Source organism: Thamnophis elegans, chromosome 2 (genome assembly GCF_009769535.1).
Source record: "Thamnophis elegans isolate rThaEle1 chromosome 2, rThaEle1.pri, whole genome shotgun sequence".
Lineage (NCBI taxonomy): Eukaryota > Metazoa > Chordata > Lepidosauria > Squamata > Colubridae > Thamnophis > Thamnophis elegans.
Window position 1 is genome coordinate 21161539 of NC_045542.1, and position 120973 is coordinate 21282511.

Below are 120973 nucleotides of genomic sequence, written 5' to 3' on the forward strand. Positions count from 1 at the left end.
AGTGAGCTGACTTTCAAGTAAGTGCATTTAGGATTATGAAGGACTGTCCAGCAAATGATACTTACATTATTCGATCCACTGTATAATTTATGCCACCCATTTGGAAGTATGCATACACAATATTAAGGTATCCAAGACTTGATTCATAGCCTCTAGAAACCAGCAAGATCTACCCTGTGTCCCTGAAAATAAGACCTCCCTGGATAATAAGCCCAATCGGGCTTTTGAGTGCATGTGCTAAAATAAGCCCTCCCCTGAAAATAACCCCTCCCCAAAAATATTGCAACAGCCATGAGGTGACCATGCTCGTCACTTCCTGCACCTCAAAAACAATAAGACCTCCTTGAAAATAAGGCCAAGTGCTTACTTTGGGGGGTGTCAAAAGAAAATAAGAACCTGTCTTATTTTCAGGAAAACACAGTATGTAAAAATGCAACATAGAAGACCAGAGGAAATGCTTCAAAGAAGGACTTCACAACACATTTACAGAGCTGGGTTGCGCTCTTTTGCATTAACTTCTTTCAATACACCCCCATTTCAGGTAGATATCCCTCTGTTTGTTGCAATTCCTCTGTTCAGTCATTCCTAGGGATGCTAAAAAATATGAGGTGAATGGATTCAAGGAACACCTGGCTTCAACAGTAAAATTCCAGGATCAACTGCATGGAGGCTCTTATCTGAATGCAAGCAATCACAATTGGTACCTAGAAAACCCTTCACAACACCAGCATTTAAATCATTTATATTATAATTGGAATGATTAATGATGCATCTTTCCACTCAATTATCATTCCCATTGAGATAATCATTCATGGAGAAATATTTGAAATTTTGCTCAGGAGCTTGGCAGCCTCTTTCTTCCGCTGGCGTTTCAGCACCATGGACAGAGTCATAAATAATGTACCCAATTTTTTTTGGCCATAATCCCGTGATGTATGTGACTAAAACAAAAACAAAAATCCACATAACTTCCTGCATTGGGGAAGAACATGGATGCAAGATCTTGCCTGAGTCATAAGACACAGTCTTATTTTTGGGGAAACATGGTAGGTAAAAATGCAAAATAGAGGATTTATAAAGGTGAAATGCTTCAAAGAAAGAAGGACTTCACAACACATTTACAGAGCTGGGTTGCACTCTTTTGCATTTACTTATTTCAATAGATCTCATCTTTCGGGTAGCTATCCCTCTGTTCATGAGATTATGAAGTGGGCAAAATAATAGACAAGTTCAGGGAGCTATACCCAACTCCTGTAAGCATTACCAAAAGGGTGTTCTTACCTGTGCAAAAAAGCCAGTACCATTTCCCACTCTCTCTCAAAAGCAGTGTCCTACGGCCTCTCCTTTCAAAATATTGAAAACCAGTGTAGATCAAACCAGGTACCTGGTATGTAGAGAAGAAAAACGGCAGGTTGGGTCTTTCCTCCCCTGCTACTCTGACTTTCCTCTCCTTCGAACACTGTTTCAGCATTTCCAGGCTGTCAGAATGATTTCTAGCGGGAATATTGACCCTTTGAGCGGAGTGAAAGCTCTGATCTATCTCCACTGCCCATCCCTCTTCTCTCCACCCAATCCTCCTTGGCCCCATCATCTTTCAGTCATGTGCACTAGGTGGGAGCCCTTTTGTCCAAGGACGATCCTTCTAAAGAAAAACATTTGTAGCTCAGAGTTGAAATGAGGGATGTTGGTGCTCTCTGGGCTTGGTTGTTTTCTTGCAGACATTTCACTACCCAAACTAGGTAACATCATCAGTGCTAGTTTGGATAATGAAACGTCTATGAGAAAACAACCAAGCTCAGAGAGCGCCAAGGACCCCTCGATGATACTTCTTCACCGAGTACTTGCTTTTTTAAATTTCTCCAGCCCTTGCGATGTCCTCTATCATGGCATTCGTTGTGCAAGAACAGCGGCATCCAAACTGATCAGCTTCAAAGAAAGTTTTCCAATTATTGTAAATGAGGAGGAAGGGCCACTTTCCTATCTCAGGGACCCTTTAACAGAGACATAATGCCAGCAGCAAGAAGGCCTTGCAGTGAAGTCACAGCTGTAATTTTGTCTCATTAACCAAGCTGAGGGTGGCACGCAGTGGGGGGAATAGTGATTATGGTTTTGAACTAGAACTGAGGAAACTATATTTAATATCCAGTCTGAGGCGGTAGTGTATTAACCATTAAGAGCAGACTAAGCACATCCTTAGGGCACCAGGACCAATGGGGGGGCACCACAAAGTTGAGAAAGAAAAAATAAACCAATGAAGATTTGTACAGTATGTACAAAGGAGGGGGGGGGGGCACCAAGATTTGTCAGTGCTTAGGGCACCAGTGAGCCTTAATCTGCCACTGGTCTGAGAGGATGAGAAAATTGGGAAGAGAAGGTGCTATTTAAGCTGCCTGGAAAAAAAGTGGGGATACTGCTGTTTTTTTATGGCTTTGGACTCTGGAAACTTAATCCAGCAAGTGTTTTACTAGCAGAAAGTGGATGAAGATCAAACTACGACTGGACAATCATAGCCAGCAATGTATACTTTGTTACAATTAATCAAGAATAGGGGACCTTGGATGGTGTAGAAACATGAAGGTGAATTTGAGAAGACCCTTGGGAGTCTTCCACCATCCATCTTCCATGTTGCCGTGATCATATCTGGCGGTCAAGTAGAGGTGGTACCTTCATTCCTGGATGTTGCTGTAACAATAGCAGAGCTGTTTCATCTCAACATTTGGATCGGCACAGATTGGCTAGAGGGGTTTCCAAGACAGGCATTAATAGTCATCCTGCTGGGGCCTGAACCCAAGGGAACACTTTTTAAAATCATTGTGCTATTTAAAATTAGCGCTGCTGTGTATCATAGTGTTGAATGTGAGACTCGCTCTACATTTTTATAAAGCATGCATTCTCCGGAAACCCCCACCTGAGGCTATATAGTAGAGGCATCAAATTCAAGGCCCAAGGGGTGCTTAGACCTGGCCTGCAGGATCGCCCTGGAAACAGCACTGCAGTGCCTCTGCCAAGGAAACGGAGCTCGGCAGAGCCGCATGTGGCCATCCCAAGCTCCATTTTCGCTGGCAGAGTACTCAGACCCCCAACACGAGTGACATTGAGCTGGCCATGCCCACCTGGTCCCCTGAGGTCAAACACAACCCTGATGTATCCCTCAATGAAATAGAGCTTGACGCCTCTGCTGTATAGACTCAGCTCTTGGATGAACAGCCATTTGCTTTTGTTGCCGCACAGTGGAATACAGTTCCAGATCATCTTGCTGATTTTGTGAAAAGGTTGATCAATAAGCATTGGATAGCCAAGCATTAAGATGAATGCTTACCCATGCTGCAACCCATAGTCATCTTTGGACAAGTTGGGCGGCACATAAATTTAATAGATAATAAATAAATTTGGCCTATGTTGGCCTAACAGGAACCTTATCCAATTTAGACAATATATTACAATCTTAGGAGGGGAAAAATGCTAGTGATAATAATAACCCCTCATTTCCACTTTGCAGAGATTTGTATCGGTGGCAATGTTATTGTGACTGTGATTTCTTAATTTCTGGCTCACCATTCATTTTGCTCATTTCCTCTGCTGTGGATTTTATCACTGTAAAACTTCTTCTAATTGACACTGCTATGCAGATATTTATAAGGGATTGTATTAATTACTTGAGCTGGTATATAATTAAGTGAAACTGAAAATTAAACATTCAAAATAGCTGTTAATTTTGCCTGGCATACATTTGCCAGGCATAGCTATTTAAATGATCATTGAAAAGTCTGCTAAGAATTAAATTGAGTATGTATGTATGTATGTATGTATGTATGTATGTATGTATATATATATGTGTGTGTATGTATGTATATATATGTATGTATGTATGTATGTATGCATGCATGTATGTATGTATCATCTGCACTAAACACTAACATAGTTTAGTGGCTAACATGCTGGACTAGTAGCAGGTAGACCCAGATTCTAGTCCTTCCATAGGCTGATTCAGGGCCAGTAATTCCTCCTTAGCCTGGACTAGAAAGCTGAAATATATCTATTTATCAGTCTAAACCGAGCCAGGTAATACCTTGCTTCCCTGAAAATAAGACCTCCCTGGATAATAAGCCCAATCAGGCTTTTGAGCACATGCGCTAAAATAAGCCCTCCCTGAAAATATTGCAGCAGACATGAGGTGACCACCCTCACCATCTCCGGCATCTCAAAAATAAGACCTCCCCCAAAATAAGGCCAAGCGCTTATTTTGGGGGTCAAAAGAAGGAAACACGGTAGATTATGATCATGCTTCATAACCTTCAATAAAGAGGCCTTCAGCCGTGCAGTGGATTGATTTGGGTTGATTAGGTATAAATCTATATATCCTGCCTATATATCAACAAATAGCTTGTGCTTTCTATAAACCTTACTGTAGTTTTTCCTGTAATTTTTCACATGATGCACCTTCTTTTGTATTTCTCTTGCCTAAAATTCAACTATATAATTTGGTCTCATTTCCCTTCCAACATTTCTTACATCATATCTCCAATTTTAGGATGAAAAGTATAAGTACTGTATTATGAATTTGATAATACTGTTTTAAATGACAATGTGTTTGGGGAATGTCTCTTGGCAATCCAGATCATAACTTTTAGTCAACCAGGGCAATTACAGATCCTTGCTTTGAATATCCATGTTAAGGTAACAAATATTATCTCTATAACCAGAAGACTAGGAAAGTCATATTTAAAAATCAAACTAAAGATGTCCAGATGGTCAAGTTCAGGAGTGAATCCTACATTCACACAATAAACCATAAAACAGAAACATCCTTTTGGGCAGTGGTGAAATTCAGCAGGTTTTGGAGAACAGGTAGCAGAAATTTTGAGTTGTTCGGAGAACTGGCAAATACCACCTCTGCTGGCCCCAGAGTGGGGAGGGAATGAGGATTGTGCAGTATCCTTCTCCTGCCATGCCCACCAAGCCACGCCTACAGAACCAGTAGTAAAAAAAATGAATTTCACCACTGCTTTTGGGGAAGAATTTGGTTGGAACAAACCACAACTATGGAAATATGCCTGAAAGTCTCAAAATGTCATATTGTTTCCTTTTAAATTTAGAAAAAACATAATTGTAATATGTTCAGCTAAGACAAGGAGGAGATACCAGTGACAATGTCCCCATCCTCTGCTTATTCACCAGAGTAAATTGCCACTGAACTTAAAGTAACACTTATCCAAATCAACAAGCATAGGATCGGACTACAATTGAGGTCAAATTCTTAAATGCAAGAAACGATTGCCATAATTGTCACATAAATGGGATATATAGAGCATTCTATAAATGTCCACTCAGAAACAAACCCCATTCAGTTCAAAGTAGCTTAGTCCTAAACAAGACTTAAGCTCTTTCTTCTCAAAACAGACCCAAAAGGCCGAACACAGTGAGGTTTTCACCCACCTTCCTGCCTGATTCCCCCAAGTGTATATTTCCCCTTCTCCTCCAGGATCTATCATATACATGTCCACCTCTCTGGAGCAGAACTTAAAAAAGGAAAGTGCACAATGCAAATGGAAGACACCTATTTGTATATAAACAATCCTTTATCCTTCCATAATTGGAGAGAAAGGGAAGGGAGGGAAGGGAGAACAGGAGAAACAGACTTTCATGCAGTAAATTAAATATGAAACGTGCAGCAACCTTATTGCAAGATGCCATTTTGCTTTAAGAAACATGTTTATTGCACCATTTTTCAAATTTTTTTTTTTTTTCGGAAGGGGATGGTCAAAGTTCAGAGCCTCTCTGGTTGGCATCTCCTGGTCAGAGAGAAAGAGAGCAACAGGATGAGGGTGGCAAGGCGTGGTTCTTCTGGCAGGTTTTCCTTTGAAAGATGAGGTAAAAATGTTTCCAAATTTCTGGATGGGTTGGCGCCAAGACTTGTCCAGAAAGGGACCCAGCAAGGGGTCATTTTTTTAAAAAATAAATAAAATAAAATAAATTAAATGCCCACCCAACTTCCAAAGAGTTTAATCATAACAAGAGAAGTCAGGGAGGTGGCGTCAAGGCTGGGCCAGGGTGGGAAGGGCTGGGTTATCTCTCCTTTCATCACAGGCCTGGATGGAAAGGAAAAGAATTCACATTGATGGGAGATCAGGAAGAGGAAACCACATTGAGGCGCTCCTCCCTTGCAAGGAAGGCTTGGGTGGGGTCTGCGGCAACGCCACAGAGCCGGGTGCCTTCTTCATCAGACAGTATTCAATGTGTGGCCAACCCCGCAGGGGCTGAGAACGGAGCCTGTGTGTGGAAGCAAGGGCATGGTGTCTTCCTTCCATCGGGTCTGCAGAGCCTCTCCCTCTTGACAAAAGCTCCCTAAGCGATTATTATACGGTCGTCACCCTCATGACCACTTCGCGGCCGGAACCGGAGCCCCCGCGATGTTCATTAGGCCGCAGGTGGCTGAGAATGTGCAGAATTGTATAACCACAGTGATGGTTCAAAATAGTCCTAACCCGCTGGCCCCGCTGGGAGGTCCTCTCACTCCCTGAGGAGGGATTCGTCCGTGAATTCCGCCCCCCTGGCTTTGTGCTCCCACCAAGGGGTTCCCCCAGGTCCTTGGCTTTGTCGTAATTCAGCACCTTCCATTGCTGGTTCACTGCCTGCCAGCGCTTGAATATTCGATACACCGAGGAGCCTTCATGAGTGATCAGGCCTGTGGAAAGAGACGAGGAACAACTGTGATCCTTCTGCAGACAAAGAGGGTGAAAGAAAAACTGACTTGAACCAATACGCTTAGATTAGAGAGCATTGCCTTGTTCGCCAAAGACTCAAAATAATCACAGGCTATTTCATCTAACAGCTTAAAAGGTTGGGCCATGACCAGGAAGTGGGTGGCTTGGACTACATCGTTACTTCTCAAGCCAGTCCATCCCACAGAATTATTGTAAGAATTAAATTCTTACAAGGATGTGCATTGCCTTCAATCATTGAGAAAAGGTTGGGTAGAAATGCAACAATCAATCAGTCAATCACCCATTTTGCACATTCAGTCAGTTGCCATGCAGGATACATCATTTCCCTAAATACTTCAGCCCATCTTCTTAGTTCCTGCAGGCCAACTCTCACCCTGTCTGGATTCACACAATGTATGAAGCCATGATTGGCTTAACCAATAAGCCAAAACTGGCAGGGTTCACAGTATTTGCTAAGCTATCCTTTCCCCTTATTCCTTTGCTTTATTTCCAACTGAATCTGCACCAAAGCGTGAACACATCCCCCCTCCCCCGTTGCCATATCTCCATTTTCCTGAGCTTCACACTAAGCTCTTCAGAGCAGGAAATCGCCCTGTTTCCCTCTCACCCCTTTCCTATATAGTGCTGGGCACATTCTGACACTGCCTAATTAGATGAATGAATAAATGAAATAAAGCTCAAGGATAACAGGCTGATGCGCTGAGTACACTTGGGCAGTCCTTTTTATTTCCACCTCCAAATTTAGTGAAATTCATCACTCTGCCACAAAACACCCATATCTCTCTGATCATTTATCTTCTGCTATGTACTTGTGTACATTCAATTTTCACAGAACAAAGCTCTGTTTCAGGATATGAGAGATCTAAAGATTCTCATACCTTCGGAAGCCAAGAAAAATGATACAGAAATTTGTTTTGGGGGGGGGGGAATAGAAGTATTTTTCTTCAGTATTCTCTGTAGATTTAAAATCCCCTTGTTACTTTTTGAATATAAATTACATTATGCATGTTTTTGTATGCTCTAAAATCCTAATCTTTGGCTCCTCTAGTTTAAGAATACAAGGGATCCATTAATTTAAAAATGTGTATAGTGTTTAGCTTTTACCACAAAACTTATAATCAATAAGAATTCTAGTACTATTAAGATCGGCTAGAAAAAATAATAACAAAAAGGGTTGAGGGATCTTAAACATCAGATGCTGGATTGGAAGGTCGAAAAAAAATGCAGAAGGCAATTGCAAATGACTTCGGTAGTTTGCATGAACGATGTCTGTTTAAGTCACCTGATGTATTCAATTTTATTTTTTTTAAAGACGAACATATTTATAATCACATATCTGTTTTATGGATTACAATCCATCTAATGAACTACAGGGAGTCCTTGCTTAGTGACTGCCTCACGCATTGACCTGTCGAAGTTACAACCCCAACGAAGAACTAACTTTGCAACTAATCCTTGCATTTACAGGTCTGTAAAGCAAAGGGAGGTGGTGGCTAAGATGCTGAGCTTGTTGATAGAAAGGTCAGCAGTTCAGCAGTTCGAATCCCTAGTGCTGTGTAACGGAGTGAGCTCCCGCTACTTGTCCCAGCTTCTGCCAACCTAGCAGTTCGAAAGCACGTAAAAAATGCAAGTAGAAAAATAGGAACCACCTTTGATGGGAAGGTAACAGTGTTCTGTGCGCCTTTGGCATTTAGTCATGCTGGCCACATGACCACAGAGACATTTTCGGACAGCGCTGGTTCTTTGGCTCTTTGGCTTTGAAACAGAGATGAGCACCGCCCCCTAGAGTCAGGATATGAGAGGGGAACTTTTACCTTTTAAAGCAAAGGAGAGCTGAAGGAGAACCGTAAAGTCGTGACGATTCACTTAGTGATCATTTTGATTAACGATCAAGTTGCTGGTTCCCAGCTGTGGGCACTAAACAAGGACTACCTAAATATGGACAAGGCACCAGCATCGAAGTGCTATAAGTGCTTCATTGTTGTTTTTGCAGAAGACTAACTTGGCTGCTCTTCTAAACTATATATTATCGCAGCTACAATGAGGTTGGATGAATTCAGTATTCCAAACGTTCAGTAAAGAAGTATCTGTTTTCATTTCTTTTAGCACCTTGACTTTCTCTGCTATGATGAGGCAGGGCTGCTGCTGGCTCCGCTCTGTCCCACTGACCTCTAACAACGAACGCGCAGGCACTCAGAGAAAAATGGCAGGGAATTCTTGCTTTTCTCTGGTGAAAACTGCAGCACAAGCTGGAGCATCCTGCAACGATTGCATGTCCTTAGCATGAAATTTTAATGGTTCTCGGTAAACAAAGTATTCTGGTTGCCGTTAAAACCTGGCTGTTCCGGCAGGCCTGGGGCTGTTGACCTTAGTGTTAAGGTCCAGCCCCGATTAGAACGTATGTGTGTTGTGAATTTTAAACTATTTTTTTTTACTTATATTATTTTTCTTTTTTCTTTCTTTCGTTGTAAGCCGCCCGTAGTCCTCCGGGATTGGGCGGCCTATAAATTTAATAAATGAAATGAAATGAATGCCTAGTCCTAGATGTAACTTGTGGGCAGGAAAAGAGTGGAATATATGTTTTATTCATCATTCTAAAGGAAAATATTCATAATTGGTAGGAGAACTTTCTTTCCATTCCCCCACCCCGAAACAAATGTAAATTAACCTTCTCCCCACTGGATCGGGTTTTTTTAGAGGTGGGGGGGGGGGAGGAAATCTCCAGAAATGTAAAACAAGATTTAAATCTCTTGCTCAACTACGAAAATTGAGTTGGCCTTCGGCAAGTTACTACAGGTAGTCCTCGACATGCAACAGTTAATTTAGTAACCATTCAAAGTTGCAACGACACTGAAAAATGTGACTCATGACTGCTTTTTAACACTTACAACTTTTGCAGCATCCTCATGGTCACATGATCAAAATCCAAATGCTTGGCAACTGACTCATATTTATGACGCTTGCTGTGTCCTGGGATCACGTGATTTCCCCCTTTTGCAACCTTCTGACAAGTGAAGTCAGTGGGGAAGCCAGATTCACTTAACAACAGGGTTACTAACTTATTAACTGCCATGGTTCACTTAATAACTGTGACAAGAAAAGTGGTAAAATGGTGAAAAACTCACTTAACAAATGTCTCAACTAACAACAGAAATTTTAGGTTCAATTGTGGTCGTAAGTCAAGGACTACCTGTGCTTACACAGCCTTAGGGGACTGAGCCTTCAAAACTGGATATAAAAATAGAATTTTTAAAAACTGCACATACATACCTTTTAATAAAGAACCGGTAGAAACTGAACATAAAAACCTCACCCAAGTATTTTCTTCAGATACACAAATGATTGAGCACCTTTATATGCAAATCAGGCTGCCAAGGATTTCCCTGATTAAACTGAGGTTATATTTTAATGCTGGTGATTTCAAAAATATCAGTGAGCTTTTATCGTATCAGCCATGTCTACGTGGAATGGAAATTTAGTAGGCTGTCATCCTTTGTGGATCTCATTGGAAACTTTCTGATTTATTTCCATTAAGGCCTTGGCAATTACTTGGGTCAATGTATAGTAAAAAGGACCTTTCAATTCTGAGACTGGAAAAAGCCGGAGATGTTTGGGCCCTGTTGGGTTGTAGACTGGATTGCTGACATTGAAGCTCATGAATATTTAACTTTATGGAAGAGATCACTGACTTGTATCATATTTTCTTTTATGTTGGCATCTTTTTGGAACAATATGTTAATATGCATCAGTCAATTTTATGGGGAAATCATTTAATGTTAAAGATGATAATGTTCATATTGGATTATGTTTCAAAAATGTGGAATTTGACTGATTTTCAGCAGCTTTGGCTACATTGGGCACATGGAATTAAGAAAATTATTTTAAGAAATTGGAAAATAATACTAACATTATTGTCAGTGTGTTGCTGTTTTTGTTATTATTATTTCTTTTATTCATTAAACATGAAACTCAGTCAACTGAACATTCAAAATGCATCACAAATACCATTGACTGGTACTGATGGTTGATACGGGTTGCTGCCAGCATCCTAGGTATCAACCAAGTACCTTCTTAAGATGTTCCTAGTAGTGCAGTTTTTTGCAGTTCTGCTGGTGTTATTGCAGAAAGCTGCAATTTCTTTATGTGTTTTGTAAAATTCTTGGTTATGGTACCAAGTTCCTTGTTACTTCGAGCAATCACTAAATGAACCATTACCTGTATTAGTTTCATCCATAGCCGTGTAATTTCGATGGCCAGATCATGATATTTCATGATTTTTTCTAGTTATTTTTCTTCGACTCTTGCATCTTCAGGAACAGCGATATCAATAAACTGTATACTTTGGCCTTCTACAATCATGATTTTTTATTTTTTATATTATTATTATACAATTGTATCACAGCGGCCAGTTGTTTCGCCGGATTTGGCATTGGTTACTAGTCGGGCCCCACCCAGGGGCCTAGGACGTCGTAACATATTTTCGTAATATGCGTGCAGATCCAAGCAGTGCGGCTTTTTGCATTTGACTGATGGTGATTTTGTCAATTTTTAACTGTTTTAAATGTAATTCCAGTGCTTTTGGAATAGCACCCAGTGTGCCAATTACCACTGGAATTACCACTGCTGGTTTGTGCCATAGTCGTTGAATTTCGATTTTTAAGTCCTGGTATCTTGCGATTTTTTCATGTTCCTTCTCGGCGACCCTGCTATCACCTGGTATTGCGATGTCTATGATTGTGACCTTATTTTTCTCAACCAGTGTGATGTCTGGTGTATTATGCGCCAGTATTTTGTCGGTTTGTATACGGAAATCCCACAAGATCTTGACCATCTGATTTTCTGTGACTTTTTCAGGCTGATGTTCCCACCAGTTTGTTGCTGTTTTAATATTATAATTTTTGCACAAATTCCAATGGATCATTTGTGCTACTGAATTGTGCCGCAATTTATAATCAGTCTGCGCGATTTTTTTACAGCAACTGAGAATGTGATCAACAGTTTCGTCAGCTTCTTTGCAAAGTCTGCATTTGGCATCATCAGAGGATTTTTCGATTTTGGCCTTAATGGCATTTGTGCGGATAGCTTGTTCTTGCGCAGCCAGGATTAGTGACTCTGTTTCTTTCTTTAATGTACCTGTTTTTAACCATAACCAAGTTTGTTCCCTGTCCACTTTATCTTTTATTTTTTCCAGAAATTGACCATGCAGTGCTTTGTTCTGCCAACTCTCCATTCTTGATTTTATCACATCTTTTCTGTATTCTTGTTTTGTCTGTTGGGCCTTCAGTAGATTTTTGTTCTTTACTTCGATTAATAGATGTTCTTGACTTTCTTTTAAATAATCAGCCAGTGCATGTTTTTCTTCTTCAACTGTTTGCTTCACTTGTAATAATCCTCTGCCACCTGATTTTCGGGGCAGATATAGTCTATCAGTATCACCACGTGGATGTAAACTGTAGTGCATTGTCATTAGTTTCCTGGTTTTTCGGTCCAAAAGGTCCAAATCAGTTTGTGTCCAGTTAACTATGCCAGCTGTGTATCTTATAACTGGTATTGCCCAGGTATTTATGGCCTTGATTGTATTTCCACCATTCAATTTAGATTTCAAAATTTTCCTAACTCTGTTGGTGTACTCTCGTCTGACAATAGTTTTTACTTCCCCATGCTTGATGTTATCCAACTGCAGAATGCCTAAGTATTTGTAGGCTTCATTTTCTTTGCATTTAATTAGTTGGCCATTGGGCATTTCAATTCCCTCAGATGCAGTGATTTTGCCCCTTTTTATGGATACAGTGGCGCATTTTTCCATGCCAAACTGCATTGAAATATCGGTGCTGAATACTCGGACTGTATTTGTCAATGATTGGATTTCTATTTCTGACTTTCCATAGAGTTTCAAATCATCCATATATAGTAAATGCGAATTTTTTTCAGCTTTTTTGGCTGTTTGGTAGCCTAATTTCATTTTTTTAAGATTACTGATAGTGGGATCATTGCGATGATGAAGAGAAGAGGTGAAAGTGAATCACCCTGGAAAATTCCTCGCTTGATATTAACCATTCCGTAGCTCTCATTCCCTACTGCCAACTCAGTTCTCCATTGTTTCATTGCCTTTTCAGTAAAGGATGTAATATTTTTGCTAATGCCAGTTGTTTCTAAGCATTTTATGATCCAACTATGTGGCAGTGAGTCAAATGCCTTTTTGTAATCAATCCAGACCATATTCAAGTTCGTTTTTCTGTTCTTACAATTTTCTAATATCATTTTATCAATTAGAAGCTGATCTTTTGTGCCCCTGCTCCTTCTTTTGTTGCCTTTTTGCTCTACTGGCAAGATGTTGTTTGTTTCCAAATAATCCATCATGTTATCTGCAATAATGCCTGTGAGTAATTTGAAGGTTGTTGGCAAGCATGTTATTGGTCTATAGTTTTCTGGTGTTGTTCCTTTAGTTGGATCTTTCTGAATCAAGTATGTTTTTCCAGTTGTCAACCATTCATCAATTTGGCCCTTTTGTAAAATTTCATTCAGTTGCCTGGCCAATATTGCATGTAAACTGGTCAGATATTTGAGCCAGAAACCATGTAATTGGTCACTTCCAGGTGATGTCCAATTCTTTACCTTTTTAACTCGATTTTTGACCATCTCAGTTGTTATTTCTAATACTTGCATTTGTTTGTTGCCAATGCTTTTCTCAAAGTCATGTATCCACTTTGCTTCCTTGTTGTAGTCCTTTGCATTTTCCCACAATTCTTTCCAGAATTCAACTGTGGCCTGTTTTTCTGGTTTTTCACTTTTGGTGTCACCATTTACATTAAGACTTTTATAAAAACGCCGTTGATCTGATCGAAATTGCTGATTTTGTTTATATTGGATGATTCGTGCCTCATATCTTTCAATTTTTCTAGCTGTTGCTGTTATCTGCTGTTTTACAATCTCTACAGCTTCATTGATGTTTCTTGTATCCAATCTATATCTCCTGATTAGCCGATCTATGATTTTGTTGTTTTTAAGCCGTTGCTCATGCATGTTCTTTAAGTTACTAGCATCTGCTCTTAATTTTTTTATTTTTTGTTCTAAACGGATTTTCCACTTTGGCTTTGATGCTTTTTCTGTTGTATGACTAGGTACTTTAATTTTAATGCCTAGTTCATTAGTGACTATTACAGCTGCGCTGTACATTAACTGGTTTGTTTCCAAGATGGATCCCGGTTCAATTGTTGAAAACACTGCATTAACCATTTTCATGATAGGGGCCAAAATTTTCTTAGGCACAGTTTTTAGTGATGGTAAACGTTGCCTTTCCTCATTAAGCAGAAAATGCTCCATGATCTTATCCTTCAATTCTTTTTGTTTTTGAGTTAGTTCATCAGTTGGTTCAGTGATAACTGGTTCTAGTGGTGGTGGTGTTATTTCCTCCCCAAGAGCTTCTTCTGGGAGTTCTACTATAATGTCTTTAGTTGTGTCTTGAATATCAGTTATTTCCGCTTGTGATATTGTTTTTTGGGTTTTGCAATTTGCCTGAATTTCCTCATGTTCAACTTCACTAAACACTTTATTCCGTATAATAAATCGCCTTTGATCTGCTAGTCGTTGTTCACTAACATTTGAATCTGGATATTGTTGTTTCCATAATTCATACATTCGCTTTAAATAGCCTCTTTTTTCTGGCTCTGAGTTGTAGTAACAGGCCATTATGGCACGGTTTTCATCTGCACTATATTTTTGTCGTTTTGTTGGCTGGTCCACTTGTAGCCCACTTGTCGACGGATGTCCAGGGACCCCAACATCCGCCGCGGCCCTTGTTAACCCGCGCGACGACCGATGCGGTATGGAATTCTTATTTGTTTTTTTCACCATATTGTATGGGTTGGCGGGGGGGTTTTTACGGGACCAGATGCCAACCTGATCCCAACCTTCCTCCTTTCTCATCCGGGCTTGGGACCGGCAATGGCGGAGTTGTTGTTGTTATTATTATTATTATTATTATTATTATTATTATTATTCCAGACATTAAGGATAATTTTTTCTACTACTTAAAAATGACATAATACCTTTGACACAGATGTCCACAATTTATAATAATAGATTCTTATTCTCTTTTAAATTTGAAAACTAATACAGGTAATGGTTCATTTAGTGATTGCTTGAAGTTACAACAGAACTGAAAACAGTGACTTATGACCATTTTCACACTTACGACTATTGTAGCCTCCCCATGGTCACATGATCAAAATTCAGATACTCGTCAACTAACTTATAACTATTGAAGTGTCCCGGGATGATGTAATCACTTTTGCAACCTTCTGATAAGCAAAGACTATGGGGAAACCAGACAGATTCACTTAACAACCATGTTACTAGCTTAACAATTTAGCAACTGTGGCAAGAAAAGTCGTAAAATGGGGTAAAACTCACTTAGCAACAGAAACTTGGGGCTCAATTGTGGTCATAAGTTGAGGACTATCCGTATATCGTTTAATATTAATGTATAGGTGATATACTTAGATTGTTTATAATTTTTCCTTTTCTCTATTTTGTTTATTTATCAACTGTTTTGTAAGAAGTATTCTTTTTCGTTTTGCCCACTGTCTTTATTATTTTGTGTTTAGGGATGCAATTTTTTACTATTTTGTCTATTGTTTAAAAAATGTATAATAAAATGTTATGACTGGAGCAGCATATTATGGCTATAAAATATGTAAATAAATTGTGTTTTTAAAAAAAATCTTGTAAGCCACATGTAGCCCTTAATACAGAATAAGAAGAAATAGAATATAAAAAATTATCCACTTAGACCAGTGATGGCGAACCTATGACACGCGTGTCAGTGCTGACACGCGTAGCCATTTGGGGTGACACGCACAGGATTTCATGCGATTCATCCTCGGCTCCTGCATGGCCGTCGAGGATGAAAGAATCTGTGCTGGAGGAACGGGGGGGGCGGGACGTGTGATCTCCCCCGCCCACACTCACTTACTGTATCGCTGCCGCCCCTTTCTGAGCGCAGGGGCTGCTGGTAAGGTGTGCGTGCCGTGCGCACACACGTCATCAGCGCGGCGAGGGAGGACCCGCAGGAGAGGAGCGCGGAACAGTGTGCGCCTCTCTCCAGTCAGGCCGGCACAGAGAGTCTACTCCTGGGACTGTTGGTTACGACCGCACCACAGCAGGGAACAGCGGAGTGCCAACGGGAACTGTGAGCGCCATTAGCAGCAACTATAAATTGCGCAAAATTATGTTTTTGTCGAAGTGACACACAACGCGAGTTATGCTCGATTTTTTGCCGATTTTTGACACACCACACCAAAAAGGTTGCCCATCACTGACTTAGACTGACATAATATCATCCTTTTCTTTGTTACTAATCCTAATGATGGTGAAGAGATAACTATTCTGTTACAAAATCTTTGCTTTGGAAAACTGCCACGAAGCCTTAGATCAGGGGTGGAGAAAGATGGCCCTTTTGTGACTTATGGACTTCAACTCCCAGAATTCCCGAGGCTGGCTTGGGAATTCTGGGAGTTGAAGTCCACATGTCACAAAAAGACAATTGTTCCCAACCCCTGCCTTACATAAACTCACCCTGAATATGGTTATTAGCACAAATTATTGAAAAAATAATGAACATTTACAGTTTTGACTTAGTAATCTCTATTTTACATGCATAGGGAATTGACATAAAATTAATTCTTCAAGTTGAAATATTGATGGGAAACGCACATTTTATGAACCATTTGCCATTAAAGACTATATAAAGATTTTGTTTCTCAATACTATGCTTAAGAATAAACAAAACTCTCACTCAACTCTCTTTACATAAATCAAGGGGGTGATCAGAATGATTAATCAGAATTTTTCCAAGAACCATTCACTAGATGAGATGTCAAAATAGGGTTTATATGTATTTCAACAAGTGAAATTGATTTATGTTTGTTTGATCACAGGTACCTGTACTTTTTAATAATTAAAAAAAATTTTTTTTGTGAAAGAAACACAAGTCTTCGCCTCTCGATCTGTTCACAAACTCCTAGTACACCAATCAAATATAAATATGTACCAAAGAGGCAACACCTAGTAGCAATTGCTTGAGCTCCCTGCTGCCATCTCCCAAGGTGGGTCATTACCATGCAATACAGGTAATTCAGTCAAATCAAGGGGGAAACAGAGAAGTCATTCATTCATTTCTCAGTGACAGCAGCTGGCTCCTGCCCACAAGAGTCTGCCTGTTATCCTACCCATCTCAACAGAGCTCATCCATCAGTGCCATAGACCTGGCTCAGTCTCTTTAGTGAATGTCACCAGCTTCCAATTTAAAACAGGTTTCTTTCCAATCGAGGGTGTGTAGTGCTAAAAGAAAAATATCCAGTCATCTGATGAGAAACCCACCAGCAAATACAGCACAGAGTGCACCAGGGACACATTACTAAGGCTGAATATGCTTTAAAAGTGATTCAGACCTCAGGGGAAAAAAGGAAACACCCTTTTTTGTCATTCATTAAAGCCCTCGGGTCAGCTTTTTTCAATTGTTAGGTGTGCCTTGAAAAATATATATCCTTTTAAGGACTCTACCCCTTAAAATTAATACAATTCTTAAAGCATAGCCGATTAATGCAATTAAGTCATATTTGTAATCCACAATAAATACTTTTAGAAGTCACTGTTATTTATGGAAATATCTCGGGAAGGTTTTTTTTTTCCAATAGAAATCAATGATTTTTATCTGAAAGTATGTTTTACAAATGTTATTTAATTGAATAATGGTTTAAAGAATTAAAAGATCAAATTTGACTGGATTATGACAGTCATTTGGTGATGATGAAGAAGATCCTCTATTTCAGGGGTCTCCAACCTTGGCAACTCTAAACCTGGAGGACTGGGGAATTCTGGGAGTTGAAGTCATCCAGGCTTAAGGTTGCGAAGGTTGGAGACCCCTGCTCTATTTAATAGATCTCCGTTTAGAAGATTTTGGATGCAAAACACCAAATTTCTCTCTGGGGAAACCAATGCCATTTTACACATGCACAAATTACAAAAAGTAATCTTGTCTAAATTCTTATTTTGATGCAATGGACACTTTGGTTTAATGGATACTCCTTTTACCTTGTTAGGTTATTAAATTGAGGTGTACTGTAATAGTATAGTAATAATAATGTGGCAAGACTCATCAAGAATTTTTTTTTAAATCCTGATGCACCACATTTATTTCTTTGGGTTTAGAGACCTAAAAAGGAGCAGTTATTCTATTTCATCTAATCATTGTTGTTGTTGTTGTTATACAATTGTATCACAGCGGCCAGTTGTTTCACTGGATTTGGCATTGGTTACTAGTCGGGCCCCACCCAGGGGCCTAGGACATCGTAACGTATTTTCGTAATATGCGTGCAGATCCAAGCAGTGCGGCTTTTTGCATTTGACTGATGGTGATTTTGTCAATTTTTAACTGTTTTAAATGTAATTCCAATGCTTTTGGAATAGCACCCAGTGTGCCAATTACCACTGGAATTACCACTGCTGGTTTGTGCCATAATCATTGAATTTCTATTTTTAAGTCCTGGTATTTCGCGATTTTTTCATATTCCTTCTCGTCGGCCCTGCTATCACCTGGTATTGTGATGTCTATGACTGTAACCTTATTTTTCTCAACCAGTGTGATGTCTGGTGTATTAAGCGCCAGTATTTTGTCTGTTCGTATGCGAAAATCCCACAAGATCTTGACCATCTGATTTTCGGTGACTTTTTCAGGCTTATGTTCCCACCAGTTTGTTGCTGTTTTAATATTATAATTTTTGCACAAATTCCAATGGATCATTAGTGCTACTGAATTGTGCCGCAATTTATAATCAGTCTGAGCGACTTTTTTACAGCAGCTGAGTATGTGATCAACAGTTTCATCAGCTTCTTTGCAAAGTCTGCATTTGGCATCATCAGAGGATTTTTCGATTTTGGTCTTAATGGCATTTGTGCGGATAGCTTGTTCTTGCGCAGCCAGGATTAGTGACTCTGTTTCTTTCTTTAATGTACTTGTAGTTAACCATAACCAAGTTTTTTCACTGTCCACTTTATCTTTTATTTTTTCCAGAAATTGGCCATGCAATGCTTTGTTCTGCCAACTCTCCATTCTTGATTTTATCACATCTTTTCTGTATTCTTGTTTTGTCTATTGGACCTTCAATAGATTTTTGTTCTTTACTTCGATTAATAGATGTTCTTGACTTTCTTTTAAATAATCAGCCAGTGCATGTTTTTCTTCTTCAACTATTTGCTTCACTTGTAATAATCCTCTGCCACCTGATTTTCGAGGCAGGTATAATCTATCAGTATCACCACGTGGATGTAAACTGTAGTGCATTGTCATTAGTTTCCTGGTTTTTCGATCCAAAATGTCCAAATCAGCTTGTGTCCAGTTAACTATACCAGCTGTGTATCTTATAACTGGTATTGCCCAGGTATTTATGGCCTTGATGATGATGATGATGATGATGATGATAATCTTTGGTGAGATTCACAGCCTTTGGGGCTGATTGGTAGCTCAACAGCTCGAACTGGCCATAACATTAGCTACGGGTTCTCCCGAATCCAGGCGAACCCATAGTAGCCCACCCCTAAGGCTACCTCTAACTGACCATTAGATGGTGTCCAAGAGAGTTTTGAGTATTTTTTTTGCTACCATCCAACAGTGGTCTGGATTCCTACAGTCCTGAACTGGTCACCTTGGCCATGTGGTCTTGAAATATTCAAGCCGCTTCCCTCTGCCATAATTCTACTCATTTTGCTTGCTGGAAAGTACCGGACTGGGAATTATAGCCTTTTTCAATCTGCTAGGGATTTCAAAAGAGGGGATTGGCTCACTTATGTTACAATGGAGTATTTGGCACATACGGGTAAAGCAGAAGTGAGGGGGAAGATAGAACCAGAAGGTTGTCCCATGGATGAGAGTGGGTAGCAGAGAAGGGCGGGGTGATTTGTAAACTAAACAATGATGACATGCCAGCCTAGATGACAGACGGTTTCTCCAGGGATGGGCGGGCCCTGTGTTCAGCTCTGAAGGCCTCAACAGAAATATTTTGCAAATTCTAGGGCTATGACTAAGCTGCATGATGTAGCGTCATGCAGTTAATATTAGGAAAATGCATGCGTCACAAGAAGAAACGCTTCTGACCGCTCACAAGCACAGCTTCCCTCTGATACCCTTTAAAAGAGCCGAGTCTTTTGCAGGCTATCGCTTACCCTAAAAATAATATATGCCACTGCTTTAAGAGTCCTCTGGGTCCTTTAAAGTAGCAACATCTTTTCTTCTCCTTTTTTTCGGCCCCCACCGTTTCACCCTGAAGCCTGAACAATGCTGGGCTCCTTTAATTACTGTTGGCTGTATTCCTTAAATATTCCTATGAAAGATAAAGTCTCCCTACTCAAGCTGAGCTTTGTTGAATTCATAGATATATCCTTATATTTTCTTTGGCAACAATATTTGTCTCTTGCCTTTTTCAAGTATTTTTGTTTTTAGGTTTTACAAATTAGCCTATAATTCAGAGATTTCCTGGTAGTCATCCAGCCAAGCACTAGCCAAGTTCAACCCCACTTGTTTTTTTGAGATTTGCTAAGATTATGGGAGTCCTTAGTGCTCTCTGAGCTTGGCGGTTTTCTTGCAGATGTTTCATGACCAAAGAATGATGACGTTACCTACTTTGGTAATGAAACAAAGTAGAAACTCAGAGACCATCAAGGACCCCACATTTAAAGGCTGAGCTACTGATATTATCTTCTTTGAGTATCTGCTAAGATTGTCTAGGTCAGTGTTGGTGAACCTTTTCAGCAGCAAGTGCCAAAAGAGGAGTGTGTGCTTGCACGCATGCGTGCACGTGACGGAAACTAATAAAGCAGCTGCCTGGTGAGCAGGCTGTTCTTCCAGTTTCCAGTGCATGCATGCGCACCGGCCACCAGGTCTTCCAGTTTCTGGCAGACATGCGCCCACAAATACCAACTCAACAGTGTGCATGTACGCTCTAGAAACTGAAAGATGCATCTTCCTGGTGCATGCATGTGCACCGAGTAGCTGCTCTTCCGGTTTCCGGCACTCATGCACAGGTGAAGACCAGCTGACCTGCACACTGCAACCTGGAAGAGCAACAGGCGATGACTCTCATGCCCAGAGAGATGGCTCTGCGTGCCACTTCCGACAAGCATGCCAAAGGTTCACCATCACGAGTCTAGGTGCTGACACACAGCTGGGTAATTTTTTTTATATTTAAAAAAAATGAGTTCCTCCTAAGCACCCAAGTTCTTCAGCTTTCTCTGGAAGTCGGGACTGAATTTGTGAAACCAAAAGGCACTCCTTATTGTAAGCAAAGCAGATCTTGCTCTAGAAAGAGCAAAAGCAACCTCAGAATTAATGTGTAAGTCCTAAAACAAAACTCAGTGATTTTGGACACAGTGCGAACCGATATTTCTGACGAGGATTTCCTGCTTTCTCGCTAATCTAAATCACATGGCACAGCGGATGCAACCCCCCCCGGTTCTACTTACCTTTCAGGTACGCTCGGTAGCAGGTTTGTCCTGCGCATGCGCGGAGGTGGCACATGCGCTCACATTTGCGAACCGGTAGCGAAGGTAAATAGATTTCACCCCTGCTCTATACCCTTAAGACTATTCCTGGAAGACATTAATTCCTGGATTTCATTAATGACCACGATACAAATTGGCTGAAATCTACCCTGATTTTCATAGGAGAACCAGAGAAACATGAGAAATGGCCTCTGTCTGCCTGTGGCATCCTCTGTTTGTAAGAAGAGAACATGGTTATTTTTCAAGCGACAAAGAGAAAGAAAGCTTGGGAAAAGGAAGTTCTCACCTATGCAGACGATATCCATAAAACCGTACATCCCATAGCAGATCTGGAAGAGCAGGTCCTGCCGCTGCCACTTGGCCGAGGGGCTGAGTGACGACCAAATCAGCCAGGAGATGCTGGCAATGAGGAAGAGGGAACCCAGGATGATGGCTGCAATTTGCACTTTTTCAATCACCGTCAGGGAAATTGCCTGCCACTGTAAAGGAGGAAACAAGCCAAAAGGGTGATTACTCTTGTGGAGTTGATGGGCGCGCCTACACAATAGGACCGAGAAATCCAAATCACACAGAGGTGATGCAAGTCACCTTTGGGATTAGCAGAGCAAATGTAATGTTACTCTCTCTCCTATCCTAGCTGCAACTTCTATTCATGTTTCTTCTCTCTGTAGTAAGGTGGGAGCGGCAGTGGCCCACCAGAGATGGCTGAAGCACCATTCCAGCATCCATCACTGGGACTAACAAAGACATTCGCCCACATCTTGAGAGCCACCAATTCTTTATCCTTCCCTGCCATAACTCAACCCCCTGTCAAGTTAAAAAGCATTAATTCTCATATTGGAGGGTGGTTTCTTTGCATGAAAGAGAGAGCATGCATGTGCGTACAGTTGATAAGGAAGTCACACAAGTTTCATTCTTGTCCATCCCAAAGGGTGTATTTGGATCATCTGATCATTTGGAAAGTTAGTCTGTGTCCATGAGATGCCGTGGCTTTTGTCATTGGGGGGTGGGAAGGGGTATGACACAATTAGGTTTAAATGTCATGGATCTGGGCTTGCACATATTGTTTGTTTAGTTCCATTAGTTGTTCAGAATCACTGAGGTGAGTTGGACAGGGACACAAAATACCCAGGAGTGGGCTTCAAAAATTTCAGCAACGGGTTCTCTGCCCAGTTGCTGGGTGGGCATGGCCTAGCTGGCCTCCTGCACCATGGCAGAGTGGGGGGGGGGAGTTTTTGCTTTCCCCAAGGTCTGGAGGCTTTGCTCGAGCCTCTGAGAGAGCAAAAATTGCCTCCCCTGGGCTCCAGAGGCCCTCCAGAGGCTAGAAACGGGCCCGTTTTTTGCCTTCCTGAACTTCAGGGAGGCTCGTTTTCCTCCCTCCCTGAGACGTCGCATGGCCCTGCACTTACCTCACATCCAAAATGGGCCATGTGGAGACTCCTGGGAGGGGAGGGGTGGGCGGGGCCAGCAAGGGGTGGGATTCGGAGGTTCTTTGAACCAGCCATAACACTAGCTACAGGTTCTCCTGAACCAGGGCGAACCTGTAGCAGCCCACCCTTGAAAATACCTAAATAAAGCAATACATCATATTTGCAAGGTAAGTTGTCACTTGGTCTCCTTTAGTCTACTTTCAGCACTAGAACCCACTGCTGAAACTCCTATATTCTATGTATGTATGTATGTATGTATGTATATGTGTGTGTGTGTATGTGTGTGTTGCATTTGTGCTGATAAATAAATAAATTTATTTATTTATCAGCACAAATGCAACACAAATGTAACAAAGGCAACAGTAAAAATAATGGCTTTCTGTCTGGATGGTCTCTTGTGATGAGCCGATAGATAGAGAAAAGAAGCAGTATGCTTCCTCCCATATTTGGGCATACCAGGGGTTGTGACACTACACACACACACACACACACACACACGTTTAAAAAAACTTTTACAGTTCCTTCCATGAGGAAGGAGCAAGTTAGGGAAAGAGAAAGCAGCTTCCCTCTGAACAGCTTGTCCCTGGAATTAAGGACAAGAATTGACGTTGCCAAGCAAACTGTCCGCTTGTGCATGACTCAGGACCAATTCATTTCTTTCGTCACTGGCACAGTCACCACAACGCGACTTTTTTGCCTGTCACTTGGTACAGTTTCTTCACTCTCCATTCACCCCCCCCCCCACACATATGGAGCTGAGTCAATTCACAAGACGAGAGGCTATGGAGAGAGAGAAAGGAGCACCCAAAGTTGAAGCAAACGGTTATGCTCCATCGTGACAAAAAAATAAAGGTTATGCATGAGACTTTCCCAGCCTAAATGTTGTCTGCCAGATTACGTTGCACTTGCAGAAGAGAACAAGGGAATGCAGGCAGATATACAGTATCTTGATCTGTCAAGATCTCTTCCAGCATGACACTCCTGGTGGAGATCTGCCTCTGCTGATGTATTAGGAGTGAATGGCAGCTTCAAAGGGAACCTGCTCCCTCTGGGCAGTTTCTCCAGCAGCATTTGGGGCTGCTAAGGCTGGCATATGGGGTGGAGGAACAAAAAAGACAAGCGGGAAGGGAGATGTGCATCCAAGAACACAGACATTTCTGGGGAACCTTCTCATCTACCCCATATCTCAGAGGGAGGATGAATGGAATAATAACTGAATATGATAGTAACCATTTCTGTGTGTATGTGTGTGTGTTTGTGTGCACGTGTGAGAGGAGGAAAAGGAGGGGTAGGGGGGTGGAGGAGGAGGACAAAGATTATGTATAGCACATGGGCCAGAGGCACCATGTCTACCATCCTCTGCTCTTGACTCCCCTATTTCCCCTTCCAGCCACTATTCCTAAAGCTCAGTCGCCAGGCAAGGCTTACCTGCAACGGATTCTTTGTGCTAATGGCTAAGACCTGGTACTTGAAGTAGCACAGCTCACAGCTCCAGGAGCCCCTCTCACTGATCCAGCGAATCAGGCAAGGCTGGTGGGTGCAGCGAACGGAACCATCACAGCGACAGGGGCTGAGCAGTTCCCCCTGCAAGAAAAGAGAGTTGGAGGAATCACATTAAAGCAGGGAATCCTTTACGGCTTACACTAGAGGAACAGACTCTATATGTGGTCTCTATATGGACTCCTAAGTCCCAGCATCCCCAATAATGATCCAGGCTAGCTGGGGATGATGGGTATTGGCATCTGGCGACATCTGCAAAACTATAGTTCCCTATTCCTAACCTATACTCTATCCTTCTATATCTTGGTTAACAACAACAATAACAACAACAATAAGAGCCAAGGTGGCGCAGTGGTTAGGGTGCAGTACTGCAGGCCACTTCAGCTGACGGTTATCTGCAGTTCAGCGGTTCTAATCTCACTGGCTCAAGGTTGACTCAGCCTTCCATCCTTCCGAGGTGGGTGAAATGAGGACCCAGACTGTGGGGGCGATATGCTGACTCTGTAAACTGCTTAGAGAGGGCTGAAAGCCCTATGAAGCGGTATATAAGTCTAACTGCTATTGCTATTGCTAACAACAACAACAACAACCCATAACAACCATTAGTGCCAGTCAATGATATTTGTGATGCACTTTTAAATCTTCAGTTGACTGAGTTTCATGTTTAATTAATAAGAGATACTGCTAATACTAACAACAACAACAATGCCACGAAGAAGAAGGGGTCAACTTATTTCCCAAAGCACCAAAGGGCAGGGCAACCAACAATGGATGGAAACTAATCAAGGATAGAAGCAACTTGTAATTAAGGAGAAACTTTCTAACAGTGAGAACAATTAACCAGTGGAACAGCTTGCCTTTATAAGTTGTGGGGGCTTTCATCACTGGAGGTTTTTAAGAAGAGATTGGACAACTACCTGTCTAAAATGGTATGGGGTCTCCTGCTTGAACAGAAGGTTTGGACTAGAAGACGTCCAAGGCCCCTTCCAGCTCTATTCTGATTGATTGATTGATCTCCCATTATGCCAAGAACACCCAATCTGAGCAAACAATCCCCTCAAAGCCTACTCAGAGAATTCTGGGTAATAAGGCCCACCTCTCAGCTGGCTGTCCATTAGCCCTGTTTCATTATTTTTAAAAGTGGCTTGTTAGTTCTACCTACTTAATGTGCTGTTAGGCAAACCAGAAGAGCAATTAGCATCAATATTTCAGACCTGCTTGCAGGAAGTATTAATGATGTGTTATGGATATGAGCCTCAGAAAGGAAATTGCGGTGGGTTCCTGTCAAATGGAGGATAGGCGACGCAGGGGTCAGCAAGAGTTCTCTCACACCCACCCATCACACTGAGCATAGCAACAAAGGGGAGACCCAGTACAAAAGACCAGAAGACACTGACTGGGGTGCCCCGTTTGTAAAGCAAAAAATCAGACACATGCACACCCACACACATTTATTTAAGATGCTGTGAATTTTTACTCTGAAAGAAAAACAGAAGTAATGGACCTCTGCCCACAATGCATTCTGTACCGGCATCCTGCTGAAAAATATCTCCCAATGTATGAACACACACAAGAGAGATAGACAGCAGTTTAAAAAACTTCAGAATTTAAGGAGACAGATGCAGGAATGACAGATTTTATTGGGGATGGCTTCACAGATAGGTCTTTGGGTGCTGCACCAATGATCACACATGTACACACCAGAGGTGGGATTCAAAAAAATTTACTGCCGGTTCTATGGGCATGGCTTGGTGGGCATGGCTTAGTGGGTGAGGCAGGGGGCAGATACTGTAAAATCTCCATTCTCTCCCCACTCCAGAGGAAGGTTACTGCAAAATCCCCATTCCTTCCCGATCATCTGGGACTCGGGAGGCAGAGAATACAGGGCGGGGCATAACCTTTTCCTAGGGGGTCACAGCAACACTTGTAATAACAACACAAATAATTCATACACCATTCGAAAGCCCATCAAAAACTGAGTTTATTGACACGATTTAATAGTCAGTATGACCACCATTAGCCCTTCGAACAGCATTCAAACGAGGTGGATAAGAACACAACAAATCTTCAAACAGTTCCGTTCGATTTTCCAGATTTTTCAACACAGTTTCCAAATTCATTCTCAAAGTTTCAACCGAATATCGATTTTGACCTTGCTCCTGAATCATCAGAGCTTCCACTTCATCCTTAATTATGGCCCCAATGTTCTCTGCCGGATTGAGATCTGGCGAATTGAGATCTGGCTCCAGCATCGCGAGCCTCTCGAAAGGCAATGCATTTTATTCTGTCAATGATCCTTTGTTCTTCCGAATTGAATTTTCCAGCCATTCTTAAAGCAAATTTAACATTTAATAGCTCATTCAATTCAGTTTTTTATGGGCTTTAAAATGAGGTGTCGCGGAAGTTGTAAACTGCTGTCGATCTTGCTGTGACCCCCTAGGAAAAGGTTATGCCCCGCCCTGTAGATGGGGGTGGGGCCAGAGGTGGTATTTACAGATTGTCCAAACTAATCAAAATTTCTGCTACCGGTTCTCCAGAAATGGTCAGAACCTGCTGAATACCACCTCTGGTGTACACACAGTTTATGAATGATGTCTACCATAATAACAGATAACAGAAATGAAGCAGAAGAATTACAATTTAAATTAGAATTACGTTTTACAGTACATGCTATAAGGGGAGAAAAAAAACCTCCCCCCTTTCAGAGCCATAAACTATTGGAAAGAAAAGCATCAATGATTAACTGAATTACTAAATCCCACCGTGGGATTGGTGAAAAAGTCCAGGCTTCTGGTCTGCGTTAGATAAATAGGAAGATGAGGGACAGGGAAAGGGTAAAGGGGAACAAGATATGGAAAAAGAAGGGATATATATTTCCATTTGTCAATAGGGTGAGGAGTTAAAAGCTTCAGGTCAGAAGAGCAATTTCTGTTTCAGGCACACAGTACAGTATAGTCATAGCACAGTTGAAGTCTAATTGGTTCCTAGGTAGAATATGAATCCCAAATGCAATCATACACTGTAACAGTAGAAGATGTTAGCTCTGCAACTTGTCTACACTAAGAACTAACTTTGGCTTCTCATGATGCACATAAGGCCATGATGCTAAACCTATGAGAAGCCTCAGAGGTCTTGGCTTTGAATGGACCCTCAATGAAGCACCCCTTTGAATCAGAATCCATCTTTATTATGGTCACATACCAGCACAAAAGTTAAACATTAAAATAAATCCATTTTATAAAAAAATATTGGAAAATAACTAAGCAAACTAGTAATACAAATAAGGATCTTTAATCAGGGGTGGGCTTCAAAAATTTCAGCAATGGATTCTTCGCCTGATTCTTACTTTATTTTACTTTTAAATTGTAGGTAAAAAAAAGTCTACAAAAATACAGCAATGCACGGTACACATGAATACACCTTTTACAAATAAAACGTCATAATCAAGTGGTGACAAAGCCCAGAGATTTCATACTTTCTAAGAAGAAAGAAAATGGTGCTGGGAACCACTCTAAGCGACCTTAGGAAAGTTTCAACTTGACCTGTCTTGGGTGGGAAATCCAAAGCAGACGTACATTTATACATTTAAAAACATTTATATATATAAATTGGGATTCATAGCCCCCTGTGAACATGGCTGCCTTTGTCTAAATCCATTCCATACCAAACCGGTACCTTGGTACCTTCCCAGCTGGATAACAGAGAATTATGGGAGTGAACCAGTGGTGGGTTTCAATTTTTTTTTGAACCTACTCTGTGGGTGTGGCCTCCTTTGTGGGAGTGGCTTGCCGGCCATGTGACCTGGTAGGAGTGGCTTGCCAGCCATATGTTTTCTTTCTTTCTGTCTCTGTCTCTCTCTCTCTTTCCTTCCTTTTGTCTTTCTGTCCCTTTTTCCTTTTTTTCTTTTGTCTCTCTCACTTTTTCTTTCTTTTTTCTTTTTTTCTTTTTTCTTTCTTCCTTTCTTTCTCTTTCTCTCTCTGTGTGAGTCTGTGTGTGTGTGTGTGTGTGTGTGTGTGTGTGTGTGTCAGTGGTGGGTTTCAAAAATTTTTGGAACCTCTTCTGTAGGTGTGGCCTGCTTTCCGGGTCCACTGGTAGAACCTCTTCTAACCGGTTCGGTAGATTTGACGAACCGGTTCTACCGAATAGGTGCGAACTGGCAGGAACCCACCTCTGGAGTGAACACATTTGGAAGGAACCAGCTTGAAAAAGCAATCAACCTCAGTACAGCTATGCAATACGACTACTTCATGAGGTGCACTGCCGCCAGGTTAGCTTCCAGATGACTTTGAATATTGCCTATTGTAGAGGTGGTGCAGTGGTTAGAATGCAGTACTGCAGGCTATTTCTGCTGACTGCCGGCTTCCAGCAGTTCGATTCTCACTGGCTCAAAATTGACTCAGCCTTCCCTCCTTCTGAGCTTGGTAAAATGAGGAGCCAGACTGTTGTTGGGGACAATACACTGACTCTGTGAAACCGTTTTAGAGGGGGCTGTAAAGTACCGTGAAGCGGTAGATAAGCCTAAGTGCTATTGCTATTGTACAGAGATGGTTTTAAAAAAAATACACAGGTGACAAATGTTAAGTAAATATTTGAATTTAGCTTAGAAATATAGGAAGGCATGGGGAAGAAAACCGCCCTCCTATCAACACTGTAGTATAAGAGGGAACGAAGGAAAAAACCCATTAGGCCTTCAAGATTCTGTTATTGTAGCCTAAATCAATAAAGGTCTAGCATTACTTGTGATATTTATTTCCTCAGTTATTTTGCCTTGGATTGCTGACACCTACAAAGCTCTACATGGTACAGGACTGGATTATTTGTGGGACCGCCTTTCTCTGATTAGCCGCCAACTCCCTTCCCCTTGGAATTACATCTCCCCACCCAGCAAAATACAGGTGGTGTTGACCTTGCTCATTTTTTAAAGACATTACAAACTTGTTCTTCTCCCAATCCCCCATGGTGTGGGGTCGGGATGATAGGAGATCCTGCGTCTCTTAACTATTGTTGTACTTTTAATTGTACAGTAATTGAATTTTGTTTTTTGTTTTTGATAGATGTATGCTGACCAAAGTCATGTTTAAGTGAGTTTGGCAGGTGTACAAAATAATTTTTGTTCTTTATTCATGACCAATTGAATCGTTTGGTCACTAGCAGAATATACTAAAGGATCATGCCTTCTTATTTTACAATTGTCCAGAATGAAATCAAAGAAAGCCATCAGTAACTCACTCCTGTAGCCCAGCAACCTTAGCCTGTCCCTGTTGTGGCCCGCCAGCAGACAGCAGAGCTGGCAGCAGATTAGGACAGTGAGGAGGTTGGGGAGGAACAGGGGCCAGTCCTGGAGTCTGGGGTAGGCTCTGATGAGGGCTCTGTGTCAGAGGCAGAGAGGGGGCCAAAGCCGTATGCCAGTTATCAGCTGCCTTCAGAGTCGGACATCAGTCAGGCAGACGAACAGCTGGAGCCTGTTCCCAGGGTGCGCATGCCCAGAGTTGCCAGATGAAGGGAACCGCTAAAGAACAGGGGTCAACTTGGGAGTAAGGCCACAGGTGGATGATGAATGGCCCCTCGCAGAGGAAATAAAAGAGGAGCAAAAGGGGAGTGGAGTTTGCAAGATTAGTTCACTTAATTAGTTTGTGACTCTCTGAGACTCCTTGTCAAGTTTTGCAGATTATCGGCCTGTCAGCTCTCCAAGCCAGATAAGCTCTGTGACTGTAAATCCTCCCTTGAAAGACTTTGTTAGATGTGAATGAGCAGAATTCACAGTAAATTAAAACACTTACTGTGAAATTTACAACAAAAAAAAATTGTCGGGACAAGAAATTTGCTTCATGCACTTGGGAAGCCTGGGTCAGAACAGTTCCTACTATCCATGAAATAAGGAGGGTCGGGATTTGAAGGATGCTGCATAAATCCTGGTACATGTCATGTGTCTGATCTGGAACTTGGAATAAGGAAGGCACTTAACTAGATCATATAGAAGCTTAATCATGCACATTTTTGAATGCACAGTTCAGAGTTGATTGGAACGTTGGAAGGATAAGGTAGCATTGTACTGACCTTACAGAATAGCTGAATCTCAGCATAACGTAGCCTGAAGTTCAGAATAACGTGGCCTATGCACAATCCTCCCTTCCAACAGGTTGTTCCCACTTGTTACCCAGCAACTATGGCTTCCCTATATCCAACAATAGGGCCAGACTTGAGAGGGGCACAAGGCTTTCTTCCCGCAGCACCTGCCACCGCCACTGTACAGCTGAGCACATGAGTACAGCTATTGTCATCCAAATAAGTCTTAACTACTTCTCTTGAGGCTGAGGGCAATCTGCATCTAATAAAACCAAATTTAATTAAATGGGAAAGTCAAATGTTACAGTGCAATTTTCATAATTATTCAGCTCATGTCAGGGTTGGTTGCAGAATCCGACTGACAAAACCCCCCACAACCTCTCGGCATTCCCCTCCTGCCTCTTCTTAACACTCAAACCATTAAAGCCTCTGATACAAATCCTAGAGACACAGAGCCTTTTCACACATTCCTAAAGCAGTAAAGCTCCCGTTTGTTCCTAAAAATATACCTGACAAGCAGCTGCAGATATCTCTGTGGCTTCCTAATGAATGTGTGTTTGCAAACAAGTTTGCCCCTATTTGTTTTTTCACACTTTTGTTTCCCCAAGGAGACATCAAAGGGAGCCTTTCCCACCTGGCACCTTGTAGATGTGTCAGAACTGCAAACTCCCAAATTCATAGCCAGCCAGCCAGCCCAAGGCACAGACTGTTGCTAAGATGATTAACTTGTGTCTCAGCTTCATACATTTCAGTTGCGCTGATGGTGCCGGCAGTGTTCATGTAAAGGAGTGTTACTATTAGAAGTGTGTAGAGGGTTTCCCCCGCCCCACTTTCAAAGGATGAAAATCTGTTCTGAATCCTTTGGTTCCATCTCAGGTGTTGAACTTCTAACCACAGAAAATGCCTCCCTGTAGAAAACAGGAAAGCAGAGAGAATAAACGTCCCAAAAGTGCTGTTGTGGCCCGCCGGCACAAGTGAGGAGGTTGGGGAGGAACAGGGGGCAGATCTGGGGGCTGAGGAAAGCTCAGACCAGGGCTCTGCGTCGGAAGGCAGAGAGGGAGCTAGACAGCAATGAGGCAGAGGAACAGCTGGAGCCTGTTCCCAGTGTGCGCATGCGCAGAGCTGTCAGAAGACAAGAACAACTAAGAAAGCAGGGTCAACTTGGGAGTAAAGCCACACCTTGCAGGTGATTGGCCCCTCCCATAGGAAACAAAAGAGGAGTGGGCTTTTGCAGGAAACGATACATTCCTTCAGTCATCTGAAGAGTGGAAAGTTCTGTTTGTGACTATAAGAGACTCTGTGCCAAGTGTTGCCTTGCCCTGCATTTGGAAACTAGCTATCTGGCAGGTCTCCAAACGAGATAAGTTTCTTGTTGATAAATATTCTTCTGAAAGACTGTTTGCCGAGCCTTGCCTGACTGTGAATGAAAGGAATTCGCAGTCGTGTAAATAAAAGAGGTTTTGCTGGGACCAAGACTCTGCTTCTTGCTTTTTAAGGAACCCCAGGTCAGAACAGGTGCTTTTTCAAGAGGCAACTGGATTTTCTGGTTTTTCTTTGAAGACGTTTTGCTTCTCATCCAAGAAGCTTCTTCAGCTCTGGAGAAGTGAAACATCTTCAAAGGAAAACCAGAAAGTCCAGTTGCCTCTTCAGAAAGCATCTTTGGGACAACCATGGCCTGGATGACCGAGAATCTCCATAGACGTTCAGGAAGACCATACTTCTTCATAATATGGCATCCTTTATAAGCACGTAAACATATGAAGAACAGTTGCGGGAACTGGGTCTGTCTCATTTAATGAAAAGAAGGCCTTGGGAGTGATGTGATAGCAGTGTTCCTATATCCATGAGGCTGCCACAAAGAAGTCCTACATTCTCTAAAGCACCTGAGGGTAGGACAAGAATCAATGGATGGAAACTAATCAAGGGGAGAAGCAACCTAGAAGTAAGGAGACATTTCCTGACAGTGAGAACAATTAATCAGTGGAACGACTTGCCTCTAGAAGTTGTGAATGCTCCAACTCTGTTTTTAAAAAGAGATTGGGCAGCCATTTGTCTGAAATGGTATAGGGTTTCCTACCTATACCAGGGGGTTGGACTAGAAGACCTCCAAGGTCCCTTCCAACTCTGTTACTCTATATTTTTGTAACTAAAACTCCAGATGGTCACTAAAGGGCAGCAAACAGACAAAGAAAATTGGGTTATCTAGAATTTGGCAACCCAAATCAAATGCTTATGACAGTGGTAGACCAGCATAAAGCAACCCCAATCTGGTAATAATATGATTTAAAGTGATAATACAGTTATTCTAAGTCTGAGCTTGAGATAGGCATCTGGGAGCTATTCTCAAAGATTGAAAGTTGGTACATACTGCTGCCAAGGCCATTCCACAGAGGCCACCTTTGAATTCTAACCCTGCCTTTCATATATTTGGTTTTGGTGATTGTTTTCTTTCATTGGGATAACATTAAGGCTCTCTCCTACCAGAGGTGAACATTTTTGCGCAATAGGGCTCAAAACTATGTGAACATGGATTTGTCTTTACCCGGACATAATTATATTTATTTGCCTATAGTTACAAAAGAAATGTAAGCGGGGGGGGGGGGGGGGGAGGCAAGTAATAGAGATAATCCTGAATTTACAACAGATCGTTTAGTGACTATTCAAAGTTACAACTGCACTGAAAAAAGTGACTTGTGACCAGGAATAGGATTCAAAAATTTTAACAATCAGTTCTCTGCCTGGTTGCTGGGTGGGTGTGGCCTACTCAGCCTCCTGCACCATGACAGGGGGGTGGATTTTCACCTTCCCCAGGCTCCGAAGGGTTATGTGATTTACATCCAGATGCTTGACAACCAGTTCATATTTATGATGGTTGCAATGTCCCGGGTTCACGAGATTATCTTTTCTGACCATCTGATAAGTGAAGTCAACAATGGGGAAGCCATTGTTTTGTGATTTAACAACTGCAGTGATTCACTTAACAAGCATAGCAAGGAAAGTCATAAAATGGGGCAAATCTCATTTAACCAATGTCTCACTTAGCAACATAAATGTTTGGCTCCATTGTGGGCGTACGTCGAGGACTGCCTGTAATGTTTTGGGTTCTCACCAGATCTCCTAAGCAATAGAGAGAATTTAAGACAGTTTGTAGCATAGTTTTTTTGCTAAGGAAAGGGAGAACTAGAACTCAATTCATACACACAGACTATATAGGCCAGGGATATCAAACTCAAGGCCCACAATCTGGATCTGGCCACAGAGTGCTTAAATCTGGCCCATGGAGCTGGCCTGGAAAAAGCAACGGACAAGCATGTGGTGCCTTTGGCAGCCAAAATGGGGTGCAGGAGGGCTACACGCAGCTCCCCCAACATCCTGATTTCAGCCTGGAGGGTCTCCTGGAGCACTCTGCCAGCCAAAACAGGGCGCTGCAGGAGGCATCCATCCCATCTCTCCCCTGCCCAGCCAGCCGATGGAGAACTACAATGCTGATCTGGCCTGGGAAGAAATCCAGTTTGACACCCTTCATATAGGCCGAGAAACAGGTATTTTGCAAGAAAAAGCAGGCATTATGCATCACCAGCCCCAAGAAACATCAGGCTCGGCTGCCAAAGTTTTCTCCAACTCTACAAGCCAAACTGGCACTTCCATTTTTCCCCCCAATCTCACTTTCCCACAGACTGCAGTTTAAAATAGGCAAGCCAAATTCAGTCGCCTGCAGTGGACTTATTTTTCAGTTCCACAGAAAAGGCCATGAGCCACTCAAGACCACTGCTGTCCACTCATGACCAAGCCACACACCCAGATGGACAAATGCAGAGCGTCTTGACTCTCAGCAGCCTGTCCAGGATTTTCACCGGGAAAGAAAGTGGCTTTCCCTAAAATGATTTTTGGTAACCCCTTTGTGGAAATAGGCCTTGGTTCTCTCAAACATGATTGTCAGTAGCTGCTGATGAATAGCTGACAAAGGGTGCCTTTTGTGCATTTATATCTGTATGACGATTCACATCAATTGTTCACGGAGCTCATTTTAAGCTGCGGAATCACTGTGTGGTGATAACCACTTTGCTTAGCTATTTATGACATAGTCGTAGGCTCTGGTGGTATAATGGGATCCATTTTACACTACAGGGAAAATTACTCAAATTGCTGTTACTACCAATTTCCACCAGTCTTCCACACTCCCCCTTAGTTTCATCTTCTCAGGGCTCACGGGAAGAGATGGGCCATCAGCCTCCTCCGTCTGCTAAATGCCAACTGGAATTTACCTGCCCCCAACACGAGCTTACAAGAAAGATAGAAGCTCAAAACCACTGCCACCCTCATAGGAAGCATGTATGCCAGTGGATGATACTCCTCACTAGCAACTTGTGCCCAGGATGTATTTGCCAATTCGTGCCAGGAGCGTTCTATCGGCATGGAGGGATATTGTAATCGGCAATTTCACAGCTAGCTAATTCCTTTTGCTGCTGCCTTGTTCACCCTCATTCCGATGTGTGTGCACTGCCTTTCTGTCACAAATGCACACACATACATCTACTGGAAAAAAAATCTCTGAAAAGAGATCTAGAAATATGTCTGAGGCTCAGGATGCGAGTGTCCTTGCTGCCCTGCTTAGTTCAGCTGCTCACCTCAGCTTCTGTCTGTTATCATACCTAGGTGCTAAGGGTATATTAATCTATGACATATCCAGGGACTTCTGTGTTCAACCAAGGACCAGAGGTGGTATTCAGCCATTTCAGACTGGTTCAAGTGAACCGATAGTGGAAATTTTGAGTAGTTCGAAGAACTGGCAAATACCACCTCTGACTGGGGCCTCCCCCGTCGTTCCCTGTCCTATATTCCCTTGTTATTTTTTACCTCAGCTGATTCGCGCAGCAGAGTGGATTGCCGCGCCTCAGCTGAGCTAAAAAACAGCTCAGCTCACCAGCGCTGACACCGCTGATCTTTGAATGCTGTGCAGGCGCACGAAGCGTGCTCTCATAGAACTGGTAGGAAAAGATTTGGAATCCCACCACTGCGGAGGACCTTCAGCTCCTCAAAAGTGGGAAGGCCACATTGGGTAAAAATGAAGCATGGATTATGTGCTGAGGTCAGTTTAATACCAAGATACCATCACAGATGCCATGTTGACTTGAAGGATGCTGATACATGTGGTCAAATTCTCTTCTCAGTTGAAAAATCACTTATTGGGCCAGAATTGCAGGTATCAAAGCGAAAACACTAGAAGAGAATATTTGTAGCTCAGGGTTGAACTGTGGAGTCTTTGATTCTTTCTGGGCTTAGTTGTTTTCTTGCACATGTTTTGTTTCCCAACTAGGTAACATCTTCAGTGTTGAAAGGCAGTGTGGTCTGTTCTCCTGAAACAGCACTCCCATCAACACTGACAGGGCAAGACATTAAACACAGAGAGCAAACGGTCTAGCACTGAAGGTGTTAAACAATTGGGTAATGAAATAACTCCACACACACACACTCCCCCTCCCAAAAAAAACCCCTAAGCTTGGAGGGCACCAAGGATTCTCCAGAAAACACTAAAGGATGGCCGTTATCAAGATCAGGGGTGTCAAACTCAATTTCATTGAGGGCCACATCAGGGTTGTATTTGACCTGGTGGGGGGCAGGGGGCATGGCCGGTGAGTGTGTGGTCAACTCAATGTCACTCGTTTCGGGGGCACCTGTGGTGGCCAAGTGCTAAGGCAGGACTTCCCTCAGACCCTCCCTCCCTTTCATTACAACCTCCCTCCCTTCCTTCTTTCCTTCTTTTTCTTATTTTTCATTCCCTCCTCATTCTCCTTTCTACTTCCTTCCCCTCTTTCCTTCTTTTTCTTTGACTTTCCTCTTTCCCTTTCTCCTTTCCTGTCCCTTCTTGGATGCTCAAATGCAAAAGGGGAAACATTTCTCCTTTTGTTTTGTTTTTAGTTTGTTTTGCTAGCCCTCTGCCAGTGAAAATGGAGGCAGGGGGGGCATAGGCGGCAACCCTGGGCCCCATTTTTGGCCACAATGGCCTCCTGCAGCCCTCTGCCAGTGAAAATGGAGCTCGGGGAGGGGGGGCACTGGCAGAGGTACCGTGGGCCGGTCCTTTGCTGTTTGCAGGGTAGCTATATCTAAGCACTGTACGGGCTGCATGTGGCCCGCAAGCTTTGAGTTTGGCATCCCTGATCTAGATCATGCTCTAAAATCCATGCCAAGGCTCACAACAGGCCCTGGTTTGGCTTAAAGTAAAGCAAGACCTTTGTCAGTTTCAGCAACCCTTCCAAGTAATCTGGTGTTCTTCTCCCCTAAATCTGAAGGTGAGATGAGACTGCAAAGGCTCTTCCATGACTCCAAATTGAGTTCAAGGCTTTGAACTGGTAATAACCGGGCAGTTCTTTTAGCAATCTCCAAAACCAGTGATGATCATAGCTCTCCCTTTGAAACCAATATGGGTAGTTTTCAGTCCAGGAAGTAGAAAGAGACTGTAATCCTGCTGTTCCCAGCAAGTTGGGATGGTGGGAACCAGAGATGGGCTTCAAAACGTTTAGCAAGGGGTTCTCTTCCTGGTTCCTGGGTGGGCGTGGCCTAGTCAGCCTCCTGCACCATGGCAGGGGGGGATGTTTTTGCCATCCCTGGGCTCCAGAGGCGTTCCTCAAGCCTCCGGGAAGGTGAAAACGGCCTCTCAGGCTCCAGAGGCCCTCTGGAGGCCAGAAACAGACCCATTTCCGGCCTTCCAGTAGGCCCGTTTTTTGTCCTCCTTAAGCCTCCACACATGCCCTGCATCCAAAATGGGCCACGTGGAGACTCTGGGAGGGGAGGGGTGGGTGGGGCCAGCCAGGAGTGGGATTTGGGGGTTCTCTGAACTGCACAGAATCTTAGCTAGAGACTCTCCCGAACCCCCAGCAGCTCACCCCTGGTGGGAATTTCAAGCTGGAGGCAAAACCTTGAATCAGAGTCTCAGCCTGTGAGCCAAAAGCTCTGACTTATTCACTGGCAAAAGAAGCAGGGAGATTCTGAGGGTTCATGTCAACTGATATGGAGAATCCCATATTTTTTTTGTCCTTGGCAACATGCCCCAAGTAGCATGCCTTTAGTGGCACCAACACTCTCCTCACCCTCACTGGAGGGAGAAAGTAGACAAGTGAACAGCAAGATTATTTACAAGGATGTTGCCCAAGTCTGCTTGTCAATGCCAGGGATTGGGATTAATTGAAGAAGGAAAAGCAAGCGAGTGACTTTGTTGTCATTTGCTTGTCTAGCTGCCAGTGAGGAGCATCCGCAGGAGAATCCACTGGCCCCACAATCTGCAAGTTGTGTTGCTGTGTACTGCCTGCCCATTTCCAGGCCACTCAAACTGACTACTCCTTTTACACCAAAAGGGAATTCAGCCTGCCAAACTGAATAACCCATTAGGATCCACCAACAAATTGGTATTTCAGCAAGACTTTTGCTACCATGCCCTCCTGTAATTAGTGGCACACTCACACACTCAGTGGGTTGCAATTGAGGATCAGACACTGCTTATTGATCAATAGCAATAGCACTTAGAGAGGGCTGTTAAAGCACTTCATAGTGCTTTAATAGCCCTCTCTAAGCGGTTTACAGAGTCAACCATATTGCCCCCAACAATTTGGCTCCTCATTTTACCCACCTCGAAAGGATGGAAGACAGAGTCAACCTTGAACCTGGTGAGATTCGATCTGCCAAATTGCAGGCAGCTGGCAGTCAGCAGAAGTAGCCTGCAGTACTGCACTCTAACAACTGTGCCACTGTGGCTCCATGGGTCAAGCAGCTGTTTTATATGCAGAAAATGTCAGGTTCCACCGAGGCTACTCCAGAGGACTCTACCAGTTAGTTTTAGTTCCATTTATACCAGTTGACATGGCCAGGAGTCTGACCCAGGGCAAGATAGTTTGCTGATTTGCTCATGGGTGTCAGAAAGAGGTGGGATGGGGGCAGATCAACATCTTTATTTAGGCATTTAGAGGCATGGTGTTTTGTACACCTGTTTTTCCTGCTTCTCTCACAAAGCAACAAAGAACCAAAGTATTAGCAACAATCTACACATCCTAGAGCCTAATCACAGAAAGCCTTTCTCTGTTCCTTCTTTAATTTCTGAATTTTTTTATGGCATGAATATCTATTAAAACAATTCACTCATTTTGCAGGTAAGCAAACAAAAAAAATGCATTCTGCCTAGGGAGTTTAAAAGGGGGAATGTTCCATTTGCGCCATTTTCTCAATTCTCCAGTATGGTACCCAGTACGACCACAATACACTCATGATGATGATAATGAACTTCTGTAGCAAAACAAGTGGTTAACTGAAGCTTTCACACCATGGCTTTTCCAACAGTGGTCCAAATTTCTATCAGCTAAACTGAAGGTGGGCAGATCTGAGGCTTACAAGAACTATTTCATGTTTTAATAGAACCTTGAGATTCCCCATCTACAGTTTCATGAAATATAGTATATTGGCAGACACCTAAGAAGCAGGGATCATGACTCTACATGCAAACTTAGCCCAAAATTATGAATCAAGTTCATCTATCTTTTTAAAAAAAATGCTACTCCTAGCTTTTCCATAAGCATTCTCTTTCCTCCCCAACATTCACTTTTAGGAAGAAAAATGGTTCTAAATTACTACTACTATTTAGATAATAAATTACCAAAACTTTAACCGATCCAATGCAAATCACCTAGAATCTACCAACAAATTCCAATCAATCTCTTCCTTATTGCTGTTCTATGTTACACCGATTTTGTTCTCATGTTATTGTGAGACACAACTGCTAGTAAAAAAAAGTAGCAATGTGGCTGGCCTCAAACCACAGTTATATATTCTGTCAATAAATAGCCACATGAAAAAAAAATATGTTCAATGTTACAGCTCCCAGCAGTGGAAATCTAAGGACTGGTCCGAAGGCCTCCTATTCAGCCTCATCGCAAATCTGAACAATCGTAAATCTGAATAAATGGTTGTAATCAAAGGACTACCAGTATTGACTAAAATATAATGACCACTGCAGTAATGCAAAATTGCATCCCTGCATTTCAGTACTTGCTTGGTAGCTACAGGTGGGAAGGAATTGCATGCAGGATGTAAGAATGAAATTTCATGCAGTCAACATAAAAACCAGCCATCTGATGATGATCTTCTTCTTCTTCTTCTTCTTCTTCTTCTTCTTCTTCTTCTTCTTCTTCTTCTTCTTCTTCTTCTTCTTCTTCTTCTTCTTCTTCTCCTTCTCCTTCTCCTTCTCCTTCTCCTTCTCCTCCTCCTCCTCCTCCTCCTCCTCCTCCTCCTCCTCCTCCTCCTCCTGCCATTTTGCAGCTGTTGTTGTCTTCTTCTTTACATTATAATAATCTTGTGTTATAACATTGCGATACAATGGATGGAAGATTAGCCTGATGCCGAATGCCTTTGATGCTTGAATATTTTTCTTCGTGTATATTTCTCAACAACAATCCCACAGTGACTGCTTTAGATTCAGGGAAATCAACAAAATGCAATGACAATTTCAGAATCAGGTCACTGTTTCAGACCATGCAATAGCAGGTCCTGATAGACCTCACTGAGGATTTGAGAAGTGGTGCACATATAACTTCATGATAGTTAGCCCCTTAAGCAAAAACCTGTCACTTCAAAGCTCAGTACAGTTCCTAGCAAGCTGTTTGGCATTAAATGCATGTTAAATGGCGGTAAAGCAAGCTGTCACTCAGTGCCTGTAGTCATATTGTTTCCCTGCCCCTATAGTGTTGTTCTGTGGAACCAAATTCAAAGCCAGTTGGAATCATAAACCATACAATGGAAACAAAATACATGGACAAGATATGCCAGTTGCCTAAGTAAATGAAAACCTAAATGTCCTAGCTTCACTACAGTTAGTCCTCAAATTACGACTACAGTTTGGATTGGAACTTCTATCACTAAGCAATGCAGTTGTTAAATGAGTCATGCCTGATTTTACTATCTTTTTTTTCTTGTTGAGGCCATTAAGTGAATCACACGGGCATTAAGTGAAGCTGGCTTCTCCCGTTGACTTTGCTTGTCAGAAGTCTGCTGGGAAGGTCCCAGATGATGATGACATGACCCTGGGATGCTGCAATCATAAGACCCACGGTGGCTCAGTGGTTAGAATGCAGTATTGCAGGCTAATTCTGCCAACTGCCAGGAGTTTGATCCTGACCGGCTCAAGGTTGACACAGCCTTCCATCCTTCTGAGGTTGGTAAAATGAGGACCCAGATTGTTGGGGGCAATATGCTGACTCTCTAAACCACTTAGAGAGGGCTGTAAAGCACTGTGAAGCAGTATATCAGTCTAAGTGCTATTGCTATAAAAGCACATTGGTTAACAAGTGCCCAAATTTTGATCATGTGAACATGAGGACACTGCAATGATCATAAGCGTGAGTATCAGTCATGTGGCCCTGTAACTTTGAACAGTCACGATGTGAATAGTTATAAGTTGAGGACCACCTGTAGTCTGTGGAGATAGGCTTCTTGAAAACCCTTTTTTTAAAAATCCTGCACCTTTTTTTAATGAGAAAACAATAAAGAAAGAAATAATAACATATGTTATGATCTCCTTATATGATACATTTGATCCCAAAGTCACCCATAGGTGGCTCATGGAAAGTAATATTGAAGTGCCAAAGCTCAACTCAGCTATCTGAACAGATGTTGTAATTAATTTATAGCTGGGGAAAATGCTGCAAAGTTCACCCTGCATATCGTTCAAAACACAGTTACCTTGGAATGCAGAAAGGTTACACTGTTCACTCATTAATTCCACGGAGTGGCAGCAGCAGCTGCTGCAATTCAATATGTTTTGGAGCTACTAATTGGTGTGGGTTTCAGAAAATTTTCATGTTCGATCTTTTACCGATTTCGGTCTTGTGAGAAAAGGGGGATATAACAATTAGCATAATCAGAAAACTCCACGTTTAGGAGAAATACTGTAGAAAGGTGAGAAATTAATATTGACGTTGACATAATCCTGGCCGATGTGGCCTTGATGGCAATGAGTTCCTATGTGGCCTTAATTTTGTGACCCAACAACCCCAAAATTCTGAACAAATTAAAAGCAGGATCACAAGAGCTGGAAAAGAAGGAATTCTTTCAGAGTGTGTGACACGTAAATAAACTCATTAAAAGTCACAATGAAAACTGCACATGGATGATAGGTGAAAACAAAGATCTTACAATCCACAACATAATTTGCAAAGGCCTAAAACACTCATCACAGAGAAAGCCTGGAGAAAAAGGGGAAAAGACAATGAAGGAGAGGAGAGAATGAGAAAGATTATGATGATGATGATGATGGGGGGAGTGGAGAGAGGTGGGGGGGCCAGAAAGAGAATCAATGAGTTATTTCCAATTCTGGCTTCATCTACTTTAGGCTTCAGATTCGCCCATCACTGATTTCCTGATTTATGTCTCCAGAGATTTCCCTCTCTCTGGAAATTTAGTTCTCGACCTACAAAAGATTTTCCATCTCTCTTTTATTTTTTCCCCCCCTTGTTCCTGCAGTTTTGCTTTAACTGTTCTCCTCTATTGTATTCTGATTCAGATTATGCTTCCTAACATTTCCCCACTTTTATTCTTTTTTTGTTCTGCCTTTTCAGCATGCAGGAATAGTGTCCCCATGGTTTTTCAAGCCAATTTGCCACTCTTTGCTAGATCCATGCTTTTGTCCTACTTCTCCTTTCTGGCTTAGTTTGGCTGACCTGAACCTGCCCTGAGATCGAGGAAACCGACAGCAAACCAACATCCTCCTGGGAGTTAGCCAAGCAACTTACATGCTCAGATTCTTATTTAAGTCCTGTGATGTTAGGCAAGGAACTTACACACTCAAGATGTCAGGTTTAATACCCCTGACATGAAAACGGGTGGCATAGCTGGACCAAGAAAGGTGACGATTTGGAACCATTTTCTAGATAGGAGGAATCCGAGGACTTTTTGCCGTGTATGTGTGTGCATGTGTGTGTGTGTGTGTGTGTGTGTGTACATACACACACATATTTATGAGCAAATCCAAGTTGTGTGCGTGTGTGTGTACACATGTGTGCATGTTGGGTATGACCATGGTTATAAGTGCATATATACATACATATACAGGTAGTCCTTGACTTACAACAGTTCATTTAGTGACCGTTCAAAGTTACAAAAGCACTGAAAAAAGTGACTTATGACAATTTTTCAGTTACAATCTTTCCAGCATCATGTGATCAAAATTCAGATGCTTGGCAATTGGTTCATACTTATGACCATTGCTGTGTCCCAAGGTCGTGTGATCAACTTTTGTGACCTTCTGAGAAGCAAAGTCAATGGGGAAGCCGGATTCACTTAACAATCAGGTTACTAACTTATCAATTGCAGTGATTCACTTAACAACAGTGGCAAGAAAGGTTGTAAAATGGGGCAAAAGTCACTTAACAAATATTCCACTTAGGAACAAAAATTTGGGGCTCAATTGTGGTCAAGGACTACACATACATATAATCATATAAATATAATCATATACATACACATACACACATATACATACATACATACATACATACATACATACATACATACATACATACATACATACATACTGTGGCTTAGTGGCTAACCCAACTGCCTAATATGTAACACAGCACAGGTTCAAATCCCAGTAAGGGTATGGCTAGCTGATGAGAGCTAAATCGCTTGAAATAGATCTAGACTAGTCTCCCTTTATTTATTTATCAGCACAAATGCAACACATATATACATATACATATACATATACATATACATATACATATACATATACATATACATATACATACACATACACATACACATACACATACACATACACATACACATACACACACTGGTAAATATACATATTCTTTTGAGAGAATTTCATTTTTTAATGTGTGCCAGTGTGTTCACAGAAAAAAGTGACAATAAACATTATATTATCTGAAATGTGGAAGGGGAGTTGATTCAGTAAGTTTCAGTAGAGACATCTGGATCTGATCTATCTGAAAGGACTACAATAGGAACCACTCCTCCTGTGAGTTAGTCAAGGAACATCTAATGAGCCATTTATCAGCTAGTTTAGCTTCACTGATCTGCCATCAGGCAACCCATCATGCTAGAAAGGTGGATATGAGGCATTATACACACCTTCAGAGGACTCCCCTTCTTACATAGGTTGAATCCTGGCCCCAAAGTACATAAATCTCAACTGATTTTAAGTCCTTCTTATCAATTGGTTAGCCAAAGCTTCAACACGGACATCTCTGCATCAGCTGGGAAATGTCTCAACCATTGCCAGAAGCCAGTAGGATAAGTCAGCCCTACAATTAAAGTGACATTTCAGTGTGCACCCTGCCTCTCCAAATGACTCATTCCTTCGCTAGGCTCCATTCTCTGGAAGCCTCTGGTGCCAACAGCAAATTCGGTCAAGGAATGATCTCTCACTGGGCACATGGCTATGCCACCTGAAACAGGACAGGCCCAAATCACAGGCTCCAGAGGTGGCAAAGGAGAGTTGAGGAACTAGGCCATCATATGCTAAAATACCAATAATCCTTGACTTGCAACAGTTCATTTAGCGAATGTTTGAAGTTACAATGATACTGAAAAAGTGACTTTATGACTAGAGGTGGATTGCTGCTGATTCGGCCCGGTTTGGCCGAACCAGTAGTGGAAGTCAGGCCTGAATCACAGAACTGGCAGCGACCCAGGCCTGCCATACCCCCGAACCGGTTCCCTTGCCGTCACTGGGTCGTTGCCATGTTGGATTTCAGTGACTGTGTGTGCACAGTTCACTGTAAATTGTTCTGCGCATGCGTGCAGAACAATTTACATTGAAGAGTGCGCACGTGTTGTGAACCAGTAGCAAAAGAGGCAGCAAAGCATCTTTGTTTATGACCATTTCTCACACTTATGATTGTTGTGTTATTCCCATAGACACATGATAGTAATAGCAATAGCAGTTAGATTTATATACCGCTTCATAGGGCTTTCAGCCCTCTCTAAGCGGTTTACAGAGTCAGCATATCACCCCTACAGTCTGGGTCCTCATTTCACCCACCTCGGAAGGATGGAAGGCTGAGTCAACCTTGAGCCGGTGAGATTAGAACCGCTGAACTGCAGATAACAGTCAGCTGAAGTGGCCTGCAGTACTGCACTCTAACCACTGCACCAACTCGGCTATCAAAGTTCATCTGCTAGACACTGATTTATATTTATGATGGTTGCAGTGTCCTGGGGTGATGTGATCACCTTTTGCAATCATCTAACAAGCAAAGTAAATGGGGAAGCCAGATTCACTTAACAACTGAGTTATTAACTGAACAACTGCAGGGATTCACTTAGCAACTGCGGCAAGCCAGGTTGTCAAAACTCACTTAACAAATGTCTCTCACTTAGCAACAGAAATTTGGTGCTAAATTGTGGTCATAAGTCAAGGATTTACCTGCCAAAGCGATGACAACCACCATTCAGAAGCAAGAATGAAGATTCATCCATTAGGCAGAGGGAAAGCATGTTGGACCACATAAAAGTTATTTTTATATCTTAAATGATAATTCAGCCTCACATTTATGTATCCAATAAACCTGAGCTTCACTACCTGGTTGTGAAACACTATTACCTTTACTAGCCTTTTCCATTTCAAATGTTTCAGGGGAAAGCATGAAAATGATTCTTAGAAAAAGCGAACTAGCTAATCAAACAGGGAAGCCCAAGATCAGTTTCTTCTGAAATTCATTAAAAATTTGAACCATATGTTTTGTCCCAGTGGAGACACTCCCACTCACTCCTCCCAAGAACCTTTATGGAGAGGGAAATCAGCTGTGATCCATCTGCTTCATGTACAAAACCCATGGGCTTATTGCTAACAAACAGCCTTTTTAAAAAGACCCCTTTTGGGATCTGCTTTTGGTCAGCCATGGAGACTAGGAGAGTGGCCAGAGCAGATTGGACAAAGGTTTACAACCCCTTGGTTAAAAATTAAAGAATTGCTTTCCTAAATCAGAGCCAGGTCAGTCATGTACTATTCTGCACTTAATGGCAGCCAGCTAGGGGTTTTCCAAAAGTGCAGATGGGTGAAGGCTTTATTCCACTGTTTCTGGTGTACAAAGATATGGTGTTTCTCTCTGAAAACTAAAAGGCGCAACATCAAAGAAGATGAAATAGGATACAAGTTTACATGGAGACCCCCGTACACTAATTTACATCTGCAGATGCCAATTTAGAAGGTATAATCTAAATCAATGTTTTCCAACCTTGGTAATTTTCAGGTGCATGGGCTTCAACTCTCAGAAGTCTCAGCAATGACCTTGCTGATTGGGGAATTTTGGGATCAGAAGCCCACAAATCTGGAAGAAAACCAATGTATCGTGGTGACTAAGGTGTTGGACTAGGAGTGCAGAGATCCAGGTTCAGGACCAACCTGAGCTCCCGAATGAAAAGCAGGAAATACATTTAATAAAGAAAAGAAGAAGTTGCCATGATTGGGAAACTGGTTTAAATCAAAACTGCATACAAGAGTGGACTCTGTGTGGGAGCTGTCCAGGTGCTGACGGTTGAAAGGCAACATTAAGCGGCCCCACAGACCCTTCTATAGGCAGTCCTTGACTTATAAGTGAGAGCACATTTTACATCATGTGACCCCCCCACCAAATTTTACAACCTTTTTTGCCACAGTCATTAAGTGAATAACCACACTCTTCAAAGGAGACATCCCAATTGCAATTTGCAATCTACCCTGCTGACTGTCCCATTGACACTGCTAGTGAGAAGCCACCTGAGAAGGTTGCAGATGGTGGCCATGTGACCACGGGAGACCATTGTAAATGCGAGGTGGATGTCAAGCATTTGGCTCGTGATCATGTAACTGTAAGCATGCTGTGATGCTCATAAGTGAGAAATCGGTCATGAATCACTTTTTTTTCCAGTGCCACTATAATGTTGAATGTCACTAAATGAAGTGGCCTAAAGTTGTAATGGACCTTATTTTTAAATCAGGCTTGAGTCAAACTCTGCAAGAGAGGGCTGCTCTTTGCAAACTGGAATATATGCAAACTTCCCGCATGAGCAAGGTATGTTTAATTATGGGGTCATTAATCACGGTGCAACATATGCATATGAAATGTGCCTCATCCCTACCAAGCCAAACAAAAAGATCATCGAAGTTAATTGACCTCATTGCTGCATCTTAGGGAAGTTGATTGCATTTTCTAATTACCACTAGATGGGCTTTGAGTTTGATTTTAACAATGAAAAAGTAGGGTAGACGTTTTATAAATCAAGCCATCAGGTAGATCAGCCTTTTTCCAGTTCAAAGTGTGAAGGGCTGTAACTCCTACAGTTCACCATCCAGACAATGCATATCTGTTGACTGTCAACCTCAGTCATTTGGTGCCACTTAGAAATGTTGATCCTCTCTGCACCATCACAACCTACCTGCTGTCTTGCTCAGCTAGAGTTGCTGGAGTATGTAGGTCTGATGAGTCAGGAAGCAAAATTAGATAGTCCTCATCCTTGGTTACCACACATTAGGAATGTCAGGGTTCCAAGTAACAACCCTAATGAAAGATGGCTTCCAGGTCTCACAAAGAAGGCAACGGGTTGGACAAAGTTGGTTGATACATGATTTCAGATGGTTTACATCTGCAATCCCTGAATTCCATTCCCCTTCTTCTGAACGGGTTTTCAGAAACCCAGCTCAGTCGTGCCACCCTAGATTACAAATCTACCTCCCTAGGAAAGCTCTGTTGATCATCCTTTGTTGCCTCGATGGTTCTAAATGTGCTTGGATGTTTGATTCAAACAGATGGGCTTCACACATTGCCCTAAGCCATAATGTGGTTTGTTTGATTTTGGCTTCGTATTATTGTACAATTCTAACTATTGTGGCTTGCAAAATCATGACTTATGGATTAACATTCTGTGTTATTGTTTTTATTATTTGAAATTTGGCTGGTTTTATTTCATTCTGTTGGGTATTGTACTCTCCTTCAAGTTGCTGTTGTATAGTCATCTCTGTTAATCATGTACTAATGTTGGGATGAGAGGGCTCATGGCCAAAAAAAGAGATAAAAACATTTTAAACAAGTAATAAATAAATAAGGAGCTCAGCCTGGTGTATACAGACCTGCTCCTACCCATTCCACCTCAGTAACAAACTGTGAAATATATTAAGCTAAGGGTCAAGCACTGTGACCTGCATGTATAACCTACCCACATCTCTTCAGCAGATCCATAGCTCTTCAAAGGGAGTAAAGCCAAAAATGTCTCTCTCTCTTTTTAATTTGGGGTGTACACATTAAAAGGCCATACAGGTGGTCCTCAACTTATGACCACAATTGAGCCCAAAATTTATGTCAAGTGAGAAACCTATTAAGTGATGTTGGGCCCCTTTTTATGATGTTTCTTGGGTACATTTGTTAAATGAATCGCTGCAGCTGTTAAATTAGTAACATGGCTGTTAAGTGAATCTGGTTTCCCCATTGACTTTGCATGACAGAAAGTCACAAAAGGGGATGACGTGGCTCTGGGAAACTTCAACCATCGTAAGCGTGAGTCAGAGATCAAGCACCTTGTGACCATGGGGATGCTACAACGGTCGTAGGAGTGGAAAATGGCCATAAGTCACTTTTGAAAATGCCATTGTAACTTTGAACGGTTACTAAACAAACTGTTCTTAAGTCCAGGACTACCTGGATACCTGTGATGGCAAACCTATGGCACAGGTGCCAGAGGTGGCACACTGAGCTTCTCTGTGAGCACGTGCACCATCACCAGCTGCTCTTCTGGTTTCCAGTGTGCATATGTGCACCGGCCACTGGAGCGCTGGAAAACAGCATGAAAACAGCCAAAAACGCCCAAAATCCAGGCTGTTTTTGGCTGTTTTGTGGGTCTTTTGCGGGCTGTTTTCAGGCTCTTGGGGGCTATTTCTCAGGCCATTTAAGGTGATTTTTGGCTCTCCAACAGAAAAACAAAAAACGGCATGAAAATGGCCCAAAAATGTCCTGAAAACAGCCTGAAAAACAGCCTAAAAATGGCCCAAAACCAGCCAAAAAACAGGTATGCGTGCATCAGCCAGCCGGTCTTCGGATTTCCAGCACTGTGGTGTGCACACATCTGTTCCGGTTTGGGCACTTGGTGCTGAAAAGTTTCACCATCACTGCTATGTAACCTTCATAAGCTTTGCAGAGGCTTAGAGCAACTGTGCTCCCCTGAAAACCGATGTTTTCAGATTGTATCCTAATCTGAAGCTGACTGAAGGTCCACTCACCTGACTAAAAAATAGCCACTGGCTTATGGTCTACTAATGAGCTTGATGGCCAAATCAAGATTTGCACATGAGTTTTCTGACTGGGGAACAATGTTTCCCTGGAGGTATTGGTTGGTGATTATACATTTGGCCAGTTCTTACCTACTAGCATCTCTTCAGCCGTCTCAAAGCTCTCGAAAATGAGTCAAACCAAGAACATTTTTCTTTCATTTAGGGAGGCATTGGGGTGTACACTAAAAAGCAATATGCTCTTTACAAGCTTTACAAAGGCTTAGGACCCCCCTGTTATCCTTAAAACAATGAAAATGGGTATTTTTCAGAGTGTGTCCCACAGTGTGTGTTATGTAAAGTTGATGCAGCTCTTGAATCAACTAGCGGTGCACTCAGCTGACTAATAGCCACTGGCTTAAGGTCATCTAATGATGGCCAAATCAAGATGTGTACTTGGGTTTCTGACCTGGAAACAATGTTTCCTTGGGCATATTGGCTGGTGATTACATATCTGGGTAGAGAATCTTCTCCTTGTGGCCTAAACAGGGCCCAGTTAAAGCACTAGAATAGAAATAATTGGATTTCAGTCCCGTAAATGTATACATTTATGTCCTGTTTCCAAGAGACATCTAATAAGCACATAAAACGGTAAGCAGATTTGGAATCGCGTATGAACTATTTTTTGGAGAAGCACGGAACGGCACAAATAAATAAGGTGGTAAGATTCGGTATTCCTATCATTCATTACCAGGGCCCCAAATTTGTATTTTTAATCTACAGCCCTAATTCAGAACACTCACATATTCATATGCATGGGAGCACTGAGTGACAATACGGAAAGCAGACTAACAATGAAAAGTAGAACCGGGGGGGGGGTGGGGAGGGAATCCATCCATTTTTAATTGTGATGTAGGTTTTCTGAAAATTTTCAAATTGTACATTTTTCCTATGGTGACTAGGTTAGTTTGCACCAGCCAGTTTGCACCAGAAAACATCCAATTTGCATTGGAAAAGTTTCTGATGGATGACATTTATGTTGATCTCACATATTTAAGAAAGCTAATCACTTGACAAAAACATACCGGTAATTAAGATTTAGAAATGACTAATTTTGCTCAGGACTGTAATAGTAGTAACAGTTGTTATCCTTAAACGTATGAAATGGGAGTGTTTTCTTCAGGGGAAACAAATCAAGCATTCGAAAAAGATATTTGGGTATTTCGGAACATGCACAGACCCTACTCCCGACTTTGGGCAAGCCTAGCACCTTTTACAATATTAATATTCACTCAGGTATGAGTGAATCTCTGGATTGAATCAGGTTTACCACAAACACGTGGATTATAGTTTCAGCATCTGGCAGAGAACAGAAGAACAGAAATCCAGCATTTCTGTTATCACAAACTTATATTTAGTGGAGGAGCAGAGGGGGTTGCTCCCGGTTTGGTCCGGTTCAGGACCGAACTGGTAGTGGTGGAGGCGGGAGGCTCCGCCCACCTGCCCAGACGCTTCTGTGCATGCACAGAAGTGTTGCACGTGTGCGAGCATGAGGAAACCAATAGTAAACCGGTTAGCAACCCACCACTGAGGAGGAGAAATTATGAAAGCAAATAGATCAAGTCATTTATATCAGAATAGCCGAGAGAGAGGGACAATAGATTTTATGGTTGGAAGTGTGTGTGGCAGGGATTTTCTGATGATCAGGACAGAAGCAGCTGCTATCAACATGGTGAAACAATCTTTGCTTAATCCAGTATTGCTCCCTTTGAGGGAATGAACTTTTCCAGGATCTCAGCTGGAAGGCAGCTTTCCCCATCATCTGCTGCTTGATCCTTTTAATTAGACATGCCAGGAGCTGAAATTGGCATGAGCTGAACTACAATAGTTTCTTCCCTAAACTGTTCCAAATGCTAGATAATGATAATAATAAAATGCCCCAAGAACTTTAAGCTGTGTTGTCTTTTCTTTTTTTGGAGCGGTGCTCAACTTCCACATGACTTTTTAATAATTCCAGGAACATCTTCCACTTTCAGACCACCTCCCATGAAGCCAAAAATTTTAGGCAGTTCTCCTGAATCAATGGCAGGCATCACTATTGCTCCTAGTAGGACTTTCAAGCTTTAATTTATCTTTTTTTGCTAAGCAGAGGGATACTTCATACATTATGCAGAAGCAAACTCAGGCCTGCTGTTGAACGCGCGCCAACACAGAGAGAACTTGTAGTCAGTTGTGGTTCCCTGTCCAGGTGCATGTATAGGGAGATCAGGGGTCAGCAACCCATGGGTCTGGAGCCGCATGTGGCTCTTTCATCCCTCTGCTGTGGCTCCCTGTCGCTCAAAATATGCATCACAACTACCAATAGATGATACCTGCCGGCATACAATTTATTGAGCTTTTCAACCCCGTGGATAAATCCAAGAAAACAAAAGTTTCAGAAGAAAACAGAACGTTTAATTCAACTACATATGCTAGTTGTGTGGCCTCTGAGGAAATAGTCAGGCCCGGGAAGGGTTTTGTGGCTCCCGGTGTTTTCTTTTCTGTGGGAAACGGGTCCAAATGGCTCTTTGAGTGTTTAAGGTTGCCGACCCCTGAGATAGATCAATGCATACATTTTATAAACAGGTGAATGACATATTTGTTGCCTGCACTATTTTATATTTGGGAATAAGTTTCAACAATAGCATAAGGGAATCGAGACAGATAAACCTATTGCGAGGCACCAGAAGTCATTTTATGTGCTCCAAATACATGTACGACAGAAGCACAATTGAATCCAGGAGTGCTTTCAAGAGTCAAGGCACTTAGGCCATGTAAATGGGGGGAAGTGAGGGGGGGAGGAGGAACTGAATCGATTTGATCTATGCAGCATAATCCCTCAGGGAGGTGCTCTGCCCAAGCCCTCTTGGAATCAAGGGAAGCTACACAAGGATGCTCTTGTTTCACCATGTGAAGCCCCTTCAGCTGGACTCTAACCCTTTATTAACAAGGATTTTTGGTGCAGGGGGGGGGAGGGGGAGGAGAGAGAAGTACCACTTGATGCCTATTATGTTTCAGCCTCTAATATGCTTGCCCTGACTCATTATTTTGCATGCTGCACAGTTGAAGCTTGGCGGAATTAAAAAGAAAAAGAAAGTAAGTAAGTCTGGGGCTAATTCTGACTTAAATTAAGAGTTAATTAAGGCAGGCTAAGAGTTAGAGAACACGCTCACATCATCTGTCCCAGGGTTCCTCCAAGGTGGGGACATCCCCTTGTGTTGAAGAGCAGCACTCAACACTCCTAGGCATCGCAGGCTTTGTCCTGCTGGGTGTGTGGTGGGAGTTAGTGGTGTAGCTAGTGCATCTGGAGAGCTCTAGCTTGCAAAAGATTGTGTTTATGTGCATATGAATGGCCTCATGGAAATAAGATCACACGTATGCACAGGTGGACACACACAGGTGGTGCAACATACACATATACTCATCAGAAGGCAAAAGGTTCCTATGCCTCTCCTCCTGACTCCAAGTTGAGTCTCAGGAAAACACATAACTGCTTAGAAATGAGAAGCTGGCTACATAGGCACACATATTTTCTGGTTTGAGGCAATACACAACCACACCAAGAAGCTTGAGGTGGAGGAAACACCAGTACTTGTATACCCTGCACTTGTAACCTTATACACCCCTATATAAGCATGGTGCGCATCCACATGAGCCCAAAGGCAGATGTGCAAATGCTCAAATATTCCTCACCATCCAGGGAAGGAGACGCCAAGGAACACACATGCCTCATTGTGCAAACCCACATTCTTTGAAGCACGTCAAAATGCGGTCCTGGTTTGAAGTACGGGCTCATCGAAAGCTTTTTATCTGAGCAACAGGCACACAAAAGTGCCTGGACACATTCGTTTATTTCCCTGCCTCCAATTTGTGAAAAGAAAATCAGAGTGGTGTGGGTATTTTTTCCACGCCGACATGTGTAGTCACTCAAACAAAACAAAACAAAAAAATCAGCCACACCCTACAATCATGCCAGCTCAGTCGCCTGGCTTTTTCATAGAGCTTTCATAGCTTTCCATTCATTCAATACGTGAAAGGATGGAAGCAGCCTTCCAATCAATGCTGCCTTCCACACAATAGCCTCCCTTCCTCAGACTGAATCCCGGCGTAATGCAAGCATGCACCGGGCGTGATCTGAAAGGAGCTTTTCCTGGCATGCCTGACTGATGCCCAGCTTCTCTCTACCTCTCCGTGTCAGCTAAAAAGGGAGAAACCACCCATCGTCTCCATCCAACCGGCTGAGCTGCCACCCTGCAGAACCATGAAACTGTCACCTGCTTGACTTCAGCACTTTCTCCCCTGGTACACCCAACTCTTTTAACACTTTGGCTGACCTTTCCAAAAGGGCCCTCCCCCCCCCAGTAGTAAAGCACATGTTCTGCAGGAGGGAGGAATCAATCCCTGGCATCCCTAGTTAAAAATGACTGGGGGTGGGGCAACTCTTTCCTGCTGAAGAAGTTGAAGAGCAAATACTAGCTGGAATAGGCAATGCTCAGCAAGACTAACCTATCCGATCCCTTCAGATTAACTAATCATAGAAAACAAAACAGTGCAGGTACCGTCCAACTCCGTAGCTGGGTATAATCTGCATGGTTACTACTACTGATTTTGCATGTCTGAGGGCTGTTTCACATAAATGGTGTCCTTCCCACTCACGGTGATCTTGCCATATGATAACTTTCGCCAGCCTAATAACCTTTGATGTGTTGGGTTTCAACTTTCATAGTTCCCAACCAACGTGACTTTAAACCCACACTGTCTGAGAATTAGGGGAACTGCTGAAGTCCAACTGCTGCATCCGGAGGGAATCGGGCTGGGATATATTAAATAAAGGACATAAACCCACTCTCCTTGCCCTTTCCCCTTCCCCCCAAAATGCAAACTCCACAGACCAATGCTCTCCCTATGCCGAATGGACAGTAACAACGTATTCTCACTAGAGCAGTTTTGTCCAGGACCACACAGATGGAGAATGAGCTAGTATTAACTATTGTGGCTGCCTGAACTCTAATAAAATGATTAATTATGAATTCCAACATACACAGTTAATATCTACTCCAAAATCTACGTTTAAATGAGTCCCCATAAGACAATGATGGTTAACCTTTTTGATGTCAAGTGCCCCAATACCCAAAATGTAATGCGAGCATCCCCTGCACATGGACCTCCCACGCCCCGTTTTGGCTTTCAGGTTGGTGCGGGCGGCAGAAATGGAGTAGAAAGGTAGGGTGTGCCTGGGGGAGGGCACCTGTGGAGATCGGGGAAGGCACCGCGCCCCACGCAGAGACTCAAAGACCAGCTGGCCGGCAAGAGGCGCATGCGCATGCACGGTGCAGCTGGACTGGGCCAACGGCTGGCTTGCCCACAGAAAGGGCTCTACGTGCCACCTGTGGCACGCGTGCCATAGGTTCGCCATCACTGCCATAAGGGAAGGCTGAAGCAACCCAAGATTTGAATTGCAAAGGTAAGCAATGCCCACCTTCAATTTATTCTCCCTACACAGTTCAGTCAGTATCGATTTCATAGATCCTCACTTTTCTAAAGTGGGACACTTAAGATGCTTTCGAATGATCCTCCCATTGTCTCTCCTACGGAGGCACCCAGTGTCTACTTTTTTTTTTTTTGCAGACTGTTGTCTTTTCTGTGCATTTCAAAGCTTTAAGCTGTAGGTGACCATCACTGGCATGCTTGTTGGAACAGTCTGCTTCTTGCAGGAAAACACAGCTTTGCTGCAAGAGGTGGCGACAGGGATCAATAGGTGGCATTTCTCTGAGCCAACCAGACAACTCCTGGAGGTGTGGTCTTCCTCCCATTGACACACAACTCAGAGGCCTTTTGCCAGGTTCAGCGTTTAAGCCTCCTGCTGCTTTTTATCCACTGGAGCCCACCAAATTCCCCACCCAGCCTCCTTTCGGCAGCTAATTACTGCCCAGTCTTTTTAGAATAGCCTTCCCCATGCCCGCAGGGAGCCACTACAATTGATGTTGCTGCACAGGCACTCTTCAAAGCAGAAGTCTCCTTCTTTGTCTTAGTGCCTAAAGCCCATCACTCTGCACTCTTAAAGGCAGTTGGCTAGGGGAGGAGAAATCCTAAAGACACCCAGTCCAGCATAGGCAAACATAAAAGGCTCTATGCCAGGCAAGCAAAAGGAATTCACAGGGAGCACCACAGTTGCTCTCAGGTCCCAGTGGAAATGCTTTCCAATCCTGGCAGCTCAGGAGTGTTGCAATTTCCATGCATTTTAAATAGCACAATACACCTTCAGTAAACCCAGAGTCTTCTTTGTAGTCTCAAAGCAGCTTCCCCTTCCTCGAAGGCTAATGAAAAGCCATCTCAAGAGATAGCATGCTTCTCCTGTGGTTCTCTACCTAGATTAAGTGACCTGGGTCGATGCCCAGACTGTCCCCCATAACCATAAATGAGGTCATCTAATACAGCTTCCCCCCCTTTTGAGTTCCTTGGAAATAAATGGCAAAGCAAACCCACATGTGGGATTGGAGAGCTTGCAGGAGCAGAGGCAAGCCACTGTAGTTTTCCAGGGATTAAGAACTGTTATCACTTTTGTATGCACTACCATTAGTTTCATCCCATGGCACCACAGGAGCTTCTCCAGAAACAAAAATAAAACAAATCTTGAAATGGAAGCCTCATTGCTCAGCTCGTGCCCCCAAACAGATCTCAAATCCTTGGCATCCTGGAAACCAGGTTAGAGGAGATGATGTGGTCTCCACCTTGACACTTGGTGACAGAGGCATCCAAGCCCCTCGATCTCAGCATGTGTGTGTGTGTGTGTGTGTGTGTGTGTGATTAACTTCATTGACATCTTGATAACTTTATGGCTCTTGCTGCACTGATGTCTGACACACTCCTGCCACTATCTTGGCCTCGGCGTTTCTACCCTCTGGCCCACCCAGGACATTTGAAACCCTGAACTGACAGGAGTCCCCAACAGGATGCAGGCACTAGGGAAAATTGGGGAGAAAGTTGTCCAATGGTCCAGCCCATCCTCCTGCCCCATCCTCCCCTAACATCCATCTGGTCTGGCATCCTGCCATCAGGCTCCAACTTGACCCAAGCAGGAGGGTTTTTTCCCCACTTCTGGGGCTCAGCCACACCTCAAAACCCAGGACAACCTCCCCCCCCCTCCCCGACATTTCTTTCATCCCACTGACCTGCTCTGGTCCCTGGAAGCAAATCCGGCACTGCGGGGTCCTCATACCACTATCCAAGCTGCTGCTGAGCGACACTGAGTCCAAAGCTCCTCCGGCCCCACCCGCGGTGGGTTGATGCCCCGGCTGGTGCCCCGGAGGCTGAAGGCGAGGGTCCTTCTCCTCCAAAGCCAGGCTCCGGGGCCGGGTCTCGGCGCCTCCCCCGCCGTAATATTCCGCTTCATCGTCCTGCTGGACCGAGCAATCGGCAAAGGGCGGCCATCCGCAGCCACTGCCGCCCAGCGCTCCCCGGCTTCCCCCAGCTCCAGGCTCGGGCTCCGGGCGGCCCCGCCGCATCAACACCAGCAGCTTCAGCTCGTTGAAAAACATGCGGATCCGGTACTTGAACATCATTTACCTTTTTTCTTTCCGACGGCGGCAGCAGCGTGTACCTTTCGGGAGGGGGAGAGGGAGGGGGGAGAGCCACGGAGAGGTGGGGTGCGGGACGCCGCCGTCTAGCTGTGCCCCTCCTGCCTAGCATCGAGGGACGGAGAAGATCGGGGAAGCTCCCGGCAGGTGGAAGACTGGGGGACGGAAGGAGCGAGACTCGCAGCCCACATCTTGTCGCGAAGGGGAAAGGCAAGCTGCGCGTTTACAGGTGTCGGGGAGGGAGGGGGCAGGGATGGATGAAGGGCAGGAGGAAATGGGGAGGGGGAGGTTGCAGCCCGCTATGACGGAGAGAAAGGGCTTTGGGCGCGGGCGGAGAAGGGTTAATCGAGCGGTCGGGATTCTACAACTCCGGTCCCGTCGGGGTGGGTGGGGGGCGATAGGGTCGGGAGAGGGGCGAGGGGTGGCGCGAGGCGGGGGGGGGGAGTTGGGCAGTCGTCCCGGCGCGTGGTCCAGGTGTGGCGGGAGGACTGCTAGGCTGGGACAGAAACCGCGCTCCCCCTCTTTCCGAAGCGCTGGGGTGGGGGGTTTGATCTCCGCTAGGATTCGTCGCGCTGCATAAGTCCCTCCAGGACCCTCCGCGGGAGGCCGGCGTCCGGATTTCCTCGGGTCATTGTAAAGCGAGCCGAGCCAAGGGAGAGCTTTCCGGCGGTCAGGGCCTGCAATCGGCTACGCGGAGGATCCGGAGAGGGAGGGAGGGAGGGAGAGGGAAGAGGAGGATTCAGCAGACGCGCTGCAACGGCGGGCTGCGCCTCTTCTTCGCAAGCTTCCCTTTACTGCCGGCCGCCAGAGCGGCGGGGAGGCGGCTCCTCCGCTTCAGGACCTGCAGCCCCAGCGACAGGGCCCTCTCTTCGCCTCCTCCTCCTCCTCCTCCCCTCGGGAGCTGGCTGGGCAGCAGCGGGCGCAGGCGGTTCTTTTGTCTGCAGCGCTCCCGGTAGCTCCGCTCCCTGCTGCAGCCTCAACTGCAGCCGCGCCGCCGGGCTGGAGGAGCCGCATCCCTGCGCGCTCGGGCTGGTCTTTCCCCTGCGCCGGCAGGCGGCCGCTTCCTTCCACCCTCTCCTGCCGGGATCGGGGCCGTGCGTGCGTGCGCAGGGAAGGGAGGCTCCGGCAGCGTCTGAGATGCGGAGCCCTCTTCCCCCTCGGCTCTTTATGTAGCCGGCCCCGGCGGGCACTAGGCTTCCGTCCCAGGGCGCCCCCAGCCGTCCGGGGTTGCCAGCCGATTCCCCGCGCCTCTCCTCCCGCCGCCCCCGAGATCCGGGGGCTGGGGCGCACGACAGCCCGAATGGCAGCGGTGGCGGCGGCTCAGGGCTGAGGAGAGGGAAGATGGCTTCTCCTTCCGGTACAGCATGTTAAATAAAACATTTCGGGAGGAGAGCGAGAGCGTGAAGCGGGTGGATGCGGGGCTTGCGTGGGGCCTCGGAGGCGCGCCGGCGTCGGACGAAAACCGAGGGGGCTGATGCGTAACCGCTGCGCCACTCGACTGTCGGCCGACCTCAACCACGTGGAAGAGGGGAAGAGTCCCCGGGAAATGCGAAAAGTGCCCTAAGAAACATCCTCCGTCCCCCCTGTCTAGAGATGCCTCGGTGGAGGCGGTTGGGAAAGCAGCTCGGAGGGTATTTTTTTTCAATAGCCTCGCAGCCCTACCCAGGCATGTTCATTTCATTGCAAGCATTTGACAGTGGTCCTCGCTAAACGACCGTGAAAGCTTCGCCTCTTTTCCGAAAATCGTTCCCCAACTCAGCAGGCTAAAACCGTCTCTCCCTTAGGAAGGACATCTCTGTCCTGACCCAGAAGTTTGGTGGCCTCGCTTGCTCTGGTGCTTTTGTTCACATGTGAGGCTCTGGGTCAGGCAGGATGTTGAGGAACAAAGGAACATGGGCAGATAAGCAATGTTCTTTTCCCAGGTTGTATTTATGGTTAATTTGCCTTCTAAGCCTTGAAGTAGAAATGTTACTTTGATACATGGGCGGATGGATAGATAACAATCTTCTCTAAATAGTTAAATAGGATTTAAACCCAGCTAACTTTCCATTATTCAGAATAAAAATTATCCCTGCCCAAGTACCCTCAAGATATGCGGAATAGATAAAACAGGGACAGGGAAAGAGGTTCAGGAAGAAACAGAGAAAAGATTAGGGAAGGAATAGATTATATTTGATGCTGTCCTAATGTTTTGGACTTTTATCTCCTATAATCCCTTAACACAACTGTTTTAATAGAAGTTTCAGCGCACAGCATCTGAAATGAGGCAGGTTATCTCTAAGTCCGGGGTAAAAAGAGAGGTTTAAAGAGCAGTTGGATAAAGTAGGCTGGTAATGAAATTTGGGGGAGGCTGTTTTTAACATAGTCACCAACCTGGCAGAAGGCACAGAGGTGGGGGTGGATGAGAAAAAAGGGGGGGGTTGATTGCAGATGAACTTATTTCACACTACAATTAAGTAATAAGAAGGGTGAACAAAAGACAAAGCGAAGTATTGCTTTATTCCTAGCACCAAAGTGCTATTAATGTTAATAGGTAAGCCGAAGGCAAGAGAAGAATGGAGTAAAAATAATTTCCCTTCCTTGAAGAATCTTACGACCAAAATTTTGACAAAAGAAAGGCTGCAGGCAGAAAAATGAATATGAGCACGTACTGTTGAATATACTTAGGTCTGGAAATGAGGATTGTAAGGAATAAAACCAATCAATCAATCAGAATAGAGTTGGAAGGGGCCTAATCCAACTCCCTGCTCATGCAGGAGACCCCATACCTAAAAATCTTTTTGGTAAAGCTGAGTTTTGAAAAGGGGTTTGAAGGAAAAGGACAAGGTAGCACCAAATGTCCTGGGAAGGAGGCCTAAACAGAGTGGCAAGTAGGAAAGATGGAAAGGAAGCCAGATAGTTGGACTATAGACAGTGGTTGTAGAGTTGGAGGAGTAATGGCATAAGATGAGGTCATTAAAAAATAGCAGACTCTTGGAACCGTTAGGAAGAATGTAAAAATAAGGATAATTTTCCCCAAAGGTAAAGGCAATGGGAAATCACTGATACATTGTAAGCAGTTCATAAGGCGCACACAATTTTCTCTCATTGTATTCTTAAAACATCAATCACGTGAAGTCACTCGGAAAACTTTGGTATGTGAATGAGGATGGAATCTCCTCTTCCAAACCAGCAACTAAATTCAACTGTATAATGCTACTGTTGTGGCAGACTCGGACAATGAGGATGTTGGGAAGGACCAGTGCTGGGGTCTGGACACAGAGAAAGAGCCAGGGCTGTCCAACATTTCCCAGCCACCGAAGAGGCAGCTGCCTTTGGAGGCTGATATGAATGAGGAGGAAGAACAGATGGGGCCTGTTCCAGATGCACGTATGTGCAGAGTAGTTATGAGAGGTGAACAATAGAGGATGAGGAGTCAACTTGGGAAGCAAAACACAAGCTGGAAGCTGGATGGCCCCTCCCTGGCTGGGGAATAAATAGAACAAAAGGCAGAGTGGTTGTCGTAGGAGACAACAGTTTGTATTTCTGAAGATTTGCTGATTGTGTTTTGTGCCACAAAGGCTCCTTGGCAGAACTTAATTTGCAGCCTTTCAGCTGGGAACTCACAGCCTTGCAAATGTTGCAACGAACTGATAAGGAGTTACTGGAGTTAACTCCTTGAAGGACTATAGTCTGGACTTTTCGGTGAATGCAATTAATTCACAAGAGGTAAATAAAGAGAGGGGTTTCCTGACGAGTCTGTTTCTTGCTTCTGCTAAGGCTGGGTCAGAAGAACTACGCCCTTTGGATAATAAGGAATTTAAGATCTTCTGGAGTTCCTTCTTTACAATTGCATTGAGTGAGATGTCTCCTAAGAGTAGATCCCCACATCTCTCATGGTGTGAGAGGGATGAGCACCCGGCGACTGCAGTTAGTCCAGAATGCGGCCGCGCGAGTAATAGTGGGCGCACCACGGTTCGCCCACATTACACCCATCCTCCGCGAGCTGCACTGGCTACCTGTTGGTCTCCGGGTGCGCTTCAGGGTACTGATGACCACCTTTAAAGCACTCCATGGTAGTGGATCTGGGTACTTGAGAGACCGCCTTCTGCCGATTACCTCCCTCCGACCGATTAGATCACACAGGCTGGGCCTCCTCCGGATTCCATCCGCCAGTCAATGCCGACTGGCGACTACACGGAGGAGAGCCTTTTCTGTTGCAGCTCCGACCCTGTGGAACGATCTCCCCGCTGAGATTCGTACCCTCACCACCATCCAGACCTTCCGCGCAGCCCTCAAGACCTGGCTCTCCCAGCAGGCCTGGGGATAAGTTCTTAAATTACCCGCCCGAATGTTGATTGTTGAAATGTATGTTGTGGTTTACTATTTTATTATTGGTCACTCATTGTTTGTCCTGTTATTGCACACCCTTCCCTTTGTGATTGTAAGCCGCCCTGAGTCCCCTCAGGGAGAAGGGCGGCCTATAAGTCTTATTAAAATCTCTAAAATCTCTAAATCTTAAATTCTTTGCCTCTTCTTGCAGTGCACCAGTTTGAGGCTTTGGGGGATGCACTCATGTGAACTGGTCCTTAGATTGCTTTTAGTGTACAGGTAGTCCTTGACTTACCACAGCTCGTCTCAAAAGTCCGAGCTCCTGACTCACCCCAGTAGGAAAACTCCACACCCTTGAGGAAACAAACTGGGTTTATTCAGCTGGACTGTGGCACGCAATGAGTTCAAGCAGCAGCAAAACAGTTGGCAAGCAAATCTGTTAGCAAGCCTCTCAAATGCAAAGTCAGAGCTGGGAGCTTCCGCCATGCCTCCCCGTCACACAGCTGGGCCACCACCTTGGTCTCTTTAGTGACCGAAGTGGCAACAGCGCTGAAAAAAGTGACTTATGGTGGCTTTTCACACTTACAACCATTATAGAATCCCTGCGGTCATGTGATCAAAATTCAGATGCTTGGCAACTGACTTGTATTTATGACAGGGATTCACTTAACAGCGGTGTTACTAATTTAACGAGTGCACTGATTCACTGAACAACTGTGGGCAAGAAAGATAGTAAAATGGGACAAATCTCAGCAAATGCCTCCCTTAGCAACAGAAATTTTGGGCTCAATTGTGATCGTAAGTTGAAGACTTCCTGTATGCCACACTGCATTCTACAATCCTTCATTAATTCGGAAAGGCTTGGTACATCCTTCAGAAGGGGAGGGCCACTTTTTACCTTGAAACCCAGGAGCAGACTTTGGAATACACTTGTCTTTTTTGTTGTTGTTGTCTCTCACTGAAAACTCTTGATGGCTTTTGTTTGGCCTCCTTGCTTGGCCTCTGAAATTTACATTCTGTCCTATAGGCAGAAGGTCACTCAGGGCACGATTTGCATTAAAATCCAATCAACTAATTTGGCAGATAAAACACGATTGGTTTCTTGAACTCGGAGTTGCATCTGGAATTTTTATATAATTGCAGCAAAGAAATGACAGAAAAGGTGAAAGGAAAACCTATGTAAAAAGTTGTGCTGACTACCACTTCTTGCTCTGTTTATTGTTATAAGGTATTCCGCAATACAAGGACTCTTAAGTTGTGCAAAGCTATGCCAAAGCAAAGTAACAGTTTTAATTTATTATTTTCCTCTCCTTGGTTTTATTGAATTCAAGATAGCATATATGATACTTTAAAGCAACTCCTTCCTAGGAACTAGAGATGCAACCAAGACCTGCTTAGCAGCAAGGAGGTTACTACACTGGGTGCCATCAGACCTGGGTCTTTATCAAACATCAGATTTGCTTTGTTTCCTTTTGTCAGTAAAGATTGAATGGCTGCTCATATCAGCAGAGATACACCGCTGAGTGTTGAAGGTCACTTAAATGTGATTTTTCAGCATTAACTAAATGATGCTCTACTGCTAGAGAAATGGGTTCTGTGAAAAGATCTGAAATTTCACATTTACCATGAAGAAATGTATCCTCAAATGAATTGGGGGCAGCAATATTTGGGGCAAACTAAATTCATGTCAGAATTACACATTTGTGCAATGATTTAAAAAAAATCATGCAAATACATTTATCACCATTATGTATTGTGACCAGTGTCATCCACAGAATTTTGTTGCTTTCATCAGAATTGTGGTGTCACACTGTCACACCACAATCACAGTCATATCACAATCTCCGACTCTTTTGAGTGGACAAGCAACATTACAACTCATCATCACAATCTCACAACAGATTTACTTAATTGAGGCCCTTTCATATTCTGCTAATATCACTACTTGTCTCCTAATTACTAATATACCATAAGTGTATAAATCTTAGGGAGAGGATTGTATGTCTGCTTGTGCACCTGTGTATTTCTGTGTCACAGTGGTTTGTGCATATGACAGAGAATGATTGGAATAGGAGGATAAGGTACCTCATTTTACAGTCAATTTGAATTGGTAATTATTAATTCAATGTTAAGATTTGATCAATCATACTTTGCCCTTCTGTAGAGTGTATGTATAAATACTCTATGACTGTGCTGTGTGTATGTATGTGTACCAGTGGTGGGTTGCAGGAGGCACGCCCCGGTACTAGCGTACCAGATCCTGCCCGGAGCACCGGATACCATTCTGGTACGCCCGAGCTCCTTACTGGTGCTTTATGCTGTTGGCACTTCTGCGCATGCGCATGGTATGTATGGCGCTTGTGCAATGCTCCATGGAGCAGCTGGAGCATCATGCTAGACGCTGCACGCATATATGTGGGTAATTCCGAGGTCGTTCCAACCATACCAGTTGGAACGGAATCCGGAAACCCACCACTGATGTGTACATATATAAATACAAGTTGCATGCATTCATGTATGTATATGTCTCACATGCTCATGTATTGGGCATGGGAAAAAGTCTCCATGATTAATTTCTTCTAAAGTGAATAATCGTATTTGAATTATGTTGCTAAAGGTATAATGATAATGAAGTTGACAGAGTTTCTCTTTTCCCCTTTCCTGAACTAAGGAGAATCAAGGCAAGTAAATCTTGAGTTTCTTCTCTCAGAGGGCTATGCTGATGTTTAGGTAACTGCCCTTGCATACTATTTTGCTAGTAGGCTTATACTCCTCTACATTGATTACACTGACCTCATGCCTCAATCGCAACAAACTGGACTACTGCAAGGCACTCCATGTGGACTTGCCCTTGAAGGCTACTTGGAAGCCAACACTAGTCCAGAATGTGGCAGCTTGAATACTTATGAGAACATTTACTTCAGCTATACAGTACGTCTACTTCAGGGTCTACATTGGTTATGTAAGTCGGTTATCCTCGACTTACAACACTTCATTTGGTGACCATATGAAGTCACAGCGGCACTGAAAAAAGTTATGACTGTTTTTCACACTAATGACCACTGCAGCCATCCCCATGGTCACGTGATCAAAATTCAGACGCTTGTCAACTCACAGCTATGACGGTTGCAATGTCCCGGGGTCATGTGATCCTCTTTTGCCACCTTCTGACAAGCAAAATCAACTGGGAAGCCAGATTAACTTAATAGCCATGTTACTAACATAACAACTTCAGTGATTCATTTAACAGTTGTGGCATGAAAGGCTGTAAAATGGGGAAAAAGTCACTTAACAAATGTCTCACTTAGCAACAGAATTTTTGGGCTCAATTGTGGTCGTAAGTCAAGGAATGCCTGTAGTTGGCTCTGGCTGTAATTTCAAGGTATTGGTTGTTATGTAATCATGTTATCTACCCGGATCGGGATTTGCATATCTTCAAAATCACCTTCTCCCAATTGTTTATGCTTGATGAATAAAATAAAAAACGAGCAGAGAATGCCTCCTGTAAGAACTAGGAAGTCTTCTCAGCTGCTTCCCTCCCTCCCACCCACCTCTCTTTGGAACCACAATCCCCTTGTCCAATTGGATCCAACCCTGAAGGGATTCAGGAAAGCCATCAGAATGTGTCTATATCAGGAAGCTTTGGAAATACTTATTATCTGATGTGGCTGTTTCTTCTTGTACTGAAATGTTTATGGTGATAAGAATTTAAATTGTTCTCTGGTGGCTCAGTGGCTAAGGCGCTGAGGTCAAAAAGGTCAGCAGTTCGGCAGTTTGAATCCCTAGCACAGCGTAACGGAGTGAGCTCCGGTACTTGTCCCAGCTTCTGCCAACCTAGCAGTTCGAAAGTACATAAAAATGCAAGTAGAAAATAGGAACCACCTTTCGTGGGAAGGTAACAGCGTTCCGTGTACCTTTGGCATTTAGTCATGCTGACCACATGACCATGGAGACATCTTCAGACAGCGCTGGCTCTTTGGCTTTGAAACAGACATGAGCACTGCCCCCTAGAGTCGGGAACAACTAGCAGATATGTGTGAGGGGAACCTTTACCTTATTTGTTGATTGTGATTTATTCTTTTTAATTTTAGTTTTATTTATTTAATTTCTACAGCCACCCAACTCAATCAATGACTTGGAGAGGCTTACAATTCCAACAATTAAAACAACAAAAAACATATAAAACAATAAAAAACTATCCAAAATAAATATACACAGCAGCCAAGATAAACCAAGAAACTGAGACCTTAACACACTCAGCATCACAGGTTTGGGAACACAGCCAAGTTTTTAAAGCCATATGAAAGGCCAATAGGGTTGGGGGCCATTCTAATATACGAGGGGTTAACAAATATTGATAAATCAACCATTTAACAGTTGGCAAATAAGTGGTATAAGAGAAAAATAAAATAATAACATTTATTTAAATTTTGTTTTGACATCCAATAAAACTTCCCTTTTATTGTTGTGGTTTTCTTTAGAACGATATCTGTTCCTTCTTGGTGGGATTTTCCCCAGTCCGATAGACCAAGAATGTCCATATTTCTTTGCATATAATTTTCCCCACCACAGCAAAGAATGGAAGACAAACACAAGTTGTCCGTGCACAATCTGTATTTAGCATGTAATCCTGGATGTTCGTGGGTCCTCCTGTGTCTTCTTACCTCTTTCTCATACCTCAGATAGCCATGACATCCTAATCTTAAATCGAATGCTTCTAATTCTAATAGCTTCCTGTTTCTTAAGGTCACTCACTCTCTCATTCAGAATAAACAACAAGCTGTGAAATACAATTTCAGATTTGCTACTCCTAACCTCTATTGTCTGGGGAAAAAATGTGCATTTTAATTCATTCATTTTAATTACAGAATTTCTTCCCAACAATGATAATTGTAGGTTTTCCCATCTCAGCATATCTTTTATTAACTTCATTCCACACCTTAACATAGTTATTCGAAACAACATACAATTCATATTACTAAATAACCCCCAAACATTTAATGTTTTTCTCAATTTTAAAACCAGATTGCTTTATCAGAACACGGTAATCTTGTGTAATCATACTTTAAACCAACATCTTTGTTGCAAAACAAAGTTTCTATGTAAAGAACCAAAATAACAAAGAGAACAGAAAACTACCTTGTCTTGTCCTCTTCTGAATATCATATGGTTTAGTCAATTCACTATTAACTATAATCCGAGCCTTTGGGGCTATATATCAGCTTGATTCCATGAAAAATATTCTCACCAAAGTCCATAGCTTCCAGAACTTCAAATAAAAACGATGAGTTTAAATTGTCAAAAGCTTTCTCAGCATCTCAGCAAAAATTAATGCAGCTTGTTTTCATTATGTTGTATGTGTTCTGTTACATCCAGCACAGTTCTCGCATCTTATAATTGTAATCTTGATGAATAAAGTCTAGTCAAAAGCCTATCTGCCAAAATTGATGACAACACTTTATACTAATTGTTCAATAAAGAAATTGTCTACAATTTTTAATAGAAGTTATATATTACCCTTCCTTTGGTAAACATGCAATATTGGTCTCTTTCCAAGATTCTGGCATTGCATCTCCTTATAAAATAGGATGCATCATTTTTGGAAGTACTTGTACAAGAGGGTACTCTGTCCAGTCATGGTGCCCTTTTTATAGCTTCTGATATCTCTGAAACAGATAGACAATTTTCATAATTTGTTTCTGGGATTGTGAAAGTTTTGATAAATTTTGTTTTTTACCATTCCTCTATTTTGCCTAAGAAACTATCTTGTACTTTATAGAAATTGGAATAGAAATAATAAAAAGTTTTTTTCTATAATTGTATTGTCCACTAACACCTTACCTCCTTGAATTTTCACTATTATTTTCTTTTCGCTTTCCTTTTTGTTTCCCAGGTTTATTTGTTACCTTAAAATTCTTCTGTTTCACCCAAGGTTGCTTTTTCAAAAGGCACTGAAGAAACTTCTTGAATGAGAAGCAAAACGTCTTCAAGCAAAGGAAAGAAAGTCCACTTGCCTTTTGAAAAAGCATCTTTGGGACAACCATGATAGAGAATTTCTATACATATTCTTGTTTCACATATTTCAACTTTGTTTCTATTTCCCTTAACAGCATAGAATTTTTGTTGTAAAAGTTTAATCTGTTATATAATACATGCATCTGTTGGTGACTTTTGTAAATTTTCTTTCGTTTTAATTTCTTCCAAAGTAATTTGCATTCTTTTTCCTTGAGACTTTCTTTTTAACTCTTGATCATATTCAATAAAGTAAAACTCTCTTGGCATCCAAAGCTTTCTTGGCATCTGAAATGGTTTTTAAATCTGTCCTTTTATCAAGGTAGTTGTCCAAGAAATCAGTTACTTTCTTCCTGCAGTCATCCACTACCAAAGCTCACCAATGACAATCAAATGACTCTGGAATGCTCCTACGATTGAAATCCATGCTGGTTGCCAAACACCTGGATTTTGATCATGTGGCCGATGGGAATGTTGCAAAGGTTGTAAGTGTGAGGACCAATCATAAGTCATTTTTTCCAGTGCTGTTGTAACTTCAAAGGGACACTAAACAAATGGGTTGTAAGTTGAGGACTACCTGTAGTGAAAACTCTTTTTTTCTCCCCCCCCTTATATTCTATATTAAAATTGTATAATCCATATTCAAAATAAGATTTTATTAAAGACTTTAAAACTGTAGTTCTCAAAATAGTTCTCAATATTTTTAGTTGGTTGCAGTCTTTGTGAATCTTTATCAACAATCTCCATAGACGTATGATCTAGTTGCTCCTTAAATTTTTTCCAGAAAATCTTTGGCTTTTTTGGATAGTAATCAGTCTATATCTTTGATGTCGAAAAGTAAGAATTACTCCTTCCAGCTTATCCCAGCAAAATGTAATAGTTTCCTACTTCAAATTATCTGTTAGGAAGAAGTAATATTTCCTCTTACTCAGGATCCTAATAATAATTTTAAAACAATTACATGAACATTATCAATCTTGTCTCAAAATGACATTGCAAAATGTGATCCCTTATTCTTTTTCTTAGAAAAGGGACCCAAACATCTCTTGATGCTTGTCTCATTACAGCAGAACATGCGTTTAAATGATAGGCCTTGTCCAACTCTCCATCCATCCATTCCTCTTCCCAGCTCAATAAATCAGCTAATTCCTGAACAAGCTTTTTTCATATATTTTCAAAACATTCCTCTAAAATACTCCAAAAGCTCAGACAGAATCGCTTCTCTCTTGAGTTCCAGCATAGCCAAAATGTTCAGCCCTCTCTCTAAGTCCAAATCTCTAATTACTGTTTCTCTGAAAGTTCCATCCTATCATTAACTTGCTTGATTTCCCCTGACATCTTGTCCAGTCTTTTATCCGTTTTTTCCCAAAGTCTCAAGCTTAATTTCTAAAGATTGTGTTAGTGTATATTATCCAAGTCAAACATCACCTTCATAAGAGACAGCAGAATCTGTTCCCCATTTCAAGACCCCCGTTTGGTACCTCTATTTGCAGCCATGGTCTGTAGCACACTTACCTGATAAAATAAAGATATATTAAAAGTCTTTAATTTAAAGGAAGAAGTCTTTGTTTATAAATCTAATTGGTGAGAGTGTAGACAGAAAAAAACCAACCAGTTCAAAACTTCGTTGTAATTCCAGAATGCAGATTTGTCCAAAACAACCTTGTCAATTTACAACCTCTTACAATCCTTCTATATGAAGGCTTTTAGTTTCTTTTGTTTCCAAAGTTTTGTGAGTTAGACACATTTCAGGGAAAAAAATTCTACATGAATATAACTTACTTATAATATAACTTACCTCAATCTATATATATGTAGGCCAAATATCATTCACTCATCTCGAAATCTCAGAACTGTAAAGCCTACAAACGTGAAATTTGTGGCCTGGAGCTCCTTACAGTATTAAACATCAGTACCTCACCAAAATGTCTACGCCTTCCACCAATGGAACTGCTTCCAAACTCAAGGCGGTGGGAACGATATTCCCTTACGTGTTTCAATCACCAACCACCACTGAGCCAAGGATTGAACCGGAATGAACTGGATTTCTCCTGCATTGCCGGTCACATAGTTTTGTCGCGAAGCACGGGTATCAAGCTAGTATAAATATAAGTCTAGAAATAAAATCTCCAAAGAGAATTACTTCTTTATTCCAAAGAAAGTTTTCTCTAACTACAAAGAAGAATAAATCCCAAAAGTGATTTAGAAATGATTGGTTCTAGTGTCCATAAAGTTGGCCAAGTGGCATCTGTGGTAGAATCTGGGGCCAAAGTAAGGGGTGAAGTTAAAAGACTAACTAGCCTGGAATTGCTGAGGGATAGGAAGGGGTGGAGAGCAGATCCACCCTAAACCTTGGAGTGTTTATCTAGATGTTCTGTTGTGAGTGTAAATAGTCTGACAAGATTCCTGTCAATAAGCGAGTAGCAATAAACATACTACTCTGATCAACTATCTGTGTTGTCTTGACAGAACCTGATGGTAATCTTCACCCCCTTTCATGGAGCTCATAAGCTGATGAAGTAAATATTCATTTCTGCCATTTATTCATCAGAAATGACAATTAAAGGGTCAAGTGGGTCAGTTTAAGAAGGAAATAGTTTCTTCCTTAAATCAGGAGGAAGAAAGAGAACAGACACACCCTTGTTGTGTAGGGGGCAAAACAAGCTGAATTGTTATCTCCGAGAACATTGGAGGCCTCTAAACCGCCATTTTCTTCTTTACAAATCCCAGTCACATTGCATTGTTGAGAGAGAAATTGTCACCACCAGATGCATTGGGGTGGGGAAGAATAGCATAATGAAGAAGAGTAGAGATGGGGCCAAAAGTCAAACCTTCAGTACTTAAGGGCAACTCCTTTTTGTTATAAATAATAAAATCGACCCACCAGTTCTTTACTAGAATGAGCTATGACAGAGAACACAAACCCAATCCAAAGCGCACTGAAGATGTCTCCTCAAATGGGGACAAAACATTTGCAACCAAATAACCAAGCTCAGAGCTCAAACCAACAATATAATTACCAATCGAAGCTACTAATATTCAAAGACATTTTAACACTAATGCTGTTTGTGATACTGAAATCTTTTAACAAGGGGCAATGTATTATGGTAAACACAAGCCAGAAGGAAGCTTCATTTCAGAAACATTCCAAAATCCACTGAAGATTCCTTTCATACTTACGTACCTACCAACTCATTGCTTCTACACATTGTTGGGATGATTTAAACAAGATATAAATCTTTCTTTGCTTTGAACTAGCATTTAAAATGTACCTATGTTTGCAATTAGGTAGAGTTATTGCAATCATAGGTACATTTTAAATACTAGTTCAGTCTAGGTAGACTGAACAAAAAAACATATTAGATCCCCTAAAATAGGCTTGAAAATATGTCTGTAATGTGAACTAGATTAGAGATGGCTAAATTAACAGCTCAAATTAAATAAAAGAATACATCTGACTTTGTTTCTACTTGGAAACCGCTTCTGGATTTTGTGCTTCAGATGAGGAAAAAATGACTTTCGGTTTTGGTGATTAGATAACTTTGTTGTTATAGAAATAGTTAGTACATATTAGTACATATGAAGTATGCAAAAATAAAAAGTTTAGGTTGTAATGTTATTCTTTCCGTTCATAGTTGCCTTGCAGAACTGTACTGTGACCCAGCCTTAGCCTTAGCAGAAGCAAGAAACAGACTCCTTGTCATGAAAAACCCTTCTTTATTTACCTCTTGTGAATTATTTGCATTCACCCACCAAAAAGTCCAGGCAATAGTCCTTCAATAATCCTGCACGAAACACAATGAGCAAAATCTTCAGAAATACGAATTGTAATCAGCATCGTGGGTTTTGCTTCCCAAGTCGACTCCTTGTCGTCCATTGTTCACCTCTAACTGCTCTGCGTATACGTGCATCTGGAACTGGCCCCACCTATTCTTCCTTCTCACTCATATCAGCCTCCAAAGGCAGCTGCCTCTCCGGTGGCTGGGAAATATTGGACAGCCCTGGCTCTATCTCTGTGTCTGACACAGAACATCTATCAGAGCTTTCCCCAGACTCCAGCACTGGCCCAAGTTCCTCCCCAATATCCTCATCGTCCAAGTCTGCCACCAGCTCCATTGGCAACTGGTGATCCACAACAATGGGTGGCAAACAAATAAATTTTATTCTACTGTCCTTAAATTCAAAAGTCAATGCCTCCTCCTCCTTTGCCCTACCCCATTTTCCCACTATTTTCATTAGTGTTTTACACTTTGATAAGTTTAACATGTTTTGTGTGTGTGTGTGTGTGTGTGTGTGTGTGTGTGTGTGTGTATCAAATTGTCTTCCAAGTAAAGGTCACTATTTTCCTTATCCATTAAGGTTAGGTTGGCAGTAGCAATCTGCAACTTAAATAAATGAAAACTAATTGTTAGTAGTTTTCCTACCTGTGAACAATTATGAGTAAAGGAAGTCCAGGTAAACAGCTCTCAAGACAGTTGGGGCTTTAAAACACAAGGACAATATTTTGAACTTGGTCCCTCTTGTTGTGTAAAGATGAGTTACACCTTAATTGTTGAATGATCATATAGATTCTTAATGTGTTTTAAATGGAATGTGGATGATGAAGGCAGAAAGCTGAAGTCACATACTTTTGATTATGATTAATGTTTAGTTTTAACTTCTTTATTTAAATGCTTTTGTTGAAAATGCTTTTGCATTGTTAAGTGCTGTAAAAATGCTTATTGAACCATTTTCCTCTCCCCCCCCTTTTTTTTAAATCCATGAAACATGGCTGTAGTATAATTCATCTTAAACCACAACAACCCAGATGCAGATGATAGTTCGCTTTTTGAAATCAAAGTAACATTTCTACAAGGAACCAGACCTTTTGGAACAAGAGGCCAACTTTGTGCAATATCTTTTCCTAGGAAGCCCATCTGCCTCCAATACTGCTTACTTGTTTGACCTAAATTGGCTTCATTGAGGTTTATGAAGACAGCCCTTCCTTTTCCTGTTGTTGCAGTTGATATCCCCTTTCCTATTGGTTGCTGCTTTGATTCTTAATTATATCAGTGCTTATTATTTGCAATTGTGTTGTTATCCTTATACATTGCCTTTACAGGTAGTCCTCGACTTATGACCACAGTTGAGGCCAAAATTTATGTTGCTGAGAAATTTGTTAAGTGAGTTTTGCCCCATTTTATGACTTTTCTTGACTCATTTGTTAATCACTGCAGTTGTTATTAACACGGTTGTTAAGTGAATCTGGCTTTCCTATTGACTTTGTGGGTCAGAAGGTCGCAAAAGGTCACATGACCCAGTCATAAATATGAACCAGCTGTCAAGCATCCCAATGTGACCACGGAGATGCTGTAGTGGTCGTAAGTGTGAAAAATGGTCATAAGCAGTGGTGGGATTCAGCCAGTTTGCACCACTTCGGGAGAACTGGTTGTTAACTTTCTGAGCAGTTTGGTGAACTGGTTATTGGAAGAAATAATTAGGGCAGAGAACTGGTTGTTAAATTATTCAAATCCCACCACTAGTCATATGTCACTTTTTTCAGTGAGGTCGTAACTTTGAATGGTCACTAAATGAACTGTTGTAAGTCAAGGAGTAGCTGTATTTTGTTTGAAGCCGATTTTGCTGCTTCTGAGAAAGAGCAGTTGGGAGCATTTGCTAAAATGGAGTTCTTGGCCTGTCCTGAGAAACCAACGGTGGGATGAACAGGAGAAGGTGCAACACCAAAAGTTTTAGGCATGATGACTTTTAATCAGTGCTTGATTGTTGATCAAATTGGATTGGGAGTAATAAAGGAAGTCTAGGGAGTCTTTGATGCACCACGAATATAGTTCAGATGAAAAATGGATGGATGTGTTTCCCCCCAGATCTAGCTGTCTCACCTGGGAATCCATTTGGAATCACATAACCCTTTCTGAAGCAACCTGTCTAGTCCAATTCAACACTTGTCTCTTGGCATAGCTGTTCAAGTGGAAAAGCATCAATCTAGTAAACCTGGGAGTTTTAACTAATGCTGTGAAGTCAGGGATGCAGGTAAAGGGACAGGCTGGAAGGAGACAGCTTGCAGCCTTTATTGCCTGTCTTTCAAGACAACAACTTTGATTAGATCTACCAGGTGCTTGATACTCCTATTAGCACATTCCAAAGCAATCAAGGAAACGGACAAGACAAAAGTATGACCAGAACTGCAACTGAAGGAATTTCCCCTGAGTTGAGAGAAAATCCTTATCTTTTTAACCCTTTGGAGAAATGGCAGGGTAACCCCTGTGCAGGTGATTTTTAATTAGCTTTTAATTATTCAATCAATTATAATTAATTAATTAGTCCTGCAAGCTTTTTAATATATGCTAATTAACATTCCCCCAAATCTGTGTGGAGATAGAACAGAACATTAGACATAATGCTTTTAAATTTAACTTGAATCTGCTGGGTGAGGACAAAAGTACAGAATTAAGTGGCTTGCAAGAAATGCCATAAATGACATCGGTGAGTGAACTGGGAATTTCAACTAAATATGGTAGAATGATTTCGCTCATTTTGTTTACTGTGCTTAATGCTATGGTAGAGACCGTAGACTAGTCCTGTGTACTAATGATATAGATTTATCCAATCTTAGAATATGCTAAAGCCAGAAGTTACCAGGCCTTTTTTTGTGTGTGTATTACATTGATATAGGAAAATCCTAATTCAGCCATGAAGATCACTTGTGCCCAGTTAAAGTCACATAAGGCAAGGATAAAATGAGATAGAAACTAGAGTTATGAACTGCCACAGTGAACTCCTTGGAAGGTGAATATAATAAAATAACTTAATACATAAAACAAAAATGCAATGACAAGTCTCAGTAGGCTGGTCCACAAATCTAATTCAGATTTGTTAATCATGGAAAAGAATAAAATGGAAATTATGAACTGTGGAAACATACATTGAGGCTTCTTTTCTAAAATGTTATCTTCCTGTGTTCTATAAGTGTAAATGAGAAGTCTGGAGGAATCTGAGGTAAAGAAGAATGCCTTGGAAGAGAATATGAAGAAAATCATTGTTACAAACAGAAACTTGAAAGTCCTAACTTTTCACCAGACTGTGCTATGGAACTGAGATTTCACCTACTGCCGTAAATTGAAGACTACCTATAATGGGATAAAAGGGCATTTTAACCTTCCTTAAACTTTATTTATGGGACAAGCTCATGAAGTGATTGCTAAGCCAGAAGCACCTGCAGGTGGAAAGCAGAGTTTTGGAAGACTGAAAGATTAATCTGGCTCTGGAAACAGAAGGCACTGTTGGTGCCTACAGAGTTGAAGCTCAGCTGGAGGGATGAGAAGAGCAGTCAAAGAAAAACTGGCAGGGAAAGACAGCAGCTAACAGAACTTTCATAGCGGATTCTTCAGCCAGCTTTGCAATTTCAGACCTAATTTTATCTTGCTTTTCCAAAGGAAAAAGAGATTGTCTTAAAGGTTTGATGGGAAGTATTGCTAGGTCTCACGCTCCGGCGATAAAATTCAGGCTTATGTGGTTTTAAAAGGAATTTAGATAAATTTGTAGAGGTCTGTGAAATCTGCCCTAGAATGATTCAAAATAATGTTCTGTCCAGGTTGCAAATGCTGTCTGACCTTTGCAACCTTGTGGGCAGATCATTTTTGAATATGTAAGTATATGTGCCACGGTTCCGAGTTATGCTCCCAACCAATTCAAGACTCTGAGGCCTTCGCTTCCTCAAAAATGTTGTTTATCGGGTACATCATATTGGCACTATGAAAGGTGAAACCAACACTAAATAATTCCCATGTTTTTAGTATAATTAAAGAATAGATACTGGCCACCCGCTCTTGTGTCACAGGTCATGTTAGCCAACCAAGCAGGTGATGAGCTTCTCAGCATTCCCTCCTGCTGTTGCCAGGGCACACTGACTTGGCCTTGGTTCTCAGGAGCCTTATTGTTGTTATGTCTGGTACATTGGAGGAAAACATTCTACATTCCATAAGGCCACCTCCCACCCACATAAGTATGGCAACTAAAAAATGAAGCAAGAAATATATGGCTTCAGCTAGAGCCGGAGTTGTTTCAAGAGTTGACAATATACTTACATTTGTTCTTTATATATTGGAAATTGGAATTCCTACTGAAATGAGGAGGCTCGTACTATATGGAGAAATGGTGGCAGGGTTCCGGAATGGTTTAAATGTAAACTTCAATCAGAATTCTGATTTGTTTTTTTTGAGGGGGAGGGGGAATATATTCTGATTTGAGCATTCCATTCTTTATCCAAACCATAATTTTTAGCATTTCTCCCCTCAGCATCATTATATTGTTTCATGTTTATGGCCTTAATTCTTTCATGAAGAGTTCAAGAACTCAATCTTTGCTCTTTGTGGCAGCAGAACAGGAGATCAACGATCAATGGAGAAGTGTTCTAGTTAATGGAGCATTTCACTTAGAACAAGGGGCTAAGTGCTTTTAAGCTAGCTGCCCAAACAGGTGATAGGAAACTTGCTAGATATATAAATGCAGGGAACTATTGATGTGCGTTTATTGAAGATCTAAGAGCACACAGCTTTTACAAGTGAAAACAGAACTGAGGAGAAGGAAGGCGAACCGAATACATGTATTGGCTGACCATACTTTGGGACTAGAAATATTGGCAAGATCCATAGAACTATTTCCCATCATTTCTTCTTGCAATCTATCTTACTAATGGAAAATTAATCTGCCTGATTTTAGAAGGATTGACAGCTAGGTAACATGATCAGTGCTATTATTTGATGAGATGTTTAGACTGGATTTGGCATAACCACCTTTAACTGAGTACTTCCCTTGGACCAAGGACAGACTGATATTGTTTGATGGTGTTAAAAGTATTATTGTAGAATGTAAAGTGTTCCAAGTAAAGTTGTCTTTTGCATTTGCTGGTGATTTTGTCAATGCTGATAGTGTTACTGTGGTGCTCCAGATGTTTTGGGAATGTGGTGTGCCCAAATTGTCTATCACTATTGGTATTATCTTTGTTTTCTTTTGCCACTGTCGTTCTACTTCTATTTTGAAAGTTTGTATTTTGTGATTTTCTCTGTTTCTTTCTCTTCTATTCTTTTGTCTCCAGGTGCTGCAACATCCACTAACTATTGTTAATCTGAGGTGCTATGTGGCAGAAATTTGCCTGTAGGAATTCTAAACTCCCAGAACACTTTTGCTTCTTCATTTTCTATTACTCTGACTATTTTGTAGTTCCACAAGTTCTTGTTTGCAGACAAATGGCATTACATACTGCTTGTAGTTGGTTTGTGAAATTTTGCTGCAGCCACGGATAAAGTGGTCAATTGTTCCATCCTTTTTACTACAAAGGCAACATTTGCTGTTGATTGTTATATGTTGAATTTTTGCCTTCGTGAAATTAATTGGCAAAGCTTGTTCTTGAGCTGCTAAAATAAGCCTTCAATTTCTTTATTTGACCCTCCTGATCTTAACCAACTCTATGTGGGCATTTTTTAAATCAGCTTTTCCATGTATATCATTCAAATATTGACCATGTGTTGCCTTGTTCGGTCAAGTAACAAATTGTGTTTCTTTCTTCTTTCTCTATTCAACCTTCATCTTTGTTGTTTTCAACAAGCTTTAGAGCTTTATTTGATTGAGTTCTTTCAGCAAGTGTTCTTGGCTTTTCTTAATATAGTCATTCAGGCCATGCTTTTTTCCTCTACAGTTTGCTTCACCAGTACAAATCTTCCACCTCCATCAGCTCTTGGCAAATATAGTTGATCAATAGCACTTTTTGGGCGCAAAGCATGACACATTGACATTAGTTTTTTCTATCTTCTGATCCAGATGATCAAGTTCTATCTGGAAGCTATCAACTATTCCTATGGTATACTGAGTAACAGGGATTGCTTTAATTAGGTTTCTATTATTTAGCCTTGATTTCAAAGTTTTCTGAAATTTATAAATATTTGTAATCTCCTTCTAGTGCAGGGCTGTCAAGCTCGCGGCCCGCGGGCCAGATGAATCATGTATTGGCCGTGCCCGGTTTAGAGAAGGGGGGAAAAGTTGTGATACATCATGTGATGACACCATGATGTGAGTTTGACACCCCTGTGCTAGTGCTACTACCTTTATCAAATCTTCATTGTTGAGCTATATTCCAGCATATTCATCAATTTGTCCTGCCTTCATTGCTATGGTTGCAAAAGTCACATTCCAATATTTTCATTTAATTCTTTCGTGTTTTGCATTGTTCAGCCTTTGTTTTTCCAAATGAGTGTAAATCATAGAGTAGACATGTGATTATCTTTTACTCCTTTTTTGGCAAATTCATATCCACAATTTGTCTTGTTCAAAACTGTTGTCAGTGGGCCATTGACAGTATGAAGAGTAAAAGTGATAATGAGTGACTTTGGAAAATTCCATGTTTGATTTCAACTTCTAACTTTTCCCTATTAGCCATCAGCTTTGTTTGCTAAAATTTCATTGATGTATTCATACATTGCCAAATGCCTCTGAAGATTCCATAAATTTTGGAGACATTTCTCAATCCAACAACGTGAAACAGAAGTGAATGCCTTTTTATAATCTATCCAAGCCATAAACAAATGTTTTTTTTTTCAAATTCGTTAAAATCAGTTTATCCATCAAAAACTGGCCCTTTGTTCCTCTCAAATTTTTCCAACAACTTTTAACAACTTTATTAAGTGAGTTTGGCCCTGTTTTAAGACCTTTCTTGCCACAATTGTGAATCACTGCAGTTGTTAAATTAGCCACATGGTTGTTAAGTGAATCTGACTTACCCATTGACTTTGATTTTCAGAAGGTCACAAAAGATGATCACATGATCCTGGGACACTGCAACCGGCATAAATATGAGTCAGTTGCCAAGTGTCTGAATTTTGATCATGTGACCATGGGGATGCTGCAATGGTTTTAAGTGTGAAAAATGGTCATAGTTCACTTTTTTGTAACTTTGAGTGGTCACTAAATGAATTATTGGTACTCACGGAGTATTTGTAGTGGTCTGTCCAACCTGGCATTTATATATGCCTACAAAATTGAGGGAAGAGCCCAACCTTCAGAGGATAATTCACACCAGTATAACAGAATGTTATGTTATGTTATGTTATAACATAACATTCTCCAGAATGATGTTCTTAAACTATCACCACCGATTGGGAAATCTATAGATATCCTATTGGAAAGGCTGTGCTAAACGATGTGTTACACAAAGCTATTATTATAGTGCATTATATAACGTCCACACTTGTTACTCCATGGTTATAAAATACACATACAGACAATTGTTGACCTGTCTAGCCAAGTACAACTTACCACCTATGGGTGCCCATACACAATTCAACAGATTTCCTCCCTTTGACTTTTATCTAATTAAAAAAAGAGTTCTAAAGCCACTAAAACAGTGATGGCTTTTTGTTGTCGTGTGCTGACACCCATAATGCAATGCTCCCCGACAGCCCCTGGGTGCCCTGCCCCTCTGCACATGCGCTCATGACTCCCCCACATTCCCCATACTGCCCCACGCATGTAAGTGCAACCCCCTGCCCGTGCCCCATTTTGAGCCTAGCAGGCCTCCCTGCAGCCTCCTGGGACCAAAATCAGGGAGGGGGGCTGTGGGTCTCCCGCATGTGTCCACCCCTTGCGTATGCACAGTACAGACCCCAAAATCAGCTGGCTGGCAGGAGGCATGCATGCATGCACAGTGGAACTGAGCTTGTGTGCTCACAGAGAGGGGCTCGGAGTGCCACCTGTGGCACATGTGCCATAGGTTCACTATCACGGCACTAAAACATTGGAATTCATAACTGGTAAACTGTATTTGAGGGGGGGGGAAATGGTTAAAAGGCTCTTAAGGTTTAACTCCAACTTCTATATTAATAAGAAAAAGGATGCAGCTATTTGGGCTGATTTTATGTGAACAGTCAGATTCTCTCCTAGACATCAAAAAGCAACAATGATAATGAAATCTTCTCCCCGAAAGAGACAAATGATTATGGCTGTTTCAAAAGGATAGACATAGTTCCATCCTGTGCTTTAGTATTGGCCCTGAAGTCTGATATTATATTAATAATAGGTCTGTTTGACACTTGAGATCAAATTATTATATATTACATGAAGATGTATAATGGATTGTCTGGCTCCCCCCCCCCCGCCATTTTTAATAAAATAAAGAGGAGGCAACTTGTCAATTGGATCAGAGTTGAATGAGGAAGAAAGGAGAGGGTTCCCCCCCTTATAGCTTCTCAGAACAAAATCCTTCACACAGGGAGAAAACACTCTTAATCTCATTAACCCATAGGGAAATACTTTTCTCCCCTACTAGGAAAAAGGACCCAGGTGGGATAAGCAAATGCTTAGAAAAATGGCTCTGAACCATTCCCCAACACTGCTGCTGGTTTAATACAATTGACAGTCCCTTGTAGCCATTGATTTAAAAAGAAAGAATATTGAGCGTTCCAATCATATAATGGGTAGCTTGGCCTTTATAAGCTACCTCACCCATAGAAATGAATCAGCGAAGATTGTTCTCTCAGGGTAGCAAAAGGAAAGGGGGAAAGCTCAACCCATTGGTTTTTAACCAAGAAAACAAAGCAGTGAAGTTGGTGGCCAGCATAAACCATCAAAAGGAAAGTTTGAGTTCAGATGAGGGACTCGCTTCTGGGGATTTCCTCACCCCAAGATAAGTCTAATGGGGACTGGTGTGGAATCCACATTCGAATTCCCCATTTCATCACGAGGTGACTTTGAGCCAATGGCTTTCCCTCAGTCCATCCGCAGCTTGGCGGATCATTGCTGTGGGAAATCCCAGTAGGAAAGTTTCTCCCATATATAGTATCTTGACCTGCCAGAGAAAAGACAGGAGATGAAAGAAACAAAGTAAATAAATAACTTCACTTAGTGGGCAAATTAGAAATCAATCAGTAGCAACGTGCATTACCAGAGGACAGGAGAAAACTGTACAATAAAACCACAATTACTGCTGGTGCGTGCCCTTTGGCTTTATAGTGGACACTATTAACTTTGGAGAAATGCATAGCTCATGGTTCTGTTTTTAAAAAAATCCCAACTCCATACTCCACATAATAACAAAGGCATAATTCTGCACCACATCATAGGCAAGGATGGTTCTGTCACATCCTTTTCGGCGGCCTGCGGAAAGCTGTTCCTTGCCTTCAGCTTGAATACTTCAACCTGCTTTGTAACAAAAGGGCTTCAATTGGAATAGTGAACCCCCTCTGACTTCACTGCCAGCATGCCTTGAACAATTCTGAACTTTGTGCTGTCAGATCATGCATCTGATGAAGAAGCTCTTAATCTGAAAGATTAAAGCTAAGGTACCATATTTATTTACTTACAATTTCACTTTCTGTGGCCAACTTGCACACCACTAACTCTTGGTACATGAACCCAAAGGGGTGCTATATACCTGTTTGTTTTCTGCTGCCAACTTTCAGTATCGCCTTCCTTCACCCTGGTGCCCTCCAATTATTTTAAACGATAACTCCCATCAACCCCAGCCGGAAGGTCCAACATAACTAGACAATTGGCAATATGAAGTTGCGAAATCGTTATTGCAATACCATTTAGCTCCTGATTGCAAATTTGCTTCCTACTCGGCAGCCAGGGCAACAGCAAGTCTAACTGAGCACTAGGGGGTGTCTTGCGTTATAAAAATATTTGTTTGACCTCAGGCAAGATGGGTGAGAATAAAGACAACAAAGTTGAATAGCTAATTATGTACAACAGAAAGCTGTGCACCATGCTCCCAGATAACATTAGAGGATATTGGACGAAACAAGAGTGGAAAGCCTGCTACCATCTGTACTAGGCAAAAGAGAAATTTTAGGCCAACTTGACCCAGCTTCCAAATGTCTTTTGGTATTAATCCCAATATTTGGACACACAAACATTGATCTTTGATCATTAAAATCTTACCCAATATGTTACTTCTTTATTAAAGACTATGGAAAGTAACATTAGAAAGTTCATATTCTGCCTCATCCATCCACATCTCTCCTTGATTCAACCTGTGCAAATAGAGGTTTTTGTGGCTATGTCGTTCTTGTTTATAATTATCCTATCCCGTGTAATTTGATGCAGAGGTAAAGGTAAAGATTCCCCTTGCACAAATGTTCTAGTCATTCCTGACTCTAGGGGGAGGTGCTCATCTCTGTTTCAAAGCCGAAGAGCTAGCCTTGTCCGAAGACGTCTCCGTGGTCATGTGGTCAACATGACTAAATGCTGTTACCTTCCCACCAAAGGTGGTCCCTATTTTTCTACTTGCATTTTTACATGCTTTTGAACTGCTAGGTGGCAGAAGTTAGGACAAGTAATGGGAGCTCACTCCTTTACACAGTGCTAGGGATTCGAACTGCCAAACTGCCAACCTTTCTGATCGACAAGCTCAGCATCTTAGCCACTGAGCCACTGTGTCCCGAGAATGTGGAACAATAATTCCCGGTAATACAAATTCCTTGCTGCAAGTCACATTGATGGTTTGGACATCCTTATTTATAACACCTTCAGCTCTTTAAAAGCCTTGTCTTTTTTTACAAAAGAATAAGCAACTGGCTGTCTTCTAGATATAAGATTATAAATCCCATCATCCATGTCCTGAGGAATTATACTGCTAATAACCCAGCACCTTCCGTAAAGCCACAGGTTGCCCACTTCTGTGACAAGCATGTCAGTGGAAATTGGTTCTAGGTATGAATTCTGGTATCTGTGATAGACAGAAACAAGCAGGCATATACTGCTGTATCTTCTAAAACTGGAGATTTGCAAGATAGATTCTGCAGAATCATAATAAATCATAACAAAGAATGTTAATGTTGTTTTCAGCATTCAGCAAGTCTAAATTTTTTTTTAAAAGCTCCTAAGGTTACAGTTGTACAAATATGTTTGAAAACATGTGGGCCATGTTGCTGGAAATAAGGAAGTTAGATCTAGAAAGACTGGTAAGATTTGAAATCCAGTTAAAGGTTTCTATGTCTTATGTATTTCTGTTGTTCTTTTACTCTTGATTAATAAAACCAAGACAAATATGAATTAATATAATAAGAAAAATGTAGACAAAAATACAACCTTGCCAATAATCCATCAATAATCATACGATGCCAAATTCGTCTATAGCTGGTACATTAATTGGAGATAGAATTTTATTTTTTCTTAAAACAGCAAGATAGACTTAACTGAATCTTACCAACACACCAATGTAATTATTGATGTACCAATACGAATCGCATTAAGTCACACTCTTGTGTATTGTTCTATCCCCCTCCAGCTCTAAACCTAGTAATAGGGGTTTTTTTTACACCATGCCTTTCTGTTACCCTAACCTTGTTGTCAGTTGTCTCATCTTTATTGCCACAAACAAAAAATGAAGAAATACATCGCAGAATGGCTGTCAGCATACTATCAATCAAGTGACATTTTTTCCCCAGTAAACATTTTCCTCTGAAATGTATCTTGAGATGAAAAGGGGGGGGGGGGGAGTATGACATCTACATACCAAAATGTTTCAAAATTCAAGACTGGGCAAAATTATTTGGAAAGAAAATATTTTCTTTTGAGGCCTCTCTCTACCAGTCACCTCCCTCCTGCCTTCTCTGGGACTGAAGCCTACTCCCAGAAGCTTGGCAGAGCTGAGTTTATCTCCCACACAAGCATGCAATGCTGAGTCAGGCCCACCATGATTTCAGCTTTTGGTGGGGACCTCAAAGCAGATGCACAAACTGGTAAGCCACCCCCGTTAGCAGGTGTATTGGTTGGAAACCTGGAGCAAGACCAGCCACCCAGGATGAACAGATCGTGCTGCAAGGCTCCTGCCTCCTCCTCCTGAGACTGAGTGACATAGTGGTCATGAAAACCAAACTCTCAAAGCGTGTGAAACTTTTTGCTAGGGAACTTGAAGAAAAATCTTACCCTCAGCGCCTTTTCCAAATGAATATCATTCACATAAACTAGAAAGTAGACCTTTTCAAATATTCCTATCTGAAATAATCTGAAATATTAGCTATTTTTGAATCACACTTACTTTGGATTCAAAGGTGCTGTTCATATCGAAACCATTTGCATTGGAAAAATAATCTATCGTATTATTAGACCGCTCTATTAAGGTTAGGGTGGCACAGGGACGTGCAGTCAGGGGAGGCAGAGCCTCACACTGTCATCATGAAAAGAAAAAAAGTGTAAAAGGAAAAAGGGAAGAGCTGAGGTCAAGGTGAGCTAGTTGCTGCCAGAGTCACGGTGGATGACTCTATTTAACTGTTTTAAAAAGCCTCTAAAAAAGCACCCTCTACAGGAGGAGGCAGAATGACGTGCCTCACCTACGTCAGGAATTTTTCGGCTTTTAACCCTTGCTTAACTCTGCTCGAGTGATCTTAAAACGCCTAAAGTCAGACTACATCTTTTCATGATGAAAGGCAAGAGCAGAGTTGAAATCCTCTCTGAAACAGCTGGAAAACGTACATGTGGGTCGGAGGGAGGGGGAGGAATTAAAACTTCATCCTCAAGTGTAGATCCCTCCCCAAGTGTAGTTTGATTGCAGGCAGAGCCACATTGCCTTTGCAAACACACACACACACACACACACACACACACACACACACACACTCACTGCTGGATAAAACTATATAAGCTCAGCTTCACTGATTACAAGTTTGAAAAGGCAACGTGGCTCTGCCTGCAATCAAAGACTCAGATCAGCTCCCCTCCGGCTTCTCTGCCTCTTCTCTCACCCCACTGCAAGCAGGAGGTGAGTGGGTGGGTGGGCTTTATTGCATTTCAGGCATTTCCCACCCAGACAGCAAGCTGCAGTTGCAATGGTGGAGGGGAATGGGGTGGTATGGCAGAGAAGCTGCTTTCAAGCGATTGGAAAATATATCCAATCCAACTTCTGTGTGTGTTTGTTTGAGAGTGAGAGAGAGAGAGAGAGAGGGAAGGGGGTAGGAGAGTTAGTCCAATCCAACCTCTTTGTGTGTGTGTCTCTGTTTGAGAGAGGGAAGAGGGAGGGAGAGAGGGAGAGAGGGAGGGAGGAGGGGGAGGGAGAAGAAAAAGAATGAAGGAAACTTTTTCGCAAAGGAGAAAAACAAATGCTGTCACTTTAAATCTGAACTGAGCATGCCTGGCTGTGGAATTCTGGGAGTTGAAGTCCACAAGTCTAAAAAAAATTGAAGTTCTTTCCTAGGGAGAGACTAGCTGAGTGGCAAAGCATTTGCTTGGAAGAATATGGCATTCCAGGTAAGAGTTAATGATCCATGGTGGCGCAGTGGTTGGAGTGCAGTTCTGCAGGCTACTTCTGCTGACTGCCAGCTGCCTGCAATTTGGCAGTTCAAATTTCACCAGGCTGAAGGTTAACTCAGCCTTCCATCCTTCTGAGGTGGGTAGAATGAGGACCCAGATTGTTGGGGGCAATAGGCTGACTCTGTAAACCATTTAGAGAGGGCTGTAAAATGGTATATGAATCTAAGTGCTATTGCTATTATTTACCATGTTATGTTATGAAAAAAATACATGCCTCCCCTTCAAGAACTATGGTCAGACAGAGTAAACATACTGTTACTGACTTAATCTCAATTGGTTTGGTTTTTTTCTGCCTTTAAGTCGTATTTTGGAGAAGAAAAGCACTAAGAAACCTTGCATATATTACAGATAGTCCTACCCAATTTACAACAGTTTGTTTAGTGACTGTTCAAAGCTACAACAGCACATATGTTTTCATACTTATGACCATAGCAGTATCCACATGGTCACGTGATTAAAATATAGATGCTTGGCAACGGGCTCATATTTATGACAGTTGCAGTGTTTTGGGATCATGTGATCACCTTTTGCAACCTTCTGGCAAGCAAAGTCAACGCGGAAAGCCAGATTCACTAAACAACCAAGTTACTAACTTAACAACTACAGTGATTCACTTAGCAATGAGTCAAGAAAGGTCATACAATGGGGCAAAACTCACTTGAGAAAGGTCTCAGCAACAGAAATGTTGGGCTCAATTGCGGTTGTAAGTCAAGGAGTACCTGTATGCTGATCTGAAAAAAGATTAATCCCCCCCCTCAATTTTCAATTTACCTTTGAAACGGGAAAATTGAAAGGGGGCTTTATATTCAGAATTATCTTTCTTTCAGATAATTACACTCATGAATTCCTGCATAGGGAGTATAAAAATCCATAAAGTATAATATTAATCCCACCGGTACTATTGGAAGAGAATTATAACAGACTCCTTCCAAAAACCAGCCAGACAGGGAAAGGTATATCTGTGGAGGACAAAAAGCAGCAGACCAAAACTATCTTGATGGCAGCTATATTTTTCTTGATTGGAGAAGCTTCGCCTTTCCTGCCTCTTGGATTGCAGTTTTGGTATACAAGGTGCCCCCGGAAAAGGATAATCTAGTAATAGTGGACACTCCATTTCCCACTGTCTGGTGAGTGGCTAGAAAGCATCATGACTCAAGATATGCAGTGTAAAATAGCTGCTTGGTATTGAATTGAAAATGGCATCTCCCCAGTTCAACTGCTTGATGATTGGGATCACACTTTGCATCCAATCAAAAACATTTTAAGCCCTTGTTTATTAAATATATCTCGGTTGCAAGTTTCGCTTATCGCATTAAGCTGTAAACTACTTTTCACAAATCACATTATGAATTAGTGCACTGTTTTAAATCCAGACAGTTGATTAGGGTGGTCACGAATGTCATCTGGGTATTGCTGAGTCTTAGATCTTTAATCTTCCCCCTTAATAAAATTATTGTACATCCAGCCACACAAGATGAGGAATTTGTTCTTAAAAGTATTTTAGGAAACAAGTAAGGCTATGCTGGGGTCTCTTCCAATTCTGTGCTCTGTGAAGGGAGACTTCAAAGGGAGACCAGTGAAGAATATAACTGGTTGCCCCTCTTGATTGCTATATGCTTTTAGGGGAGAAATCATGGAAGGAGAATGCCTCCTTCATATCCTGCTTGACAGTTTCCAGAGACATCTTGCTCCTGGGGAGGAAAGCTATGGCAAATTTAGACAGCATACTAAAAAGCAGAGGCATTACCCTGCCAACAAAAGTGTGTACAGTCAAGGCGATGGTTTTCCCAGTTGCAATGTATGGCTGTGAAAGTTGGACCATAAGAAAGGCTGAGCGCCAAAGAATTGAGGCCTTTGAACTCTGGTGTTGGAGAAGACTCCTGCAAATCCCTTGGACTGCAAGGCGATCAAACCGGTCAGTCCTAGAGGAGATCAACCCTGACTGCTCTTTAGAAGGCCAGATCCTGAAGATGAAACTCAAATACTTTGGCCACCTAATGAGAAGGAAGGACTCACTGGAAAAGAGCCTAATTTTGGGAAAGATTGAGGGCAAAAGAAGGATGGGACGGTGGAGAATGAGATGTCTGGACGGAGTCACCAAAGCAATAGGCCTGAGTTTAAATGGACTCCACAGGATGGTAAAGGACAGGAAGGCCTGAAGGAACATTGTCCATGGGATTGTGATGGGTCAGACATGAATTCGCAATTAACAACAGCAACAGAGGTATCTGGTCAGCCATTGTGTGACACCAAATATTGGATTACATGGATTTTGAACTGATCTAGCAGGACTCTTCCTACATACTTATTGAAGAGCCATAACATATTCAGGCTGACTGGACAAGCTTAGCCTAGTAGCTAACCATTGTTAGGAAAATAACAGGCTGATAGCTTTTAAATTTTCTTGTCAAGGAACAGCGAAGAATAGAATGGTTCTCCCTTTCTCCTCTCCGCCAGCTAAATGTGCACAAATAGGAAGCAAACTGGAAGTTTTTTGCAGATAGGCACAAAAGAAACTCAGAACACAAAGGAGACTTAGGTTGATCTGTGAAAAACCTAAAAGCAACCTGGAATACTTGCTGTTAAAAAAGATGCAATGTACACGCAAGTGAATACTGTAACACCAACTCTGTTTAGGCTATATAGTTAATACTGTAAATACAATAATGGAATACTCACAAACACTACCAAGTCTCATAAATGGTTAGTGACATTATTCCAAACAACATCAAACCCAGATAAGTGCAGCTGGGAATTTTTACTGCTTAGAGAACTGGGACAATTATCACAAAATTTCCAAAGCAAAACAACAAAAACCCCAAAACCATGCTTTTATCCCATGAATCTATGAATGTACGAATCTAAAAGAGAAAAGGGATGGGGAATCCCTGGCAGTATTTTTTTTTTAAAGCAAAACCCCAGGCAGTAAAATATTCATTAGGAACAAGCTTAGTACACATTGAGTTTACAAAGTGCTTCCTCAGGAAAAATAAAAAAAAGAGCCATGTGGGGGCAGGGGAGAAGGTTTTGGTGAAAGTGTGGAACTGATGCAAAATGCATCAGTGCAAGGAAAGCAAAGCAGATGGAAGATGTTGCTTTAAAAACCGGCAGACCCTTCCATAATGGAAAAACAAATAAGAAACATGTTAAGATAAGTACTTAAGGAAAGGTCCTGCTGGATCAAGCCATCCATCTATGTCACACAGTAGGTTGCAAGGTGCTACTTCTCTCCTGCTGTTGTTTCCCAGCAACCAGGATACAAAGAATGCTCTCTATAATTAAGGAGGTAGTAAACATCAATACCAGTAGCCATTGATATCTTTATCCTTCATAAACCGGTCCAGCGTCTCTTTAACAGCACCTCCGTTGGCTGCCATGCAGTGGTGGGTTCCGGATCCCATTTTAACCAGTACGGTTGGATCGAGTCCGGCATCACCCACATGGATGCGCGCGGCGCATGCGTGCATTATACCTGTCTGAGACACCTCCGCAAGCCTCCGCAATGCTCCAGCTGCTTGGCAGAGCATCGTGCAGGCACTGTACGTGCCATGCGCATGCGCGGAAGTGCCAAAGGGTTAAAGGACAGGTAAGGAGCTTGGGTGGGCCCTCCAGAGCACCATACTGGAATGGTACCCGGTGCTCCGTGCAGGCTCCGGTACGCCCGTACTGGGGTATACCGCTTGCAACCCACCACTGCTGCCATGTCTTAACAAATTCTGCTGTCAGCCTCTCTAGCTGGCTGGTAGACTGGCTAGCGATATCTAGTTAGCTATCATTTTGTTTACATACTGCTGGACTCAGAAAACATCTCCCAGCAATTCACATCATAAAATGCATATAAATATAATAAAAGGCTAAACACCAATAAAAGCTCAAATCTGTCATAATGCAGTGAGTACAATGCTGACCATTCACTCCCATAACAGCTCTGTCTTTAATAATTTCCAGAAGGCCAACAGTGAGACTGACAGACTGATGAATTGAGTGGGCTGTTTCTGGACAAAACTGTCTTCTATATACCCCAGTGCCAAATCATATAGGACTTCATACAGTACTGTGGGTCAAACCAACAGTTTGAATTGTACCTGGAAATGTATTAGTAAGAGCAACAACTACAAAACATGTCTGTAGGAGTAAAAGTTTATTTTACTTCCTTCGGGATATAAAGCATATATGTAACCATTAAAACTGTTGAGTTTATATTCATGAGTTGTGCAACAGAGAACATGTTTTATAGAATTCATTGGGATTTCATATAAAGGTGATGAATTCACTTAAACACATACTGTTTGCTCATCCATGGTCAAACCATGGATAAATGCAGTATTATTGCATATACCTGAGGTTCACTATTTAGATTTGGAGCTAGGATCTCCAACATTCATCACTTTGACCCATTAGTGGGACATCTGGGCCAGAGGTGGAGACCAACAATAGATTTTAGCCTTTTCCTGTAATAGCCTACCCAACACCTCCTGCCATATATTCTATGATTTGTCACAAATCATAAAGTATGATTTTTCCTTCATGGTATAATGCATAATCGCTTTCTACATAAGAATTTAGGAACTAATTAATTGTTCAGGATTTATTCTCTAGGGTGAGGAGGGCGGAGATCGTGATGTTCCTGGATTGTGGTTTAGGTTGAATGGAGTTGGGAAGTGTGGTGCAGATGGGAGGGTAGTAATTAGAGTTTATTTTGAGCCAAAAAGCAAGCTGATTTTTATATAAACTGTTATTTGAATATAATGTTTGGAAGGATATACCCAGGGAGTTTGCAGGAAGGCGGAGCAAATATGAGAGGAGTACGGATGAAAATAAAATATATATATGGACATGGGTAGAGGCAGGAGGAGAAGAGTTGGAAAAGGAAACCGAGAGAAGTATTTGAGATGTGTTTAAATTGCTTTATAGAGAAGGAGGTAAAAGGGACAAATTAAACGTTTGGAAATGGACAGATATTTAGATAATGAGATAAGGCCCCTAGCTAGAGTAGAATTCCATTTGATCAATTTACTTGGTTTCAATATAGTTTGAAATCCTGCAAGTAAGAAATTAACTGAGATTAGGAATGATGTACATTGTTTAAGTTTTAATAATGATGGGAAGCGGAGCTCAGTGTAGAGAGTTTATTGATCTTTCCCTTTTTTTTTCCTTTTTTTGTTTTTTTTATTCCTTTCTTTTTCCTTTTATTTTTTATCTTTTAATCTCTAATATATTTGGTTTTAATATACTCCAGACTGTGTTTGATAAAGAGCTATGCCGGGTATGGGATCTGGGAAGTCGGAAGGGGGTAAGGGAGGGGGGTTTACGGGGGGGGGAGGGGGGGAGGGTGGAAATATAGTCTCAACTTCTAAAACAATAAGAATGCACTTGTATACTGCTGCTTTTTTTTCTTTTTTTCTCTTTTCCTTTTATTTTCCTTTTTTTTCTTTTTTTTCAATTTTAGTGTAAAATACAAATCGAATAGATTAATGAATAGTAGAAATACACCAAAGTGAGGAGTAGAGGGAAAGAAGAGGGAGGAGTAAAGAGGGAGTGAGAGGGGAATGTAAGGAGGGTGAGATGGAGGGAAGGGGAGAAAGGAATGTCTGAGGGGGATGGGGAAGTAGAAGAGGGGAATGCTGGAGGGGAGAAATGAAAGTTGGAGGGGGAGAAGAAAGGGTGTATGGAGGATTGAAGTGTTATGTTGGTTTTCCATGGTGGAGTAGAAGATGAGTTGTGTTTATTGCTTTTTTAATTGCACAGTATATAAGTGATTGTATAAAATGAAAATGAAATAAAAAAATGTTTGAAAAAAAAAGAATTTAGGAACTAATTCACATTCTACAGGTCTAACCTAGCAACTATCCTAAATTGAACGGCATCTACATGGAGGGAAGTATGCAGTGGGGTACCCCAAGGCTCAGTTTTAGGCCCAGTATCTCTTCAACATCTTTATCAATGATTTGAATGAGGGGATAAATGGGGAACTCATCAAATTTGCAGATTACACCAAACTAGGAGGATTAGCCAACACTCCAGAAGATAGGCTAAAGATACAGAAGGATCTTGACAAACTTGATTTTAAGCAACAGGGGTTGCCTAAGACCATTGGAAAACACATATTTTCGAAAAAATACAGAAAACATAAAATAATGTTATGGTTGGGGTCACCACAACATGAGGAACTGTATTAAATGGTCGGGCATTAGGAAGGTTGAGACCCACTGCTCTAGAAGACAGGCTTAAGATACAGAAGGATCTTGATAGACTTGAATATTGGGCGCTATCTAACAAAATGAAATTCAATGGTGAAAAAAATAAGGTTCTACATTTAGGCAACAAAAACAAAATGTATAGGTACAGTATATGTGGTACCTCATTCAATAGTAGTAACTGTGAGAGGGAGCTTGGAGTCCTTGTGGACAATCATTTAAATATGAGCCAGCAGTGTGCAGCAGCTGCCAAAAAAGCCAACACAGTTCTAGGCTACATAAACAGAGGGATAGAATCAAGATCACATGAAGTGTTAATATCATTTTATAATGCCTTGGTAAGGCCATACTTGGAATACTACATTCAGTTTTGGTCACCACGAAAAAGTTGAGGCTCAGAGTGCAGAGAAGAGCAACAAAGATGATTAGGGGATTGGAGACTGAAACATATGAAGAATGGTTGCAGGAAATGGGTAGGTCTAGTTTATGAAAAGAAGGACTAGGGGAGAAATGATAGCAGTGTTCCAATATCTCAGGGGTTGCCACAAAGAAGAGGGAGTCAAACTATTCTCCAAGGCATCTGAGGGTAGGACAAGAAGCTATGGGTGGAAACTAATCAAGGAGAGAAGCAACTTAGAACTGAGGAGAAATTTCCTGACAGAACAATTAATCAGTGGAGCAGAAGTTGTAAATGCTCTAACACTGGAAGTTTTAAAGAGGATATTGTATAACCATTTGTCTGAAATGGTATAGGGTTTCCTGACTAAGCAGGGGGTTGGACTAGAAGATCTCCAAGGTCCCTTTCAACTCTGTTATTCTATTCTATTCTAACTATGGCAGCTCTTCTCTCTAGCCTAATTAGTTATCCCTCATTCCTTTCAGCTCTACTGAAAGAAAGAAAAAAGATTTTAAAGAGGCACTGTCTGCCTCTGAAATTTACGCATTTAAAGAATAAAATGATTAATCCTTTTCTATACAAGTAATTCACTGAATGGCTTTTTTCCCAAAAGAAAAAGAAATGAGATCTGATATATGGCTTTAATTAAAATAAGACACATTGTGTATAAAAAGATTTCAGATTTGAAGGTAGGACCTTATCTGTTTGATTCTGGAACTTTCCCTTAAAAGTCTGCTTAAATAAGCACTTCAAATGTGCAGGAAAGGGTAAAAACATTCCTTTTATGAGAAAATTGTTGTTGTATTATTCAGTCAGGTCCTAGCTCGTTAAGTTTGGAATGAGTTAATTATAGTGTTGTCAAGTTGTGTTACTGATTATTCTCCTGCTGGGCATCAAATGTTTTACCTTCTTGGAGATGGAACTGGGGAACGGTCTTTTATATTCTTGTAATATACAGAGAAAATTTTATTTAATACGATTAAAGGAATTAAATGCTTCTTTCAGTAGAAATAAGAATTATATCTTTTAACTAAGACACATTACCTCAGAGGAACACTTTCACAAGTAAATTGAGACAAGAGGAAAACAACCTTATATTCATGGTCACATTTTCAGCTGAGTAAGGCCTGCAGAGGCAGAGGCATATAGTTCTAGCTACTGACTCATTCCCATGTGAGCCCAGACTCAAGGAACAATCTTGTTACTGCAAATCTGCCTGTGTGTTAACTGTGGCTTTAGCAAGTCCTTCCTTTAGGGACCCCTTAATTTCCCTGTCATTTCCCTCTACTTTTATAGTATTTTTAATGGATTTTAAATAGCAATAGCACCTAGGCTTATATACTACTGTTGGAAGAAATGTCCTTCTGGGTTCAGCTCCAAGTGGGGAAAAAGACACTGGAGACATGGGGGCTGCTTGGAAAGATGGTTTATTGTTGGACAGGGCCAGTGGTGGGTTTCAAAAATTTTTGGAACCTACTCTGTGGGTGTGGCTTCCTTTGTGGGAGTGGCTAGCCGGCCATGTGACCTGGTGGGAGTGGCTTGCCAGGCATGTGTTTTCTTTCTTTCTTTCTTTCTTTCTTTCTTTCTTTCCTTCCTTCCTTCCTTCCTTCCTTCCTTCCTTTTGTCTCTCTGTCCCTTTTTTCTTTTTTATCTCTCTCACTCTTTTTCTTTTTTATTTATTTCTTCCTTTTTTTCTCTTTCTCTCCCTCTCTGTGTCAGTCTGTGTGTGTGTGTGTGTGTGTGTGTGTGTGTGTGTGTGTGTAGCAGTGGTGGGTTTCAAAAAAGTTTGGAACCTCTTCTATAGGTGTGGGCTGCTTTCTGGGTCCACTGGTGGAACCTCTTCTAACCAGTTCGTTAGATTTGACGAACCGGTTCTACCGAATAGGTGCGAACTGGTAGGAACCCACCTCTGGACAGGGCCACATGGCTTGAGTCCTGAACAGAAAAGGTGATCACATGCTTCAATGTTGGTGGAGAAGAGAAGGGAAAGCAAGAAAGGAAGAGAAGCTGAGTCCCTGGTTTTATGTCCTCTCTGGCCTTTGATCTTGAGCTTATATTCTGATTGGTTGTCAGACTCCCATGGGGCCATGCAGGGACAACTCTCTAGGCTGCGTTTTGAATCCAGGTTTGGTTGAGTTCTCAGATGCCATGTGGCAAGTTGGGTAAAAGGGCCAAGATTATCATGCCTTAATCCCATCACTCTGGAGCTGAAGGAGAGAACTCTGTTTATTATTTAAAGTGGACTAGCTCAGGCTTTAATAGCTCATTGGCAAAGGGCAGGAAGCTGCAGGCAGCTATTCTGTCTTTTAAAACATGGGTTATGGGATCAACTTTTAATGTCCACTCAGATGGAAACACCCAGCTGACCCTGAAAGAAAACTTAAGTAGCCTTATCTAGAATCTGATTGAAACTTGAATGAGAAATGACCAAGATTTTCCAGGGCTGTAGCCTAATCTGAAAATTAAAAAATAAATAAATTGACAAAGGCAACAATGGCAACCACTGTTTGCTAAGATATCACCAGTGTGCCAAATAATCATCAGAAATTATTCTGGATTCAAGAAAATGCTCTACTTGTATTCCCTTTACCCTTTATAGTTACAACTTAAAAAGGTAAAGCTTCCCCTTGCACATATGTGCTAGTCGTTCCTGACTCTAGGAGGCAGTGCTCATCTCCGTTTCAAAGCCGAAGAGCCAGCGCTGTCCAAAGATGTCTCCGTGGTCATGTGGCCAGCATGACTCAATACCGAAGGTGCACAGAATGCTGTTAACTTCCCACCAAAGGTGGTTCCTATTTTTCTACTTGAATTTTTACATGCTTTCAAACTGCTAGGTTGGCAGAAGCTGGGACAAGTAATGGGAGCTCACGCCATTACACGGCGCTAGGGATTTGAACCACTGAACTGCCGACCTTCGGATTAACAAGCTCAGCATCTTAGCCACTGAGCCATCACATCCCCAGTTACAACTTACAACAGTTCATTTAGCGACAAAAATGACTTATGACAATTTTTCACACTTATGATCGTTGCAGCATCCCCATGGTCACATGATTTACATTCAGATGCTTGACAACTGATTCACATTTATGACGGTTGTAGTGTCCTGGAGTCACGTGATCCTCTTTTGTGACTTGACAAGCAAAGTCCATTCACTTTAACAACCATGTTACGAATTTAAGAACTGCAGTGATTCTCTTAACTGTGGTGAGAAAAGTTGCAAAACGGGGCAAAACTCTCTTAGCAAATTTAATGATATAAATTCAATGATATAAGTCTGTCCTCAATTGCAGTCATAAGTTGAGGACTGCCCATATTGTACATCAGCTCATCTGTGGCCCTCTGAATTTGCTGCATCTTGGATCCCATAATTTCAACACGCCAAGGGGAGGGGAGGAAACCAAAGGTGAAATCCAAAACTCAGGGAGGAAAAGCATTTTGGCTGTAAGGGTTAACGAACTTTGCGTGTGCTGTGACTCCCGCTTAAAATCAATAAAAGGCGCTGGAGCCCTTTGAGGGTTAAAAGCTGTCCAAGGCCAACATATTCTCTCTCTCTCTCTCTCTCTCTCCCAATGCAATACATGCATGGCAACCTTTTGTCCTTTAAAACAGAGCAGGAGAGTCACCTGGCTCTGGTACTAGCATCTTCGCAGCAAAGAGGAACTAAGCACTTTACAGCTTAGAATGGTAACTATGGAGACCCACTTCCTTTTCTCTAGTAGCCACTCTGGCTGTACCGCCTCTCTGGTTTCGGCGGGTCTTCCAGCCCCGCCCCCACCCAGCCTGCTACCTAGAACGCCGCTGAGCTGTAGAGCTTCCAATGTCGCGACTCTTCGGCCGGGGTGAGTTCGGGCCCTGCTTCTTTGGAACGGGGGGGGAGGGGAGGGGGGGAGGAGGGAGAAGGGGAGGGGGGAAAGCTCCTCGATGCGGAGCACGCGCTCCTGCGCTTCTTCCGCGTGGCTCCTTCAAGAGCGGGCAATGCCTTATCCCGCTAAGGAAAGCTTTGCACCGGCAGTGAGTCAGAGGGGGCCCTCGTTGGGGAAGGAGTGAGCGGAGAGGGCTTTGGATTTTCGGCCTGGGGTTTTGGGGGAGTTTTTTTTTAAAGAGAACCTCTTTAAAAAAATATTTTTGCAAGCATTTTTTTTTAAATCCTGTCTTGCAGTTTGGTGAATGAAGCTACGAAGAGGAGGGAGGACGCTTCCCCCCTTCTCCGATCTGCTGCCTTTTTGTGTGGTGTGTGTCTGTGTGTTTTGTAAGGAGGCTGAGAAAGGAGGAGGAGGAAACGGCGGCGATGTTGGAAGCGTAGCCCTCGGCTTTTGTTCGGGTAAGAGTTTTAAGGATCCGCGGGGATCGCACCGTGAATGAGAGGCGAAGGGCGTTGTTTGAAATGTAACTGTTTCTTTGCCTGTGGAATCCGGAGTGCATAGCCTAAGTAGTGTGAAATGCACAAGGGGCAAAAGCGCTGGGGGAGTTTTGATTTGATTTGATTCCATTCTCAAGTTTTTGCATTCCGGGAGCTTTGGGGTCCACGATTCCCTCGGGCTCTGACCCGACGGTCCCGCAACCGGACGGGCGTGCTTTATTGTTTGAAAACGCCGATAAGCCACCTCCCCCACCCCTTTTCTTCCTTTAAGGAAGCCGAAGTATGTTGGGGCCTCGGCGCCTTTGCTGTGGGTGTGGGAAAACTTTTGTTTTAAGTGCTGTTTGGTGGAGGGGAGGGCACGTGTCGATTGTTTGCGATAGGAGTATTTAAAAAAAAAAACGCCATCTGTGGCCCAGAGAGAAATGGCCCGTTTGGAGAACTTTGTGGGCAAAGCGGTGGTCGATGGCTGGCTAGCAAATTTTTTTTTAAAAAAATAGGCAGCTTGAAAAGACAAGGTGATTGTGATTTTATTGCGTTACTTATACCTTCGTGGGACAAAGGAGGACTGATTGGGGGTAAAATTGAGCAAATGACGTATGATTTCATTGCCTTGAAATTATGCTGTGTAATTTTACCTCTTTTTACCCCATTATTAGAATGTCAGGAAAGGCCATTTCCCCCCTCCTCCAATTGTAATTATGATACAGCTGCTCTTTTCAGACAACATTAATGTATTTGCTCAGGATCTGGTGTGGTGGAGGACAAGGGGAAATGGGAGAAGCCTAGTTAAGCTTAACATTATTAACCTTTTGGAATAATTGTTGAGTGTGATCTAGTTGGGTGTGTATGTATGTATTATGTATACATCCACACACACTTATATGTATGTATATATATATGTGTTTGTGTGTGTATATATACATACATATATATCCATATATCCATATAAGTGGCTACAAAGATATAAATATGTGTGTGTGTACACATATAGTACACATATATATGTGTACATATATACACATACATACTATGTGTGTATATCTATGGATATATATGTATGTGTATATGTATACACACACACACATATACACACATATACATATATCCATAGATATACACACATAATATGTATGTGTATATATGTACACATATATATGTGTACTATATGTGTACACACACACACACATGTCTTTGTTGCCACTTTACTGAAGATGTATAAGTAAAATTTAGGATTTCTCCTTTCTACCCTATTGCCAAGTGAATATGTTGAAAGTACACACTTATGACAACTTGGTTCGGTCAAAATAGTAATCTTATTTGATGGAATACACCCCAATCTTATCATTGCAAATAAAAGGACTGGAAAGTGTGTGTATCTCCATGAATCATCTGGGTCTCGGTGGGAAGCCTAGTGAGTACTCTCCAGTTCCCAATCTATGTCCTCCTCCTTCCATTGATTATGTCCCTGGCAATGCTGTTAGAAGGGGGAGTCCCCCAAAGTGCCAATTTTCATTCACGATTGAGAAATACAGCATCTGCTAAAATTCACTCTTCTATTTCAATATTAAAAGCATCAAAAATTATTTGTATCTTGTTATATCTGAATCTGCTAGCACTGTGTGCTGGAACAGATCCACTACCTGCATGAATGCAGATGGAAAGAGTTCCAAATCCATGTCATTACCAAAATCAGGATCCTCCCTTGGAGGTGTGTAGAAAGAAACTGGTCAGGCAGATAGGAACAGAGGTGCTGTGCGGAATCTTGGGGTTTTTCGACCTCAGCAACTTCAAGGTGTGAGGACATCAGCTTCCAGAATTCCCCAGGCAGCTCAGAATTCTTGGAATTGAAGGCCCCATATCTTAAAATTGCTGAGGTAGAAAAACACTGATGTGGGAGGAATAAACTGCTTTTATAAAACAACAACAAAAGGATTGTCCTTGGGGTATTCAAGGAGCTTGCTATGAGATGAGATAGACTAGATGTAGCCTTTCTCCTCTTTCTTGCTCTTTTAGAACTTCAGTGACTCCAACAGGGGATTGCCAGGATGGCCATGGGCATGCAGGAACAATATGAACCTGTGGCTGAAATCGGTATTGGAGCTTATGGTACTGTCTTCAAGGCCCGGGACTTGCAGAGTGGCAAATTTGTGGCTCTCAAGAATGTACGAGTGCAGAACAGTGAGAACGGACTCCCTCTGTCAACGGTCCGAGAGGTGGCCCTGCTGAAACGTTTGGAGCACCTTGACCACCCCAACATCGTGCGGTGAGAGCCTCATCTGTGACTACAAGCCTTCCAGGGGTGGAGTTTAGGGGTTGGTAGATTTGCAGCTGGCGCAGGACTGTGGACCTGGAACTGCAGCCTTTGAGAGTTAACTGCATAAAGATATGGCTCAAATTGCACTTTTTGTATCTTTGCAGAGATAATAGTAATTGTTTTGCAAATACAAATAGTACAAATATAGTACTGTGGCATAAGTTTTTGTGGAGTTCATCTGATGAAGAATAATCTTCAACTCATATACAGAGAGAGTGTGCCATCAAGTCAACATGAATAGAATGGAATAATTCTTTATTGGCCAAGTGTGATTCAACACACAAGGAATTTATGCACATATACACACACATACACACCTAGAATGTGTATGTCTAATTGGGTTTAAATGGTATAATACAGTCATAAATCCCAGTCTTTGGACAGTTCAGTTAATGTTTCCATGTATGCAAAAGAACAGAAGTTTGTTAACTCAATCATTTAAGTAAATTAATACTAACAAAGGGGACCGGAAACTATTATCCCTACACAGACTCTGAACTGATTTTCTAGATAAAGTGTAATTCACTGGAAAGCTTTTCTTCAATTGTCTTTTGTTCTACATGTGTGAGATTATAGAGTTGAGTCTTGGAGATGAAGACAGGACCAGACTTGGTTCCTATCAAGGGCTGAATGGAAGGAGTATGTGAAGGATTCAGTGCTGTAAATTTATTCAGCAGTCTACTTTATTGCTGCTTGGATTTAGTTTGTAATGTTTGAGAACTAAGAAATGAGACTGTCTTCAGTTACAGCAATTTTCCAAATTCAGTGCCTCTTTCAAGTGAATTGGATTAGACCTGGAAACAGGTAGACTAGATAGGATTGTAATTGGTAGAACTAAACTTTTAACATTCTTTGCTCAGTGTGGCCTTTGTACACAGAAAAAAAAAATGTTCCTGGTTGGGGAAAGCTGATTTGAAGAGGGGGATCCGACAGTTTTAAGAAACAGGGGAAGGAAAATCTATGTGTGACTAAGCTGTAGTGTGATAAGTATGGGTTGGCCTTTTAGCCGTCTATCTAGAGCACAATGCTGCTGTACTTCCTAGCTCGGTTAGGATAATTGCAATCTGAAAGAGGACTGAGCATATTGATAACTGCCATAACTGCTTGTGGAGAAAGTAGTAGCCCTCTTCAGGTGTATGCTGTAGTTAGCACTAGGAATATGAGAGTTTCGATGGTAGCCAATTGAGGCCTGGCTTGTTAAACTGATTTGTTGAATAAACCACAATTTGCCTAGGTTTATAAATTATGCCAAACTTTAAACTAGGGTTTACAAGCCACTGGATCTTGGCGCCTAAACTGAAACAATCAGATTATGACTGTACAGCAGGTGATGTAAATTTGAGAGAGCTTTTTTAGAATAATTTGTTTGTGAGAGCTATTTCAGAATATTGTCTCTTATTATAGTTCTTGACTTATTTGGTCTTCTCGATTCTTTCTTTCATGCTCCACTAACAATGGACACTTTCATTTGCCTTTGTTGTGTGGAGCAGGCCAATTAAGGACTTAGGCTATAATTTGGTTAGCTCCTTCACTGAAAGTGCAGCCTAGCCTTTACAGTGCAGTGCCTGGGCAACAGAAAGAGATAGGTCATATTGGGGTTACAGATCTAATGTATGTGGAGAGCCAGATTAGAGAAGACTGCTGATTATAAAGGATTACCCTTAGCAAATAAGATCACACATTGGGTCTAGGAGAATCTGGTGGGCTCAGAGACTTCCCCCCCCCCCCCACTTGGCTCTCTGTTATTGTGTTGACAAAAGCAGAGCGGAGGCCTTGGTTCTATTGATAATTTACAACGTGGTCAGTATTTGTCTTAAGGATGACTCACAGCAGAAACTGGGTGAACAGAAAGAGTTAGAATGGGAAATAAACATGGGATGGGAGTGAAGAGATGGGGGAAGGGGTATATACAATTTTTATATCTGGAGATGGGAATAGAAATATCTTGGTAGGCTTGTGAGACAAAGAAAAAAACAGACGACATGGACCCTTAAGAGCCCAATATATTAAATCCTTTGTTATTTCTTGCAAGCTGTGAGGTTTCTAGCCAGTCTCATTATTCAGGACATTCGATGTGCCTGGATGTGATTCAGGATCAGTGAAATTCTATTCAAGGATCCTTTTGATTTAAGATGTTCTCTCAATTTCACCGCCAGTCTCCCATCTTCCTTGGCAGTTGTGGAACATTTGCTGAGTGTCTCTTCTTTCATTCCTCTTTAGGCTAATGGATGTTTGCACCACTACACGGACTGAACGAGAAACCAAAGTGACTCTGGTTTTTGAGCATGTAGATCAGGACCTGAAAGCCTATTTGGAAAAAACACCACCTCCTGGTTTACCCTCAGAAGTAATAAAGGTAAATCAACCTTAGATTGATGTCCAGTACACTGTTTTTGAGGCTGCCCTCCAAGTTGGTAAGAAATACAAGGAATTCTAAGCAGAGATGCCGATGTCACATGTTCTTCCACCTGTCACCTCCAGGACATGATGCGTCAATTCTTGAGTGGCTTGGATTTCTTACATTCAAATTGCATTGTCCATCGTGACCTTAAACCAGAGAATATCCTGGTGACCAGCGCTGGTCAAATCAAGCTGGCTGACTTTGGACTGGCCCGTATCTACAGCTGCCAGATGGCCCTGACACCACTGGTGAGTGCTGTCCAGATCTTATGAGAAAGAAAAAAGTCTGTTCCTGCTAACACAGTTAAGTTGGGAGATTCATGACGATGGGAATATACTAGCTAATTCTATCCCAATGTTTTAGACTTCCAGCTACTAGAATTCCAAGCTCTTACGTTATAATACGGGTTCCCCAGTTCCTGGGCTGTGGACCGTCACTGGTACACGGACTGCCAGGAACTGGGCTGCGGGAGCAAGCGAAAGCCCATCCAAACATGCGTGGGATCCAGGTAGCGTGGGAAACCATGTCCTCCTGATCCCAGAAAAACTGCCCTCCACAGAACCTGTTCCTGGTGCCCGAAAGGTTGGGGTCTGCTAGGTTATAATACCTGGAGACTAGCAGGTGGCTACTTCTACCTTTAGAGGTCTTGCAACTAATAGGGAGCGGACTGAGCAACTGCTCTGTTGCTGTTTTTTTTTTAACTGTTGATAGTGGGAAAAGGGGTATTCCATAACCTCTGTGGTCTTAGTAGATGTAATGGAAAGTAGCCTTGTTCCTCTAATATGTAGCTGCAGATCTATATTCAATATTAACAATATCATTTCCCAACCAAAATTAGATGCTTAGATGTCCTGGTAGGAATGGAGCAGTGGGTAGTTCGGATTGAGTAGGAATTGTGACGGATGGAAGCCCAGGAAATGGGAAACATCAGGATGTTTTCTTATGGAACTTAGCCTTATCTCCAGCATGGAACTTGAGTCTCCCTCTGTGGCTCTTCTCCATCTTCATGCTTCTGGGGTTCTCCTCTCATCTAGGTGGTCACCCTCTGGTACCGTGCTCCAGAAGTGCTGCTTCAGTCAACCTATGCTACTCCTGTGGACTTATGGAGTGTGGGATGTATCTTTGCAGAGATGTTCCGAAGGAAGTAAGTGGTTGAAGGGTTGTTTCCATTTGGGAAAAAATATCTTTGAAGGTTGTGGCAGAACTTCAGTTAGCTAATTTCAGGGGCTTCGACCTTTCCAGCTCTCCATGCGCCCAAAAGCAATCTTTACTCTGCGGGGCAGTGGGGCTCCCTGCTCTGCTGCTGGCCTTTGGGGAAGTTTGTTGGAGATTGCTCAGGCTCTGGCTCCCCTCTTGGGCTAAGGATAGAGGCTCAGCCTTCTCCCCTTGGATTTGAATTCTCATGCAAGGGTCGGGGTTCCCTTTTGGGATGGGGACCGGAGACTTTCTGTCGAACTTTTCTGAGCTGTGGGGGGGGGGACAGTGGCAGCAGCTGCTTTCCCCATTGCCTCTTTGCTCCCTGCTCTCCACAAACATTGGATTGGGGGGTCTCCCTATCGCTGCCCCCGAAGAAGCGTTGGCTAATTTCAGATTGTTTCAACGCAACTGTGTAGGTCCCCATCATGCCTGCAATTTCATGCAGCTCTCCCCCGCCCCAAATTTTGAGTCTTGCATTTTCTATTTTTTTTTAAAAAAAAAAAAACATTTCATGAGATGGAGTTTCCTCAGAATACCATTCTAGGTGTTTATAGTATTGAGTCTGGGTGGGAATGAGTTGTGTCTGTGTGTGCGCGTGCTTGTGTAAGCCTTTGGTGAGGGTGTTGCATTTGCAGAGGTGAAATACGCTGTGCTTCCTTTTTTCACAGCCTTAAGGATGGAATGTGATCATTTGAAATAAGAGGGAAGGATTGATACAGAAAGGGATAAAGAATGGTTGGGAAAGAGGTCAGTAGCACAGCAAGGGCAGACCCAGGCATGCTCTGTCTTCCAAGTAGACTCATGGTCTGCCACCTTTGCTGTCCTTGTGTCAGATTAGAGTTGGTGAATATACTTTTTTTTGCTAGCACATGACCACAGTCAGCAGCTGGGAAACAATAGATTAAGGCTTGGCCTGCCAGAATTCTGTCTTGCTTATCTTTCAGGCTAAGGATTGATAGGGAGGAGCCAGCAACCTGCTCTCTTGCTCTCCTTAGACTCCCCTTTCAAAAGAAGATAGGATTAGGGAGACTACAAGAGCCTAAGTTGCACCATGTGCTGTTTTGAAATTGTCTTGCATGTAACTTAATTTTGCATATTAGGTAACTTACAAAAAGAAATCACAATTCACACAGATTCACGGGCTTAATCACTTCACAGGCTTGCACTGTGGAGGTTTAAAAACTTCTGGCTGAAATGAGGGGGAAACATATAAGTTTACAAAACCCCCAGTTTAAATATGCAGGGTTTCGCGAGTTTTTATCACCATTGTTAAGTGACTTAAAGTACTGCTGCCTTCATTTGCATAAGGCATAGGTTCCCAACCTGGGATGTGAAAACTTGGGTTTAGAACTGTGATGGCGAACGTATGGCATGTGTGCCACCTGAGGGCACATGGAGCCCTCTCTGTGGACACACGAGCCATCGCCCAGCTCAGCTCCACTGTACATACCTGCGTGCCTCCTGCCGGCCAGCTGATTTTTGGGTCTTCCGTGTATGCGGGAGATGCGCAGGGTGGTGGTGGGGTTTCACATGCATGCAGGGGGGTACTGTGCGCCTCCCCCGGTACCCCTTTTTTGGTTTTAGGAGACTTCAGGGAGGCCTGCTAGGCCCAAAACGGGGCACGGGGAAGTTGTGCACATGTGCAGGAAAGCGCGGGGGGTTGAGCGTGAATGCACAGAGGGTGGGATTCATTGCATTGTGGGTGTGAGCATGTGTGCACGTGCTGTTGCACATGCACATGTTTTCGGCACGTGGGGACGAAAATGTTAGCCACCACTGGTTTAGAAGATTCAAAATTGTAGTGTATATGCATAATTATATGCATATAATTATTTATTTTTGTATGGGGTGTGAGAATATATATCAAGCGTTCTAGGGGTGTGGGGTATAGAAAAGGTTGGGAACCCCTGGCATAAGGTAAAAATGCATGGCCATTATTTCTGTAGGTTGTGATATTCTAGTGTGCAGGTTTGCTCTGGAATCAAATCGGGCCTGATTATTTTGACCATGTTTCCAAACTAAGATTGCTAAAATCAGGTATACATAACTTGGGAGTCTATTTCTCCGTACTTACATAATTTGCTCCCATAAATTTCTCCTGGCGGATTCAAGAGTGAAGCCAACAGACAGGCTTCCTTTGAAGCACGTACCACATGAATAGTTAATTACTGGATTTCATCCAACAATCTTCAGTTCATTGCCACTTAAAACTAAAAAAGTTCTTAGCTGATTTTGCAACAGATGGTATTATTTACATCTTTGGATGCTAAGGGTTTTTATTGGGGAGGGGTGTCGTTTGTGAAACACAGCAGATGTCCAAGATTCTACAGTTGGGATATTCTCCTTTACCTTCCAAAGCATCTCTCTGGACTATAAACAAGCATAAAATACCCTGTTTCTCCAAAAATAAGACCTCCCCGGATAATAAGTCCAATCGGGCTTTTGAGCACATGCGCTAAAATAAGCCCTCCCCAAAAATATTGCAACACAGCAGCAGCCATGAGGTGACTGCTCGCCACCTCCTGCACCTCAAAAATAATAAGACCTCCCCAAAAATAAGGCCAAGTGCTTAATTTGGGGGTCAAAAGAAAATAAGACCCTGTCTTATTTTTCGTGAATCGCAGTATAGGCATGGTATAATACTAATTAATTCATTCCTGATACTTAGAAATAATGCACCACCAAATGTCATATAGCCCCAATTTCATATTCTTAAAATTCAACAAATGTATCTGTTTTACCAGATGTGAGCAGCCTCTGCCTTATTCTAGGGTATTTCGGAAACAAAAAGCAGAAAGTTACTAAAATAGCTGTCTTTGTGACAGTTTCCACATGTTAGCAAATTGATAATATACAGTGTGGGTCTCTTCTGAAGAACTTGTACTTCTTATGCTACTGTTAACATGCAAACAGTTCGATGAAGCTATTCGGTTTGTGGATTCACAAGATGGTCTTTATGTCATCCTATATCAGCTTCTTTAGGAAGCTGTTAGAATCTTCTGTTCCTGTCAGAATCAAGAGAAAATAACCTGACAGAACAGAGATACTAAATCAGGAATTAAATGGTGCAGGTCTTTTTTTCTCCTGACCTTCAGTTCAGTATGCATACTCTGTGTCAGTGCATTACTTGGTCCTTTTCAAGAGCTAAAAATCTGTGAACATTTGTTCTGTATGTTTTTGTCCTTTTTAAGCTTTTTTTTCCGTTTTGTATAATATTGATGTTAATTTTTTAAAAATTATATAGGAAAAACAAAAGTATCTAAAACATAATCAAAATGCAAAACTAAAAGTAATTATGTTGCATGTTGATATAAACCTTAATGGAATATCTCCAAGTGGGGAACTATGGCCCATTTACGATCTGTGAACTTCTGCATGGCTGGCTCAGGAATTCTGGGAGTTGAAGTTCACAGATCGTAGTTCCCCAATTTAGAGTTCTATCTCTTAAAGGTAAAGGTTAAGGTTCCCCTTGCACCTATGTGGCAGTGGTTCCAGATTCTAGTGGGGTGGTGCTCGTCTTGTTTCAAAGCCGAAGAACCAGCGCTGTCCGAAGATGGTCATGTGGCTGGCATAACTAAACGCTGAAGGCGCACTGAACGCTGTTACCTTCCCATCAAAGGTGATTCCTATTTTTTCTACTTGAATTTTTACATGCTTTCGAACTGCTAGGTTGGCAGAAACTGGGACAATTAACAGGAGTTCACTCCATTATGCGGCGCTAGGGATTCAAACCGCTGAACTGCTGACCTTCTGATCGACAAGCTCTTAGCTGCTGAGCCACCACGTCCCTATCTCTTACAAAACTGGTTAAAAATTGATTTATATAATTATGATCTCCTCACTCTTAGGAAAGCAGGAAATTTGTTTTCTTATATCCAGTTGAAAATGAAATCTATTCCCCAGTCATATTTTGAACACACTTCATTGCCAGAAAGTTTATAATCAGTAAATGTGTATACTTACCGTTAGTCCTCAAAGATGGTTATTGGGATTGAGCATGATTTGTGAGTTCCTTCTGGCTTCCAACAAGCAAAGTCAATGAGAAAGCCGGTAGGAATTTTCAAGTCCCAGGCACAATATGTTTTGCCTTAGATAGCTTGCAAGCAGTGTGGTGAGTGAATGAGAATATTGAGTGTGGCTGGGCAGGTGAGTGCTGACATTGTAACTTTAAACAGTCACTGAAGAAATAGTTGTAACTCAAGGATTACCTGCACAGCCCTTTACTGTTGATATGATGAATTTGTCGAGGTCCATGTAATTTCTTGCAGAACTAAAAACATTACATTTACAATGTTTTTTCTCTGTTACCTGGCCTCATGTTAGCAGTTACGCTCCTTATAAAGTTGGGTTTAGTCAATTCTGTGCCCACTTCCCATCAGTTCTTGTTCCACTAAATCAAGAAAGAGAATCATACTTTGTATCTGTTCAACTGGGTAGTTTTATTATTATAGAATTCATATTTGATACATTTATTTTCTAATATAGTATTTTCTTGATCGTTACATTCATACCAAGGGATGTACCTGAGTTTCAACTTTGAAATATTTGAAGATTGAAACACCCTTACCTGAGTTTTTGGTGTGAAATGGTCGTTTGGGAAGTATCTTGAGCTTAGATCCTCCCAGAATGATCCAAGGAACCTTGTTTTGCACTTGAGATGCCCACTCAAGACAGTAATGTGGACACCTCTCTTATCTAAAGATTCTCTTTCGGAATCCTATAGGGCTTCATAAATATATTCTCCAATTGTGTTCAGAGAAGTGGCTTTCCCTCTTTATCACATCATCTATATTTCCCGCAATTAAAGCTCTAATTTTGAATCATCTCTAATAGCACTTAGCAATAGCACTTAGACTTATATACCGCTCCATAGTGCTTTACAGCACTCTGAGCAGTTTACGAGTGTCAGCATATTGGTCCTCATTTTATCAACTTCGGAAGGATGGAAGGCTGAGTCAACCTTGAGCCCCATCAGGATCAAATTCCAGGCTGTGGGCAATGTTAGCCTGCAATACAGCATTCTAACCACTTCACCACCTCTCTCTCTCTCTCTCTGTGTGTGTGTGTGTGTGTGTGTATCTCCCATCTTGAGTTTTTATCAGTGAACCTTCAGAATGAGTGTTTTTTTCTCCCATTTCCTTTAAAATGCCATTTGTTTTCTTTTCATGTTAATTCCCTTTTGAGATCCTGTATGCCTAAATTAACCCATCCCTTCTTGCTATATTTTCTCACCAGTCCTCTTCATCACTTTACCCATTCCTTTGTGATCTCTGCAAAATACTGGCTTTAGTGATTATTCAAATAAGTTGGCAGGGAAATGACTGCAGTACATTTCTTCATCATTACTGGTAGAAGTTCGTAAGGAGATTTTTACTTTTCCTGCATTCCAATGCAAGGGTCTGTTTAGTTATTATCTGCCTGCCTCTGTGTGTGTATGTTTGTGTGACTGTCTGTCTGTCTATATCTATCTATCATCTATCTGTCGATAGTATCTATCAGTAGTATCTATCTGTCTAACTACCCACAGTATCATCTATATAATCTAATATAATTTAATTATTTTGCTAGCCATACTTCTATATCCACCTAGCTACCTATTGCTCAGCTTCCTTATTATTATTATCTTTATCATATTTATCCTATATATATATAAATGGCTGTGTGTGTATGTTCCAGTATAACTCTGGAACATCTCGAGCAATTTCAACCAAACTTGGTACACAGATGCCTTAGACTCTGGAAACAAATGCTGTGGGGATAAGACAGCCCTAAAGCCCCTTAGGATGTGTGTTCTGATAAGATACAGCATGTTGTGCCTTAAAATGACTTCTATTGTAGTGCCATAAAATGGCTTCTACTTTGCAGCGCAGTGGAGTTTCCATGGTAACGGCTTCACAGTACTCCACAAGGGGGCTCCCTCTGGTAAGGGGGAAAATCCAACATTAGACATTACATTTGGTCTGGACATTTCCCCTCTGTAAATAAATAAGTAAGTAAGTAACACCTGGTTAACGGCTAGTTTATAAATTAGTTCAGGGTGGCAACATATCTAACACTCTTTCTTCCTCCTTTTTTTCCCCACAACAACAATTGTGAGGTAGGCTAGCCAGAGAGAATGACTGGCCCAAAGTCATCCAGTTGGCTTCCATACCTAAAGCAGGACTAAAACTCACAATTTTCTGGTTTTATACCCTGGTGCCTTAACCAATAAACCAAATTGGTTTATCATTCCCTTAAAGTATTTATAATGAACAATGGAGCGGTTATAATTCTGCTATTGTCTTCGAATGTGTTTCTTCAAGTAGCATTGTTATATCATGCTATTGGGGTTCAATATATAACGGGGCCTATCAGGGACAATTGTGAAACTCCTGTTCCCATACATGTAACTGCTTTGTAATCTTTTCTAATTCATTCTTCTTTTATTACCTCTTGTTGGAATATCTTTATACCGAATAGCACATTTTTCAAGTTTACATTTTGGATTGTCAGACTAAATTTAGCTACATTATTGTTGATATTTGATTTTCCTGTTTTGCCACTATGTAATTGTGTTTTGCATTTGCTCATTTTCTCTTTCCATAACTTCATGGCTGCAACAACAGGGATTAATTACTTTCATTTCTCAATCTCTTTCTTATTTTCCTGTAACTTTTCCTTGAAGGCTTTCCCTTCTTTTGAATTCCTCCCAATTCCTGCTGCTGTAGATTTACTAAATGTGCAGTACACCTTAGGAAGAATACCTCGGCCGAGCCTCGTGTTGTCATATCATAATACCGTAGTAGCCTATCCTTTGGAGTCTTAATTGCTTCCTTTTGGAAGCATCTGAGCAATGTTTTGTTCAGCTGTTCTACCTGCTCAAAGCCAGCAGAGGGAGTAGCATAATAGAAGGTGATTGCCTAAAAGAGGCCATCCCAGGCTTTCAGAGATTTTCTGCAAGAACTCTTTCTTAGCTGGTCCCTTGGGCATACAATTGTAGGAAAGGAAGGGAATGTGGTGGCATGGGGCTTATCAATGAAAGCCAATTGCACTTTGGCTTTGGCCAGCTGAGTGTCCAAGCTTCCCTTTTCGATATAATGTCAGGGTTCCAAGTAATACCCCCAATGAAAGAAGACGCTGAGGCTGGAGTTTCCTCAAAGTTCCATTTTATTAGAGATGTCATCTTGGCACATCTGGGAAAACCCGAATCTGAAAGTTTCCAGGTTTTCTTCACCCAAATGAAAGTTCAAGTTCCTGCCCAGCACCCACATTTCCATCACATGGCCCGATCAGGCACCATCCAAAACTGGAGATACCTCCCAGTCACCTCATCGCAGCTGCCAGGCAAGGTGTCCTTGACTCTGAGAAAAGAATGTTATTGTGACTGTATATTTCCCATACTCCATATAATCCCCCCTCCCAGTTTCCCACAGTAGGAAATGTGTGAGGCCTGAAGGCCCAGTGTAAAAGATGGCCTCCAGGTCTGACACATAGAATGTCAGATACTTAGCATAAATTCTGGCTAGTCTAGGACAGTGGTTCTCAATCTCTGTGGTCCACAGATTCTGGGGGGCTGTGATGTTGTCACTGAATTCGCTAAACCTTGAAGAAATGTTACGATTTAAGTCTTGGGGATCCGTGGTCACAAACGTTTTTTAAAGAGGTTCGATGGTGAAGAAAAGGTTGGGAACTACTGGTCTAGACCAATGGATGTCCAACCTTTTGGCTTGCCTGGGCCGCATTGAGTGAAGAGGAACAGTCTTGGGCTGCACATAAAATATATAATATATAGCAGTTTATATAAATCACATAATATTAGAAGTGTGCCATCTTTTGGGGCTGCCTTACTAGCTGTTCAGGGCTGTGTGTGTCCTGCGGGCTGCAGGTTGGATACACCTGGTTTTTATCAAGTTTCTTTCAAGCTTTTGTTCAGCACTGCATCTTTTTGCATAGTTCTCTTATTTTTCTTTATAGAGTGTTTGGTCTTTGGACACTGTAGTCAATCTGGTATTACTTGTGAACAATTGTCCGTCATCTCTTTTTAATTAAAGGAACCAATTCCATTGAGTACGCCTATAGCTTTGTAATGTCCGATTGAAGGGGCACTGCACCTTATACAAGATCTGTCTAAAGCTACTGTTTTAATTTGGAAGAGGACGTACATGTAATGATGCATGAATTGTTTTCCTAGATTTTTGTACATCTCTTAAAACTCAACATTTCATTGGCCGAGAACTAGAAATTTGGCAAAAAGGTGTGTGTGAGATTCATGAAGCTTGCAGTGTTGGATGGAACCTTGGGTATTGATGAATCGGAAATACTAGTTTGGGCAATCTGATGAAGAATTGGGCTGTCCTGCAGAATATATCCTTATCTGTAAGCTTCATCAATAGGTACAGTCATCTCCTGTCTGTGGCCAGGCCTTCTCCAATTGCCACTGCTTGCTAATTCCAGTGGCCTGGCTTTCCTCCCACATTATCTTCAGATAATTCAAAGCCTGTCTCTATGAAGCCTTTTTAATTGTTATTCTTCTCAGCTCAGTAGATTGAATCACAGCTGCCCTAAAATAATTAACCTTCTGATGGACTCCTACTCTTGCCCCTGAATAATACAAGATTAACCAAGCCCTATGTGTGACCTCCTAGGGATGTGGTGGCTCAGTGGCTAAGACGCTGAGCTTGTCGATCAGAAAGGTTGGCAGTTTGGTGGTTCGAATCCCTAGTGCCGTGTAATGGAGTGAGCTCTCGCTACTTGTCCCAGCTTCTGCCAACCAAGCAATTCGAAAGCATGTAAAAATGCAAGTAGAAAAATAGGAACCACCTTTGGTGGGAAGGTAACAGCGTTCTGTGCACTTTCGGCATTTAGTCATGCCAGCCACATGACCATGGAGACGTCTTCAAATAGCGCTGGTTCTTCAGCTTTGAAACAGAGATGAGCACCACCCCCTAGAGTTGGGAATAATTAGCACATATGTGCAAGGAGGATCTTTACCTTTATGTTTGACCTCAGTGCTTTGACATCAGAAAAAATAAGGAATGAGCAATCCTGGTTTTTAAGAGAGTCAGAATTTGTGAGCGTCATAAGAGCTGCCATGACCACAATTTCCCTTTGTATTCTTTCTAGACCTCTCTTCTGTGGCAAATCAGAAGCTGACCAACTGGGCAAGATCTTTGAGTGAGTCTCAACTTCTTCTTATATGCCAAAGGTTGTGGGTCAGTAAATCATCACAAAGAGGAAGTTATCATTATTTAGAGCATTGGTTTTGCTCAACATGACTTGAGGTAGCTTGACTGATTCTGCTCTATATAAAGATGCAGAGCAAAGATTTGTGAGTTGGGTTTTGTGAGCCAGAGAAAGCAGAAGTGACTCATCATAGCTGCAAGATCTTATTTTGTTGATCTTTCTAATTGAGCAAATAGCCAGAGGTAATAGGGGTTTGGCTACTGGCTTTTGTTGAGAGTTAAAGCAGGGACATTTGCTGGGTTGTAACATTCAAAGGGCACAACCTCTCGTGGAGGATGCTGGGAATTGTAGTTGAAGAAGTATCTGGAGAACACAGATTTCCAGTTCATGTATTTAAAAAGATGATAAGAAACTATGCAAATAGGACTCCTCTATTTTATTGTTGATGTTTAATGGTTAGTTGTGCTTGATTCCAGTTAAATTGCATGATTTTCATACTAGGCAGGGTCTCAGGGGAAGTATTATTTAGGGGGAGTTAATCTTGTTCTGCGCTTATAAGAACTGGAAATCTGAAAATCCTGAATTAGAACAATGATTACAAGATGAAAAAAACCATTCATTCATGTAATTTGAAAATTGGTGCTATGGCTAGGAAGCCTTTGGAGTTGCAGTGATTGCCTTGAAACCAATCTGAGTTGGATCTAGCTCATTTTTTCCCCCTTTCTTTCCTTCAGCCTGATTGGTCTCCCTTCAGAGGAAGATTGGCCATTGGATGTGTCTCTGCCACGCTGTGCCTTTGCTGCTCGCTCACCACAGCCGGTGGAGAACTTTGTGCCAGAAATCGAGGTCCTGGGGGCTCAGCTGCTTTTGGTAAGTTCCGAGATACCAGAGTAATTACGGCACAAACCAGAGCAAAATGGAAATTGAGAATTGGGGATAGAGTGTGTTGTGGTCTGCAGTCTGCGGAACTGGCAGCAGTGAGGAGGTTGGGGAGAAACATGGGCCAGTCCTGGTGTCTGGGGAAGACTCAGATGAGGTCTCTGCATCGGAGGCAGAGAGGGGGCCAGGGCCATCTGGTAGCTATGTGCTGCCTCCAGAGCCTGATATTAGCGAGGCAGAACAACAGTGTCAGCCTGTTCCCGCTGTGCCATCCACAGAGCTTTCAGAAGGCAAGAACAATTAAGACAAAAAGGGTGATTCGGGAGTAAGGCTTGGAGATTATTGGCCCCTCCCATAAGACATAAAAGAGGAGCCTTTGCAGGAAGCAATTTTGTTCATTCTGGTTGGTTCAAACTGAGAAACTCAGTTTGACTCTGTGTTCCTTTTGGCCTTGCAAAACTAGGATTTTGGCAGCGTTTCAAGGGAGATAAAGGTGGGTGCTTATCAGCCTTACCCCTGAAAGACTGTGGCAGACTTCTGTCAGACTCTTCACAGATTGTTTGTGAATCATTACGGGCTGTGAATGACCATAATTCACAGCCGTTTAAATAAAAGAGGGTTTTGGGGACTAAGCGTGTGATTTATGCTTTATCAGGAAGCCTAGATCAGAACAGAATGAGGGGGTAGAATGATCATTGAAAGCCTGAGCTTGGTATTATTCTGAGAATGGAAATACGCAACAAAGGAGAGATTTCCTATCTAGGTAGCTTACATGAGTCACTAAGTCACTGGTTCTTTGCACCCCACCGTCTTGTCATTTGTCTTTGGCAGGGAAGAGGCAGTGAGTGTTAGTGACTCAGTATTTGATAACCAGGAGCAACTTAATTTTCCTCCAGTCATGCTGCCGGTGGCAACTACAGCTGGCATCTGAATAATGTACGGTGTGAATTTGACATTAATCATAGAATAGCGTGAGCAGTACTTTCAATGCAAGTTCAAGTTTTAGGGCACACCAGAGATCTCTAGGAAGGATCTGAGAACTACTGAAGCCATCTCTACGGCTCCAGTCCTCGGTTTGCTTGCCCTCTCGTGTGGCTCTTGCTCAGGAGAGATTTGGAAATCAACTGCAGTGGTGGATGAATGTGTACATATATGTTCTTATGAGATGTATGTGATGGGTTTCCTTTTTTTTTTGTGTCTGTGCCTCTCTAGGAAATGCTGACATTCAATCCACTGAAGCGTATATCTGCCTTCCAAGCCTTGTATCATCAATACTTCCAGGACAAGAACGCAGGTGAAGGGTAGCATCCCCAGCGAATCCCTGAGCCTGGGGGAAGAGACTATACAAAAGACTTTGTGAATATGCGTATAACGTGAACCCCACCAAGTGGATACACTCAGACTAGTCCCCAAGCTGTCCTGGCTGTGCTAGGATGGAAGGGGGTGGAAAGGACAAAGCTTTTGACAACATGCATGAAAACAGAGAGGGTCATGTTGCAGGAAATGCACCGTTGAAATCCTCTCCCACCCTGAAAATGTTAGGACTTTAATAGTGGCCTCTCTCCGTCACTGTGCATGCACATTCTGTATTCCTGGGTTGATCTCCAGTGGCGTTCTTGGAGGTCTGTTTGTTTTTGGGACTCCCTGGTTTGAGGCATCTCGGTCACCTATGGGTTCTTTGCCAAAGGTCTCTTTTGGATAGCCCCTTTTTCCTCTAGTAAAAATTTTATAACAGTTTACACATAATAATATTGCTGCCTTATCACATTCCTGTGGCTAACAGTTTGACACTAAAGCCTTGCCTTAGCACGTTGCAGAGCTCCACAAAAATGGGAGCAGAAGATTATTTTTGTATAAGTCTTCACAATTCTTTTTTTTAATTGCCAAGACACTGGTCGGGAGAGACCTAAGCGGTTGCCTATCTCGGCATGGGGAACATGTTCAGATGAGAGGCGTTTTCCCATCTGTTCAATTCCAAATATTAATGTGAAACGTTTTTTAAAAGGCTTTTAAAAATGATAACATTTCAATAAAGGATATGGGTGAGGTCCAGGCAAGTATAGTTTGGTCTTTCCCTTCTCTTGCCACCTGAGGTTGCCTTGTGTTGTGATTAGTTTGGTGAATGATTACCTGGGTTGGATTGCTCCAAGTGTTGATTCATCTGCACTTCAAAGAGCTTTCAGGAACAGAAATTCATATCGCTCAAGCTTTTGCTTTTCAAATTGGAAATTTGATGCTTCAAATTGTGTGTTCTGTGACATGTACTAATTTTTCAGAATCTTCCAAAAGTGAAGAGAGTTATTCTAAGTCCTGCTGCTTGCCTGATCTGTTAATGAGGTTCCTGACAATCTGACTCTGCAATAGCCTCTCCGGAACATTCTTGAGCTTTGCTTAGTATTCCTATCCTTTTCCTTCCTCTCCTCCTCCTCTCCTCCTCTCCCCTCCTTCTCCCTCCTCCTCCCTCCTCTCCCCTCCTTCTCCCTCCTCTCCCCTCCTCCCCTCTCCTCCCTCTCCTCTCATCCCCTTCTCCCTCTCTCTTCTCCCCTCCTCCCCTCCTCCTCCACTCCTCTCCCCTTCTTCTCCCTCTTCTCCCCCTCCCCCTCTCCTCCATTTCCCCTCCTTCTCCCTCTCTTCCCTCCACCCTCGCCTCTCCTTCTCTTTCTCCCTCTCCTCCTCCCTTCTCCCCTCTCCTCCTCCTCTCCTTCCTCTCCCTCCCTCCTTCCCTCTCCTCTCCCCTCCTTCTCCCCTTTTCTTTTCTCCCTTTCCCTCTCCTCCCCCTTCTCCTCCCCTCCTTCTCCCTCTTCTCATCTCCTCTCCATCCTTTTCCCCTCTCCTCCTCTCCCCCTTCTCCTCTCATTCCATTCCCCCTCTCATCTCCTCCCCTCCTTCCTCTCCTTCTCCCTCTCCTCTCATCTCCCTCCTCTCTCTTCCCCCCCTTCCTCTTCCCATTTTCTTTTCCTTTCTCTTTATCCATTTTGATTTCTGTTACATTGTTTTCTTTTTTTCTTTTCCCATCCCCCTTTAATCTTGAGGTCTGCTTCGCCCTTTACTATGGGTCTTATGAACGTAACGTAGTTCTACAAATCTAACGTACTTCTTTAGCAAAGTATGTTAGATGTAGTAGAAGCTCTTGTCAACCTACAGATTTGCCTGAACTATCTTGCAGAAGGGTGAAAATACAATTCTTGCTCCTGTTGGCTTTATCTTTGTTCCTAGGATACAACGGGGGAGATGGCCATGGTGAGGTGCACCTCTTTCGTTAAAAAAAAATAATAATCCCCTGATTCAATTCTTTGAATGGACTTTCTAGCAAAGGGCCTGAGGAATCTTGATATGAAACCACAAAGAACTTGCCAATGCTTCATGAATGTGCAATTTAGCCAAGTAAAAGACACTTTGTTGACATTTTTACTTGCAAAAATATGTCTTTGTTCTAAATAATTTGTTAGTTTGGGGTTTTGGGGTTTTTTTGCTGATGGAAGTGGGTAGTTGAAGGAAATCATTTATATGGGAGCTCATATGTCAACATCCAGGTAACTTCAACAAACTGCTTTTTGTGTGTTCTGGTTTTGCCAAGATAAGCTGGAGTCTGGCTGTGTGGGATGGATAGCCAATTTAAACAATGTTCAGTGCATTTTGCTATTGTTTGGGGGGAAGGGAGTGACAGAAGTGCCATATCACAACCAACCTGGAATCGAAGCCATTCAAGTTTAATTTCAAACTCAACTGAGAGCTCGGTTTATCTTCATGCTGTGAGAATATCATACTCGGCATTTACTACAAGTAGCAACAATCTGTTTTTTTTTTTTTTTTGCTAACTTGTTGTTAGCTGCAAAGTCAGGTCCAACCCATCGCGATCCCATGGACAACGTTCCTCTAGGCCTTCCTGTCCTCTGCCATCCTCTGGAGTCCATTTAAGCTCACACCTACTGCTTCAGTGACTCCATCCAGCCACCTCATTCTCTGTCATCCCCTTCTTCTTTTGCCCTCAGTCTTTCCCAGCATTAGGCTCTTCTCCAGTGACATATTTTTTGCTAATATTTTTTGCTAATACATTCTTCCTATTTTCCTTGTTTTAGCTAAATGTTGGCGTAAATGTTACAGTGCTTCATTTGAATAAAGTTCTCTCTCTTCCCCTTTGATATATTAATCAACCATTACTCTAACCTGAAATATATATTTTTAGAAAGGTTCCTCATAAAATATATGTTTTTGTATGCACCTGATTTGGGGGTATTCAGCACCTGAGAGACAAACTGGGGAAATTTGGCTGCTTTTTCTTCCTGTACAAATCAAAGCTATTTCTAAGTTAACAGTACTTGTGATGTACCCAAATCTCTGGACAGCAAACTGCAAGTTCACTGCGTTGTAATACATTCAGTGATGTTTGTTATTATGTATTCTTCTGCTGATAATCAACGATCTGAGTTTAACAATTGATTTTGCTGTTTACAGAAATGACAGTACATTATATATGTATTCTTTGAAACATACATGACTCTGGTACATATGTGTGCTCAGGGGCAGATATTGTTATGTGCCTTATATTGAAGTTTATTTCCATTTATGTAGCTCAAGACACCACCTATATGTTGCAGTTTTGATAAAAGAAATATACAATTGATAGCGTGGCTATCACCGAATGTTTCCTCAGTAAGGGAATATAAGAGTTGAAGCCACACGTGCAACCTGCTCTCTTGTTTTTGTTGCTAATCTTACTTTGCTTTGCTAAGGTGTGACCTTCTTTCAATTATGCGAGGTGTGTTGTGGCCCGTCAGAGGAGCTGGCAGCAGATTCAGACAGTGGGGAGGTTGGGGGAGAACATGGGCCAGTCCTGGAGTCTGGGGATGGCTCTGATGAGGGCTCTGTGTCGGAGGCAGAGAGGAGGCCAGAGCCGTATGCCAGTTATCAGCTGCCTTCAGAGTCAGACATCAGTCAGGCAGACAAACAGCTGGAGTCTGTTCCCAGTGTGTGCATGTGCAGAGTTGCCAGACGAGGGGAACCGCTAAAGAACAGGGGTTGACTTGGGAGTAAGGCCACAGGTGGCGATGAATGGCTCCTCCCAGGTGAAATAAAAGAGAAGTGGAGTTTACAAAAGACAGTTAGTTCGCTTAATTGGTTTGTGACTCCCCAAGACTCCTTGCCAAGTTTTGCATATATCAACCTGGCAGTTCTCCAAGCCAGATAAGTTCTGTGACTGTAAATCCTCCCTTGAAAGACTGCTGGATGTGAATTCATGGTAAATTAATAAAAGGGGTTTTTCTCGGGACAAGGAGTTTGCTTCATGCTCGTGAGAAGCCTAGGTCAGAGCAAGGTGCAACAGGGTTCCATGCTCTCTTTGTTCCCTTTAACATCTACATGGAACCCATTGAGTGAGATTACCCATCACCACAGGACGAGGTACCATAAGCATGTGAATGGATACCCAATTGTACATCTCTGTCTGGGATGAAATGAGTGATGCCATGGATGTTCTCTTGAGGTGCTTGGCAGCCGTGGGCATCTGAAGAACAACAGGCTTCAACTGAACTTTGGGAAGACAGAATGGCTGTGAGGCTCTTCTCTGGGGGTTTATCCTCTTTGATCCTGGATGGGGTTGAACTGTCTCAGCTGGACCCAAGGCATAATCGGGATTCTTCCAAGACTCATCACTCCTATTTCAAGGAGCAGGTAGCAGAAAAGGATTGGAAAGCCTTTGTTGTGCTTTGTGTTGTACACCAGTTGTCCCTGCTCTTAGATTGAGAAGCCCTTCTCATTCATTCCCATATGAACTACTGCCAGTACTCTTCACAATAACACCATTGTAAAATACCTGCTTGCACAAATATGGGCAAGTGCACCACCAGTGGGCGAGCATGCACATGTTCTTATTTGTGCCAGCAGCAGGCATGCACCCGCCACTCATGCAGAATAATCCCCCCCGCCCCCGTCTGTGAAGCTATAAAGGTTTGGGAGCTCTGCTCTAGGACTGTGTAGGTAAAAAAACCATCTGTGTGTGATGCACTGGATTAGGGGTCCAGTTCAGAACATTGGGTATGATTGTTAAAGCCTATCATGGCATGGGCCTCTTATCTGAAGAGCCTCTTGTCCCAATCACAATGACCCATCCTAGCCGGCCCAAAGGAAATCCAGTCACAGATCCTATCCGCTAAAGAATTTCAACTGGTGGAATTTTTGTCACCGCTCTGCTCCATGGAATATCTTGCCCATAGAGGTGAGGTTGCCCCCACCCCACCCCTTTCTGGCCTTCTGGAAAAGCATTAAAATCTAGTACTGTTAACATGGGGATCCAATAGTGGTATGTAGCCCTGGCAGTGGTTTGTGGTTTGAGAATGCTCCCTCTGTCCTTTTTATTTTGATATTTATGTAAGGATTTTAATGGTCGTTTTACTTGTCAGGCACAGGTGAGATAGGCAGTGTCTAATAAAGCATGGGTAGTCCTCAGGGACACAATCGAGCCCAAAATTTCTATTGCTAAGTGAGACATTTGTTATGTAAGTTTTGCCCCATTTTACAACCCGATTGCCACAGTTCCGTGAATCACTCCAGTTAAGTTAGTAACACGGTTATTAAGTGACTCTGCCTTCCCTATTGACTTTGTCAAAAGGTGAATGTGACCCCGGGACACTGCAGTCGTCATAAATAAGAATCAGTTGGCAAGCATCCAATTTTGATCACATGACCGTGGGGATGTCACAATGGGCGTAAGTGAAAAATAGTCATGTCACTTTTTTTCAGTGTCATTGTAACTTTGAACAGTCACCAAATGAACTGATGTAAGTCGAGGATACCTGTAAAGTAAGAACAGACCCCTTCCCCTTGTTAGAAACCACAATCTCCTTTTAGGATCAATCACGTTTGTCAGACATCCCAGTGTTTTGGCAATTAGGATGAAAAATAAGCTTAAAGCCAATGTCTTCTTAACCTGGCTTCTAAGTTCCTTGAGAGCCCCCACACGATTCCCTGGTGAAATAAGAATGCTGGGTTGTAGGATTCTAAGGTTTGAACTAGTAAGGCCATTCTACTGGCTCCTGATAGATCGAATACATAAAGCCCACCTTCAATGCTATGGCTTAATTCTTGGTCAGCCTCGTTTGTTTAGTTGCGAAGTTGGGTCTGACCCATTGTGACCCCAAGGAAAATGTTCCTCCGGGCCTTCCTGTCCTCTACCATCCTCTAGAGTCCATTTAAGCTCACGTTTACTCCTTCCGTGACTCCATCCAGCCACCTCATTCTCCACCATCCCATTCTTTTGCCCTCAATCTTTCCCAAAATTAGGCTCTTCTCCAGCCCAAAATTAGGCCCTTCTTCCTTCACATTAGATGGTCAAAGTATTTCAGTTTCATCTTCAGGATCTGGCCTTCTAAAGAGCACTCAGGGTTGATCTCCTCTAGGACTGACAGGTTTAATCGCCTTGCAGTCCAAGGGACTCGCACGAGTCTTCTCCAGCACCAGAGTTCAAAGGCCTCCATTCTTTGGCACTCAGCCTTTCTTATGGTCCTAACTTTCACAGCCATACATTGCAACTGAGAAAACCATAGCCTTGACTATATGCACTTTTGTTGGCAGGGTGATGTCTCTGCTTTTTAGTATGCTGTCTAGATTTAGCATGCTGTCTAATTCTTGGTCAGCCTCTTTACTAGCTCTTAAGTCAAAGGGGCATGCTACTACTTGCTGGGAGGAACAGTGAAGCACAGTTGAATTTTCAAAATCTCTAACATTAAAGGTTTCTGTTTTCAGTAGGGCAAGATGACTGCTATCATCAGAAGGCTGATCTTATTTTTTATTTGTAAGCACCACCATTGAGGACAGGATGCCTTGGAGCACATTTTCCTTTACAGAACGTATTGCTACCTAACCTTTCTAAAACTGCTGCCGTTCCTTCCCCCAAGGTAGTAAAGTAGCAAGTACTAAAGAAAAAAACCATTCAAGACCTGCATTGGACAAAAATGAATTTATTTAAATTGCCTGTCACAACAGGAGCATTTCCATGTCTACATGATGGGAAAAGTATGTAGATCTTAAAGCTGTAGGCAGCTCTGAATATATCAGATTGCTATTTTATGATAGGTTATTTCCGTCACCCTCCCTATCAACCACCACTGCAGGGCCAAAATAGTCCCTAGCAAAAAAAGGTGGATTGAGAGAAATAGCCTGCAAACTCCATTTTATGTGTTTAATGCATGGTACCTGTCTAACCCTTCCTCTAAGATAAAACAGGATAAGTCAACCATGGCTACAGTCCAGTTTTCACTTGCCACCTTATATAAAGTGCACGTTGAATTGTTTCAATCGGTTCCTGCGAGTAATGTAGCTCGGTAGACTGCCAGCACCCTTCCCCAGTGTGTAAGGGCTGCTAAAATGGTGTCCAGTTCCTGCTTAAAAATGTCTTCCCCATGTCTAATGGAGACCGTCATAAGATCTTTTATAGCAGAATCATGCTCTTGACCCAGGAGACTTATAGAATTATAGGCCAGTCTCAATATTCCACTTCATGATATAGTGATAAAAAACATCATGGCCCTGCAGCTCTAGGTGCAGCTAAATAATATTGATTTTTCTGGATGAACATCAAACTTTCAGCCAGATCGTAGAATTAAACCCCGGGTGGCCTGAGGTTTTTCACTTGTTCTGAAACGGAATGGGACAAATTGCTGCAGCCACCTCACTGCAGCCAATTCACCAGGCCAGGGCCATCTTGCTGCAATCAACTCACCAAAGCCAACCCGCCATGAGATAACTCGCGATGGGACAATTGAATTCAATTTAATTAGAATAATTAAACAATTATAATTTTTGTCATTCACTTTTCATTTTGTTTCTCCTTTTGCATTATTTAACGATTCTATTTCACAATTTCTTCAATATTAGTGTAACTCTTGTTCCACAGCGAGTTGGCTGTGGCGAGTTGTCCCACAACAAGTGGGCTGCAGTGAGTTGGCCATGGCAAAGTTGTCCTATACCCTTCTGGAACTTTGATGGGAGTATAGCCCTAGCAGTTCTGTACCCATTGTCACTTTTGCTATCACCACTACAGCATGTAGTGGAATATAGAGTAGACTTTCTGGACCATAGGATAAGATCAGACTCTTATTTTACCATGGTTCTAATTGTTCCACATCCAGAAGGTGATGCTGAGGTATTTTTCAGAATATAAGACGCACCAAGATTTTGAAGAGGCAAATTTGAAAAAAAAAAAAAAAGGTTTTGCACTCTGCAGACTTCCCAAAAAAACGTCCCGTTTTTCGCAAAAATGGGCCCATTTTTTGTCAAAAGAATGGCATGCATAGCCTTTAGGAGGCTTATAGAGTGCTCCTGGGGGCTGGAGGGGCCCCAAAACAAGCAAAAAATGGCCCCCTTTTGCTCATTTTTGCCTTCCCCAGCCACCAGGAGCACTCTATGCATGGCCATTTTTGCAAAATGGTCAGGATTTCGGGAGGTCAAAAATGCTGCTTTCAGTGTATAAGACACACCCAGATTTTCACCCTCTTGAGGGAAAAAGGTGCATCTTATACTTTGAAAAATACGGTAATTGGGGTAGCCTCTTGATGTCTTGTAGACTTGCTCCCTATACTGTAAGGATGAAAGGGGGGGAGGAGTTTTGGAAGGTTATTCCCAGCTGATGTTAACCTAGCTCTATTGCTCCTCATTCAGTTCCAAGAAAGGGACTAGTTCCTGTCAATTCAATAATGCAAGTCAATGAACAGGAACAATCCGAAATTAAATCCAAACGAGTTTTCAAATGAGAAACTGAAGATGGAGACCAAGATCAACCTAATTTCTAAGTTCTTTGAAAGAGCAGGTTCCCAGGCTGGGAGTACTCCTCGAGCTTCAAATGTCACTGAATTTTCAGGTGAGGTGAGTGCACCCTTGTAGTTACATCTAAACTAACTGCACCTTTCTCAGGTTGGTCAGGTTTGAGGACAGGTTATCAAGGTGTTGTCACTTCACACCTTAACTCCTGCAACTTGTCCATCAAGACACTGTTTTTATAGACTACAAAAACTGCACTTCAGCCTAACTAGTACAAGATCATGTGAAGCCTGTACTAAAAGTTCTCGGGTTTGCCAGTTGCTTCCTGAGCATAATCAAAGGTGTTCATGTTAACCTTTACAGCTTTAAATGGCTTAGAATCTGTCTTATGATTCACACTTTTATAGTTGTTGGGATCTCCAGGGCAGATTCTTTTCATGATGTCTCCCTTGTGCAACTCATGCCAGTTCTTATTTTCGGGGTGTGGGAGAGGGCCTCATTCTCAGATAATGCTCCTTCAAGAGCTGCAAACAGTCACTATTTCTTTGGAGT

General features: G+C 42.3%; 2 protein-coding genes across 4 annotated transcripts; one reads left to right on the forward strand and one right to left on the reverse strand.

The window, feature by feature from the left end:
• Positions 1 to 6094: 6094 nt before the first annotated feature.
• MARCHF9 (membrane associated ring-CH-type finger 9) lies at positions 6095 to 56122 on the reverse strand. The gene is made up of 4 exons (XM_032238920.1): positions 55733 to 56122; positions 24140 to 24295; positions 21568 to 21760; positions 6095 to 6685 (listed from the first exon to the last, which is right to left on the reverse strand). The coding sequence occupies exons 1-4, from the start codon at positions 56120 to 56122 to the stop codon at positions 6357 to 6359; spliced, it is 1068 nt and encodes a 355-aa protein (XP_032094811.1). The 3' UTR covers positions 6095 to 6356.
• A 37939-nt stretch (positions 56123 to 94061) lies between these two features.
• CDK4 (cyclin dependent kinase 4) lies at positions 94062 to 112760 on the forward strand. Of its 3 annotated transcripts, none has more exons than XM_032211290.1 (9): positions 94077 to 94194; positions 94515 to 94676; positions 96729 to 96978; positions 99250 to 99385; positions 99511 to 99678; positions 100465 to 100574; positions 109730 to 109780; positions 110524 to 110659; positions 111881 to 112760. In XM_032211290.1, exons 3-9 carry the CDS (start codon positions 96761 to 96763, stop codon positions 111971 to 111973), a joined length of 912 nt encoding a protein of 303 aa, XP_032067181.1. In that variant the 5' UTR covers positions 94077 to 94194; positions 94515 to 94676; positions 96729 to 96760; the 3' UTR covers positions 111974 to 112760. The 3 variants fall into 3 exon arrangements, with proteins under 3 accessions (XP_032067183.1, XP_032067181.1, XP_032067182.1); XM_032211291.1 differs by lacking the exon at positions 94077 to 94194 and adding an exon at positions 94267 to 94366; XM_032211292.1 differs by lacking the exon at positions 94515 to 94676 and having other exon boundaries at positions 94062 to 94194.
• The last annotated feature ends 8213 nt before the right edge of the window (positions 112761 to 120973 follow it).

What these genes read in the sequence shown, in the direction of transcription:
- CDK4 (XM_032211292.1), top strand. Translation starts at nt 96,761, where the DNA reads ATGGCCATGGGCATGCAGGAACAATATGAACCTGTGGCTGAAATCGGT. An exon ending in GACCACCCCAACATCGTGCG is followed by an intron (nt 96,979 to 99,249) that starts GTGAGAGCCTCA and finishes ATTCCTCTTTAG; the next exon opens with GCTAATGGATGTTTGCACCA. An exon ending in CAACTGGGCAAGATCTTTGA is followed by an intron (nt 109,781 to 110,523) that starts GTGAGTCTCAAC and finishes TCTTTCCTTCAG; the next exon opens with CCTGATTGGTCTCCCTTCAG.
- MARCHF9 (XM_032238920.1), bottom strand. Translation starts at nt 56,122, where the DNA reads ATGATGTTCAAGTACCGGATCCGCATGTTTTTCAACGAGCTGAAGCTG. An exon ending in GCTTCCAGGGACCAGAGCAG is followed by an intron (nt 24,296 to 55,732) that starts GTCAGTGGGATG and finishes CTTTTCTTGCAG; the next exon opens with GGGGAACTGCTCAGCCCCTG. An exon ending in TATGGATATCGTCTGCATAG is followed by an intron (nt 6,686 to 21,567) that starts GTGAGAACTTCC and finishes CTCTTTCCACAG; the next exon opens with GCCTGATCACTCATGAAGGC.